General features: G+C 34.7%; 9 protein-coding genes, 1 non-coding gene and 4 pseudogenes across 10 annotated transcripts; 4 read left to right on the top strand and 10 right to left on the bottom strand.

Moving 5' to 3' along the window:
• Positions 1 to 12,477: 12,477 nt before the first annotated feature.
• Positions 12,478 to 16,658, bottom strand: LOC145572796 (uncharacterized). The gene is made up of 3 exons (XM_081631759.1): positions 14,945 to 16,658; positions 12,554 to 14,305; positions 12,478 to 12,497 (listed from the first exon to the last, which is right to left on the bottom strand). Exons 1-3 carry the CDS (start codon positions 16,656 to 16,658, stop codon positions 12,478 to 12,480), a joined length of 3,486 nt encoding a protein of 1,161 aa, XP_081487885.1.
• Positions 16,659 to 29,773: 13,115 nt separating this feature from the next.
• LOC145571637 (UDP-glycosyltransferase 76H1-like) lies at positions 29,774 to 32,159 on the bottom strand. The gene is made up of 2 exons (XM_081630656.1): positions 31,477 to 32,159; positions 29,774 to 30,743 (listed from the first exon to the last, which is right to left on the bottom strand). The coding sequence occupies exons 1-2, from the start codon at positions 31,982 to 31,984 to the stop codon at positions 29,851 to 29,853; spliced, it is 1,401 nt and encodes a 466-aa protein (XP_081486782.1). The 5' UTR covers positions 31,985 to 32,159; the 3' UTR covers positions 29,774 to 29,850.
• A 6,810-nt stretch (positions 32,160 to 38,969) lies between these two features.
• Positions 38,970 to 39,639, top strand: LOC145571636 (copper transporter 6 pseudogene; annotated as a pseudogene).
• Positions 39,640 to 48,527: 8,888 nt separating this feature from the next.
• On the top strand, positions 48,528 to 50,292 carry LOC145571635 (universal stress protein PHOS34-like). The gene is made up of 5 exons (XM_081630655.1): positions 48,528 to 48,677; positions 48,772 to 48,992; positions 49,126 to 49,235; positions 49,373 to 49,491; positions 50,013 to 50,292. Exons 2-5 carry the CDS (start codon positions 48,815 to 48,817, stop codon positions 50,092 to 50,094), a joined length of 489 nt encoding a protein of 162 aa, XP_081486781.1. The 5' UTR covers positions 48,528 to 48,677; positions 48,772 to 48,814; the 3' UTR covers positions 50,095 to 50,292.
• A 597-nt stretch (positions 50,293 to 50,889) lies between these two features.
• LOC145571634 (glutathione S-transferase U7-like) lies at positions 50,890 to 57,589 on the bottom strand. Its single transcript, XM_081630654.1, has 3 exons — positions 57,279 to 57,589; positions 51,945 to 51,999; positions 50,890 to 51,258 (listed from the first exon to the last, which is right to left on the bottom strand). Exons 1-3 carry the CDS (start codon positions 57,551 to 57,553, stop codon positions 50,893 to 50,895), a joined length of 696 nt encoding a protein of 231 aa, XP_081486780.1. The 5' UTR covers positions 57,554 to 57,589; the 3' UTR covers positions 50,890 to 50,892.
• A 1,055-nt stretch (positions 57,590 to 58,644) lies between these two features.
• LOC145572795 (uncharacterized) lies at positions 58,645 to 59,649 on the top strand. The gene is made up of 2 exons (XM_081631758.1): positions 58,645 to 58,742; positions 59,103 to 59,649. Exons 1-2 carry the CDS (start codon positions 58,645 to 58,647, stop codon positions 59,647 to 59,649), a joined length of 645 nt encoding a protein of 214 aa, XP_081487884.1.
• Positions 59,650 to 60,197: 548 nt separating this feature from the next.
• On the bottom strand, positions 60,198 to 63,428 carry LOC145570052 (uncharacterized). The gene is made up of 5 exons (XM_081629036.1): positions 63,009 to 63,428; positions 62,589 to 62,673; positions 61,831 to 62,006; positions 61,586 to 61,714; positions 60,198 to 60,609 (listed from the first exon to the last, which is right to left on the bottom strand). Exons 1-4 carry the CDS (start codon positions 63,120 to 63,122, stop codon positions 61,637 to 61,639), a joined length of 453 nt encoding a protein of 150 aa, XP_081485162.1. The 5' UTR covers positions 63,123 to 63,428; the 3' UTR covers positions 60,198 to 60,609; positions 61,586 to 61,636.
• A 5,769-nt stretch (positions 63,429 to 69,197) lies between these two features.
• TRNAS-AGA (transfer RNA serine (anticodon AGA)) lies at positions 69,198 to 69,279 on the bottom strand. Its single transcript has one exon. It is a non-coding gene; the product is annotated as a tRNA-Ser (tRNA).
• A 589-nt stretch (positions 69,280 to 69,868) lies between these two features.
• LOC145572794 (copper transporter 6 pseudogene) lies at positions 69,869 to 70,336 on the top strand (annotated as a pseudogene).
• A 2,045-nt stretch (positions 70,337 to 72,381) lies between these two features.
• On the bottom strand, positions 72,382 to 75,070 carry LOC145572793 (subtilisin-like protease SBT4.3). Its single transcript, XM_081631757.1, has 6 exons — positions 74,972 to 75,070; positions 74,802 to 74,893; positions 73,588 to 73,803; positions 73,358 to 73,469; positions 73,051 to 73,264; positions 72,382 to 72,941 (listed from the first exon to the last, which is right to left on the bottom strand). The coding sequence occupies exons 1-6, from the start codon at positions 75,068 to 75,070 to the stop codon at positions 72,382 to 72,384; spliced, it is 1,293 nt and encodes a 430-aa protein (XP_081487883.1).
• A 997-nt stretch (positions 75,071 to 76,067) lies between these two features.
• Positions 76,068 to 79,388, bottom strand: LOC145572792 (subtilisin-like protease SBT4.3). Its single transcript, XM_081631756.1, has 9 exons — positions 79,303 to 79,388; positions 78,991 to 79,082; positions 78,651 to 78,900; positions 77,730 to 78,213; positions 77,528 to 77,622; positions 77,205 to 77,426; positions 77,009 to 77,117; positions 76,693 to 76,906; positions 76,068 to 76,594 (listed from the first exon to the last, which is right to left on the bottom strand). The coding sequence occupies exons 1-9, from the start codon at positions 79,377 to 79,379 to the stop codon at positions 76,068 to 76,070; spliced, it is 2,070 nt and encodes a 689-aa protein (XP_081487882.1). The 5' UTR covers positions 79,380 to 79,388.
• A 1,714-nt stretch (positions 79,389 to 81,102) lies between these two features.
• Positions 81,103 to 85,721, bottom strand: LOC145571633 (subtilisin-like protease SBT4.3; annotated as a pseudogene).
• Positions 85,722 to 88,821: 3,100 nt separating this feature from the next.
• On the bottom strand, positions 88,822 to 92,540 carry LOC145572791 (subtilisin-like protease SBT4.13; annotated as a pseudogene).
• Positions 92,541 to 94,306: 1,766 nt separating this feature from the next.
• Positions 94,307 to 98,901, bottom strand: LOC145572790 (subtilisin-like protease SBT4.6). The gene is made up of 9 exons (XM_081631755.1): positions 98,825 to 98,901; positions 97,303 to 97,394; positions 96,953 to 97,205; positions 96,255 to 96,744; positions 95,798 to 95,889; positions 95,498 to 95,713; positions 95,275 to 95,384; positions 94,979 to 95,194; positions 94,307 to 94,869 (listed from the first exon to the last, which is right to left on the bottom strand). The coding sequence occupies exons 1-9, from the start codon at positions 98,899 to 98,901 to the stop codon at positions 94,307 to 94,309; spliced, it is 2,109 nt and encodes a 702-aa protein (XP_081487881.1).
• Between the last annotated feature and the right edge of the window lie 10,609 nt (positions 98,902 to 109,510).

The following is a 109,510-nucleotide window of genomic DNA, read 5'->3' as shown; positions in this document are numbered from 1 at the left end:
TGGTATACAAAATTTACAAATCTTATTGCATGTTAAGCTGAAATCACCGAAAATTTACCAATTTGCTCTCATAATGACACAAGTGTTATAAATTTTAAGTGTTTTTAGGTGATAGAATTTAAAGTTGGCTTTGCAAGAGTATATACAGGACATTGGATAAAAGAGAACTAAACGAAGGAACATCAAGATTAGTGAGTACATGAGATAAAAAATTTGGTTCTAGTAGCTAACTCATTTTTTTGAATTAAGACTCTAATTTTTATTATTATTACTTTTATATGTAAAATCGTGTCATATCCTTAATAATAAAAAAAAAAAAAAAAAACCCCGTAAAAAATAGCATGACGAATGTTACACAATTACACAAAGTATCTAACAAGAAGGAATGGCGCCATGGCGGTGCGTGGAGAGCACATGGAGTATTGACGTTAAACAAGTACGGAGTAACAACTACTCTAAAAACAATGCGATTTTTGGTCCTCTTCGTTTGACAGGATCTAGGATCATACATCATGTACCCTAAAATCATATGCTTTTTGAAAGAAAGCAAAAGATATGAAATGATATTAGGATATACACTTTGACCCTTTTTAAAAGCTGGATCCCATTAAACTAAAGGAATACCTTAAAGTAGTGATTCAAATTATTAAGTAAACAGCCAAAAGTTGTAAATTAGGACATCCTTTTTAACGTTGGCCTATGGATATACTTAATCAGTGGGAAAAAAAAGAAGATAAAAAAGATACTTCTATATTTTATAGTGCTTCAATAATACTATAACAAGACATAATTAACCAGTGTTTCAAAAAATTTATCAATGTTTATGTGAATATAAGTAATTCAACCCACGTGTTGTGCATAATTGGGAGATACTACTTTTTATTTTTGTTGGCCATGCATATTGACTACCATGTATTTATGGTGAAAGGTTAAAGTATATACGGTAACTGGATCGTGATGGAAAATAATATCACCCTTATTTGGTGGAATTTTCTTTCTACATATTATGCCATAAGTTGGTTTTTGGTAAGAGAATTTCTAAATTGATCTCACTTATACAAAATGCAATTAAGGGCCCGTACTGATTAATTGAACTGAGCTGAATTGAATTGAACTTATTGGAGCTAAACTGAACTAAATATTTTATGAAAGAAAGAAATTAAGAACTGAACTGAATTTTATGAGAGAAGGAAATTAAGAACTGAACTGAAAAATAAGCTGAAGAGAACAAGCCCTAAGTACATTATGTTTGCTAAAGATCAAATCAATCGAGTCAATTTATTATGGCATGATGTATTATTACTACTATCTCCAATTATTTTTAGTTGCAACTTTAGAATATTTTATATCTCTCAAATAATACCCCAAAGTTGTAACTAAAAAAAATCGGAGGTAGTATTTTTAATTGTGATACATCATGTCATAGTCAATCCTAAGAAAAATATCGTAAAAAAACGCAAACAAAAATTATTAACCGAGACAAAAAGAGTAATAATAACAACAATAATAAATAAATAGATAATTAAAAAGTGGCTGTCTGCTATGACAACGCGTTAATGTGTACACTTGAAAATAAAATGGCACGGACAAACTACTTTTCTAATGCATGAACTATATAATCTTAAATGTGTTCAATTCTTCGTGGGCTTACGCACGAGATGCTTTTTTTGGCTACACTTTACAAGATATACTCTTCCACCAATTTTTGAGATTATTATTCTGATTTTGTTTTTGTTATAATAATAATAATAATAATAATAATAATAATAATAATAATATGAGACGAGTTCATTCACAATTATTCTCTAATCACGTTTAAGCAGTACTATAATGTCTATTCTATGATCAATGAAGCGTCTTACTCCTTTCCTAACAAATCATTTTTGACTAATTGATTGTGCCATGATATTATTATCACCTGCCATTTCACATTTATTATGTATGTCCAACTACCAATTTCAGAACTATATATGGCCCTTTTTCTATTTTATCCTTTTTAATTTTAATTACGATTTGTTTAATGAAATTTTGTCATGTGATAGCTATGGTTATTTGACCATGATATGACATAAAGATGTCTTGTCCTAATAAAACCAAACTTTTAATGCAATATATTTAGAATTACATACAAGTACTAAGCCTTAACCCATGTTATTAAAGATCGGATGATTAAAGGTTATTGGCTAAAAAAGCCGTTTTAAGCCTATGATTGGCCTGAGTCGAAATTTTCATACCTAATGTTAGTTGAAATTAAATTGAGTTCGGTTGAGCATGCTTTGATACAGTTCAAATGGGCTTAGGATTGATGCTTATTAAAACTTGAAGATTTTTGGTCGTTGGAAATTCTCTATCCAAATCCATCATTTTGAAGGTTAGATGGAGCGATATTTGATCAACCATCAACTTAAAACATGTCTACTCCTTAAATATTAGGTTTTTTTTTTTTTGACATAGGGGTGTATCTAATTATCTATCACTTGGATGTAAACTATTAACTACGGAGTACATTACTTGCATCTTTGCAAGATCAACAGTTTACAGTTACTACAGTTTACTACAATAAGCAACTGAAAAAATGGAAATACAATAAGTTGACATAGACAACGTTTGCTAAGAAAATGAAAGGCTAATAAGGCAGTTTGTATTAAATAAGAAAGGCTGCATTTGAGCATAGCAGGTAGCTGCCCCTCTATTTCTCGACAAATGCAATTGCTCCATTTCTTATCATTCTTCTGACTCATATTTAATGGACTTGTACTACTACTCACTTAATGCCTACTTCTACTTCTTCTTCTTCTTCTTCATTAATTAATTTCCTTTTTACGCCTTCTTATGATGTGGGGCACTTGGGGGTTTAGGGGGGGGGGGGGGGGGGGGGGGGGGGTGTACATCCTACTAAGGGTATGCGTCTTAAGGGGCGTCGGTTACATTTGGCATTGTAGATGATTGGTTATTTGTTGTTCATTAAGTGGTTGTCTGACTAGACGTAAGCTTTTTTTACTTTCCACTAGAATGTAGTTGTGGGAGGGATTGGATCGAAGTTTTTAAATTCTTTGAAAGAAAAAAATTATTTAGAGTTTGTTCTGTTCACCTTATTTTCACTTATTCAGGTGTAATAAGTTTAATTAAGTTCAGATAAATTCAGTTCAGGTTTAATAAGTTCTGATAAGGGTTATCCAAATACAAATTACAACTAAAATAAGTTGTAATAAGGTTTAATAATTTCAGGTAAGTTAAGATCAGTAAAAATCAGGTGAGTAGAACACACCCTTAATTTGCTGCTGGCTGCTTGCTGTTTTTTACTTTCCTGTTCATGCTTTATGGATCCTCAGTTTGCTTCTTTATGTTCTAGTTGTTTTGAAGACTAGCGTGTGTAGGAACACCATGTTTTTCTTTTGCTGGAACTTCTTTTGGTTTATTTGCTGTGTTGGGATGATTTCTAATTAATATAATTAGTTTCCTTTCTTCTAAAAAAAAAAAGTTAAGATGTATTTATAATGTATTCCCTCTTTTTTAGTAAGTTTGATTATCTAAAAAAAAGTTAAACTCTAAACAACTAAATTGAACATAATGTATTCCCTCTTTTTTAGCAAGTTTGATTATCTTTCTTTACTTTATTCAATTTTTGTCAAATCTCTTTACAGCACTATCTCTTTTACCTCTCATTATTTACGTAATTTTACTCATTTCCTTATACTTTATCTAATTTTAACTTACATTCTTCTTCTTCTTTTTTTTTTTTTTTTTTTTTTTGAACTTTATCCACAATTTTTTTTTTTAATGTCCACAATTTTTTTTATCCACTCACTTTTTACCAAAATAACATATAAAACAAAGATTAAAATAAATGGACAATTTTACAATAGCTATAATAATTTTGTGGCCACTATAACTTTTAAATCATGGTCATATACTTGTCCATATTAATTCCATGTCATCCATATTGAATTGAGGCAGTTGACTTGACAAAAAAAAAAAAAAAAAAAAAAAATCTTTAAATTAAAAATTAAAACTGCATTACCCCCTTCTTTCTAAACTCCGATCCTCATATTACATTATTAAATTACTCCATTGCTTACCATGAATTCATTGTTTTTCATAGGTAACCATACACAGCAGAAATTAAAACATTATATTTGTTAAAATTCCACCATTGAGCATTTCTTCTATACCTTGCTTCCATTTTTTGTAATCTGATGCTTAAATCAATCTAATGTTGTTTCATCATATAATTTGAATTCTTGATGTTTATATGATCCGAGTATATGTGTGTAAATCAATTCTCAATCTTCCATCAATGGAAGAACAGTTATACGATCATTAAATTAATCAATAGAGTTTTATTGATTTTTTTTATTAATTGGTAAAAGTAGTTTTTTTTTGGATTGGATTAAAAAAAAGTTATGGTTAAATAAATAAATGGATAGGATCTCCTCTAAAAAATGAAGGGTCTAGATTAAAAGTAATACAATGGTCACAATTTTAATGTAACCACTAGATAAGTCCCGTGCGATGCAAGACATAAAATTTTTTATTGAAATAAATATATATTTTATATATGTCCCTCATATGAAATAAATTATAAAAACATAACCATTAATTGCCATTTGTAATGATATTTAGATCTTATTAATTTTGAAAAAGAGTAAAAACTTAAGCAAATTATGTATTACGGAGTACTCTTTAACCGAGAGTAATTATATTTTGAAGTCAGATAGTCACTCATAAATTCATAATATAAAATATGGAGTATAATAATAATAATAATAATAATAATAATAATAATAATAATAATAATAATAATAATAATAATAATAATAATAATTGTCTTCAAAAAAAATGTTGTAATAATTTAAGGTAAAAAAAAACATAAAAATATGATGTCAGCAATTGATTTAGGCGGGAAAAATTTTAACAATAGCTTAACATGTGTACAATTTTAAAAAGTGATGATATCAGCGGTTGTTATTTTAGTATATTTATAATTCTGTAAACTTCAAATACATATCAGTCAAAATACGTAAAATCTTTGTATTACATACAATACTATTAACATAAACCAAACTATAAAAATTAAAATAATATAAACAAAAGAAAATTTATGTCTACAATAAAATTTTGCAAACTTTGTAATTAGATGGAGTAATCACATATATAAAAGGTTGATATTTGTTTTCCTTAAGATTTTCAAAAGAAAAAGTATTGAAAACTAAAAAGTTTAATATACTGTATTAAACTAATTTGCAATCAATAGTTAGATTTTTTTTTTTTTAAAAAAAAAACCTAAAATGAAAAAAAAAAAGTTTAGGCGGAAAAAAATGAATGAGAAGCTGACACGTGTACAATTTGAAAAAAGTAATAATGTCAGCAGTTGTTACTTTAGTAATATTTATATATAGATAGATTGAATAGTCTTCTTAAAATAAATCAGTTGAATTTTTCTTAACAGGAGATATTAATTTTATAATATCTTATTTATTAAAAAAAATTTGTAGCCATAAATGAGTGAGCTAGGCAAAGTAGCAAAGTAAAACATAACATCAAAATACTAATTTTAGGCAAATAGTTTAGGGAGGGCTCAAGCCTCTACATACTCGAATACTCCAATAGTGGAGGGTGTAAATACATAAATTCGATTTGCTACCTTAAATTTTTTTGGGAACATAAAGTCAAGAAGTGGTCCATGATCTGATATTGATATTATTATTCATATATCATAATAACGAGATTCGATTGGATCCAAAAATAAAATACTGTATGAAAATGAGATTTGATTTTCATTTTCAGTGATAAGAATGGACCAATTTTGTCCGTGTAGATGGTTCGATCATGTGACCCCCTTTTTTTTTTTTTTTTTTTTAGTCAAAATATTGTAATTACAAATGTACTTCGTATAAATGTTCATTCATACAAGAAATTTTTAAGGCGATAGAACAGATTAGCAATTGTGGAAAATAATGAAAGATGAGAAAAGGGAAGATAGACAAATAAGTGATGAAAAAGATGCTATAGTATAGAACCCGTACTCGTAATTTGTTTAGTATAGTCCGGAGTAGTTTTCATCTTGTAACTTTCTCTATTCTCAATCCATTAAAGATTGTTTTATTTTTTGTTCACAATCTCTAAAATCACTATATGGACGTTAATATATATATAATTCCATGTGAGTATTATATAACAAATTATTAGATATTCTAGAAATATACAATGGAACGGATGAAATGAACTTACATGGCTACATGCCTACAAACTTTCTAGAATAAAAGCAAATGCAATGAAGCAAATTAAATTGATATAATGTGAAGGTTTAGACTTGGAGGAAACTACAAAGAGACAATTAAGTCTACTAATTGATCAAAGTACATGTACTTGTAAGGAGTACCTCCATCCTTGTAACAAAACTCGGCTTCGTCCTTCAACTCCAATTCTCATCTCTTTCCCTTTCTCACCCACCATTAATTCCCTAACAATTCTGTCAACATTATTCCTTTCAATTTCATTCTCTATTTGCATCCCTATTTTCCACACTTAGCTAATGTACTTAGCAATCCAAAATTGGTCTCTAAAGAAGGGCTTACAAATCACAAAAGCGTTCTATTGTATTGTCGAATTCCACCCACAATGAGTCTAGAAGCCTCCTATTGAACCATGGCCCAATTAATCACCGATAAAAAAGGTTGGTTACTCTGGGCCAGGCCGATAGCCGTCTTGAGTAGGTATTTGCTCATGCCAGCTTGGCTACAAGTTCACATAGAGGACTAACCTTGGTCCTTGGTGAGTGAGTGTTGGTTTAATCTGTTATGCACGTTGGGTCTTCTTTCAAGAGATTTTCAGCATATAAGTGAGTGAGATGGGCCAATATAGTGGCCTTATATTATTGGGCCTTGTTTATAGCAGCCCACTCTTAGAAGCCCATAGTGTTCACAACATAGCTACTGCTGATTTTATTTCATACTCTATATTTCCGTGACCTAATTTTTGGTGTTGTTTCATTTAAGTGCTTGGCAAATTTATCCAATTCCAATGCTTTTGGCTCGGAAACTTTCCATGCATACGCACTGTATTTTATCAAAACATCTTAAAAATGAGGAATCTCAAATTACATAAGCATATTCCCCCTTAAACCCGTCAAATACATGTCCAATAATGCTTAAATATGTAAACGATTTTGATATTTGAACCTCTATTATGCACTTAGGTTAGTGGTGAAGCCCCAAAGAAGTATGAGGTGTTGGTGGACACCCTTTTTAAAAAGGTGGAGCTAATTCAAATTTCTTAACATGTCTTAGTTGCATATTGATTTAGGCGCAAATAACTACATATGTATATGCGTAGAGGAGGAGCCAAAAGACAAGTGGTGAGAATCAATTCCAAAATCTCCTGAGATTGGGAGGGAAGCTCTAACCGCTTGAGCTATCCCTCACTCTCAATTTTTTTTTATTTAAACTTTTATCTTTTCATTTTTTGAACATGGTAAGTAAAGTGGTTTCAAAACAAGTACAAATAATGTAGAATATAAGGAGTATGTAAGGGCGTAATTACGCTAAATTTATGAAGATAAACGATAATTAGGAGCGGAGGTACGGGAGGGGCTGGTGGAGGCCCGGTTTCCCCAGCCCATCATGGCAGCCTAAGTTTTTTAATTGTTGGCACCCATAAGTTTTATAGATAAATGTAAATGTTAACTCAAAATAAAAGTAAAGTTGGGCTGTTTTGTTGGCTTGAGATCAATCCTTCAGCTATAATTTTTTTTTTTTTTTTTTGGCTTTTTTACCTTCTATCATTTTAAAAATGATCAAGTTTTGAGAATAGTATTTAAAATTTTCTAATAATTGTATTTTTTTTTTGTTTTCCTAATAGCTCTTCATAGTTTTTTTTTTTTTAATTTTTTAATTTTTTTTTTATAAATAAATCTATATAAGAATCAGCCCTCCGGTTCCTAAATTCCTAGCTTCCCCCTGACGATAATAATCCTCTGTCTCTTTTTTAGGGCCTGTACTCTTCATCTTAACTTCAGTTCAATTCCTAATTTCTTTCCGTCATAAAATATTCATTTCAGCTTTATTCAGTTCAGTTCAACTCCAATCAATTCAGTTCAGTTCAGTAAACCCTTAATCTTTTACACCTCAAATTATATTATATTGCTATACTAGGTTAGAACCCATGCGATGCACGGTTTATATAAAACATATTTTAAATTTGTACATTTTAATAATAAATTGCTATTATACATGACTAAAAATAAGAATTATGTACATTTTGTAATTTAAAATCTTTTTTTTCATCAAAACTATGCTATAATATCTGTTCGACGTCGTCTAATTCATAGTTCAATGTAGGAGATCATTTATTAGTGTGTTATTAAAAATTGTTTTAATTTCCTATGATAAATTGATGGGTTTTAGTTGTAAGATAAAAGCTTCTAATATTTAAATTTCAAAAATGTTAAATAGGATAAATCTACAAAAAAAAAAAAAAGAAAAGAAAAAAAAAAAGCCGAAATCATCATTGCATTTAGGCGGGAAAATCTATAAATATACTAAAACAACAACCGCTGACATCATCACTTTTCAAATCATACACATGTCAAGTTGTGATTGAAATTTTTCCTTCCCAAATTAATTGTTGACATCATATTTTTATTTTTATTTTTTACCTTAAATTATTACAATAGTTTTTTTTTTTAAACAATTATTATATTATATTATATTCCATATATTATATTATGATGAATTTGAGTTACTATTTGGCTTCAAAATATAATTACTCCCGGTTAAAGAGTACTTCGTATAGCATAATTTACTTAAATTTATACTTTTTTCAAAATTAGTTAGATTTAAATAGTATTGCAATTAATGGTTAGGTTTTTATAATTTATCTCATACGAGGGACATATGTAAAATAAATATTTATTTAAAGAAATTTTTTATGTCGTCCATCGCACGAGGCTTATCTAGTTTTTATTAAGAGAACGACACGTGAGCAGTGATGATGTCATCATCTTCTGTTTTAGTAATTATTAATAGATTCTTATTAAAAATAAATAAATATGCATTCCACCACGTGCAAATTTCATAAAAAAGGACCACTTTGGTTTGATATTGTAATGGTATTGTTTTGTCAAGTTTCACTATAAATTCGCACCAGATTTTACTAGCTGGTATCGGACCCCTACGGCCCACTCCCTTTTTTCCATCGTACCCTCCATGCCAGTTGTGATAATTTGATAAAATCTCTATTTTGTGTGGTTAGTTTTTTTGCCGATTTTATTGGATATAGTTACTTTCAAATAGCTGTTTTGATTAGACGATTGTATTTTCCATATGTTGTGCCGTAACTATAGAGAATAATTAATCAGCATTAGCATTATATACTCCTTATAAATTATTTGACTATATGTGGAAATGTTTAAATTCAGCTTTGGAGGGAGTTGTAGAACTTAAAAGCCTGTTTTGTTTACCTTATTTTAATTTATTTAAGGTTTAATAGGTTGAAATAAGTTTCAGTTCAGGAAAAATTAGTTTTAATAAGGGTTATTCAAATTCAACTTATAACTAAAAAAGTTTTGATAAAATGTAATAAGTTCAAGTGAATAGAACGTACTCTTAATTAAATTGCTTTGATAATAGTCTTGCATGTATCTCCCTCAACAATAAATAAATGTACGGATTTCTTCATTATTAACATTGATAGCCTCAATTGTGTTGTGGATGTCAAATAATTTATTTTATTTATTTATTTATTTATTTATTTATTTATTTTTTCTTTTTTTTTTGAGAGTCAAATAATTTAGTTGAATAGGTGAAAGTATGATGTGTGCATTGGCATTGATAACCCAAGATAAATTCTGTCTACTTTTCATAGACCCGTGTAGCTCTCTCTACGCCATTTTAAAAAAAAATGTCGTAGATTTAGTTGGAGTTGAGGCATGGAGAGGGCTATAAATACAATACTCAACTTTAGGCAAATTATGCACAATCAAATAGATTAGTACTCCTACAATACCATACAAGCTAAAAATGGAAAGAGTTGCTATGAGCTACCTCAAACTGGTCATCTTTGGCGCACTGTTACTTAGTGCAACAGGTTCACCATTTCTAAACTTAAACGCAACCTTTACCTCTACCAATTTCATTATTATTCCACTAGATACATATTTCACTATTATTATCTTTATTGTTAGCATATTGGTAGTCATTTTTAAGTACAAACCGCACTATCAAACTACCATGAAATTTATTTTGATGTATATTATGTACACATTATTACTATTTTCTAGCAATAAATATAGGGTGTTTACGTACTAGTTTAAAGCTTGTACTGTTAGTTTACTAAACCCAAACATATATGTAGTATGGTAGTAGTGTAGTACATAATTATATATTACTTTCTCTGTTTTTTTTTATACTTGTAACACACTTTTTATCACACTTATCAATGAGGTGATTAAATTAGGTAAACGAATGAATTAAGCTATAAAATTTAAATCGTACCAGCTTATCCCTTTTTTCTTATAGGTATTAAAATTTTGTAAATTAATTCATCCATTCACCTAATCTAATATTTTCCTTAACACGCGTGCCAAAGAAATGTGTTGCAACTAAATAAAAACGGAGGAAGTATAAAACACTGATTAATAGCCTTTGTAGTTTAATTTTTTAATACGAGTACATAATTATAAAATTGTTTATGCTATTGCCTAGCTCCCCAATGAACGCAACCAATATTATTGATCGGTCGAATTGTGTTACGTACGGCCCGCAAAAACCTACTTGTAAAAAAGTTTGTGTGTTCGTTATAGGTTGCTGATCTAACAATATTATAATTGTGTACTCGCATAATTTAGGAAAATACTCTACATCTACATGAAATTTGGCTAGATGCCTAGATTAATTATCGAATGGATGAAATTAAAGCGAACATGTTGTTTATTAAACTATACAAGCATTAACTAATTAATAAACTTGATGTAGTTTTAACTAGCGCGACAATGGAGTTGGATGCAGCGGCGGAGGTGAAAGTTATACTGGAAGAAGTGATGATGAAAGAAGCTAATAATAATGAAGTGATTAAACAAGGGCTTAAGTGCAAGGGACCATGGGAAGATTGCGACACACTAGCTGGCGTTCATTGTTGTTCTGGGCTTATGTGTTATGATGGTGCTTGTGCCGCCTGGTAAGTTAAGTAAATTACTAGCTACAACAATGACTTAATTGTCCTTGTTTAGTCATTATAATTAAGTTTTGGTCACAATTATGCGTTAGCAGTAATTAAATAAAGGGTTTTTCTCATTGGTAGCTATATACAATTGCGTATTCTTATTGGTAACAACATTATTTTAGAAATCTCATAAATAGCACAAAAGTTACAATTATTCTCTAATATAGCTTTATTTTACTAACTTAAGCATAATAAACCTTTAATAACTTAACCATGGTTAATTATAAATCCTCACCACCACACTACCAGACCTGATACCCTTACCACCACCGCTGCCACCACCATCATCTATATAATCATCACCCTCCCCTTAAACACCTAAGTACCTAACCTCCCCTCTCCCTTCCTTTGTCGCCCTTCCCTTTCCCCTCAAACAACCAAGACACTCCTGCAAATATACGCACATACCCACACTGCACTCGCCCCTCATCGGCTCACCCAACACCATCCAACGCAACAACCACCAACAGTACAACTCCCACCTCGCCTCCCACATGCTGCCCTATATCCAACACCAAGCACACATCACCCACCGACCAAACTCGCCCTCACCGCCGCACAAACATCATCTCTTAGAACTAATCGATGTCTAAACACACATAATAGCCTTGTCAACAACAACAATTCCATTTAATTTAAAGTGGGCTCGGTAGTTTTTGCTCCAATTCCATCAAATTCAATACAAAGTGGGTACTACATAAAAGGATTTCGAAAAGGGGGCGGAGAAAGGGTGGTTAAGGGTTTCGAGGGAAGATGCGACTAGGTTGTTCAGGGTGAAAGGGATGGACGACAGGCTATGGTATTTCAGGAGTGGGCGGGAAGTTGTCAAGATAATCACAAAGTGTTGCCTCCTTCATTCATCATCAGTAAAATATTTATACACATATCTTAGAAACCTAATCAACGTAGGAATCTAAATAATCTACCTTAGGAAATAATTAGGAAATCTTATCCTACCTAAAGATAACAAAATATAATCACAAATATATTCCCTAAGATATACTATCTTATCTTAACATCCCCCCTCAAGTTGGAGCATGAAGGTCTCGAATGCCCAACTTGGAAAGTAGTGTCTCGAACTAAGCCTTCCCCAAGGCTTTGGTAAAAATGTCTGCAAGCTGCTCCTTCGTAGGAACATACGAAGGTGAAATTAGGCCTTCCTGAACCGCATCTCTTACAAAATGCAAATCAATTTCAATATGTTTCGTCCTTTCATGAAATACCGGATTTTTAGCAATGTACAAGGCTGACTGGCTATCACAAAATAATTTCATACCCTGCGGGTGTTGTACACCCAAAGCTCTAAGTAGTTGTTTCAACCACTTTAATTCACATGTTGCAGCCGCCATTGACCTGTATTCCGCATCTGCAGATGATGTAGCAACTGTGGGTTGTTTCTTGGTTCTCCAAGATATTGGGGAAAAACCAAGCAACACAAACCAACCTGTCAAAGACCTCCTAGACAAAGGGCAACTAGCCCAATCAGAGTCACACCAACCCTCAAGTTGCAATTCACTATCCGAGCGAAGAAGTATTCCTTGCCCTGGACGTTTCTTCAAATAACGCACCACTCTAAGTGCGGCCTCCCAATGTGCTTCCTTTGGGTTCTGCATAAACTGAGATAAGATATGAACAGAATATGCTATATCCGGCCTAGTCACACATAAATAAATTAGACGGCCAACAAGTCGTCTATATTTCTCCACATCCTCTAATACTTTGCCTTCCGCAAGAGCTAGTTTGTGATTTTGTTCCATCGGGAAATCTGCAGGCTTAGCTCCCAACAAACCAGTTTCAGAAATAATATCTAATGAATATTTTCGTTGACAAATATAAATTCCCTGTTTACTTCTCGCAACCTCAAGTCCTAAGAAGTATTTCAATGCTCCCAAGTCCTTCATCTTAAAACAATCTCCTAAGTATGCCTTAAATTTTGATAAGGCTTCTTTATTGTTCCCTGCAACAATCAAGTCATCAACATATATCAACACATTCAACTGCAATTTTTCTTTGGTGAATGTGAACAAAGAATAATCTGAGTAGGATTGCTTAAATCCATATTTCTTCAATGCTGCAGTTAATTTTGCAAACCAACATCTGGGAGCCTGTTTCAGACCATACAATGATTTTTTCACCCTGCACACATAATCAGAATTATTTTTATTGAAACCTGGAGGAATTTTCATGTAAATTTCCTCCTCCAAGTCTCCATGTAAAAAGGCATTGTGTACATCCATCTGATGTACTTCCCAATTTTTCACTGCTGCTACTGCTAGAAAAGTTCTTACAGTAGTCATCTTTGCAACTGGTGCAAAAGTCTCATTGTAATCAAGCCCTTCAACTTCTTGATTTCCCAATATCACTAGCCGTGCTTTCAATCTCAACAAGTTCCCGTGCTCATCACGTTTCTCCGTATACACCCACTTACTTCCCAAGGCTTTCTTCCCTGGTGGAAGTTTCTGAAGAACCCAAGTCCCTTGCTCTTCTAAAGCTCTAATCTCTGCAACCATTGCATCTCGCCAACCTGCATGTTTCATTGCCTCTTTGAAAGATCTAGGCTCATTCCCTGCTGTTATAGCTGCAATATACTTTTTATGTTTCTCAGAAAAACGCGAGCAATCAACAAAATGTGTGAGAGGAAAAGGAGTACCTGAGGAAGATGATATAGGTGTCGGTGTACTTGATGATGGATTGTATTTTCGTATTGTGTGAGTAACAAAATCTCGATATTTGCTGTTTGAAAACTTCGTCCGATGACCTTTCCCCAAGACCTCGACATTCCCCTCTTCCTCTCGCTGCTCTTCACGCACACGAGCAACACCATGCTGCTGCTCTTCACGTACACTGCAGCCAGCATCGTGCTGCTGCTCGTCTCCCCCACTGCTCCCCCCAGCGGCCGCTGGTAAACCCTCTGGCTGGGCAGAAGGTTGCTGGGGGTTTGTGGCGTCACCTGCACCCACTGGCTGGGCTGTGGGTGGCTGTTGTTCCTGCATTTGTGGCTCGGCACATGCTGCTAGCCACTCATCATCATCACCATAACACACACTGCCACCTGATCGCTCTTGCTTCTTCATATTTTCCCTCACTAAATCCTCATTAAATGGAAAAATATTCTCAAAGAAACGCACATCACGTGACACAATTATTTCTTCGGTTTCTAAATCAAAGACTCTCCAACCCTTTTTCCCAAAGGGATATCCCAAAAAGACACACCTTCTACTACGACTCGCAAATTTATCCCCCTTACTTCTTTGATTGTGAGCATAACACAGGCAACCAAACACCTTAATATATTCATATGATGGAGGTTTATTAAATAATATGTCGAAAGGTGTTTTGTTTTCAAGTAACGGAGTTGGAGTTCTATTTATTAAATGACATGCCGCTAAAACACACTCTCCCCAAAATTTTAACGGCAAATTCCCTTGAAACCTCAAAGCCCGTGCAACATTTAAAATATGTTGATGTTTTCTTTCTACCCTTCCATTTTGTTGAGGTGTTCCCACACACGATGTTTCAAAAATTATGCCATTAGTATTAAAATAATCTTTCAAGGAATTAAATTCCGTACCATTATCACTTCTAACAATTTTAATATCATGATTAAATTGTCGTTTCACCATAGCCACAAAATTTAAAAACATCAATTCAACATCGGTTTTATTTTGCAATAAATAAACCCAAACACCTCTAGAAAAATCATCAACTATTGTTAAAAAATAACGAGCACCACATGAAGAAGGTATTCGATATGGACCCCACAAATCTATATGCACAAGTTCAAATATACGACTTGCTTTATTCTCACTAATAGGAAAACTAGACCTAGATTGTTTTGCACGAGGACAAACATCACAAACTTTAATATTTCTTCTAGAATTACTACTCACAACTGGAATTAATCTCAAAACTGAGTCTGAGGGATGCCCCAACCGTTGATGCCACAAGTTGAACGAATCACCATCTACTGCTAGAATCTTCACTTGAGGGACTCCTCGGAAAAAATACAATCCATCCTCGCGTTCACCCACACCAATCACCTTCCTCGTCTGCGGATCCTGTATAACACATATTTTGTTAGTAAATTGCAAAATACAATTAGATTCATCACTTAACTGAGTGACAGAAATCAAATTGCAAGTCAACTGAGGTACATAAAGCACATTATCAAGTTGTAACCCTCCTGGCAATATCACTGTGCCTAATTGATCCGCATTAGCCGACTTTCCGTCTGGCAAACCTACGGGACAATTTTGTATTCTCTTCACATGTTTGAGCAATTTAAATTCACATGTAACATGGTTTGACGCTCCCGTATCTACAATCCAAGGAATTGTATTTGTCTTACCATGCAACTGTCTATTTTTGGGATTCAAAATCTCCAAAATCTGTTGAACTTGAGAAGCACTCACGCCTGCTAAGCTTGCTGCCGCATCTTCATTGGAAGTGGTGGCCTTTGATTGTGACTGTGCTGCACTAGCTACCTTATTAGCTCTCACAGCTTGTTGTTGAGATGAGGAGCTTGCCGAGGTACTGCCAGAATTACGAGCTCCTCCACGGCCAGCTCCACGTCCTCCTCCGCGACCTCGTCCTCGTCCACCACGACCACGTTCCCCCCACCACTCGGGGTAACCAATGATCTGAAAACACCCACTTTCGTCATGCCCCACTCGATTACAATGATTGAAAAACTTGTCACTATTGTCTTCATATTTCTGTTTTGCCCGTGAATCCACCTTAAAAGCCACCGCATTCTCCACCTTCATACCACCTTCACGCAAACTTTCTGCCATGACTATATTTTGGTAAGCAACCTCCACACTAGGCAGAGGAATTTGAGCAAGTAATTGAGTCCTTATTGCAGCATAGTGAGCATCTAAGCCAATTAAAAAATAGTGTAAGTAGTCTTCTTCCCTAATGTGCTCCACCTGTGTAACGATGTTGCATTCACACTTCCCACACTTACACTTAGGAACTCTCGTATAATTGAGAAGTTCCTTCCAAATCTTCGATAGCCGACCAAAGTAATCAGCTATGGACTCCGTAGACACTTGATGACACGCACCCAACGCCGTCTTTAATTGGCACACACGCGTACCACTCACAACACAAAACCGATTCTTGAGATTTGTCCACAAAATACTCGCATCATCATAATCTCCAATCGTCGATCGTAATTTCTGATCAAGTGTATTAGATATCCACGAGACCAACATGGATTGGACAGCAATCCAATCTTCTAACTTCTTTTCATCCGTCGGCATCTTAATCGATCCATCTACGAAGCCAAATTTTCGTTTGGCCATTAATGAGCGTCGAATAGCTTGAGCCCATTCATCATAATTCTCACCACGTAATTGTATAGGCGTGATTATGTTTCCTGGAGCATCACTGGAACCGAGATAATACGTCAAGTCTACAGGTGTTTTGTCACCCATCTCCAACCAATTTATGATCTTCGTGTTTCTTGATTTGTGCTTGTTATGTTTATAGCAGGTTAATTTTCATGGCAAAGAAAAATTTGATTCCTGGCTCATGATACCATGTCAAGATAATCACAAAGTGTTGCCTCCTTCATTCATCATCAGTAAAATATTTATACACATATCTTAGAAACCTAATCAACGTAGGAATCTAAATAATCTACCTTAGGAAATAATTAGGAAATCTTATCCTACCTAAAGATAACAAAATATAATCACAAATATATTCCCTAAGATATACTATCTTATCTTAACAGAAGTGCTTGGCTGGGTGGTTCGGGGGGTGAAAAAGAGCGGCGACCAAGATGTTTTTGGGGTGGGGGAGGGGCGACAGGCTGGTTACTGGGTGTTTAGGGGCCGGGGAGGGGGACGGGTGGCTGATTGTTGTAAATGTGGGGTTTATCTAGGGAGGAGGGTGGTGAACTAGTGAAGATAGAGTTGATCGTGAGGGTTTGGTGCTGTGTAGGGAGGGTTTGTAATTAACCATGGGTAAGCCATTAAAGATTTATTATGTTAAAAATACTAGGGATATTATCAACGGTACACCCGTGGTATTGACTTTTATCAATGATACACCTGTGTTTTTATTATTTATCAACGGTACACCTGTCGTTTGGACTTTGCTCACTAATTTAAAAAACCGTTAAAAATTTTAATTTTTTTTTTTAAAATCTAAATTATTCTAAAATCTTTAAAAAAAAAAATAACCCAGCCTTCCTCCCCACCCCATTGCCACCCCCTCCTCCCCGTCACCATCGGTCCCCCTCCCCCCCAGCCAGCGGCCGACGCCTAGAGGGTCGCCCGGCGCCGGCCACCCCACCTACGCCCCCCTTTCCCCCATTAAGGCAGCCTACCACCCTCCATTTCCCCCTTTTCGTTTCCCGACCCCAATCCCAAAACCACCCCTAACCACCGTTCTCCCGTCGAAAACGCCCCTTTCCTCTCCCCCTCCCCCGGAAACCTCCCCTCACCTTTCCCCCTCCCTTAATTGACCCCCTATGGGTCCTAACCCTAAACCACCACCTTATTGAAACCCTAAAACCGCCGGCGAATTAAGGGAGGGTTAGGGCGTTAGAGTCCTTAAGGGGTCGATTAAGGGGGGGTTTCCGGGGGAGGGGCGGTTTCCGGGGGGAGGTGAAGAGGAGGGGGGCGGTTTCGAGGGGAGGACGGCGTTTAGGGGTGGTTTTGGGATGGGGTTCGGGAAACAAAAAGGGGGAAAAAGAGGGTGGTGGGTTGCCTTGGTGGGGGAAAGGGGGGTGTGGGTGGGGTCGTCGGCTCTGGGCGCTGGCCGCCGGCTGGGTGGGGGAGGAGGGACTGGTGGCGACGGGGAGCAGGGGTGGGGGACAGGTGGCAGTAGGGTGGGGAGAGGGTGGCTGGGTTTTTTTTTTTTTTTTTTTTTAAGTTTTTATAATAATTTTTTATTAATCTTAAATTATTATAAAAGCTTTTCCCTTAAAAAAAAATTTTAACACTTTTTTAACGGAATTAACGGAAGAGGTGTATGAGTGAGACAAAGTCGAAACCACAGGTGCATCTCTGATAATTATTAAAAACACGAGTGTATCATTGATAAAAGTCAAAACTACGGGTGTACTATTGATAATTTCCCAAAATACTAAAATAATGTTATATTAGAGAAATATTATAATTTTTTATGCTATTTATGAGATTTCCGGAAAAAAATTGCTACCAATGAGAATGTGCAAATGTATATGGCTACCAATGAGAAAAACCCTTAAATAAATGACCAACTTATGATGACACTTTTTCATAATGTTTTAATCCGTAGATGGATGTTGTTGGAGAAAAGGATTTGTAATACTATTAAGATCTTGAATCTTAAAATGATCAAGATTTATATGTATGTATCAATGTATGGAATAAATGTGTTGTGTCTTGTTTGTTACATATTACATTAGTATCTATCAAATTATCTTATGATAATGCATGGTTCTCTGAATTACTGCTAAACCCTTGCTTAAGCTAACTTATTAATGTTTCAATTAATGTTATGAAAAACTAGTTAAAGTATCTCAATTATTATGGAACAAACGGGATAAAACCCAACATCAAAATACTGACTTTAGGCATACAGAAGAGGGGGGGAGGGGGGATCTTTTTTTTTTTTTTTTTTTTTTTTTAGATCATCTAAAACTGGGAGAGGAACTCTAACCACTTGAGCTATTCCTACTCTCATATACATATGCTATTTATTAACAAAAATACTTTACAATATTATTGGTTTCATGATAAAAGATTGTTAAAGGACCAATTCAACCAAAAGTTTAAGCTGATGATTGAGTCCTAGGAATATGTTTTATACTCTATCACTCTCTCTCACACGAAAGGCCCTTTGGGCTTGAAATGTGGATGCAGCATAGGCCCTCCCATACCTGGCGCGAATTGATTCCATTTTGAGGGAGGGGTGGATGAGATTTGAACCCGTGACCTCTTTGTCACGTTGGCTTTGATACCATGTTAGTGAACCAAGTCAACCAAAAGCTGAAACTAATGGTTGAGGCCTAGGAATATGTTTTATACTCTATCAAAGATCAATAACAATTCTCTGCATATATGCCAAAAAAAAAAAAAAAAAAAAAAAAAAAAAAAAAAAAAAAAAAACCTTTGTACATCGTTCTATTAAATTTTAGGGTCTTTTCATTTAGAGATTTTGTACGATCGTCCATTTACGCATGATCAGAATCACTCCTATTCTATTTTCAGTGATAAAATAGTCCCAATTTTATCAGTAAAGATGGTTCGAATATGTGACCCTTCTTTTTTTAGCCTTATAGTTTGTAGTCAAATTTTTTTGACTAAATTAATAAATGTTCATCTGCACAAAAGGATAGTACTTTGGTGTTTAGTACATGACTTTTTGTTACTTTCACAATTCTTATTCCCTAATAGATTGCTCTATTTATTTGTTCACAATTTATAAAATACCACATGGATTGCTAATATCTACTCGTTAAATTTGGTGCAAGTAACGTTTTTGTATAAATAGTTGATGTTCTAATTTCTAGAAATATATAATGAGAAGTAGAATCAAACAATAACTATACAACTAATAATAAACACTACTCCATAGTAAATAAAATTGTGGACAAAGTTTGTAGACTTCAACCAAAAACGCAATGAATAGTGGACAACATGATTACATCTTATAGGAATATCTAAAAAGAGGCAATCAATTCTACTAATCGATCGACATACATGTAAGAAGTACCTCCATCTTTGTAACACAACTCAACTTTATCTTTCAAATCCATTGCTCTTTTTCTCATCTCTTTCCCTTTCTGACCTACCATTAATTAGTACCCTAACAATTCTTTCAACATTTCCTCTCTCAATTTCAATCTCTATTTCCATCCCTATCTTCCACACTTTGCTAATGTACTTAGCATTCCAAAATTGGTTTCCAAAGAAGGGCTTACAAATCATGGGCACCCCTTCGCAAACTCCTTCAATTGTCGAGTTCCACCCACTATGTGTCCAGAACCCTCCTATCGAACCATGGCTCAATACTTTCCTTTGTGGGGCCCAAATAACTATGAGGCCCAACTAACTAGGCCCATTGCGATACGAGCTAGCTAACTGCTCTCGGTTACAGTTACAGTTACAGTATTGGTAGCTAGCAGACTAGCCGAAGTTCACATATAGAGAAGTGATGTTGGACTGTTGGTGGTTTGTTGGTCTAGCGAAGCCATACATGCCCATTTGTACAAGATAGGTGTTCCACGTGATACACGAGGACCTTGAGTGATGTTTACCATATTTGTAAACTGGGCCTGCGCAGGGTTTTCAATCAGTTTAATTGGTCCAGGATTTCGTATTTCATGCAAAATTATTGATTTTCTTATTGTACCGAGATTATTTTATTTTATTTTATTTTTAAATAGTATATGGAAAATGAGCTACTTGTACAGTTGTAGTGTTGTACTCTTTGATGGATCATGGATGTGTGAGAGTTTTTTTTTTTTTTTTTTTTTTTTTCTCTCTCTTCAGTATGTTGATTTCAAAGTAAGTACAACTAATGCATAACAGAAGGAGTACGTATGAGCTGGTATCGGATAACTACGATTTCTCACAATATTGCTAAGGCTAAAATAAATTCCTTTATTGTTTCGGTGTAAAAATGAATTTCCATAGTATTGTTTACGTAGGATCAAACTTGAATGTTAATTTTTATATAACATTGGTTCAGCTTAAACCCACTAATGACATTATTAGCGGTTCTCTTTGCAATATTAGGGTGGCTAATACGCGCGCCATAGCTATCCATATTCGGAAAGTTCTTTCGATTTAGCCTTATATCATAACTTTTTTTTTTGAGGAATTATGTCATAACTTTATTTGTTGGTATGGTAAATGAGAGAAATTATATAAACAAATATTTTTAGGGGTATAAATGTAATCACACTATTCTTAAGATTTTTTTTTTTAAAAAAAAAGAGGCAATTGATATTAATAAGGGTAAACAAGTAAATAAATATTTTTGTTAATTTTTCCTAATTGCTTTAGATTTTTGGTTGCCAAATTGAAAGCTAGAGAATAATTTTTTATTTGGTGCATAAAAGCTAGAGAATAATCCATCAGCATTATACTCCTTATAAATAATATATGTGGAATTCCTCAAAAAAAAAAAAAAAAAAAAAAAAAAAGTGGAAATTTTAAAATTCAGCTTTAGAGGGAGTGGCAGGACTTAATTAATTTGGTTTGATTATAATCTTGCATGTTTCTACTCCCTCAACAATAAATAAATGTATTTCATTCCTTAATGGTGTCGTTAGAGCTGTGGATGCCAAATAATTTAATTGGTTATAGTAACATGTGTGATATCGAAAATCAAAGATAAATTCCGTCTCCTTTAATGACTTGTGTAGTAGCTCTCTCTACACCATAAAAAAAAATATATAAAAATCGTGGATTTAGTTGGAGTTGATGAGGATGGAAAGGGCTATAAATACAATATTCAACTTGAGTCAATCATGCACAAAAATAGATTCAAAATCCTGTAAGAAACAATTAGTACTCCTACTGTCTACAAGCTAAAAATGGTGAGAGTTGCTATGAGTATGATGTTGGAAGTTCTTGAAGTAAAACCAAGAAAGTTACGGTGTTTATTCTTTTGACTGTTGGGATTTAATGGCTATTGGAATCCCTTAATTTTAGCTTCCTCTTATTGCTAATTTAATGGGCATTATTGCTGATTAATGTTGTTACTTAAAGACTAGCCGTTACCCTTTTAATGTTGATTAAAGCTAGCTCTTATTGGGGATTAATGGGTGGATGTTACACCACTTGATTGATGACCATTTCCCCTTAATTGCTGGTTGTTTTTACTCCCTCCATTGCCTTATAAATCAACATTATTCACCTCCGAAAGATATGACAATAAAACCATCCATCTTTAACTTCTTACCTTCTCTTAAAATATATCCTTTCGGTTTTTGGGCAAGTATTCTGAATTCCAGTCGGGTTTGTGAGTGCACACAAATTCCGGCGCCATGCTTATCCTGGAGGGCGACCGCTTGATGTCTACTGCACTGGGGTAGCGCGGAATCGTCTTTTAGGTCAGTGGTTTACCACGACGCGGCAATTGTCAATTGGTCTACACAACATTGAGATAAGTACTTTCGTTTAATTTGCTTATCTACTAACAATCTAAAAGACGATTGATTGACCTCTAAATATTTGAATTTTTTATGTCAAGTTTACATAATGTTGTGATTCGGTTTTATTTAGACCATATTTTGTTGCGATTGTGAGTTTGTGACGATGCTGATGAATTGTATTGAAATGAGAATTATACTTTTGTTATCGGTTATCATGTGCTTTACATTGTTTGCTCAATTTATATTTTTTTGTCTGATTTAGAGTATATTCCTCCAATCTCTAATTGCTAGGGGTAATGCTACTGATTGCAGAGAATATTGCTTATAACTATAATGTTGCATGCTTTTTTGATTTATTGTTTCTTTGGTAGGCCATTTGTAAATTTGACTACCTAATATGTTATGGACTTATGGTCAACTGTAGTATATATGTATGTTTATGGAATTATGGCCACTTCTTTATGTTATGTTATTTTATTTTTAATTGATTTTCTTGACATATTTGAGTGGTTGCTATATACTGTGTAGAAGAATAGCTTTGAGTTTGCTTTGTTTAAAAATTGATTGGCTTGGTTATAGCTTTCTTTGGTCATTATCCTTCTACACATGCATGTTAGTCACGAAAAAAGGTGAGACTAATTTAAGCCATAATTACCCATTTAATTAGTTTCTTTTTTTATGGCTTATTAATGTTGTACATTACTCGTTGCATGGCCGGTGGATTTTGATTTCCTCTTCATTTGCTTGATTCTGCCTACTGCTAGTTTATTTTCAATGACTAATAGTGAAAATTATAATTGGATGCACTTATATTTGTAACAGTTTGCAATCTTAAAGGAGTTGTACAATGTTTTTTAATTATACGTCGTAATTTTTTGGGATTTAGTGTTTCCCAAATCTCATTGTTTTGTGGAGTTTTTGTTGACATTTTCTAATTCCTGTAATATACTATATTTTTTTGAGGACTAGTTCGTTATTCGCGGATTGTCGGGAGCAGTCCCAAAGATGACCCCCGATCAAAGGTCATCCTTGGTCAGTTTGGGCTGAAATTATGGGAGTATGTTTGGGACACATGAGGCTTATTATTCAACGGTTGGATTCTCACTAGCTGCTCAGATTAGTAAGTTATGTTGACATCTTGAGGCCCTTATTTACAATGAGGACGGTTGGGCATCTCATAGAGCTCTTACACATGTTACTTGATTTAGTTCAAGGGAGGTTCACTCTAAACCAAGTCTCATGTTATTATGTTTACAATTTGTTTTAATTCCTAGTAATCATCTTAACAAATATATGCTTTTGTGGTTGTTGACAAAGTATGTTGAATGTTGAATTTGTCAAGTAAATATTTGTTAAATGATTAATAGAAATTAAAGTTATAATGTCGATTTTATGAGTATGACATTTAAATGCATATAATCAGTTACCATTAATTTGTTGGTTCTACATTTTGGATTAACTTGCTATTCAGTAGGATGTTTTGAGCAATATTGTTTAACATGTTTTTGAGGTACATGTATATATGTACTCCAAGTACTATTTTTATCATGATTCATGTATGTGCTGAGCATGGAATTGAGATGTATTATGTCAATTTCTTGAATCCATGATATGCAATACTCGTATTGAGAAGCTTTGTTCATAACTCAATTGATTTCATTACTTTATTCTCGGTTTAACATGTAAGTGTAGAATTTATAATTCTTACATCTGTTAAGTTTTGTGAAGGGAAATTATGTGATAATTTTTCTTAAGGAGATTATATGACTTTTTCTTTGGAGAATTTTCGAGTAAAGTATTTTGGGAATTAGACTATGATTTTTCCAATATTTTATGATGGTTTAGGTTACCGCCTATGACTCTTTATTGTGTTATAATTCTTTATGAATAAAGCATGAGTAATTTGTAAATTCCTTGAATTTTATATGGTGGCTTGGGAGTTAATATTTTGAGGTGTTGTTGAATTATTATCTTTGATTAATTCAATGTTTCAAAGATATCTGCTCTTGTCCACCTTATATGTTATTATACTCAGTTTTATGACATAGTTGTGAATTTTTCCCAACCATGTATTTGTTTATGCTCTATTTTGGTATTTGAACCTTGTCCTTTCATGTGGGGGTTCATGTCTTATAAACCTATTCGTTTTCTTTATAAGAAATTTATGTTATTAAAGACCCCATATGAATTTTTGAGGGAGTTTTATGTCCAGATATTTCATTAATTGAGAACGTGGGTTTTAGGCACATTGCTAAGGGCTTTGAATCGGACTTTGTCGTCCAATGTGGGGGAAGTAATAAAGAATTAATGTTGGACTCAAAGTCTTGGCTCATTTTTTGATTAGTAATTGGATTAGTTTATGACTTTATAGGCGAGACTTAGAGTAACTTTATCCTGAGCCTGATTGATCCTTTATATGGATAAATTGTCTTTGAGCATATTTGTGTGTTACTACTATGTTTCAAGTGGTTGGATTTTCACATTGGGAAACTATGTATTTCTTTCTTCTTTTGTTAGTGGTGGATATTTGAATATAGTAGTAATGAGAGGCATTAATGTTAGAGTTTTCTATTATTTAAGTTTCCATGAGTGATTGGAGTTCGACGATGAGTTCAAACTCAAGCGGTTATGTCTGCACTAAGTGGTGGAGCTATGTTTTGGAATTGTGCTAAGCAACCTTGTTTTGCTATGTTTGTTTTGGAAAAATCTAAATTTATTGCTCTTGAATTGACAGGTTATTATGAGGCAAGATGGTCAAGAGTATATGGCTCTTATGAGCAAATGTGCTTGCAAATATCCCATTGTAGGGGAATTCGTTGTGATTTGCAAGTTGAAGTTACTTTTGATTGAACCATGCCTATAATGGTTGATGTCAGAGATAAATTGTCGAATAGGGTGATATCACTAGACTAGAAAAAGTCTAAAAGGAATGTTACGGATCCGTTAACTAATAAAGGCCTGTGTATAAAACTAGTTTTGGTAACATCGGAAGGGATGGGACTAAAAGCCCAAAGTATGAATTACAAGTAATCAACTCCTACTCATCATGAGTTCAAAGGGGAACATTATGAAATAATTCGGAAGCACAAAATTTGATTTTTGTCCATCCCTAGATGTTTGATGTGTGCTTGCTACAAATGGAAAGAGGATGAGCAAATGGCTCTTAATGAACCCATATCCATATTTTTGGTGGTGTGTTGTAGCTCACACTTGATGGGATTCACCTACTTAGGTGTGGAAGTGTGGCCGCTTCCTATGAGTATTGGGTGGGCTAATACTCTAGAGCACCTATGAGCATCCAGGCTGGACGTATGGCCAGTATAATGCGTCACCTTTATTCGCGGAATTTCAGAATATTATACATGTTCAATTGTGTGGCTCAAAGTGACGGGTCCCTAACTCCCTATTAAGTTCAAGACGAAGGTCACTTGGTAGGTGAGGGATCATAGCTTGATGTCCACTATGTGTTAATTCAAGTCGCGAGACATTGACACTTATGCAATTGTTTTGTTTTGCCCAAAACCAATTTTCTCTCTTTCTTTCTTTTCACTTCTTCGAACCTGTGGGGGATTGTTGGAAGTTCTTGAAGTAAAACCAAGAAAGTTACGGTGTTTATTCTTTTGACTGTTGGGATTTAATGGCTATTGGAATCCCTTAATTTTAGCTTCCTCTTATTGCTAATTTAATGGGCATTATTGCTGATTAATGTTGTTACTTAAAGACTAGCCGTTACCCTTTTAATGTTGATTAAAGCTAGCTCTTATTGGGGATTAATGGGTGGATGTTACACCACTTGATTGATGACCATTTCCCCTTAATTGCTGGTTGTTTTTACTCCCTCCATTGCCTTATAAATCAACATTATTCACCTCCGAAAGATATGACAATAAAACCATCCATCTTTAACTTCTTACCTTCTCTTAAAATATATCCTTTCGGTTTTTGGGCAAGTATTCTGAATTCCAGTCGGGTTTGTGAGTGCACACAAATTCCGGCGCCATGCTTATCCTGGAGGGCGACCGCTTGATGTCTACTGCACTGGGGTAGCGCGGAATCGTCTTTTAGGTCAGTGGTTTACCACGACGCGGCAATTGTCAATTGGTCTACACAACATTGAGATAAGTACTTTCGTTTAATTTGCTTATCTACTAACATATGAGCTACCTCAAACTGGTCATCTTTGGTGCACTGTTACTTAGTGCAACAGGTTCAACATTTCTAACTGTACTTAAACCCAATCTTTACCTTTACCAATTTTATTATTCCCCTAGATATATATTTCTCTATTATTGTTAGCATTTTTTTTACTCATTTTTAAATACAAAACGCTATCAAATTAAGTACAATGAAATTTATTTTGACGTATATATTATTATTACTATTTTCTTACAATAAATATAGGGTGTTTGATTTACTAGTTTAAAGCTAGTACTGTTAGTTTACTATACGTCTATACTCAAACATATACTTCCTCCGTTTTTTTTATTATTGCACCATAAGGGTTGGGTATAAATATTTTGGTAGTGGAAAAAAGTAAGAGAGAGAAAAGGTAAAAATACGAAATTGCCCATGTGACATATTGATAAACTAAAAAGTAAGTGTGAAAAAGCAAGGGTATGTTGGGTATTTGTAGTGTGAACACAAATAATTTTTTTCCTAAAGAGGAAATGGTGCAATATTTGTGAAACTTCCTAAAAAGACAAGTGGTGCAATAACAAAAAAATGGATGAAGTATATGCATAACAACACTGAGTAGTAACGAGTTTTGTAGTTTTTTTTTTTTTTTAAATAAGATTAGTACTCCAAATTAATTACGGAGTATAAAACTGTTTATGATATTGCCTCCCCGATGACGTAATCAAATTGTGTTACGTCCCTGCAAAATCCTACTTGTAAAAAAGTTTGTACGTTCATTGCTGATGTAGCAATATTAATTTTGTACTCGCATATATGCAATATATTAACTCTACATCTCCATGAAATTTGTGAAAATTCTACAATATCATTCTTTAAAAAATGCACCATAATTTGCTTATGTGACAAAATTTGATTGACCTATATTTAGTATTTAATTTATTTTTTTTAAAAAATTATTTTTAACGTCCATTATATATTAAAATTATATTCTTTTTAATACATGTATTTTTTTTTTAAAGAAATACATAATTATAAATTATGAAAATCTATTTTAAAAATCTAATTAATTTTCAAAATTATACTAATGATTAAAAACCACAAAATTAAAATTAGGGTAAAGTGCACTTGCACCATCATTTTCCGGTAGCATCCCCGACGATTTTCAGGCGTGCTTCGGTCAGGCAAAGGGTTTATCGCGGCGTTAATGGTTTCTGGTGGTTCAGGGTACGTTTTTCCGGCAAAATTCAGGCAGAATTCTCGATTCTTTTGTGCAGTTTTAGGGCGTTTTTCAGGCTGTCTTTTGGGTGCAATTTCAGGGTGGATTTTAGGCAGTCTTCTCTGTTCTTTGGTGCAGTTTCAGGCCGTCCTTCAGGGTCCAGTAATGTGTGCGTTTTTCTGGCGATATTCAGGCTGTTGTTCAGGCGAATTTCAGGCTGTTTTTGGCGAATTTCAGGCCATTATCTGGCGACTTTCAGCCGGTTTAAGGCAGGGTTTAGGCGGCTTTATTGGTCAGTTTTCAGGCGACCGGAAAGGTGTATAGGCGACGTGAATTTCAGGCTATGATGAACAATGATGAATTTTTGATTTTCTAAAATTTTAATTATAATTTAATTTTAGAAATAATTTTTAAAATTAAAAATAGATTTTCAGATACAATAATTAGGCATTTAAAATATTTACAATTATACATACATGTATAGTATATTTTGACTTTTTAAAATAAATGAAAAATTGACCAACCATAACACGCCCATGTCAGCATGTTATGGTGCTTTTTTTTTTTTTTGAAGAATGACATAGTTGAATTAAATTTTCGAATGGATGAAATTAAAGCTAACGAGTTGTTTATTACAGTATATTATACAGTATATTAATTAATTAATTACTCTGTGTTTAATTTGATGTAGTTTTAACTTGCGCGACAATGGAGTTGGAGGCAGTGGAGGAGGTGAAAGTTATACTCGAAGAAGTGGTGATGAAAGAAGCTGCTAATAATAATGAAGTGATCAAGTGCAAGGGAGCATGGGAAGATTCCAGCGCAGGATCTGGTGTATTTTGTTGTGCTGGGCTTATGTGTTATTCTGGTTCTTGTACCAGTTGGTAAGTTAAGTTAAGCTACTAGCTAATACAATGACTTAATTGTCATGGTTTAGTCATAAGTTTTGGTCACAATTATGCGTCAGCAATAATAATTAAATAAAAGACCAACTTGTAACACTTTATCATAATATATGTTTAGTTTGTATTACTTTTAAGATCTTGAATCTTAATGTGATCAAGAACTTTATATGTATCAATGTATTTATGGAATAATAAAGGTGTAAGTGGTGTTGTGTCTTGTTTGTTACATAGTATGAAGTACCTATCAAATTATCTAATGATGATGCATGGTTTTCTAAATTTTTATATTTTAAATTTCACCAAATAAAATTATTGATTACAGTCAATTCTATGAGCCTTTTTTTTTAAAGAAAATTCATAAATCAAACCCTCAAAAACTATATTATCCAAAAACTCATTTTTTTTATTTAAAAATAGAATTTAAACCCAATAAAAAAAAAGAGAGAGAGAAATTAAGTAATTAAAGCTAACACAATAGAAATTAGGTAATTAAAGCAAACAAATAAACTAAAAGAGAAAGTAGAAAAGAAAAAAGGAAAATGAAAGCTCACATAAAAGAAAAAATGAAAATCAAAAAATACAAAACAAAAGGAAAATTAAGCAAATAAACCAAACCCTTGCTTTAGTGCTTCTTCATTTCCTCCATTTATTGCTAACTAAATTAATCTTTTGATTCATCTTTAGATTAAGAACAAGCAGTTACACTTGTGATTAGTACTACAATACATAAATTTAGAAAAAAACAGTGTTAAGCCGCCGCCTATTCCATCAAAGAACCTGTTTCTTTTTTTTCTTTTTTTTTTAAAAAAAAAAAATTAAAAAAATGTAGGCCCCACAAAAGGGGGTGCGATCGCTCAATGAGCTACCCCTAGTAGCTGGCCCTGCCCTTGCTTAAGCTAGCTTATTTATGACTTTATGTTACAATTTACAAAGTTATGAAAAAAGTTAAAGTATGTCAATCATTATGGAACAAACGGGATAAAATAAAACATCAAATACAAAGTGCAAATAGTTTGGTTTTGGGGGAAGAGGGGGGGGGGGGTGTTTCACACTTCTACATACTCCTATCATGGAAGTTAGATATATATAATTCGTTTTTCCACCTAAATTTTTTGAAAACTTAAAGTCAAAAAGTAGCTCCATGATATATTAATATGTTATTGATACTTCATAATAACTAAATTCGATTATAGAGACGGGGCTACAAATGTTAACAATGACAATGTTAAAAAGACATAGCTAGACAACATGATTACATCTTTTAGGTTTGTCTAAAAAGAGGCAATCAATTCTACCAATCGGTCGATGTATTTGTAAGAAGTACCTCCATCTTTGTAACACAACTCAACTTCATCTTTCATCTCCAATGCTCTATTTCTCATCTCTTTTCCTTTCACACCCACCATTAGTTCCTTAACAATTCTTTCAACATTTTCCCTTTCAATTTCACTTTCTAATTCCACCCCTATCTTCCACACTTTGCTAATGTACTTAGCATTCCAAAATTGGTCTCCAAAGAAGGGCCTACAAATCATGGGCACCCCTTCGCAAACTCCTTCAATTGTCGAGTTCCGCCCACAATGTGTCCAAAACCCTCCTATCGAACCATGGTTTAATACTTGCCTTTGTGGGGCCCAACTAACTACAAGGCCCGTACCCTCCATTCTTTCGATGAGGTCCCGTGGTAGAATCTCAGCCCAACATCGTCCTCCAATGACCATCATCGGCCTAATCACCCATAAAAAGGGCTGGTTACTTTGAGCCAGCCCCATAGCCGTCTCGAGTAGGTCCTTCTCGCTCATGCTAGCTAGGCTACCAAAGCTCACATAGAGGACTGACCTTGGTGGGTGTTGGTTTAGCCATGCTATACATGTTGGGTCTTCACTCAAAAGAGAATTAGACTTGGTGGTATTTTCAGCATACAAGTGAAATGGGCCAATTGGATAGATAGTGGCCTTGAAGTATTCTTGGGCCTTGTTGATAGCAGCCCACTCCAAGAAGCCCATAGTGTTGACAATAATTGCGGTTGACTTGTTAAATGCGTTAGCTACTGCTGCATTTAACTCATAACTAAATTTTGGTGTTGTTTCATTCAAGTGCTCGGCAACTTCATCCAATTCCAATGCTTTTAGCTCAGGAACTTGAAGCAAACTTTCAATTGGTACTGCTTTTATCAAGCAACAGTAATTCAAATTGCATTAGTATATAATTTCCCCCCTTAAACTCCTTCACATACATGTCCAATAATGTTTAAACATGTAAAATTAATTATCCGAACCTCTATTGTGCTCTTAGGTTAGCGGCCAAGGTGTATGGGGTGTTGGCTGACACCCTTTTAAAAAAAGTAAAAGCTAATTTTGAATCTCTTAACATACCTCAATTGCATATTGATTTAGGTGGACATGCTATGCGTGTACTCAAGTAAATATTAAAAAAATTATTCTAATGTGCACCTTGCAAAATTGACCAACATGACAACACCCAACCCAAATCCGAATAACACTTGAACAGTTAAACTTAGGTGTCATTTGATTGCTATGGAAATTTATTTTTCATAGGAATTTGTATTTCATGGGAATTAAATTCCTACATCAAATTCATGGGAATAATATAAAGTTGTTTAGTTGGTATGAAGGAAGTTGCAAATCAATGAGAATTTTGACTTACCTAGGGGGTTGGGTAATTAATTTTTCATGTATTGTGGGAAGTCACAATTTTCATTAATTTGCAATTCCCTCATATACACTTTTTAATGTCAACCAAACAACTCACCCATTTTCAAATTCCCATGATTTTCCACTTCCCTCATTTTCTTTGTGCAACCAAACAACCCCTATATGATCTGACACAAAATTAACCCGAGCTAAATATAAAGTGCCATTAATATAAATACTTACCATGAACAGGCATATGAAATCCACGTTCGTGAGGGGTACGCGTAGCTGTAATACCCAAGATAGAAGCAGCACAACTTGTCCTCAAACAAATCCCAGGAATCATGAATTGGTCAGCCACACTTTGAGCAAAATACATAAACACATCATATATTATACACCCTATTTTTCCTCTCTTCTTTTCATTTTCATATTCCATTAATTCTTGTACACTTTTTTCAAATGGTTCTTTGTATATCTTATTAAGACTTCTTGTAAACCCAATAACACCCCCAACTCCATCCACCACGTTTGTTACCTCTAAGCCGCCAACGTCGGCGGCTTTGAGAGGCATATAGGCAAATTCAGGGTGGTTGGAGGTGTTAAGAGGGTTGAAATCCGTAGGGTAAGCAATTATGATGGATATGCCCTTAGAATAAAGGATGTTTGCTAATTGAAGCATTGGGTTTATGTGACCTTGTAAAGGGTACACCAACATCATCACCCTTCCTTTTTCTGATTTAATCCCCATTTTTTTTATTGCTCCTAACTACGTAGTTATGAAAATTAAAAGAAGATTTAATTTAATTTTTATAATTTTTTGGTGGGTTTAATTAGGTAAAAAGGTTGAGAAAAATGAAGAAATGATATTAGGTGTCAAACTTCCAATTATATGTTACGTAAGGAATTGAAAGACTATATTGAGGTATGCTTGGTTTAAATAAATGGAGGGAGGATATTATACATGGGATGGCTTTTATATATAGGAAAATAATCGGAGTAATTAGAAAAATATCAAAGAGCACTATCAATAGTAATTAAATTATCACTACTTTTTGAGAATTAACTATATGAATAAGATGAAATTTATCCGTATTTTTATATTTTATTATGCTAAAAAAGTAGGTAAAACAAAAGGTTTAATTTTACAGACAAATAAAAGTTAAAAACACAAGTGAAGGCCTGTTCACATTTATTTAATTTCAGTTCAGGTTCAATCAGTTCAGTTCAGTTCAGCTCCAATAAGTTCAGTTCAGTTCAGCTCTTAATTTCTCTCTCTCATAAAATATTCATTTTAGCTCAGTTTAGTTCAGTTTAGCTCCAATCAGTTTAGTTCAGCTCAATTCAGTAAATGTGAACATGCCCTGAATATATTAATAAAGAAAATACATACTCTATAATCCGTACTACTACATTATTTAGTATATTGTCTAGCTTATATATTTTAACTTAGGGTAATATGGTGATATGAGTTTTAGGAAGATACGAATTAACGTTTTAGAATGTAGACGAAGTATATATTAGCTTAGCTTGTATACTCCGTACTAAAGTTAACTTAACCTCAAGCTAGTCGACTAGTCACTATATACCCGTGACTAATAACTACTTTTACACCGACATGTATATATTTTGTCGAACATTTCATAGGGTACTTGAACCAATAAATAAGCGGTTCAACCGTTCAATAATGCAGATCGAAAAAGTTAGTAGAAGGCTATTGCAATAAACTCGTCCATGCTACCGTCTCTATCGTTTTGGATCCAAATTTCAGTACTCGTAACAATGATGTGCATGTTACTTTGTATCGTACACTGCTTCACGTTCTTGAAGGGTTTTTCCATATCACCGAATATTGTCCTATTATGAATTTATAATCCATTATAGTATTATCCCAACTTCACAAGGGAGAAGTATGTACTTCCCTTAGTTCCCTATTACGAAGTTATTACCAGTGGCGGATTTAGGGTACATAGAGTTACAACTGTACCCTCATTCCGCGAAAAAAAAAAAAAAAAAAAAAAAAAACTGATACAAAAAGAGACCTCCTGTATCTCATAGGAGTTCTATTAGGTACTGTTATCAATAGTCCGACCCAACAACCTAATCAGCGCGCCTTTTTGGTACAAGTATTAAATTCTAAGAGACCGCCTATTTTAAATCTGGTCTTAGGAGATCTCTTAGATGATATATATTCCACAGTAGTGCTTTTGAACAAAGAGACCTGTTGTTAAAATAACAGGTCTCTTAGGTGATATTGTTTATTTTTCCAATTTGTACTTTTGATCAAAGAGATATATTGTTACCATAACAGGTTGCTTAGACAATCTCTTTTTAAAAAGATATTTCGTTACTCAATTATAAGCCTTGTTGTCGGAAGATAGGGTGTATAGTACACGCAAATACTAATACAATAGCTAAATGGTTTATTAACTCAAAATTTAGTTAAGAAAAAATTATTACGCTCCACATATTACTTTGTATTTTGTATTTTTTTTATTAAACTTAATTTCGTATCCCCATTACCCAAATCCTGGATCCACCACTGATTGTTACACATCTGTGTTTTGTTAATCAATTTACTTTTACCCGTATAATTATTTATGCCTTCAACAAATTTGTATAGAATACTCTTTTGACTATTATATCTATCAAGATTGTTTTACAGATGTACCCGAGCTTATATAATTATAATAGAATCGTATGTATCCTAAATAATCTAATTATTCTACAACGATTGGCTTAGCTGTTTGATTGTTACTAATAAAAGTTATAAATGATTTTATATCTTATCATATGCATATATTTTAAAGAGGCATCGGACCTTCATAGATAATATTTAATTAAATGTTAGAGGCCAGAATAAAACAAAAATACGAAGTATTTTATTTTCCTATAAATGAATTATTAATTTATTACATAAACGATAGTAATTTTTTTTAGGTTTGCATTGATTTGCCACATAAATAGACAATGTATTACTCATACAGTCATACTCATACTACATGCTCTAAAAGTGGCTTAAATCATAAACTAAAAGTAAATAATAAAATAAAATAAGAGAGACATGAGTGATTCAAAGTACGGAGTATCTGATTGCTATATCAAATGATCAGAGTACTCCATATTAATTTATGATTAATACATCCAGTGATACTACTCAATAATACCCAACTATTTTATTAATTATAGGCTTGATTGAAATATAATTAAGTTGGGATGAAATGCAACATTATCATCACACACAGTGGTAACTTATGCAAACGAAGGTATTGCAGCTAGGATTGTTAAATACATGGCATGCTTGACCACCTCCTTGGCACGTGACTACCTCTTCAATTATTTTGTTATTTTCTTCCTTTGATAATTGGGTTTCTTCTATCATCATCACAAATTATTCATCATCTCATCTTTGACTGCTATCATTTCCAATGTTGACGCTGTCAAACAATAATATTTTATTAATAACCAATCATTCACATAATTCGTGTTGGAATACATGCAGTTATATACAGCTAAAATCCCACGATAACTATAAATTAATGTACGACATTCAACTAAAAATATTACGATCGATTATATATCAATTAATCTAATGTATTAATGTTATGTTATTACATTGGTATTATTGTACAATATTATCTGAGTAATATTTATCGTGATTTGGAACATTATCAATGGTGTAACAAATTAAATCAATAGGAACATAAACAAGTTAACAAAAAAAAAAAAAAAAAAAATTAAGAAAAGATGATGATCACCTGTTGCACTTAGGAAGAGTGCTCCAAGGAGGACTATCTTAAGGTAAGTGGAAGCACCTCTTTCCATTATTACTTGACTTCTATTTAAATTTTTGATTTTATTACTATGTCTTCACTATATCAGTATTTATAGTGCTTTTCGTGCTTCTATCAAGTTTAAGAATTTAACATTTCTTGGTAAAAAAATTATATTGCAGATTGCTTGTACTTTTTTTTTTCCTTCCCATTCTTTCTTTCTTTTTTAACATTTTTTTTTTTTACTATTAATATGTGAAGTTGTGAACGGTGGAACAGTCTCAATTAAATATCACCAATTATGTTATGCATGCATGCAAATATGCAATGCCACCGTGAAAGGGCCCCATTATCCTAGTCCAAAGTATAAATATAGCAATAAATATGATATATGCATCTTGATTTGTGGTCTATTCCACATCCAACAAAAAAAGGGCACATTAGGTTCTTGAGCTGAGTCACAGCCAACGAGCCTAAATAATTTAAGCACAATATGATGCATCTTTCCAGAACTAGGATGGTTAACATCTGTGATGTGCACCATAGCTAGTTACGTTCAGAAATCTTTTTCAATTTGGTCTTATGCTGCAATTTTATTTTAAATAGAATGATTATCTAAAAGTTATTTATAAGAGTTATTTGAAACTTTTAATGAATTTAAATTAAAAGAAAAGGAAAAAAAAAAAAAAACCAAAAAGCTACTATATTAAAAACAAAAGGAAAAAAAATGTCACCAATGTAATTTACAATGCATAAATTGAGGTATATATGTAATAGACATATAGATATTTTATTAGTATATATAATTGGCATAACATTATTTATAAGAGTTTGATTAAACTTTTAATTAGAAGATAGGGATAGATTACAAGTGTGAGTGAAGTCAATCAGTTGAGCTTAAGTACTAGTAGTACAAAAGTACGGAATACTCTATTGAGCATTGAGTATTGAGTCTATCTACTTACGTTCAAGTCATTTAATTCCGATTCAATTACAAGTTTGACATTCTCTATTAAACTCAAAAATGCTCCAACAACTATATAAATTTAATTGTATATCATTTACCTATTAACAGGCATGCATGCCAATCAATTCTTGTAAATTTTTAATTCAAAGTAACAAATGCATTTATGCATAACGCAACTTCAAATAACAAAAAATAATAATGTTAAGGATGCGTTCTATTCACCCGATTTTTACTTATCTGAATTTACATGATCTTATCTGAACTTATTAGCCCTTATTATAACTTATTTTAGTTATAAATTAAAATTTGGTAGGCCTCATTAACCATTATCACAACTTATCTGAACTTATTTTTCCTGAACTTATCTTATCTGAACTTATTAACCCTTATCTGAACTTATTAACCCTGAAATAAGTGAAAATAAGATGAACAGAATAGGACCTGTTAAAACCAATTTTAATTGAGGGTAAGATTTACAATCAAGTACTCCATTTTAATTATTTAAATCAATTATAGTTAATATTTTTTAATCGGATGGTGTAATTCAAAAATTAAAAGCTAGCCAACATCTCACAATGTCACCGACTTTTTACAAAAAAATATTTTTCGTTTCTCGGGATAAGGCCATTATTAAGGTCTGTTCTGTTCACTTTATTTCCACTTATTCCAGGGTTAATAAGTTTAGATAAGGGTTAATAAGTTCAAATCAGATAAGTTCAGGAAAAATAAGTTCAGATAAATTGTGATAAGGGTTAATCAGGGCTACTTAAGTTTCTAATAAGTTCAGATAAGTTCAATTAAGACAAACTTCAATTAATAATAACTTAATAAGTCTTGAAATTACAACGTTGCTTTAAGAGTAAAATGGCAGATCCACGTCTTGCGAAATATGCCGGAAGTGGTACGGTAACCCCGTTCCATCTGCGCAAAATATCTAAATCCTCTGTTTAAAAGGCAGTACGAGGCTACCAGCAATAATTGTAATACTCAACTACTCTACTGTACAAATGAAAATGCGATTTCATTTTTTAATTAGCACATTTTTTTAATTAACTCAATGCTTGTGCTACATAGGGATGGCAATCCAGTCCGGATCCGACCCTATTCCGCCCCGATCCGAGGTAAAAAATCCGCTCCGAGTCCTCGAAAAAAGTAATCCGAGTTCGACTCCGTTAAAATAATCCGACTCCGAGTCGGAGGTGGGTCGGAGTCGGATCCTACAAAAAATCCGAGAAAAAAATCCGACTCCGACAAATGTCTGACTCTGACGGAGTATCCGACTCCGACTCCAATAGATAATGGATTTTTGTGTGGGTCATGGTGGCATTGGGTGTGAGTTGTAGGCCCAAATAGCCCAATTTCTCAAAGTATATTGAATAACGAAAAAAAATCGGAGTCGGAGTCGGAGGTCGGATAATGAAGTCGGAGTCGGAGTCTCGGAGTTGGATGTCGGAGTCGGAGTCGGAGTCAGATTTAGCCTCCGACTTCCTGTCGGGTCGGAGTCGGATTTAGCATAATCCGCTCCGATCCGACCCGTTGCCATCCCTAGTGCTACATATGCAAATATAAATGTATCTATTATATAAGTGAAGGATAGGAGTAGTAAAAAATTGGTGTCCAAAATATAAACTACCAACAATATCCTCATTCACTTAACATATTATAATACTCGGTATATATATAAAGATGGTATTAATTACATTGATCGACGCGTGATTTTAGCATGCATTTCTAAATTAATACTCCCTCCGTCCCTTAATACAAATCCTCTTTTGGTTTTTACGCGGAAATTAAGAAAGTTGTAAACTTTTTAAAACTAACGAATAAAAGTATATAAGTGCAGGTGGGGTTAGAGAGAGATAGAGAGAAAGAAAAAGTAGTTGAGAATAATTAAAGAGATAGAGAGAGAAAATGCTGGGAATTAATGTTAAAAGTACAAAAAAGTAAGAAAAAAAGATGACAACTCATCAAAAATAGGGTAATAATGTCAAAAAATACAACCTTTTAATAGAAAGAGGCATTATATTGTGGTTTACCTAAAAAGGAAATGAGGTTGTATTACAGAATGGAGGGAGTACTATTTTAGTACGGAGTAATATATATTTTAAATGTTTAATAATTTGGTTAAGAAAATTTTCCCACAACATCTCTTACATATTATTAAAAAGATACTCTTAATAATTATGTACTTTGAATAATTACGTAATATGTGTATACAAAACTTATAAACAAATACAAAATTAGAGTATTTATAAAAATAATTTTTTGAGTAAATATCTGATAGTTACTCGGGTAAAAAACTAGTTTATTAGATCAAGTTTGCCAAAGATTGACAACTTTAAAGAAATAAGTTCATACAAACACGCTCATTGGTTATTCCCGTATTTCATTTAGCCGTAAAATGAGCAATTTTATTTCTCACCCGTCTAACATAAACACAATTAATAAAGTAAAAGAAATATCTTTAAAAATGCGTAAAAAAAAAAAAAAAAAAGTTAAAATTATTTGAAACCGAGAGTGCATTATACTCGTATATATTTCTAGTTGACTTATTTACCGTACAATTCGAGAGTACATATTTCTGGCTGACTAGTAGTCTACAATAATAAATATTTGTGGTTGACTAATCGTTAGTAATACAACAAATGTTCATTTGGCACATTGCATATTTGCGTGATAAATATCCAAGTTCCTAAAAATCTTCTAACCGATTAATTTCTTCTCATCTTCTGCACACATATATTTAGTGCGACTGTGTGTGAACACCCCATTTATTTCGGCCTCAGCATCAACTTCACATAATCACATCTACTCCTAAGATAAATATCATAAATTCATAATTTATCACTGTACTGTACTACTCCTAATTCTTAATCGTGTAGTACACTCCAATTTCCATAAATAACCAAAATTTATCATTTATATCACCCACAAAAATTATAAAAAATCCCAAAATTACATTTTCTATGTACTACCAAAATACATCTACTACTTGTAGTACATACAACAAAAACCTCCCCACTATTCAAATCACACTAAATTAAATCCATTCTTTTCTTTTAGTCCTACCCTTCTCCTAAACACAAACAAATATAATTCAGTAAGAAATTTATCTCTTATTTGAGATTAAGTAGAGATGGATCATGGTTCGATGAATGGAATGAACATGGCACCATCGTCGAATTCGACGTCGATTACGACGATGGGTGCCATGGGTCATAAGAAGATGATGATGCACATGACATTTTATTGGGGAAAAAACGCTTTGATTTTATTCAATGGATGGCCTGGGACCCACACCGGCATGTACGTTCTATCTCTAATCTTTGTTTTTCTACTGGCTTTTTCTGTTGAGGGTTTCTCGCATTCTCGCTTTGTTAAGGATAATGGACGAAACGTCGTCGTTTCGGGTGTTGTGCTTACGCTTCTTCATACCCTACGAATGGGGTTGGCTTACTTGGTTATGCTTGCTGTTATGTCGTTCAATGCTGGGGTTTTTATTGCTGCTATTGCGGGTCATGCTATCGGGTTCTTTGTTTTCGGTACTCGGGTTTTTATTAAGGGTTCTCAGGATCCCGGGAAAACTTCGGATCTTCCTCCCATGAGTTGCTGACGATCTATTATTGTCAATTTTTGTCTATAAAGGTAGACGAGATTCGATGAGTATTATGTGGAGTTAGATTTTTTTTTTTTTTTTTTTTTTTTTTTTTTTTTTTTTTTAATTTTGTTTTTAAATAGTGCTCGTAGGTAAAGAAGGCTTGAAGGGCATTTAGGCTATCAAAAAATAAAAAAGGAATGAATTATGACTTTGGCTTTTCAAGAGTACTTTAACTGTACTACGGTACATAATCATGATTTGCAACAATCATACTTTATACATAATCATGATTTGCAATAACTATATGCATATTAATGCGTGTTATTTTCCTAATTTGTTAGCCTTTTGTTCGTAAGACAGTCTGCCGAATGAAAGAACATAAAAAAAAAAAAAAAATTGCTATTTCAAAATGGAAGGAGTATAAAAAAGAACGAATAAAGTTCTATGTATTACTATTATGTTAATAATATAAGTGTTGAATGTTGATGTATAACTTTGTTTGTTATGGACAATCGATTAAGAGAAGAATTTGGTATAAAAAATGATTAATTAAAATGAAAGTTGGAAAAAGAGGACATAATCTTGTTTCATCATTTAGTCAATGAGATAAACCAAACAACCAAAAATAGATTTAATTTATATGTAATTCGATAATCTAATATTAATAGGAATGGCATCGTAAATATCGGATGAAATGAGAGTAATGCGGAATTTATTGGGAAGTGAGAGTAATGAAGTGACAAAGAAATAGGAGTACTATGAAAACGCCAAAGTATATTGAAAGCAATTGCCAACCTTTTCCTTTTATGTGAAGTTTGAAGGAGATTGATAGGAAATTCACGTGTGTATCATTTATTCTTTTACGTGTGGCTCCCATTTGGTTCACTGGTTGGATCTTTCTCAGAATTATAAGGAGTAATTGTTATATTTCGAGAAATACTTGTATATGAGGTATAGCCGTATGGTACAAGATTTGCTATAAGGTACACCTTAATGTGTAAATTTTATAAGTTTGATCATTTTTTATTGTTAAATAACATAATTGACACACACACTATATGAGCTTATCTAATGTTAATTTCCTTACCTTTTTAAAAAAAAAAAAAAATGGAAATAGAGAACTCGGGTTGTGTGGACCCGTAAGGGATTTCAATCTGTTAGGGCCCTTCATTTAAAAAAAATAAAATATTGTTAAATGTTAAGAGTTAATTAATTTAGTCAAGGTGTGAATGTCCACACTCCAATTCTTCATTGCATTTAATGTAGTAGCCAACCCTAATTGCCACCCTCTAAGGTTATAGCCCACAATGTAATAGTGGTTCTTACTACTATAAATAGCCATGTAATTTCACTTGTATGATGCACAAAATATTACCAAGAGTAATACATAAAAGTAGTAATACTTCTCTTATTACCTTCTTCTCTTAATCCTCTAATTTCTATATATTTCATAACACGTTATCAGCACCATCTTCAATCAGGTATACTTATACCGATTATCCAATTTTTACAAAGATTCAATTTCCTTCACAAAATATATTTTGAGGAGTATGCTCTATAGTTGCCCATATGGGATCCTCTATACCAGAAACTCACAATATATTTCTCCACAAAATTACTCTACATAATTAGCCATGTTGATTAAAAATGAGGATATCAATACATACCTTATTTATGATACTTAGTTTGGTAACTCTCATGCATGGTTATAGAAAGTAATATATAATTACTTGTGCATGTGGAAATATTTGTTGTATGCATGTTAATAGAGTAAATTTCATGGTCACACAAATCATGTTTATACTTACTTACTTGTGCATAATTACTAAAATGAAAAAAAAATGATGCAGCCTTTATATTTATTTAATTTTTAGATTACACACTTTTATGTTTCTTTCAGTTTTCGAACCCTTGACCTCATGAATAGATTAGGGTTCTCGGACCACTACGGCTTGCATCCCAGTGTGATACTTATTTACGTTCGTAAATATTAATAGTTTGATTACGATTATTTTACCAGTCTACTAGAACATTGTATGATATTTTTACAGTAGTGTAAAGCTGAAACGGATAATTTACCCCCCTATAAAAGGTGGATTACACCCCCTTATTTCACCATACAAACCTTATCCCCTCCTTAAACTTTACCCAAATTATCTCCTCTTCTTCTTCCTCCATTTACACCGGTCATACACCATGTTCCCCGTCGACAACCGACAACCACCACACCCCTTTACCTTTGAAGAAGATTTAAGGAAATTAAAACTATATTTAGTTTTAATTATGGCCCTAGTAGTTTTATTAATGGCAATGATGATTTTCATCATTTTACATAAGTAACGCTCGGTTTTTCGACAAAGGGAATTCATGCATGTAATCTCCGTAGTACTTCAAGTTTTTTTTGTCTTCTAGGTAGATTATAAGTGCATTTTGTTATAATAAATGTTCCTTTTGTCTTATCATTAATGTATGTAATTAATATTATTATTATTATTATTATTGTTGTTGTTGTTGTTGTCGGTGATGTAGTGATAGTAGTAGTATTTATTGTTATTGTTATTATTGTTGTTGCCGTTGTTTAATTAACGTAATTATCATGTTTAATTTTAGCTTAACTTTATGTAAATCATAATAATAACCCAAGGGGGAGAAGCAAATATGTTTTTAAATGGATTATTATTATGATTACAAATTGATTACTTTAATTATCACTTGCTTAATTGGCTTAATAATAATTACCTATTTGATTGTAGTTAAAATGGGAGACTTGATGAAAAGACAATTTGACGTATTAGACTTGTCCGGACATAATTATCTTGAATGGACAGTTGATGCCCAAATGAATTTGAAGGCTCAGGGATTGGAACATACAATCAAAGAAATTACCATCCCAGGAAACGAAAAAGATGCCCCTGCTCAAGTTAAAGTTCCAACTGATCAAGAGAAAGCAAAAGCTATAGTTCTCTTAAGGCATCATTTACATAACAGTTTGAAAACTGAGTATTTAATGGTGGAAAATCCCAGAGAACTATGGGATAGCTTGAAAGGAAGATATGACCACCATAAAAGGGTACTCCTTCCTTCAGCACAATTTGAGTGGACAAACCTGAGATTTCAGGACTTTAAATCTGTCAGTGATTATAATTCATCACTATATAAAATCGTATCAATATTGAGATATTGTGATCAACCAGTCACTGAAGTGCAAATGATAGAGAAAACACTCTCTACATTCCATGCTAACAACATTGTATTGCAACAACAATACCGTGAAAGAGGCTTTGCAAAATATTCTGAGCTTATTTCTACATTATTGGTTGCTGAAAAGAATAATGATCTTCTGTTGAAGAATCACAACCTAAGACCAACTGGGTCTCAAGCATTCAATGAAACAAATGCTGTAGAAAGCTCAAATCCACCCGAGACAAATGTTGCTCATAGAGGTGGACGTGGAAAATATAATAACCGTGGCAGAGGTCGTGGAAATTTCCGCGGACGTGGCCGTGGACGTGGTTATGGCCGTGGTAGAGGCCAATTTCCCCCTAGAGACAACACTCAAAGGGGGCATCAACAAGGAAACAAAAATCAAGCCACCACAAAAGGAAAAGACACATGTTATAGATGTGGCATGACTGGACATTGGGGACGTACTTGTCGTACGGCCAAACATCTAGTAGAACTATACCAGGCTTCCATTAAAGGGAAAGAAAAACATGCCGAAACAAATTATGTTAATGAAGAAAATGTCCCTGGAATTAGCCTTGATGTGTCTGATTTCCACATAGACAATGGTGAAGCTGGTGGTGAATTTATCTTTGGAGAGAATAATCATGTTTAGATAATTCATCAATTACTATGATATGTATTATGTTTTCATTATGTACTTTTCTTGTATGTTTTTTTTTTCATGTTCAAGTTATGTACTCTTAATTATTCATCATTAATAAAGTAAGTCCAGTTTAATTATCTTAAACTAATCTTATACTTATTATTTTATGAAGATATGGATCTGCCCGAAGTTGGTTCCAAATTTCAATGTCTATTGGACAGTGGAACAACACACACTATTCTGAAGGATAGAAAATATTTTTTTAAGTTAAAATTATTTCAAGCAAATGTTAATACCATTTCTGGGTCAGCCAAGCTAATAGAAGGTTCTGGAAAAGCTTGCATAATACTCCCAAATGGAACAAAATTAATCATTAATGACGCTTTATATTCGAGTAAATCTCGAAGAAATCTTATAAGTTTTAAAGATGTGCGTCAAAATGGTTTTCATTTAGAAACAATGATAGTGGATCAAAAGGAATATTTATGCCTCACGGCAGAAAAACATGGCAAGAAACATGTGTATGAGAAATTGCCAGCATATTCTTCAGGATTATATCATATAGATATACGACCAGTTGAAATAAATTCGATATCTAACCAGAAGTTAGATAATAAGAATCTGCTAAATTTATGGCATGATCGTTTGGGTCATCCTGGTACAGGAATGATGCACAAGATTATAGCAAATTCAGTAGGACATTCAATTAGGAATGTTAAAATCCCTCGATCAGATGAATTAACATGCTCTGCATGTTCACTTGGCAAATTAATAATAAGGCCATCTATGAACAAAATTGCTACTGAATCTCCAACATTTTTAGAGAGGATTCAAGGAGACATTTGTGGACCAATTAATCCTGCATGTGGACCATTCCGATATTTTATGGTATTAATTGATGCCTCAACTCGATGGTCACATGTAAGTCTCTTATCCAGTAGAAATGTTGCTTTTGCAAAACTCCTTGCTCAAATTATTAAACTAAGAGCACAATTTCCAGACCATACAATAAAAATAATAAGGCTTGACAATGCAGGGGAATTTACATCCCAAACATTTAATGATTATTGTATGTCGATTGGAATTGTTGTAGAACATCCAGTAGCTCATGTTCATACACAAAATGGACTTGCTGAGTCATTAATTAAGAGACTACAATTGATTGCAAGGCCATTATTGATGAGATCAAAATTGCCTTCATCTGCTTGGGGTCATGCCATAATACATGCGGCAACTCTAATTAGGTTGAGACCAACTGCTTATCATAAGTTCTCACCACTACAATTAGTTTTTGGTCGAGAACCTAATGTCTCACATCTAAAAAATTTTGGTTGTGCGGTGTATGTTCCTATTGCTCCACCCCAACGAACAAAGATGGGTCCACAAAGAAGGCTGGGAATTTATGTTGGGTTTGAATCACCCTCCATAATTAAATATCTTGAACCAATGACCGGTGATTTATTTACGGCCAGATTTGCCGACTGTCATTTCAATGAGACAATATTCCCAGCCTTAGGGGGAGAGAAAGTGGACCCACGAAAGAAAGAAATAGAAATCATTTGGAATGCAACACAATTGTCAATGTTTGATCCACGAACAAATATGTGTGAACAAGAAGTTCAGAAAATTGTTCATTTACAAAGCATTGCAAATCAGCTGCCTGATGCATTTATAGATGCAAAGAAAGTGACAAAATCACATATACCAGCTGAAAATGCCCCTGCACGAATTGAAATTCCATCTGGTGATAAGATCACTGAAAATGAATCTCTAGCACGCCGAAAGCGTGGAAGACCACTTGGTTCAAAAGACTCTAAACCCAGAAAATTAAAAAGACCTGATGAGATCAACAATATTCCCCTTACAGAAGGTCAAGAAAGACAAAGTACAGATGAGAATAGAGAAAAAGATGATAATCCGAAAGGGGATGAACAAGATGACCATGACATCGATAACAATGAAACTTCAATAAATTTTGTTTCTACCAGGAATTATTGGAATAGAAATGATGTTATCGTAAATGAAATATTTGCATATTCCATTGCAATTGAAATGGCATCTGACGAAAATGATAGTGAACCAAGAACAGTGGAAGAATGTCGTTGCAGGCATGATTGGCTAAAATGGAAAGAGGCAATGCAGACAGAGTTAAAGTCACTCGAAAAACGAGAAGTGTTTGGAAAAATAACCCTTACACCAGAAGGTGTAAAGCCAGTTGGATACAAGTGGGTATTTGTGAGAAAACGAAATGAGAAAAATGAAATTGTTAGATACAAGGCAAGACTTGTAGCCCAAGGTTTTTCTCAAATTCCAGGGATTGATTATGAGGAGACATATTCTCCCGTAGTTGATGCAACTACGTAAGATTTCTGGTAAGCTTGACAGTCTCAGAAGGACTAAAGATGCGATTAATGGATGTAGTAACCGCATATTTATATGGGTCACTCGATACAGATATTTATATGAAAGTCCCAGATGGACTAAAATTACCAGAAAACCACAAGCCTAGACATTTACTTTCCATAAAATTGAAAAGGTCACTTTATGGATTGAAACAGTCTGGGAGGATGTGGTATAATCGTCTTAGTGAATACCTTATGAAAGAAGGGTTCAAGAATAATCAAATCAGTCCTTGTGTTTTCATTAAGAGATCACAATCAGGGTTTGCAATTGTTGCAGTTTATGTTGACGACTTGAATATCATTGGAACCCCAAATGAACTTGAAAGAACTGCAAAATACTTGATGAAAGAATTTGAGATGAAAGACCTTGGACAAACTAAATTTTGCCTTGGATTGCAAATTGAGCACTTAAATAATGGTATTTTCGTCCATCAGTCTAACTACACCGAAAGAGTGTTAAAACGTTTTTTCATGGACAAAGCGACCCCAACAAACACCCCGATGATTGTTCGGTCTTTGACTATGAAATATGATCCATTTAGACCTCGAGAGGAAAACGAGGATGTCCTTGGTCCTGAAGTACCATATCTAAGTGCAATTGGGGCTCTAATGTATCTAGCTAACAATACTAGACCAGACATAGCTTTTTCTGTGAATTTGTTAGCCAGGTTTAGCAACGCACCAACGAAGAGACACTGGAAAGGAGTAAGACACTTACTACGATATCTACGAGGAACAAAAGATCTTGGTTTGTTTTATCAATCAAGGCAAGATGCCACCCTCATCGGATATGCAGATGCTGGATATCTATCAGACCCACAAAACGCCAAGTCACAAACTGGATATCTGTTCACCTATGGTGGAACTGCAATTTCTTGGAAATCAACAAAGCAAACCTTAACTGCGACATCATCAAATCACGCTGAGTTGATTGCCCTTTATGAAGCAGGACATGAGTGTGTATGGCTAAGGTCAATGATCGGCAATATCCAAGAAGAATGGGGGATGAAAGAAGTAACTGAAAGTCCAACCATCATTTACGAAGATAATACTGCATGTATCGCACAAGTAACTGAAGGATATATTAAAGGTGATAGGACTAAACATATATCCCCAAAACTGTTCTTTACACACGATTTGCAGAAGGAAGGGAAGATAAATGTCCAACAGATCCAATCATCTGATAATCTTGCAGACTTGTTTACAAAGTCCCTACCTTCGAAGAGTGTTGAGCGGTTGGTCCACAAGATTGGGATGCGTTGTCTTCATAAACTATGTTAAAATCAGGGGGAGCATTATATGCACTGCACTCTTTTTCCCTTCGATCAGGTTTTTATCCCAATGGGTTTTTCCTGACAAGGTTTTTAATGAGCCAGTACACTAAAGCATATAGTAATATATTGTTGTACTCTTTTCCTTAGCTATGGCTTTTATCCTAAAGGGTTTTACCTAGCAAGGTTTTAACGAGGCAACATATACCCTATTCTGTATGGACATTCAAGGGGGAGTGTTAAGAGTTAATTAATTTAGTCAAGGTGTGAATGTCCACACTCCAATTCTTCATTGCATTTAATGTAGTAGCCAACCCTAATTGCCACCCTCTAAGGTTATAGCCCACAATGTAATAGTGGTTCTTACTACTATAAATAACCATGTAATTTCACTTGTATGATGCACAAAATATTACCAAGAGTAATACATAAAAGTAGTAATACTTCTCTTATTACCTTCTTCTCTTAATCCTCTAATTTCTATATATTTCATAACATTAAATTCTTTTTTTTTTTTTTTTTTTTTTTTTTTTTTTTTTTTTTTTTTGAAGATCTATGCCAAAAACCTTGTTGGGCCGGGCCAGATTAATTAGCTATAGCATACCCCATTTAAGAGAAAATATTCACTTTTGTTAAGATAGGATTTTAGACTTTATAGTAGTTTATGGATGGGCAATTGGGGCATACTCATAGGGCAGGCTGGAACTCAAGAGGCAGGAGTAGTGGGCTGCAGAAGGCCCAACAAAAACAAAATCCGTTGATTAAAAGAATTGGGCTACATAAATGATTTATGGAACCCACCAAGGCCCAAATAGATTTTGGTTACCCAATCCAAATGATTGTTTCATTTCTCTTACAAGATAAATCAATTCTGTTTGAAAGTCCACAATTCTTTGTTTCAATTTCTTGCAAATTTGGGAATTCCTTCGTAGTTCAATACCATCACGCCATTTATTGATTCAAAAATCAAGAATGACCAATTTATCACATTGAAATTTGGCAGACTATCCACTATCGTAATGGGAGCGTGGGGGAGATTAAGGTCAGGGAATTCCCATCCCAAAATATCTCTAACGGAAATTGATCTCATAACTGTATTTCTTACCACAACCTCAAAGTTGAGGACATAGTAGACTTATGATGAATTTAAATTAAAAAAAAGGAGAAGATAGTTAATTAATTCTTACTACAACCTAAATTTTGGAACATAATGGATTGATGATGAATCTAAATAAATTGATGATATTATTGATTAGGAAAGAATATTTGAATATACTTCACAAATAGTGATGATGCACCTTCTGGACCCTACCTAAAGAAGTAAAGACAAGTTCCTATTGCAAAAAAAAAAAAAAAAAAAAAAATGTTAAAAATAACTGGTTCTAATTATCCAGCACGTTGCCAAGGCATCCAATGTCACATTTATCAAGTTGTCACCTTAATTGACTTGGCTCTTTCTACTTGTCCTTTTAACTCCTCAGTCCTCACCATATATTATTGATTCTTTTAGTCGGTTTAATTTATCAGCCTATTTGAATTATTAATAAGAAGAAGCAGTTTTTGATTTCTACTTGCCCTTATCATTTTTCTCCAACATCTTCTTGGTAAGTCAAACCTTTCAATTTTCTTGATCAAAACTTTATGTTACACGATATGATATGATATAATATGATACGTTTTTTTTTATCTAAATTGCAGATTGATTGATCATATAATATAATATATAATACTTGTACAAGAAATGGCTGAAGAAGGAAGGAGATTAGGAGTGGCATTGGATTTCTCAAAGGGAAGCAAAGCAGCACTAAAATGGGCAATTGATGGATTATTTAGAAAGGGTGACACCCTAATTGTCATTCATGTTAAGCACTCTCAATCCTTAGAGTCTCGTAACCTTATTTGGTCCGACACCGGTTCACGTACGTCTTTCTTACTTTGTCCACTTTTTATTTGTCTAACACGTATGATTAGTGTTAGTGTCGTAGTTAATACGAGTTAATTATATTTTGGATCAAAATCGATTAACCGGAAATTAAAATTAAAAAATGGCAGCTTTGATACCGCTTGCTGAATTTTGTGATCCTGAGGTGATGCATAGCTATGGAGTAGAGCGTGAGCCTGAGATTTTTGAATTGCTTGATGTCATATCCAAACAACTACAGGTTTCTATATACAATTATCCATATTATATGCTTTTTGGGATTTTTTTTTGTTTAATATTGTCTCGTTCAATTTTACTTGCTCCATTTGATCAAATGAAAATAGAAAATAAAGAGGAATTCGATTAAAAAACTGATAGGTAACTGTGCTTTGGAAAATCTACTGGGGAGATGCTAGGGAAAAAATTTGTGAAGCAGTTGGGAGCATGGAGCTGAATACTTTGATCATGGGAAGCAGAGGCCTCGGTTCCATCCAAAGGTGACAAATGTTTTCGTATTGATTTTTTCATTTGAACATTAATATCTCTCATAATTGTGTATTTCAAAATTGCATATTATGTCGAATCTAACAATATCTACATGACTAGAGATCGATTTATCCTTATGAATTGTAAATCAATAAAAATTGTTAAAGCGGAGTTTGTAAATAGTACTAAATTTCTATATGCCAACATTATTATGAAATGGAGTATATTATTGATTTAAGCTGACTATGAAAGTCTTAATTGAGGTCCGTTACATGTTCAAAGTCGTCCTATTATTATATAGCTTTTTAGGTCTTGTGTTTACCTTGAAAATAAAGAAGGTTAGATTTCAACATTTGTGGTCTCAAGCATCTTTTGGTTCACATAATATCACATTTGATGTAAGCATAGCAAAGTTTTACTCCGTAGCTATTTTACCAATTAAGTTAGCTGATATATACACGTATCTTTGGATGGTGATAATCTCGAGATCATGAACCGCTTTTAATGGATGGTTTTGATGTGAACTACTCAGGGTACTGCTAGGGAGTGTCACAAACTACGTGCTAGAGCATGCAAGCTGCCCTGTGACAGTTGTGAAGGACTCGCGGCCATGAATATAATGCTGAAGAGTGAAGAATACCAACAACTTTGTAACATTATATTGAATATTGCTTATATTCTACTACTAGTACTACTATTTTTATTGGGTGTGAATAATCTCTCTGTTTAGCAACATATTGCATGAACAGAACAATCACTGCTGGTTTGAGCCTTTTGTTTTCTTGGAATGTTTATGTGATTTTATTGTCAAATGATGTTGCAAATATTTGCTTATCACTTTGGTTTTATATGCAACTTTTGAGCAAGACTCTTTGTCGATGCATACATTAATACATTATGCTCCGTACTTAAAAGGAGATATTTCTCAATACACCACGTACCGCCTTGGCGCCCTTTGCTTCTATGACAAGACACTTAAATTGTTGATGTAGTGTTACTTTTTTTTTTTTTTTTTTTTTTTTTTTTTTTTTTTTTTTATATATATATATATATCTCGAAAACCAACTCATGTACGCTATGTAAGTGTAAAAACGATTTTATAACATTAAATTTGGAGATTCGTATAAAATCACAAGGATCAAAACACTTCTTATATACGTATGATTCATTTTATTCTTCCTCATGTGTAAGTCTTGATCATATAAAGAGGCGGGAAATAAAATCACAAGGATCAAAACACTTCTTAGATACGTATGATTCATTTTATTCTTTCTCATGTGTAAGTCTTGATCATATAAAGAGGCGGGAAATACACGAAAGCTAAGGTAGATGCATAAGAGGGATCACAGACCTGAAGTAACACTCATAGATCACTTAGTTTGATCAATTGTTGTCCTTGTTTGTTAGTTTGATCAATTGTTGTCCTTGTTTGTTCCATGTGCTACTTCATAACGAGCTTTAATGTATACGAGATGCTTATGTTTTGGAGGTAAACATTCCTTGGCAATAGAAACATCATAAAATCTTTCAATCCAACTACATAAAATGGGGAAATTTTCTTGACTAATAAGTTCAATGGCAGCAACTTCTTGCACCCTTTGAATCCAAAATGCCACAACATTTGCAACTATATCCAAATGTCCAAGTCTATCTCCTCCAAAAAAACATTTCCCCTTAAGTTGACTTTCAAGGGTTCTTAGTAGCACACTAGCTTCCTTCTTTGTCTTCTCTTTTTCTTCTTCTTTGCTAAGGAAAGTCCTCCATACACTTGGCAATAGCTACAAACATGCAAACAAAATTTAGCTTATATAGAAATTTCATTTGATTTATTTTCACTAACGTTTTTACTTCGTATTTTATTGAGCAGCAAACTTTAATTTTGTTATCAACTTTTCATTTACTTACCAGCTAGATCTTTAGAAAATAACTACTTTTTAAAATAGAAAATTAAAATTATTCTTGTAGTTCACAAAACCTAAAAGCTTTTGTTCTAGTGGAAGTTTTGTCATCGATCCTTCTTACAACATACACATACAAGACAAAAATTTAAAATAATAATGATATATAACTACAGGAGTTGAAAACGATGATAAATTGACAACACATACATTGAACATGATGTTAAAAAACAAAATCGGTGTCTTTTTGTTCAAGAAGAAAATATATTAGAGAAAAACATACATTCTCATCACTAGAAAAATCAAGGCTTCCTATATAATGACCTCCTTTTGTAAATCTGTTCTAGCTAGTATAAATTATATCAAATTCAATTTAAGGGTACCTATATTATAAATACTTCCTCTGTCCACAATTATGTGCAACAAAAGGGTATTATTTGTGAGATATAAAACATTTCTTTATTACACATAATTGTGGACAGAGGGAGTATATAACTCACCTTTCGGAAAGAAAAAAAAAAGGTATATACTTGATGAAAAATAGAAAGAGTATATGAACGAATTACCTCATTATCAATGAATTTAGCCCAAAATCTAGCTTGGGCTCTTTCATAGGGATCTGACAGAATTTCTGGAAAAACTAACCAAAAACTGGAAAACTTTGAGAGAAAATGAAGAACAATCTAAGGTTAATCAGGAAAATTTTATTGAAGATATTTTTTGTATGAATATCTTACAGCAAATAAGCCTATTTATAATTACAGCAAATAAACTAGAAGCTTCCAAATTCTGTTATAACAGAATTTGGTTGAAATAACAAACTCGAGCTGACATGGCATAGTGCCAACTCAGCTATTATCACCAACAGCCCCCCTCAAGGTGGGATCTGGATACAGTCCCATCTTGGACAACAAAAGTTGAAACTGAGCTGAAGAAATAGGCTTAGTAAACACATCTGCTAGCTGATGCTGTGTGGGAAGATAAGCTAACTGAATGAGCCCTTCCATGACTTTATCTCTAGTGAAATGGCAGTCTATCTCAATGTGCTTGGTCCTTTCATGAAATACAGGATTCCTAGCAATGTGAAGAGCAGACTGATTATCACAGTGAAGAGTTACAGGCTTCAAATTTTTAACTCCCAAATCTTCCAGTAAATTCACCAACCATGTAACTTCAGAAGATGCTGAAGCCATTGCTCTATACTCTGATTCAGATGAAGATTTTGATGTTGTGCCTTGTTTCTTGGATTTCCAAGAAATGGGAGACCCTCCTAACAACATAATATAACCTGTAATAGATCTCCTAGAATCTGGACACGAAGCCCAGTCTGAATCAGAAAAGGCTTGCAATGTCAGAGTATCTGATGCCTTAAGTAGTATGCCCTGACCAACTGTATGAGCAAGATACCTTAATGTATGATGCAAAGCCTGAACATGTGGCATCCTTGGAGTCTGTAAAAACTGACTGAGTGTCTGAACAGAATAAGACAAATCAGGCCTAGTGTGTGTAAGGAAGTTTAACTTCCCAACTAAAGATCTGTAATGCTCTGCATTCCCATATTTATCACCTTCATCTGCAGGCAACTTAATATTCTGAGGTAATGGAGTCACTGCTTTTCTGCTAACATCAAAGCCACAATCATGTAACAACTCTCTTGTGAACTTCCTTTGACTGAGAATCACCCCTTCAGCTGTATACCCAACTTCAATACCCAAGAAATAAGTCAATTTTCCCAAATCTTTGATGCTAAACTCTTGGTGTAAATAATCTTTCAAATCTTCTATTTTCTGAATATTGTTGCCTGTAAGTATAATATCATCTACATATACTGCTGCAACACATATCAGATCCATCTCTTTACAGATAAACAAACTGTAATCATGCTGACACTTGACAAAACCTTGATTTCCCAGAGCTGAAACCAATTTTTCATGCCATTGTCTTGATGCCTGTTTCAAACCATAGATTGACTTGACCAATCTACACACTTTGTTGCCTGGATTCTCCACACCTTCAGGAACTCTCATATATACCTCTTCCTTCAAATCTCCATGTAAGAAAGCATTGTTCACGTCTAACTGAAATAAAGACCAATGCTTACTAGCAGCCAATGCAATCAAACACCTCACTGTACTCATCTTAACAACTGGACTAAAAGTTTCTTCATAGTCAATCCCATACTTCTGATTAAAACCCTTTGCAACCAGCCTTGCCTTACACCTTTCAAGTGTACCATCAGCTTTCAACTTAACCTTGAAAACCCACTTGCATCCAATTGCCTTTTTTTCTGTTGGTAAGTCCACCAAAATCCAAGTATTGTTCTGTTCCAATGCTTTTATCTCTTTTTGCATAGCTTCAACCCATTGAGGATTAAGTGAAGCTTCTGCAAAATTGAGAGGTTCTTTTATGTCACAAGAATGTGACAAAAAAGCCTTATAAAGGGATGGGTAAGCATCATAAGAAACCAGACCACACCAATGAGGTGTAGAAGAAAAAATTGATTCAGATTCAGCATTGTAACAATGATAAGCATCTAAATATGAGGGTCTTTTGTGAGGTCTAACAGATGTTCTAACATTCTCAGTCAAGGAATCAACTGAGTGATTTTGGATCTCTGTATGAACAGGGTCATTTTGAGTGACAGAAACAGTATCAGGTTGTGAAGTTGGTGGAGAAAGAGAAGAAGAGTTTGGTGTGGAAGAGTGCTGAGAAGAAAAATGGGAAGGAGAAGAAGGTGGTGTATGAGATGGTGTGTGAGGAGGAAATACAGAAGAAAGTGAAAAAATATCAAAATCATCATACTGCTGAGACTGAGAAGAAGTAGCAGAAGGTAAGTAAATTGCATCAGAATAATTGGAAGATGGCAAGTTATGTTTTCTGTAAAGATGAAAAGGGAAATGATTCTCATAAAATGTGACATCTCTGGAAACATGTACCTTATATGTGCCAATATCCATCACTTTATAACCCTTTTGGGAACTTGAGTATCCAATAAAAACACATGGATTTGCCCTGCTATCCAACTTATGTCTCCCAACTTTGCTAGTTGACACATAGCAAAGACAACCAAAAATCCTCAAATGTGACACATTAGGAACTTTAAGATGTAGTCTAAAATAAGGTGTGTCAAAATTGATTGCCTTAAGGGGCATCCTATTTATCAAGTAAGCTGCACTTAACACACAATCTCCCCAAAATCTTTCTGGAATCCTAGACTGTATATACAATGCTCTGGCAGTCTCCAAAAGATGTTTATGTTTCCTTTCAACAACTCCATTTTGCTGGGGTGTATCACTACAACTAGTTTGGATCACAATACCAAGACTTGTGTATAATTTTCTCATCTCACCCTCACACAATTCTCTGGCATTATCAGACCTGACACATTTCACCATAACTCCAAACTGTGTCAAAACCATTTTCAGAAAATCTTTCATGATCTGAACTGAATCATTTTTATTTCTCAACAAATGTATCCAAGTAAAACGTGAAAAATCATCCACAATAGTCAAAAATTGATTACAACCAGAAGGAGTCTTTATAGCATGAGGACCCCATACATCAATGTGAAGCAACTGAAAAGCTGCAGTAGTTTGAATTGAACTCATAGGAAAGCTAGACCTAGTTTGTTTAGCAACAGGACAAACTTGACAAATTGTGTTCTGCATACAAGCAGCAACATCACAATTAGGTCTAACCATTTTTATTTGACTAAAAGGCATATGTCCTAGTCTAAGATGCCAAAGTTTTGCATCTTCAACAGTTGACAAACAAGCAGATCCTGAGCTGATGTTCTGAGACAAACTTGATTCTATCACCTTCTTATCACCCACATTGTATAAACCAGATCTCACACTACCAAGAGGAATCAAGTTCCCTTTCTGACATGAAAGAAAACATTGATCAGAAGTGAAATGTAACTCACAATTCATGTCTCTACAGAGCTTATGAACTGAGATCAGATTATACTTGAATTCTGGGACATGTAACACATTCTGTAATGTAATTGAATCATTTAACACTACAGAACCAACATGTTTTATAGCAATTTTACTTCCATCAGGAATCGTGATGAAACTATTATCATTTTCTACTGTTTTGAATGTAGAAAACTGACTCAAATCATAGCAAAAGTGATCAGAAGCACCACTATCTAATAACCACTTCAAATTATTTTGAGAGAGTAAGCAAAGATTACCTGCCATCATGGCTAGGTTACCCTGCTGTGCAGAACTAGACTCTGCATTCTGAGGAGCTTCATGCTGTTGTGACAAAATTGACATGAACTGATTGTATTGAGAAGCAGGAACAGCACCTCCAGAATTTAACTCAGCATGATTTACTCCAGAAAAACCCTCTCCAAGAGACATAGCAGCAATCTTGTTATCTTTGAAACCTTTAAAACCAGGTGGAAAGCCATGGAGTTTGAAGCACCTGTCAACACTATGACCAGGAATTTGACAATGAGTACAAAAATAGTTTGCACCTCCTCTGATTGGCCGTTTGCTTCCTGCACCTGAGTAACTAGTAAATGTACTAGGAACTGAAGCTTTGTATGAATCAGGTCTGGAAAACCTATTCTGAGCCTGAAAATTGCCACCAAACCTCTTTTTGTCAGCAGCTAGAGCCAGAGATTCAGAATGACCAGTCATATTAGACAACTCCTTGTGTCTTTCTTCTTGAGCAAATAGCCTAAAAGCTTCTGTAACTTTAGGTAAAGTCTGCATCATCAGTAAATTTCCTCTAATAGTAGCATATTGATCGTTCAACTTCATCATGAACTGCAAAACCATTTTCTCTTGCTGCCTTTGAAAAATTTTCTTAGTAAGATTGCAAGTGCAATTGTTACATGTACAGTATGGAAGTGGATGAGCTTCCTCAATAGCATCCCAGATTGTCTTAATTTCAGTGAAAAACTCAGTAACAGACTTATCACCTTGATTCATATCAGTCAATTGTTGTTCAAGAGAATAAACTTGTGCCATAGAGGCATATCCAAACCTCTCCTCCAGATCATTCCAGATTTCATAAGCAGATCTCAAGAACATAACAGATTTTGCAATCACTTCATCCAAATTAAACAAGAGCAAAGCACATACCAGATCATTACATCTTCCCCAAGCATTGTATTCATCTGAACCAGCAGCAGGCCTAGGAATGCTTCCATTAACAAAGCCGATTTTATTCTTAGCTGAGAGAGTCAGCATCATCGATCTCCTCCAACTAGTATAGCCCTCACCATTGAACTTGAAAGAGACAAGTTGAGCTGTATTAGCATCTGAAGGATGAATGTAATACACACTCGAAGGATCTTGATTAAGTAAAAGATTTCCAGAATTTGCAGCAGCCATTGATGAATCTCAAAGAAGATCTAGGTCAAAAACTATAAGCAGACTCTAGCCAAAAAACTGTAATCAATCGAACAGTAACGAGAAATCTAACCAGAATCTTGTTGTTAAGACAACAAATCTATCGAAGATTCGTAATAAAATTTGAGAAATCGAAGCAAAAACGCTTAGAAATCGCTCAACAAATCAGCGAAAAATCCAGAAAACAATCAAGAAATTCAGGAAAAAGAACGAAATCAGGAAGAAATGCGGAAGAATCAGAGAAATGAGCTAAGATCGTAGATCCTGCTCTGATACCATGACAGAATTTCTGGAAAAACTAACCAAAAACTGGAAAACTTTGAGAGAAAATGAAGAACAATCTAAGGTTAATCAGGAAAATTTTATTGAAGATATTTTTTGTATGAATATCTTACAGCAAATAAGCCTATTTATAATTACAGCAAATAAACTAGAAGCTTCCAAATTCTGTTATAACAGAATTTGGTTGAAATAACAAACTCGAGCTGACATGGCATAGTGCCAACTCAGCTATTATCACCAACAGGATCTTGTGGTAAAAGAGGATGATCTTTCCAAATTTCATCAATATACTCAAGAATAATTAGAGATTCAACAATTGGCTTTTCATTGTGGACCAAAACAGGTATCATTTTGTGGACAGGGTTGTATTTAACAAGTAAACAACTCTTGTTAGAAAGATCTTCTTCCACATATTCAAAGGGTATATTTTTTAATTTTAGGGCTAATTCTATCCTACGGCTATAAGGGCTTGACCAAACACCAAATAACTTCACTTTCATTTTCACTTCTTCTTCTTCCCCCATTTTTAATTTAACTTGCTCCTAACAAATGGTTGAACACTATATAATTCTAACCTACCTAGTACAATAATTCTCTCTTTTTATAACCAATTGTCAAGATTCTTTTAATTGATGGAATTAGTCATCATCATGGATGTATATTCAAGATTTTCTAAAGGGGACAAGAAGTGTTTTTCTTTTGTTAATTGTCACATCCTTATTTTTTTTAATCTGTAATAACATACCATAGTAGTGGAGATTGGGGTATAGCCCAAAAGATTAGAGCTCTCCTCCCGACTCCAGGAGATCTTGGAATCAATTCTCATCACCCGTCCTTCTAACTCTCTAAACACACAAAAGAAGAAAAAAAAAACATACCATAGTAGTGGAAATGACTTCATATAATGTATTGTGTTACAATCGTTTAGAAAAAGGGATTTTGATTTTATGATTTGTATAGTAGTTGCAAATCTTGCAATTTGTTCAATAATAGTTCATCAATTGATTCTTATATGTGTAAAAACGATGAAAAATTATTCCAAATGTCATTCAGGGTATATAGATACTTGTATATAAAAAATGTGAGATAAACTTCATACTTAGTAGTAATTATGTCTCATAATTTATAAAAGTCTTAATTACAAATATTATATATTTCATCAAATCACTTTGTTATTAAACTTGTGACGCCAATTCTATTAAAAAAAATTGTATATAATAATTAATTACACTGCCATCAAATACTGTTTTATATTATATGGCAACATAATGGTCTAAACACAAGTTGATCAATCACTTTAGTTATTAAAAAAAAAAAAAAAAAAACAATAGAAAAACCTAATTTTGATTTCTTGCAGACAAATGGGATATGCACTGATGATTCAAATCAATAGTGGGCACGATCAATGTGAAGATGCATTACTAGCTTATGTTTCTTAAAAAGAAGTTGAAAATCTTGACTTTAAACTTCAATAATATATAGTGTGCGCTTCGAAACATGGACATGATTCGATTGCCAATATCCATCATCAGAAAGTAAGGTTCTAATTGACTGCTGTTTTAGTTAGTTGGATATATATCATTGATCAGTAAGACTAATTTAACCTAGCTAGTTAATGGAATATATATCATTGATCAGTACTATGTTTTCCAATTCTATTGGGGGTAAAGACGCTGAAAAGACATTGTTCGGCATTGTTCAGTCTATCAGGGTGTATGTAACAAATTTTATTCGGATGCGTGTAAGAAATTGTATGCACGATATATAAGGTACATAAGGGTCATGAACAATTACAAAAAAATAATACAGTACATTGTACAAAATAACATGAATTTCAATTGATTGTTATTGATATCATCAAAGCTTTTCATTTGAAAAACACTAGCAATCAAGCTATTTATCTTCAAATTCACTCGTCAAGCACATAGTTCGTACTACCTCCATTTGCAACTATGCAATATTTATATCTCATAAATAATACCCTAAAGTTGCAAAAAATATGGAACGAAGATAGTATTTTGGATGAATTTAATTTTGCTTTGAATTATTAATGATTAGATAAAGAAATTTAAGTACTACCACAACACCCATTCATATAATGGCCTTAGACGGTATTGTAAATGTAAACTCCTTGTTCACCTTAGCCCTCTTCTTAGGCATTGTTAACGCGGATCCTAGTAATCCATCTTACACCCTCGTTAGCAAAAACAATGCATCATCTTCATGCTTAGCACCTTCCTTTGTCGCGGAGGATCTCATTGCTTACCATGTCTACTCCTTTTCGGCCTTTCTATTCTCAAGTCTCATCGCCTCAGCCCTCAAACAAGCCATCAAAACAAGTGGTGGCGATGTAGGAGGTCAAGCAACTAGGCCGACTAATGTGATGGTGGTTCATGTCAATAGTGTGGTGTTAAGGATTGGGATATTGGCCTGTGCTTGTGGTTCAGTGTTTGGTTGTGTTTTCTTAATGTTGGGTTTGGTCAATTTGGTTCAAATCAAGTTGGGTGTCTTGGCTTGTCGCGATTTTTACACTTTGGCTGCCTGCGTTCCTCTTCTTGTGTTAGTCCCCTTGGCTCTTGTTCTTTATATATGTATCATCTTGCATGCTTCTACTTCTTGAATCTTATCATCAGCTACTTAACAACTTTGTTTTCTTTTGTACTACACTCTACTTTTTCAGAAAATACAAGTTTATCTCCTTGATAAACAAAATATATTTATCAAATGGCAAAAAGGTAAATAAATCAACAACTTTTTCTCATATATAGGTCCCACAGTTTTTTTATTTATTTACAAAAATACCATGATGACTTGACAGAATGACAAACTTGTAAATAAATCAAAAACTTTTTTTTATCATATATGGGTCCCATAGTTTTTAATTTATTTACCAAAATGTCATAATGACAAGATAAAATTATTGATTTATTTACGGTTTTGCCAGATGATAAACTTGAACTTCCTCGCACTTCTTTGTTATCAAAATATCAAGTTTATTCTAGTAGCTTTGTTTTTTTTATATGGCGAGCTTTGGGCCTAACCAATTTGTTTGTAAATAGCCCATTTTTGATAGATTTGGCATACATTTTCTTGGATCGAATTTGACTTGGGTCACATACTGACATACGTGTGGTTAACTAGTTTTTAAAATATGGTAATTTAAAGAGATTATAGGTCGAACTAAAACATGTTAGATAATACTTTGTACTTACTACATATCGAGTTCATATATAATAAGGCCTCTTACCGGTTACTACAGTTTACATATACAAGTACCCTTTTCCTTAAGGGAAACAGGTTCATAGTAACTCAACAGTTGGGAAGCTCAGTAGATGACATAAAACGAGCATCATTCCCAACCATCACTTCCCTAATAAAATGCCATGGACAGGATCCTTGATTAAGAAAACATATGTATACACGAAGAAAATTGTCGTTCGGAGTTCTCGTTTAAAGCCATAGTTCGATCCCCTTGGAGGAACTTCTATCCATGGATTTGCAAATTTGCTTATTCTTCATTTATATTATGCTAATAAACCACAACCGAGCATGCTAGAGTGTTCGATAATAAGCAGATTTCCTGCAAAATGATAGAAGAATTGAGCTTATTAGCCACATCCAAACTCAAAAGTCTAAAATACAATGAAATGTTCTAAATTTAATTTCAATTCACTAAAAATAATATCAATTTAGAAAAATAAGGTGATGAAAAAACATGACCTAAACTAATTTCCAAAATTCCGCCCTCTAACTCCTGTAAATGCTCAAAATAATTATCTACTCGTAATTCTTTTTTAAGGATAGTTTTCAAATAGCTACAATAAAATTGTAGCCATTATACTAGATCAAATCTCAGCCATTCATTAAATTTTGACTAATCCAAACCTTTTATTGGGATGACTTTGTAATTTACAAAATAATAATAATAAAAAAAAATACATTACACGTTCATTCAGTTTCTATCCTTCAATGTCCTCAAAAAAAACAAAAAAAGAAAAATTCTATCCTTCAATTACTGTACTTTAATTTGCTTTGCTCCATTATTTCATTCATTTGCGATTACTATACTATGAAAATAAATTTATAAATCACAAATCCTTGCACATGGGATGACCGGATGATGGAAGTTGGGTGATTTATTTTAAAGTATGATGAATTGATGATGATTAATGTTTAATTTGGGTGGGGGAAAATCCAATTACCCTTTGTTAATTCTTAATTACATAAACAGATCACCATGTTTAGAACATGCTTATATGGCTCATGGCTATATGCATATTTGATGGAGATGTAGAAATCATAAATGGCGACAAAACATTTTTTCAAGTAAGAAATACAATTAGTTTTTTGTTTTTTTTTTGTTTTTTTTTAATGTCAAAATATTACACAGACGAACTAGATTGATCCATAAAATTTAAAGGGTCAAGATTGAAAACAGTTTAAATGACTACAATTTTATTAGGTCATGTCATTTTATTTTTTTTTCCTCATTTGATACTCAATAAATTTACCATAAAGTTAAAAAAGCATATCTTATACACATTTTTGTTACGTACCTTAAGCCATAATATTCACACAGTACGTCCTAGTTGGCCTGCAGATAGATTCTAGTAATAAAGCGATCCTTGCCACCAATTTCCTCTTGAAGCACCACTTGGATCATCTACTCCACCATCTTTCTTGAACTAATAGTAATCAACAATTAAATTTATAAATAAACGCAGTTTTTCATAATTAACCAAGATTAAAAGTTGTATATTAATGTTGTTACAAGGATATATTCTTTAGCGTGGAGACTTACTGTAGGGTATGAAGTCGGATTTTGATTAGTAGATGGTTTCGAATACATGTCACGGCCACCATAGTAAAGTGAGGAGCTAAGGTGACATGGTTCTCCTCCCTCTTGCTGGTAAATCGAGCTTCGTTCTTTATTAGCCGAGCTACCATAAGCTGTATCGCCGTGTTTGTACGTGTTATCTAAATAAAACAACAAATTAAAATAAGTAACATAGGAGTAATTCATATGAAGCAACATGTTGGAAAGTCTAATCATAATCAACTGCAACATCAGATAATACGTTACATTGTCACCGAATATTTTAGAAAGTTGTTGTAAAAAAAATAAAATAAAATAATAAAATAAATTTAGAAAGCAAATTTATAGTGTAACTATTAATTTTGAATAGCAATAATATACAAAGTAGTTATTAAAATTTAAAATTTGAAAAGTTATGACCAAGCTAATATAAATTTAGTAGACAACAAAATGTTTAAAAATCTTATCTAGTTTTGAGTCATATAAGGAATAATTTGACTATTTTATTGCAACTTGTTATGAGAAGTAGTGCTACAACTTTAGAAGTGTAACTCCAAAGGTGACAAACCTTTCTATTGTTAGTTGCAATCTATAGGCAAGTTGTAGGATATTCCTAGGGTTTTTTTTTTTTTTTTTTTTTTTGGATATTGCAAAAAATGTCAGAAAGAAATATAAAAATATAACTTATGATTATATATTTTGGATAAATTTATGGATTAAATTATTTTGGAAAGTTATAATACCTTGTTTAGTATTCCATGGCTGATTTCCAGAAGGCTCCTGCCATGATCCTCTGTTTTCTGTATAGCCTGAATTTCTTCCTGTCCCCTGTAAATTAATTATCATAAAAAACTCATTAATGAAGGATTTAAATAAAAGTCAATATCAAAATCTAATTTATTTAAGGAATTAAAGAAGTTTAAAGAAGAAAAAAAACAGAGGAAGACAGGGGAAGTGGGTTTTTTGTATAAATATTTTTCATTTTTTAAAAATTACTATTCAAAAAGTAATTTTTAAAAAAGAAAAATAAAATCATTAGCGATTTATAAATCAAATTAATTTTTTTTGTAATTTATTTATGATTTCATGCAAATATTGATATAGTAATTCTAGTCAAGTAATTACTTAAACAGAGGAAAACAGGGGTAAATGAGGCAATATACCTTAGGAGGGAAAATGGAGGCTAAAACATCATTGGATGATGAAGATTCTTGAGGCCCAAAAAGCTGAGAAGACAGAGATGAAGATGAACTTATTTGTGGTTTCTTATTATCCATTTTTTTTCTTTTTTCTTTTTTTGTGTTTAGGGAATTTTTTGTGGGTTATTAACAATAGGAAGAAGTTAGGTATTTGAAAAAGAAATTGTAAAAAATCTAGAAAACAAAAACCAACAAAACTAACCCACAATTGCAAAAATACAAAATAAGTGGTGGAACTAAACTTTGAGAAGTAGGCAAATTAAAGGAAAATGGAAGCCAAAAATAGGGTAAGTGAAAGAGACAATACACGTGAAATAGTGTTTATGATGACAACTAAAAGGATATGCAAGGAAGGAAGGGGTCAGAACTCAGAAGAGAAGAGGAAGGGACTTAAATTGAATCCTAACCGTGGCGCACCGTCAATTTATAAGGACTTTGGATGTGAAGAAATTTGATTGAGGGGGCCATAGATGGTAAGGTGCCCCTCCATGTCATCAAAAGGTTATCGAAATTTTCTCGTTATTTGATTGACATAAAAAAATATATTAGCTCTCTAGATCACTATATGTAAACTTAATTAAACTTTGACTCTTTCGTACGAATTAGAAGTATTTATTTATTTTATTATGGAGTATAATTCTATTGATAAGTTAGGAATTGATTTTGCAAAATTTTTTAATTCTATTACTTCGTATTATTTTTAACCAAAGGAAAAAGACCGTCTTAATTTTGTGCAATTTTTATTTCAAAAGAAAAATAGATTAAATACTGAAACAATGAAGGAGTATTTTTTTAAAAATGTTGATTAGTGTATGGAGATTATGAGAAGTGGTTAGTTGTGATTAAGAAATTAATTGAAAATGGATGGGTAAGGAAAGATGAAGTAATAGGCCTAAGCATTAAAAATTAGGGAACATTATATAATTTTCTGGAAATATTTCTATATATATGAACTTTATGATATTATAATTAAGTTTGTGAAAAATTATTCTCCCTCCGTCCCTAAAAATTATTCAACAACATTAATTTAGGGTTGTCCACCATCTTTGACACAAACTTGACACTATGACATAAATAACACAAAGATGTTCAATTCCTACACTAAAAAAGAAACAAGACGGAGTACAAGTTTGCCATTTGCAACACTGCGAAAAATAAAACTATGAAATATAAATTTTTGGAAAAACTTTTTATTACAAAATACCACCATAAAGCTAAAAATCTTTTTGCTTAACCCTCAAAAAACATAGAGTAGTAGTATTTGGTTGGCAAACCGATGAGAAATTGACGAATAAATTCAATTACTTTGTACAAGTTACAATGGGTGATTTATTCATTTATAAGTATATAATTATAGTGGTCTTGAGTTTTTGAAAAAAAATTATACTACTAAGATTTAGATTTTTATAAAAAAAAATGTTTAAAGTAATTTTTTTGCATTATAGATTATACTGCTAATCAATAACATAATATTAAAACAGACACCGGGAATAACACATGTCACTTCCTGGTGTCATTTTTTCCCTCCAAAAACCACTTTCTTGAAATAAATATATTCTAACCTGATTTTTCTTTTTATATCTTTTTGATTAACTGCTTATTTAAGGCAATAAAATTATATATATATATATATTTAATTTATATATTATAACAGAAATTAAAGATTCTTATTAGTAATATCAACATTATTTGCTTAAAATGATTTTTTTTATAATATATTATAATCAAATGAATTTAATCTATAGTACGAAATAAAATGAAATAAAAAATATTTACGTTATATTGCATTAAATTGACTTTAACTCATAAATATATAACTATTACTATATATTATATTATATTATTATATTATATTAAAGGTGAAACCAGGAATGACATGCATGTATCATCTTCTTTCTAAAAATTTCCTGTCATTTTTTTTTGCCAAAGATTCTTAGAGAATATTTAATATTGTGCAATAATATTTCCCTAACTATTTGGTATTTATATTTCATTTGTACACACTCAACAAAAATATTATTATTTTAATTAATACTATGTAATAATTAAACTAATAATAACAATGAAAGTTACCGTGCATGACACGACACCATTTAGTATATATATATATATATATATATAAAGTGCTGTTTTTTCCCTCCAAAAATCCCTTTCCCTTTTTACTTTATTTTTTTCATTTTTCTGTCAATATATACTACTCCTATCATATAATTGTAATAATTTTGATTCATATATTTTTCATATTTATATTACAATATTCTCCCTATCTTTTACTTTGTACTCCATATATTTTAATTTTTAAATTAGAGCTGACAATTGTGTCGTGTATATCATGTTGTGTTCCGGTTTGAAATTAAATGGGTTGAGAAGCTACAACACTAATCCAATTATCCAACCCATTTAATGAACATGTTGTGCCGTGTTGACCCGTTTAATTAACAAGTCAGAAACCCGGCCTTGACACAAACCTGCTTTTTTCGTGTCCGTTTCATGTCATGTGTGTCGTGCTATATGTAAAAATATTAGCCTCATTCAATAAATTTATCAAAATTTCCATAATTTATTAGGTTTTTTTCTTAGTCAGGTTGAGTCATGTAAATAAATATATTATAATTGTATTTTTTTATGATATTTTATTAAAAAAAATATTAGGAAAAATTAACAACAATAAATCGAACTTTAGATGGTTGGGTTAGGTGGTTGAATTTTATTAAAAAAAAATATTAGGAAAAATAATCAACTTACAATTAAAAATATAATTAACTTAATTAATAACAAAATTAACAACCTTAATATTAAAATTAAATACAAAATTAGTAAATAATTTTTTTAGAGATTGAGGTGTCGTGATAGGTGGTCCTAGATTTGCGGTGGACATCGGCGAGGGTGGAGATTTTACGAGTCTAATCGACTAAGGTAGGGCTGGGTGGGGGTTTCACCGATGAGGGCAGGTTAATTAATTAATTAAAGTTGAACTTAATATTGGAAGACCACACAAAGTTCAGCTTATTATTGTTAATTTTTCCAAAATATTATTACTTTTCTAATAAAAAGTAGTGAAATTACCGTGCATAACACGGGCCCTAATCTAGTAAGATTATAATTTTTTCCCCAAAAGTGTTGTACTTTTAAAGATATTTTTTGAAAATGTTCACCAATCTAAATTCTATACGTATTGTTCATACAAATAAATACTCTATACTGTACATGCATGTTAGTTATTAGTTAATGATCAAAGTTTAAAGACATCAATCTTCATATATATATATACGAATAAATAAAGATTTAATTTCATAGCATGGGAGCTAACAAGTATAGAATAAACGTTTAATTTCCCAAATGTGAACGTATCAAATGATCTATAAGAATGCATGAATTGAAGAAGATATGATTTTAATTTATCATTAATATGTTGTTGCTTTTTCCTCGTGGGTCAACAACTCTGATCTCCCCCCATCCTGATGAGTTATAATCTTTGGAGTATTCCATTCTGAGCATCTAGGCAATTCAAAACGCATCTTTTGTATTCGAAAAACCATGGAGTATAATAATCCATCCTTTTTTTTTGGCAAGTTGTTTAGAAGTTAAAACAAGTGAGAATCAATTATATCAAAAGAAGTGACAATTGATTATGTCGAAAGAAGTGCAAGTAACAAAAGAAAAAAAAAAAAAAAAAAAAAAAGAGTTGAGAGGTTGGATTAGGCTAGCTACAATGTTCATTTTGATATGGTTTGTTATTCATATACTTGATCTAGGCCTCTAGGGGACATTGTTTTCATGCTCTGTCTTAGAAAACTACCACATATTCCTATCCTTCGCATAAAGTATATTTCCACGCGCTTTGCCCTAGTGAAAAGTTATTTTGTCAGCAATATGCGCGTTAAATTTGTCTAAATATTTTATAAAAATCGGCATTTTATTCCAAATGTTTGGTAAACTATAGGAAAAGGTTATGGTAGAGAGGGAGAGATCATAGCCGGGAGGAGATAAGATGGTGGTATACTGGAATCTGATAAGAAAAAAAATTCCAAAAAATTATTATGGAATAGTATGTTGTAAAAGTAAACTTAGGCCAAATATAAAGTCGATTTGGTCCCTCACTTGAATCTCAAAATAAATAATAAAAATGAAAGTCATGCATGATTGACCTTTTTCCATTGACTTCTTATTATGATACATATTCTTGATAGAGGCCTAGAGGGGTGCTGTTTTAACAAACAAACTTTGGCCCGTTGCGGCGTTGCATCTTTGTTGAGGTTTAATATCTCATTGAGTCGTAAATAATAAACAATTTGAAAGTTAAAAGGAATAATTATTTTAAACATGTCTAAATTAGATTCTTTTTTTTAGCATCTAACTTCCTAAACACTTATAAAAATAGAAAATAGTACGAACCCACTATATCAAGTAGTTTAAGAAAATAAAAGAAAATTTCAAAGATAAGATGTAAATGAAATAATCACTAAATAGTACTATTACTGTACTGTGCATTATTACATTTAAAAACTCATACTACAAGCCTATTACAATTTAAGAGCCAGCAATCAAATATGTTGTGAGAGATATAATATCTGATCTTTTAGGAAGAGTTCTATTCATCACATATAAGTTAACATGGTTCATTTCCATTCTAATAAAAATCGAGTAATCTTGTATGTAAAACTTGTATGTTAATCACTTTGCATTGTGTCATATTTTAATACGAGGCAACTAGTTCCAACTGACATGCATGCTTTCATTAATATATAGGGGAGAAAGGCCATTTTTTAAATGTGAGCAAAAGCAGGAGATGATAATTTTTGATTTTATTAGATTTCTAAGAAACAATTATCAAAAGAAGGATCAAGATGAACCCAATAATATCCCAAGAGAGCTATTGCAACTAATATAAAGATCCAATATTCGTCAAAGAATGTGTGTGTAAAGGAAGCTTTTAGCTTAACTCTTAACAAAAGAATTTGGCCACCTTATTGCATGAGTAGAGACATATAGCATCTACAGTTTTGTAATATTCTTCTTTTTTGAGTGGATTACATTCTTTCTTTATTATCGATCTTTCTAAAGATATACTAATATATTACAAGATATAGTCAACATTTTTGGTCCCCTATTCAAAACTTCTATAGTCAGATTTTATCTTGAATTGGATGGTATCTTTCAAATTTAATCATTTGTTTGTAGGTCCATTCTTCATACTACTTTGGAAGCAAGGTATCTCTTTTTTTTTTTCATGGTGAGATGGCCAATTGAGTTAATAAAGATTCATTTTATAGCTAATCCATTCATATCCAAATAAAAGGTGTTTAAATTCACGAAATTTTATTATAAAAGGGAAACAAAAAATTTACTCTTGACCAATTGCTTCATTAAAAGTAAAAATTTTAATATTATGCCGATAAAATTGACTAACAGTAAAGTAAAAGGTATTTATATTGCTAAAATTATCGTAACCTACTCTTATCAAGTGTCATTATGTCAATCACTATTCTTCCATCAATTTTCCTTTTCTAAAACTTATATGATACTTGGTTCGAGATCAAATATAGTAGCCCACGTGAGAAAAGGAAGAGAATCAAAATAGAAAAGGCCAGAAGAAATTGGTATGGTTGAAGAAATTGATATGATTCTCATAATCCTTTGATCTAGGGATATGCATATTAGCATATGCCACATTTTGTTTTCAATATTGATTGACCATATTTTTTCTTCTTTAGATTACCTCAAAGAAATAACATTACATGATAAGTGCATGATAATATATAAAACATATTCGTGGACCTCAACCATTGATTTAAACTTTTGGTTGAGTTGGTCTTTTAACATGGTATCAAATCACATCCACCCCTCCTTCGAAGTGATAGAGAATAAAACATATTGTTGGGCCTCTAAACACGGACGAATTGGTCTTAAAGGAGATACTCGTACTTAGCTTAGGATCAAATCTAATCTATTTACACGCAACAACAACAACAAAAAAAAAAAAAAAAAAAAAAAAAAAAAAAAAAAAAAAAAAAAAAAAAAATCTAATTTAGCTTGATGGTCCTAACAATTGTTATTGGGCCTGGTCCAATTTGTTGTGGGCTTGACTAAGGCCCAAAGCTAGGATCAAGTGAAGCCCAACAAACTCATAAAAGGCTTAAAATAAAATTACATCGTGAGCGGCAGGATTCGAACATGCGCGGGCAAAGCCCACATGATTTCTAGTTATGCCCGATGACCACTCCGGCACGCCCACCTTCTGAAACTCTTTTACAAATTTATAATACTCATTAACTAATTGATTTTTATTTTATTTTAAAATTGCACCCCATAATCTTACGATTGATCAAAAATTCAAAATCTATAAGATAGTAGAGTTTGGAGTAATATAATCGAAGAAAAATATATCATCAAACTCAAAGTCCACTTTGATCTATTTTCTTTAACATAATTTATCTTATAATTCAGGCATGAAAAGTGCCTTTTTTTGGATTGACTTTGTTAAGTAATTATTAAATAAGTTAGCTACTTCAAAGTATATTTGTTTAATAACTAATTTTTGATAATATATTAGATTTAGAATTAGATTTCAGTTATTACAACCAAATTTGCTATAAAAGTATTAAAAAATTCGATAATCCATTAATTGTGTAGTACAATTCGTTACCCTAGAAGAAATTCAAATTGTGTACTATCAATACTTTGTGTATAAGTAGTACTACTAATTGACTTCGTGGACGTACCATTCTTCATATATCTACCTTACCTCTTAAAAAAAAACACCTTCTTAAGCTAAACTCTTATTAAGTCTTAATTACATTATTGATTAATCTAAATAGATTATTATGGACCATGATCATGGCATGATGATGAGCCCACCTCCGCCATCATCATCATCTTCACCGTCGATGGGGCATAATAACAACATGAACATGAATGACCATAACACGATGATGATGCACATGACCTTCTATTGGGGTAAGAATGGCCAAATCCTCTTCTCAGGGTGGCCTGGGACTAGCACCGGCTTGTACATCATCGCCTTGGTTCTAGTCTTCCTCCTCGCCCTCCTTGTCGAGTGGCTTGCTGGCTCCCGCCTTGTGAAACCAAGTGGTGAAGGGTTTGGTTCATGCATCCTACGAACCCTAGTGCATGCCCTACGTATGGGACTCGCCTACCTCCTTATGTTGGCTGTTATGTCTTTTAATGTTGGTGTTTTCATAGTTGTCATTGTTGGTCATGCACTTGGGTACATGGTTTTTGGGTCAAGAAATAATAATAAGGGTTCCGAGGATTCGGTTTTCCCCCATTGATCATGTTGATTTGTGATCAAACAAAATTAAGAACCCTTGGTCTAGCTTCTAGCTCACTTTGAGCTTGATTCATTAGTTGAATTTAAATATTATTGCTAATTAATTTATGTTAAGTGCTATGTTTCTCATTTTGCGTGGCTGGTTTTTTCGTATACATGTAATATTTTGAAAATTTTTCTCGTCATTTTTATTCTTTTATATTCACTTAAGTGGATGATGCACCTAAGGGCTAAGGATATCTTTTGCTCATTTGATAATTAAATGATCTATAACCATTCTTTAATCATTCAAAAAAAAAAAAAAAAACAAACTAGGGTACACTGTATACCCGGGTGTATATAACAACCTTTGGTAACATCTAGGTACTATTGATACATATCTAGCATATGAATTTAAATTATTATTGCTAATATTACTTTTGAGGTCAAATTAAACTTTGTCAATTAGTTCCTTATGCTTTGTATTTAAAATTTTAAACCACTTGCATTCATATATATATTTTTACGACCCTACCAAGTACTTTTGAATTAGACAAATATATATTAGAACATTTTTTCAAAAATTATATATATATATATATATATGTATATATATATATATATATATATATATATATATATATATATATATATATATATATATATATATATATATATATATATATGTATATATATATATTGGCCTGGTCAAGAGGTTTTGTATCACAATCGCACCTCTCCTCCCCTTTTTAAGTAAATCTAATTAAATTTAGAGCTCCTATATTCAGGTTTACCAATTTAACTAAAAGTGCGAGGGATCATCATATAATATATATAAAAATTAAACTATATCAACATTGATTTAACGATCGAAAAACATCGATAGATTATTGAAGTATAGTTGGTAAAATTTGACGCCGGCCCATGACAATTGGTATGATGGAGTAGATGATTAAGTCTACGACATACCTCCATCATTATCGCATTGTCATCATCATCATTATCACCAATATCAAATAACCAACCAAGTATTGAAAGGCCATATTCACATATAACAACAAGAACATGCATGAACACAATGGGATGCATGAACATAATAAAATGCATGATCATAACAACATGATGATGCACATGACCTTCTATTGGGGTAAAGATGGGGAGATCTTGTTTTCAGGTTGGCCTGGAACCCATACCGGCATGTACGTATTAGCTTTGGTTATCGTCTTTCTCCTAGCCATCCTCGTCGAGTGGCTAGCCGGAACCACCCTTGCGAAACCGGGCGACAAAGATGTTACTTCGGACCAGCTCTTACGTACCCTAGTACATGCCCTACGTATGGGACTCGCATACCTTTTAATGTTAGCTGCTATGTCTTTCAATGTTGGTGTTTTTATTGTAGTAATTGTGGGCCATGCACTCGGGTACATGATTTTTGGGCCAAGTCAAGAGGGTTCCGAAGACCTAGAATTGTTTAACTAATTGATCTCTTTAAATTTTGATATGTAAGTGTCTAAGTGATAGTAGAGAATAAATTCTTTATTTCATTCATTTAGTTTTCTACTTGTAGCTTAATTATGTAATTATCTAGTGTTTTCGAGAATTCTTAGCCTTCTAGCTTCGATCTAGGGTGTATTATGATTAAATTTATTTATTTAATAACAACAAATTGAGTATGTTCATATATGAACAATATTTGTATGTATGTATGTATTATGTATGTATATATATATATATATATATATATATATATATATTTATATGTGTGTGTGTGTGATGCATGGTGAACTTAATCATGGATTGTGTGATGATTATTCAATACTCTTTTATTATTAATGGACGAGTATACGGAAAAGTGACCCCAATTATGTACAATATATGTAATATACATAATTATAGATATTGATGATTAAATCAAACTTGTGCATTGACATTTGGAACATTTGCTAGTCGAGCAAACAAATTGTTGTTAGGATTAGGGAGAGTAAAGAGAAAGGAAACTATTACTTTTAATTATATTCAACCTACATTATCCTTTTTATTGGAAATATACACTATATAGTACACTAATTAGTCAACTCCATGGTAAAAATCAGAGTATACAACAAGAGGACTCCTAACATTATGTTGTCCATCAGACCAAACCAACGATGCTGAAATAATGGAGGAGTTTTTCGTTAATGCTTTGCCAACAACACTCACTTCATACGACTTCTTTTCATTCAAGGATTTAAACGAAAGAGAAGTAGGATTCACTGTGACCTTAATTTCCTTAGGCGATTCGACTTTTACGGTGTAGGTGGAATTAGCAACTCCTACATTAGTGACTGTTCTACTAAACTTAATATTGATTGGTATATCAATTTCAACCATGACAGACAAGGAAGGATAGTTAACATCCTTTGCTAATAACGAAGTTTCGTTACTCTCTTTCGGGCAAGAGAATTTCCTGTTACCTGTGATAAGTGCAATTTGGTCTTTATCATAACCCAACTTACAGAAAAATGTAAGATATTCATCTTGTTCTGTTTCATAAACAAGTCCGGGATTTGCAGCTTGTACAGGATCAACATGCCCTGATCCATAGGCAAATTCGGCGTCTTTGTTCTTAGAAGGGCTAATAGGTTGTGCTGCAAGTATATGAAGAACATTATATTAGTGAATCTGTTTGAATTAATTTCTTAAAAGTGAAAATGATTAGGAAGAAAATTGTACGTCGTTACTTGAAAATTTAATTACCTGTAGTCATCAAAGCAGATTTAATCGCGGAAGGAGACCAATCTGGATGAAGAGATTTTACATAAACAGATGCACCCGCGACATGAAGACAAGACATGGATGTACCAGATATAATCGTATAATTTACTGATCTCTTATCTCCAGGAATTCCAGTTAGAGAAGCCAAAGGTGAAAATGCAGCTATAATTTCGACTCCTGGCGCTGTTATATCAGGCTGCAACAATGTAGTAGGCGTAAAACTCTTAAAAGAATCAGAGGGGAGAAAAAGCAGGGAATAAAAGCAGAGTTGTGCTTCAATTAAGTTTACCTTAAGTATATCCGATGCAGCAAGATTAGGTCCTCGAGAAGAGAACCCGATGACATAAGGAGAAGAAGTGTCATTAAAAGAGAAACTCTTGAGGATGTTTGCCTTTGGATTTCTACAAAAAAAAAAAGAATAATTTGACATAAAAATGTATATCACTTAATATATATGCATAACATGAAGTGTATATGACATTTATACATGAATAAATTGAATGGATCAGAGTATCATACTTAGTGGAATTAAGGTAGGATTTTAGTGCTTGAAATTCACTGCTTTCGAACTCAATTGCAGGCAAAGGATAAATTTGAGAAAAATCAATGTTTATGCGTGACAATACCCCAAGCGCACCAACTTTGTAAGCTTCAATGATCCCACTTCCATCTGAAATATCACAAACTACAATCTTTCCTTTTACCGAATCATCTAGACAACCTTTCCCACAATACCTGCATCGTCGAAATTGATTATACAAAAAGATACAGTACAAATAAAGTCGAAGAAACCAAGCAAGGAATTGAAGATTACTGTATGGATTCCTTTATACACTCTTTTGGACCTACACCATACACTAAAGGAAGCAACCCTTTCTTCGAAAAATCGTGCGGTACTTTAATTAAGACTAGTAAATATATTAGACATATGCAGCAACCCAAATAATGCAAGTTTGTGTAAACAATATGTCAATTACACTATAGCTTGACAATTTGTACACTAATAGAGTAATAGATGTACGTACTTGTTGCAAGTGAAATTTTTTCCGCCCTTACAAGCGCCTTTCCATTTCTTAGGGGGAGGTCCGATACCATCATCGCTAAAACTCGGTGATTCAGGCCAGATTCCGGTGTCAAAGGAACCGAGTATTACGTTACTCTCGCTAGTCAAATTTCTCGGAACCACATCACCCTCAGTTAAACCCAAGAAATCCCATGACCTCGTTGTTTGAAGTTTGAGTGTTTTACTAGGAAACACAGAGACCACTTCCTTCATACCTTACCAAAAAAAAAAAAAAAAAAAGAAAACCAATTAATTTGCAAGCAATATATGGATCATAAATAATAAGTTTTAATTGTAATAATGTTGATGACATTATTTCTTACTATTGAGATTTTTACTCTCTTTCTCAGTTAGCCTCGCTGCAAAACCATTGAAACTCCTCTTGTAACTTCTTACCAAGGATTCATCTGCCGTACTTTGAAATGTAGAGTTCAAAATAAAATTAAAAAAAAGGCATATCATTATGTAAACTAGTACGGAGTATATTATATGGCATAAGAAAAAAAAATCGATACTTTGTAATTTCGTATAGCGTGAGACATAAACAATTAGAGAATTATAAACAAAAGAATCAAATTTTAATATAAAAATACGTACAAATCACAAAACATAATTATGTCTACGATAATAAGCTCTAAAACAAAAACGTTACATAGTTATAGCTACTGACCTGCCCTCTAAAACTTGCTGGAGAATATTAATGTGATACTCGGACGTAACAGCGTATTCCTCCGAAATCGAACCCATGTATACAATATAAACCTGCACAATAAAATTTAATTGATGAAATCATTCAACAACAACAACAATAACAACGAAGACAAAAATGTCGTAACTTGCCTTTCGATCATCATTAGCCTTAAGAGACAATGTTCCCGCAACAAAAAGGCCAAGTACAAAGGTGAACAACTGAATTTGAGAATACATGAATTTGACCATTTTTATTTGTGAATTATTAATTTTGATGATATGACTGATCCTCACTTTTATAGATGCTAAAAGAAAAAAATCAATTAAGTTTTTAGATATGATAATGCAATAAAAGCAACAAATTATGGAAATAAATCGTCTTTGATCTGGTTGTTTCTAATAGTCAATGGAAAAAGTACATTGTATGGTCTAAATATCTGACTTGATTACTTCCAAATAAATATAGTGATTTGTTGCTTATTTTACAATATTGTTTATTATTTGGTGACTGATTGACATATACGGAGTATAAATGAGTTGATTAGGACTACATGCGAAAGTAATTGTACAATTTCAATAATATAAGCTAAATGGTAAGCTATATTATTCTAAATTTCTGATAGCCACATAATTTTTTTTTTTAATAATCAAGAAATGATACATATAGCCGTACAAGAGTACTCATTGGACGTGCAGCAAATGACTTAGAGTCATATTTGAAAATCTTAAAAATTCATGAAAGTTCTTTTCACCGTCATTCGGTCAATACATAAGTCTGTCTGTTTTTTTTTTTTTTTTTTTTTTTTTTCGGGAACAAGGAAAGTACTAAATTTGATTAATTCAAGTAGTCAATGCAAGAATCACCAGAGCCAAAGTGCTTTGGGAAAATTACCGATACACATTCTGAGTTACTCCCGCTATCCCACCTAGCCACTAGGTTGAACTACCATACTACATACTGGTTTCACATAAGAAAGCCGGGATGTTAAAGTGCAACTATTTGATTGCAATACTTATTCATGCATAAATTTGACCATTAATATAACCACATATTCGTATATGTTATGTTAAAAAAAAACAAGTAAAAAAAATAAAAAATTTTAGTCTAAATGCTAGAATGGGGCATAATCTGCTCAGCTCTTATTAAAATGGGACAAACACTTACAATCATAGGGAGTACATGTTCTATATTCTCGATGTATCATTGAGTCGCTCTATAGGTCAATGTAGGAGATACGAAGAATGACTATATACTATATAATACAACAGGACTCCTAACAATATGATTTCCATCAGACCAAACCAGTGATGCAGAAATATGAGAGCCACTTGATAATCCCTTGCCAACCACAGTCACATTGAAGGACTTCTTTTCATTCAATGATGTGAATGAAAGAGAGCTCGGATTCACTGTGACCTTTATTTTCTCTGCTGATTCGACTTTTGCTGTGTAGGTGGTATTAGCAACTCCAACATTAGTAACTGTTCTATAGAACTTGACATTAAAAGGTTTATCAGCATCAACCGCGGCAGAAATGGTAGGATAGTTAACATCCTTTGGTGACAAAATCTTTTTCGGGCAGGAGAAACTCTTCTTGCCCGATATTGGAGTAATCTCATCTTGGGTGTAACCTAACTTGCAGAGAAATTGAATATAATCATCTTCAGTTGCTTCATAAACAAGTCCGGGGTTTGTAGCTGCCACAGGATTAAGATGCCCTGATCCATAAGCAAATTCAGCATCTGAGTTCTTCAGAGTACTCATAGGACGCGCTGCAAATGAAACAAGAAGATTATGTCTAGTAGATATATGATACAGAGAAGAAGAGAAGACTCAAGGCGTAACAAAGCCTTGATATGCTTATAGATACCTGTAGTCATCAAAGCAGATTTAATAGCTGAAGGAGACCAATCAGGATGAATTGATTTCACATACACAGCTGCACCCGCTACATGAGGACAAGACATGGATGTTCCAGATAATACAGAATAATTAACTGATCTTGAATCATTATAATTACGAGTTAATTCAGCATCAGGTGAAAACGCAGCCAGAACTTCTACACCTGGTGCCGTGATATCAGGCTGCAGCATAGTGTGACTAACATATTAAAGACACCCAAAAAAAAAAAAAAAAAAAGAGAGAGACTTGTAGGAATAAGTCGAAGAAGAACAAATGATGATAACCTTGAGAATGTCCGATGCAATTTCATTAGGCCCTCGAGAAGAAAATGAAACAACAGGAGCAGAAGTGTCATTCAAGGATTCACTCTTTAGGATGTTTGCCTTTGGAGCTCTGCCAAAAATCTATGTTAGTGAGTGCAATCTTGACTATATTAATGTATACTACGGTACTACCTGATAAAGAATTTTTATATCATACTTTGTGGAATTAAGATAGGATATTAGTGCTTCAAAATCAGGGGTTTTTAACTCGACTGCAGCCATAGGTAAAATCCGAGAGTAATCTTCAACAAAAGATCGTGTCACTACCCCAAGGGCACCAGCTCTCAAACCTTCACCAATTCCTGATCCATCTGTACTGTCACAAACTACTATCTTCCCCTTCACTAACTTTTCATCTAGGCAGGTTGATGTACATATCCTGCACAAAAGAAGAGTAATGACAATTTAAGACAAATTATAGTCCTTCTACTGATGTGCAGAACTTCAAAAGTCGTAATCGAAGAAAGCAAAGAAAATTACTCGGCCACAAGCTCCTCACACGAACTTGACGCCTGTTTCCCATATACCAAAGGGAACATGTCTCCCTTCAGTGTAAAGGAGTTGATAGAATTACCCTACATTTCAGCCATTCCAAAAGTATTATTACATGTGTTTGTTAGAAATTTGAATTGGTAAAAGCTTCAAAATTTATCTGCTATGATTAAAAAAAAAAAAAACTTACAATTAAAGTTTTTCCATTCCCAAGGACAACTTTATCACGGATTCGGCGATCCATATCACTAGCTGCAACACTGAATAACCAGGGTGCAACACTAGCTACAGTACCACTCGCATTTCCCCCATTCCCAGCAGACTGCACTGTCAGTATTCCCTTCTGCATCGCGTGAAAAGCACCTATTGCAATACTGTCTGAATATATATCAGTTGCATATGATCCTCCAATGGAAATTGTAATTACGTCAACCCCATCAGCAATGGCTTCATCAAAAGCAGTAAGAATATCTGCTTCCGAACATGTCAAGTCCTCACAAACTTTGTATGCAGCTATCCTAGCAGATGGTACTGCTCCTCTAGCAGCCCCTTCTGCCAGTCCATAAAAACTTGCATGATCCACGATCCTACCAGCTGCTGTTGAGGCAGTATGGGTTCCATGACCAACTTTATCCCTCGCAGAATCAAAAATAGTCCTAGCTCCAATAAGCTTGCTGCAAGATTGAATTTTTTTTATAATATAAAAGAGGCTCATCCAATAAGCATATCGATTATTGAGCAAAGTCGTGCTTATTATACACTAATTAAGATTTAAGACTAGAAGAATAATGTAATATCTAAACAGGATTAGTGCTTACCATAGAATAATTAAGACTAGTAGAAACCCAAGGCACTCACAAAAGCAAAACATAGCAAGTTAGCATAGAGGCCCTAATAATCTCTCAACTTGAAGAATTAGTTTTTAGTGATAATTCTGATAAAATGTTTTGATTGATATAATGCAGTCCCAATAAGTGAAAATCATATTTTAATTAAGGACTTAATCAAATTAAAAGAGATAGCCACATAGATGTCAGCATATTTACATAACAATTGCATGCAAACTAAGACTGGAAATTGAGAGAGGAAAATGATAGATAAGATTATTTACTTGTTACAAGTGAAATTTTTTCCGCCCTTACAAACACCTTTCCATTTCTTCGGTGGAGGGCCAAAGCCATCATCATTAAAACTCAGTGATTCAGGCCATATCCCGGAGTCAATGACACCAAGTATCAGATTACTCTCAGAACGTGGACTTTTAGGCACCACTGTCTCAGGGAATCCCAAGAAATCCCAAGACCTCGTCGTTTGAAGTTCAAGTGTTCTACTAGGAAACACAGATATCACTTCCTTCGTTCCTGTACAAAAAAAAAAACAATTCATTACCGTTACAGATCCTAACTAATTCATTCCGTGGCAATCATAATGTTTAAGTCCTGAATACTCACCCCTGAGTTTTTCACTTTCTTTCTCAGTCAGCCTTGCTGCAAAACCATTGAAACTCTTCCGGTAACTTCTAACCAATGAATCTTTTGCCGTACTTTGGAACATAATCAAAGTCAAAATAAATTAAAAATAAAAAATTAAGTTTGTCACTATAAAATCAGCTAATGTACATATTATACTAGTACAATGAATTAAGCGTGGCCCGGACATAATAATGTGTCCATTTTGGGGGCAACCTGGACCAAATGGTGCAAATATGTGATGCTAAGGTCTAAGTTAATATGTGACACAGCCATAGGCTAATAGACACTTACCTGTCCTCTAAAACTTGTTGGAGGATACCAAGGTGGTACTCAGATGTAACAGAGTATTCCTCTGAAGTAGACCCCATGTATATAATATAAACCTACACCACAAAAGCTCGCTTTTTATTAAAAAAAGAAACAAAAAAAACCTTGAGTGTACGATAGCATGATATATTTAATATGACATAGCTAGATAGTTTTAGAATATACAGAGCCATAACTTGCCTTCCGATCACCATTAGCAATTAGAGATGATGTACCCAAGACAAACAGGCCAAGTACAAGGACGAATACGAGAAGTGGAGAATCCATGAATTTGGCCATTGAGAATTGTGAATGATTGTAATTTGGTAATCATGATTTTCATACTTATAAAGTAATTGTTAAATCCAATGATGCAAGAAAGGAAATAAATTAAGGATTTGATTGTTTGCTTTTTTTTTGCACCAGATATTCAGCTGCAAATATTTTGACTTGATTTGTTCCATAATTATTTGATTCTTTGTTCATATTCTTGATTTATTATCAAGTTTGAGCAGGTTCATTTGTATAGGATGAAGTAAATGCAATATATGGGAATATTTGAAGATCAAAACAAAAAGTTTCTAATCAAGAAATTGAACATGGATTATGTATTGCTAGCTCCAATTCTTTTTCCTGCATTACAATTATACATTCCGGAAAACGCGGGTGATTAAGCTTCAAAACCAGTCAAGCTTTCAGCTTCTAGCCTTCTACAAGAGTTTGTGAGGCCCCCTCTCATGTCTCTAAAATATTACTTTGCATATTATTGTTAGAAACGGTTGTAAAAATGTTGTGCTCCAGTTGAGTTGATCCAAAATTTGTGGCTTGGAGTTCTACTAATCTTATATAATCCTTGCAATGTATAAGTTTAATTGGATAATCGTCATCATATAATAAGATGAGCTCCAACAAATTTCATCAATCGTAAATTCATAACCCACATATAATCCAATTATAGTCAGCTCAAAACCAATCGAACAACCCTCAAAACAAACAAAATCATCGAAACTCACACCTTTTTATTCAATTATCCTACATCCCCCACCCCACCCCAGCCCACCATGAAAATCCATCCAAAAACACTATCATTCAATAGACTATTCAAGAAACGCAATAAAAACACACAAATTTCAAAACACCCACCAAAAATAATACTCATTTTTACAAATAATGAAAGCAGAAAAAAGGGGTAAAAAAATCAACTGTAATAAAAGAAATTAGATTACCGTAAATCTTGAGAGTGGCTTCAAGCTCCAAAAGGTTAGGGTGTTGCAAATTCAATAGCCTGTTGATTATATCGTCCAATACAACCGGTTCCATTGATCTTTCTCTCAATTACCCGTTTTGAAATTTTTTACAAAATACCCACCAAATAAAACACTTTGAAAATCAAAATTCTAGGTTTTCCCAGAAAAAGATAGGGATATGGGCTTTATTTTTTATGCAAATTGCTCAAGTTCTAATTGTCTTATTGAAGGTAATTTAGAAAATCATTACATTAATTATAATGTAGGGTTGAATTACTCTCTCTAATTGAATTCATTTTTTGGGTTTTTCTCTCTAGTAGCAGTGGAATTGAAGGGGGAAAGGGAAGAAGAAGGAGAAGAAGAATTGGACTATGGAAGACATTACACATCTGCTGATTGCTTTACTCTTCTTGTTGCTGCTGTTATTTGATCATCATTGTAAGTTAGCCTGTAAGGCTATAACTCGTTATTAATTTATTTTTACTTTTATTTCTATAATAACTCGTTATTAATGCAAAAATTAACTTGAAAAAAAAAAAAAAAAAAAAAAAAAAAAAAAAAAAAGGTTTTCTAAGTAAATTCAACTTGTATTATCATTTGTATGTGTTAAAGAATAAACACAAAGCAACGACGAAGGTAGAACCACTACAAATCCTTATAAATAGAGTATACAACAATAGGGCTCCTAACACTATGTTGTCCATCATACCAAACCAATGATGCTGAAATAGTGGAGTTTGATCTTCTTGATAATCCTTTGCCAACAACAGTCACGTCGAACGACTTCTTTTCATTCAATGATGTAATTGAAAGTGTACTAGGATTCACCGTCACCTTAATTTTCTTAGGCGATTCGACTTTAACGGTGTAGGTGGAGTTAGCAACTCCTACATTTGTGACTGTTCTACTAAATTTGATATTGAATGGTGTACCAACATCAACAATGGCAGACAAGGAAGGATAGTTAACATCATTTGGTAACGAACTTTTGTTACTCTTTTTCGGGCAAGAGAAACTATCACTACCCGTGATCAGTGCAATTTGGCGTTTGTTGTAGCCCAACCTGCAGAAAAATGTAACATATTCATCTTGATTTCTTTCATAAACAAGTCCCGGATTCACAGTCTTTACAGGATCAACATGCCCTGATCCATAGGCAAATTCGGCGTCTTTGTTCTTAATCGGGCTCATAGGACGTGCTGCAAGCATAACAAGTACAAGTACATTATATATATTAGTGAATCTTTTTAATTTCTTATAAAAGTAAAAAATGACTAAGAAGAAAATTGTACATAACTAGCTTGAAAATGTAATTACATGTTGTCATCATAGCAGATTTAATTGCTGAAGGAGACCAATCTGGATGAAGCGATTTTACATAAACAGATGCACCCGCGACATGAGGACAAGACATGGATGTTCCAGATAAAATCGAATAATTAACTGATCTCTTATCTCCATTGTAATCACTTACAGAACCCAATGGTGAATATGCGGCTAGAATTTCGACTCCTGGTGCCGTGATATCAGGCTGCAGCAAATTAGAGGGCGCAAACCTCTTAGAAGAATAGGAGGGAAAAAAAAATGGAATTCAAACTTATGCTTCAATTCAAGTGTACCTTAAGGATATACGATGCAATAACATTAGGTCCTCGAGAAGAGAATTCGACAACAACAGGAGCAGAATTGTCATAAAAGGATTCACTCTTGTGGATATTTGCCTTAGGATGTCTACAGAGAAAGAATAGTTTTGATGTAAGTATCAAAGTATTGTATCTTATACGAAGTAGTAACTTAATTGGAATACGAATGGAAAAGTATATATCAATAACATATATGCATAACATTATATGCACTACACTTGCATAATTATATATGAATGAATGATACAATGAAGGGTCATACTTTGTGGAATTAACATAGGATAATAATGCTTCGAAATCACGGGGTTTTAGCTCAGTTGCAGGTAAAGGCTTAATATCAGAATATTCTGCAAAAAGCCATGACAAAACCCCAAGCGCACCAGCTCTGAAACCTTCATAAAATCCACCTCCTAACCTATCACAAACTACAATCTTTCCTTCTACCAATTTTTTATCTAGACAGCCTTTCTTACAAATCCGGGGTCGAAAAAGATTATATAATCCTTTATTCTAGACATACTATATGTATCGAATAAGAAACAAAGATGTTGAAATGAAGTCAAAGAATCCAATGAATAATTGAAGATTACTTTGTGGATTGATCAGAACACTTGCTTGAATTTCCACCATAAACTAAAGGGAACAAACCTCTTTTCGTCGTAAAAGAGTTGATAGAATAACCCTGCATTTTCAGACAGACATTTAAAAGACATACATACATACATACATATATATATATATATATATATATAGGTGATTAAGTATCAAACATTATATATATCATGATGAAAACATAAAAGATTATCTACTGACTACTATGATGAGAATATATACTTACAACTAGTGTTTTTTCATTTCCAAGGACAACTTTGTCACGTATTCGACGATCAGTATAGCTAGCTGCAACATTGAATAACCAGGGTGCAACACTTGATACAGTGCTACTCTGGTTTCCATCATTTCCAGCAGCTTGGACGGTTAGTATACCTTTCTGCATCGCATAGAAAGAGCCTATCGCGATACTATCTGAATGAAACTCAACTACATCAGATGATCCTATGGAAATTGTAATCAAGTCTACCCCATCAGCAATTGCTTCGTCGAAACCACCAAGAATATCTGAATTCTGACACCTATTGCCTCCACAAACTCTGTATGCAGCGATCTTAGCAGAGGGTACTGCTCCTCTAGCAATTCCTTCTGCCAAACCATAAAAACTGGCATGATCTACGTGTCTTCCGGCTGCTGTCGAGGCAGTGTGGCTTCCATGACCATTTTCATCCCTCGCTGAGTCGAAGGAAACACTACTAGCTCCAATTAATTTACTACAAGATGGAATCGAGGTCATAATGTTTCGATTTACATTATTGAAAAAAAAAATGTGGTGATATATTTTACGTGACTAATCAAGTCAAGTGCACCCTCATAAACAATGCAATATACAACGATGATTCGAGCCAAAAATACTTACTTGTTACAAGTGAAATTTATTCCGCCCTTACAAGCACCTTTCCATTTCTTAGGGGGAGGTCCGAAACCATCATCTCTAAAACTAGGTGACTCGGGCCAAATTCCGGTATCAATGGAACCGAGTATCAAGTCACTCTCAGTAGTCAAGTTTCTCGGAACCACAACATTCTCACTTAATCCCATGAAATTCCAGGACCTCGTTGTTTTAAGTTCGAGTGTTCTGCTAAGAAACACGGACACCACTTTTTTCATACCTACCCAAAAAAAAAAAAAAATCATAATAATACTACCTCCGGTTCTTATTACTCGCAACAAAGGCATGCATACGAAGAACATGTGTAAATTAGATGACATAATCTTTTACCTTTGACGTTTTCACTCTCATTCTCAGTTAGCCTCGCTGCGAAACCATTAAAACTCCTCTTGTAGCTTCTAAGCAAGGATTCTTCTGCCGTACTTTTTTTGGAACGTATAATTCCAAGTAGAAAGAACAACACTATTTTTCATTAGTATATACTTGTATAAGCTAGCAGCCTAGCATAGTGGATAAACTTAAGTATATCCAATCACCTAATCACAACTAAGGCCTTTTTCTATTCAACTTACACAAAAATGATTTTTTTTTTAAATGTATTTATCAATTTTGATCAACCAATTTTGATATAGTTTTATTAATTACTGCGTATAATCAATACTTTGATTTATATAGTATACAAAAATGATTAGGAAGCCATAAAAGTGAATTTCAATAATATAAATTCAATTTAAATCGTTAAAATTCATTTTACAAAAATCAAGTGGAGATCACTCATGACTTTACTTGACCACCCACATTAGTTCGGGGCTAAATCAATTGTTTCCTTAGACCGTGTAGAGTAAGTAATAAACTACCTATAGTACATTAGGTATATATGGTATATATGTAGACCTGGCAATCTTGACCCAGATCCGATGACCTAACCCAAATGACCCAAAAACATCGACCCAAAAACCAAAATCAACCTAACCCCACCCATACTCGGCCCGAAAATAGAATTGACCAATCTTGACTAGCTCGATACCAGACCCCAACTGACCCAACTCAAAATTGACCTAGGCCTTGTTTGGCAATTGGCTGCTGGCTGTTGGTTGTCAGCTGGTTTGATTGGCTGGTTTGACTAACTGTTTGTATTGGCTTTTTTGATGGCTGTTTGATTTTTTATTAGTCTAAAAACGTGTTTGGTAAAATTGGTTGTTGGATGTTATTAGTAACTTAAGTAGCTAAAAGCCAAAAGCTACTCAAAGTAGCTTTTACATTTTGGCTTAAAAGCTAGCTTTTCAGCTAGCTGAAAAAACTATTTACCAAACACAAATTTTGGATGTTTGACCAAATGAAAAAGCCAAAAACCAATCAAAAAGCCAATGAAAAGCCATTTACCAAACAAACCCCTAATACTAGAATTGACCCGACCCAAAATAGACCAGACCTACAATTAACTCGAAGTGTTTGACCCGAACAGATCTCATACCTGAAATATCCTGAAGTAAAATTACCTTAATTATTGAACTAAAAATGTCTTGTGTCTAATATGACTCAAATATTGTCATCTCCAACCGTAGCCAAACTTATAAATTAAATTGATAATTCCTATTATAAATTTATAATAATAAAAAAATATAAAATTATTGATTTAATTATGATCCACAAATGAAACAACCTGAACATGATCCGAACATACCCGACTCGAAATTAACCCAATAATCCGAAACTCAAATTATTGTTCCCTACTAAAAAAGTTTGAGAACTCAAATTATTGTTACCTATTACTTTAACTCTTTAATTTAATGCTCCCTGCTTGTATTAAAACAAATAAACAAAAATTCCGAACTTTGATCGAAATTAATCTTAAACCCAAATTGTGAATAAGTCACGAATTATTTATGATTAGCTTTAAATCAAATGTATGTTACATAGTTATAGTTCTCACCTGCCCTCTAAAACTTGCTGGAGAATACCAATGTGATACTCGGATGTAACAGCATACTACTCAGAAATCGAACCCATGTATAAATATAAACCTACACACAATAAATTAAATCGCAATAAAATCCATTTTCATCATCAACATTTCAACTCAATAACAATGACGATAACAACGACGACGACTATGCAATAACTTGCCTTTCTATCATCATTAGCCTTAATAAGAGTCAATGTTCCCGCAGCAAAAAGGCCAAGTACAAGGGTTCACAACTGCAGTTGAGAATACATGAATTTGGCCATTTTTAATGTGGATTGCTAAATACCGCCAACAAAATTTATCAAACCGCCAACATTTCAAGTAAAGGGACAACATTGCCCTTACTAAAATCTTCCCCATATTCTTTCTCTAACTCCATTCCATGATTTCCATCCACCACTTCTAAAACAACCACATCAACCACCACCAATCACACCACCGGTACCATGTCGACCACTACAACCCACAACCACCGCGTCAACCACCACCATCTACACCAGATTGCCAATAATAATAACAGTTAATAAATATAATTATCTACAGCAATATTAATAAAATTAACTATAATTATTTTGTAATAATAATAACAATTAATTAGAATAAGTTTTGAATAAAAAAAAAAAAGAATAAGTTTTTTTTAAAAAAAAAGTTGCTAGCTGTTAAACGACGCTCAAAACCGGTGGCGGTCAACCAGTTTTGAGCGCCGGTTATCAGCCACCGGAATTTAAAAAAAAAAAATTAAATTCAAAACAAAAAGCTAATTGGCAAACTTACCTCCTTCCCCGCTTTCCAGCCATTTCGCCACCGTCAACCACCCGACACCGACGTTTGTTAGCGCCGCCACCTCTTGAACGCCGTTGACTGGTACGCCGATTGTCTCTGTGGTGGTGGTGGTGGTGGTTGTATTTGGGGATCTTGAGGGGTTGTTGATAAGAGAGAGAAAAGAAAGAGGAGAAAGATGGGTTTGGGTTTAGTATTTTAGTAAGGGCAATAATGACATTTTGCTTGAAAAGTTGGCGGTTTTGATAATTTTTGTTGCCGGTATGTGAAATTATTAAGTTTTGATGCTATGACTGATCCTTTTTTTTATAGATAGAGAAAAAGGGAAAAAATCAACTTTTTTTAATATGATTTTGCAATAAATGTTAACATATCATGGAAATAAAAATCATTTTTGATTAGTCTGTTCCTAGTTGTCATTGGATAAATAAAACGTGTTGAATGGTCTATATATTTTTACTTGTTTTACTTCTAAATTCTTTGCAATTTTTAACAATTTTTTTATAAGTAGGTGACTGATTGAAAAAATTTTAGTCACAATATATGGTCAAAAAAGAGTGTGTAATTTTTTATTTTTTTTTTTTTTTTGAGGGAAAAAAGAGTGTGTAAATAGTTCTAAATCAAAATGAATCGTCTAAAAAGAAATGGACGACGTATAATTAACTTTTTTTTTAAAGATATAATTAACTTTATTTGTTGCTAATTAATTTAAACATGATTTATTGCCTAACTTGTTTAAATTAGATATTTTGTTACCAAATTGACTTAAGTGGCTTCATTAGGATTCTATATGCGAAAGTAGCTAACTGGCCTAGCTAAGTAGTTAGTACTCCCTCCATCTCTTAAGTAAGAGCCTATTTGGGTTTTTTTATGGGAAATAGAAAAATTGGTGGAATGAAATACATAAATGCATTTGGGGTTAGAGAGAGTAGTCGGATAGAGAGGAAAAAAATATGGAGTGGTTGGGAATTATTGAAGAGAGGGAGAGAAAAGTGTTGGAAATTAATGTTAAAAGTCATATTAAAAAAAAAATAAATAAATAAATAAATAAATAAAAAAAAGATGCCAACTCTTCAAAGTACAACTTTAAAATAGAAATAGACTCTTAATTTTGGATCCCTAAAATAGAATATGGACTCTTAATTAAAAGACAGAGAGAGTAATAATAATTACGCTAGGCTCATGCGATGCATGATTTTAACAATAATTTTTTGGCTTATTTGTGTGTAATATGTAGTATAAATAATTTAAGCAAAATCTAATAAATTGATAAGTTAATAAAGAGTGGAACTCAATTTCATGTAATGTGTAAAAAGTATACGGAGTAGGAGGAAAGATAATATTTATAGGAAAACGCAATAGTCCAACTACCCTTTATTTTACTCCATTAAAATTGTGTAATTAGTCAATTTAAATACGTAGTATATGTCATGTTGTCCATGGTATATCAGATGCAACATAGGCTCCACCATAGGATGTCAATTCTTCAAAAAGAGAATAATATTATTAAAAGTACAACCTTAAAATAAAAATAGACTCTTAATTTTGGATCCCTAAACTAGAATATGGACTCTTAATTAAAAGATAGAGAGAGTAATAATAATTTCGTTAGGCACGTGCGATGCATGATTTTAACAATAATTTTTTGGCTTATTTGTGTGTAATATGTAGTATAAATAATTTAAGCAAAATCTAATAAGTTGATAAGTCAATAAAGAGTGGAACTCAATTTCATATAATATGTAGGGAAACTCCCTGTTTTCTCATATTGAGAAACGAAATTTGTTTCTCATGGGGGCATTTTCGTGAATAAATCAACAACTTTTTCATTATTGCGGGCTCCACAATTGAATAAAGTTGAATAAAGTTGTTGGTTTATTTACGAAAATGTCATGTGAGAAACAAGTTTTGTTTCTCACTATGAGACAGTGATGCATCCCCGTATGTGTATAAAGTATAGGGAGTAGGAGGAAAGATAATGTTTATAGGAAAACGCAATAGTCCAATTACCCTTTATTTTACTCCATTAAAATTGTGTAATTAGTCAATTTAAATACGTAGTATATGTCATGTTGTCCATGGTATATCAGATGCAACATAGGCTCTACCATACTCATCGCTTAATGCATACATATCTTATACCATGTTAGGTGATCAACTTAACTAAAAATTTAAGATGATGGTCGAAACCTAAAGTTTGGTTTATATACTCTATCAAGTCATAAATGAATTTAGTAGCATCACTGCACTGCATTGCAAAAAATAATTTCAAGCACAGAAGTTATCTATTTTAATTCGATTTGTATGAACCTTTAATTAATTTGGGTTTAGAATAAACACAAAACAACGACAAATGTAGAGCAACTACAGTGCAAATGAATTAGAGTAAACAACAATAGGACTTCTAACACTATGTTGTCCATCAGACCAAACCAACGATGCTGAAATAATGGAGCCTGGGCCTTTTGATAATCCTTTGCCTACAACAGTCACATCGAACGACTTCTTCTCATTCAATGATGTAAATGAAAGACTACTAGGCTTCACCGTGACCTTAACTTCCCTGGGCGATTCGACTTTTACGGTGTAGGTAGAATCAGCAACTCCAACATTGGTGACTGTTCTACTAAATTTGACATTGAATGGAGTACCAACATCAACCATGGCAGAGAGGGAAGGATAGTTAACATCGTTTGGTAACGAACTTTTGTTACGAGTACTATTTTTTGGGCATGAGAAACTCTTGTTACCCGTGATCAGAGCAATTTGCTCTTTACTAAGAGCCAACTTGCAGAAAAATGTTAAATATTCATCTTCAAGTGTTTCATAAACAAATCCAGGATCTGCAGCCTTTACAGGATCAAGATGCCCTGATCCATAGGCAAATTCGGCGTCTTGGTTTCTAGATGAGCTCATCGGATGTGCTGCGAGCATAAGAAGAACATGTATTGGTGAAACTGATTTATTTTTTTAAAAGTGAAAATGAGTAAGAAGAAAATTGTATGTTACTGAAAATTGTAATTACCTGTAGTCATCAAAGCAGATTTAATTGCCGAAGGAGACCAATCTGGATGAAGCGATTTTATATAAACAAATGCACCCGCGACCAGAAATACTTGCGTGGACCTGGTTCACAATAATATTATTGTGGACCTGGTTCACAATAATATTATTGTGGACCCGAGGTTTATACACACTCAACTGACATTATATTGAACATAGTGACCTTTATTTTTAACATAGTAACCTTATTTTTAACATAGTAATCTTTATTAAAAGTTGCATAATGTTTAATACTATTGTGAACTTGAAGTACAACGTTATGACCCTTATTTTAACATAGTGACCTTTATTATTAATATTGACCTTATAAAATATTTTTTTAAAAAAATTAACCTCTTATAGCCTATATATTACCAAAATGACTTTTATTTTCAACATAGTGACCTTTATTTTATTATAGTGACTTTTTTTTTATTAATAAAACAACCATAGTTTCTCTAATGTTAGTGGTCCACAATAAACTAGTGTGAACCAGGTCCATTTAAGAATTTGTAACCCGCGACATGAGGACAAGACATGGATGTACCAGATAAAATCGAAAAATTAGCTGACATCTCATTTCCACCCGTATCACCCAGGGACAGCAACGAAGCCAAAGGTGAAAATGCAGCTATAATTTCGACTCCTGGAGCTGTGATATCAGGCTGCAACAATATAGTAGACCCAAAACTCTTACAAAAATTAGAGGGGAGAAAAAACAGGGAATAAATGCAGAGTTGTGCTTCAAGCTTACCTTAAGGATATCCGATGCAATAATATTAGGTCCTCGAGAAGAAAAGTAGATGACATAAGGAGCAGAAGTGTCATTAAAGGAGAAACTCTTGAGGATGTTTGCCTTAGGATTTCTACACAGAAAGAATTATTTGACATATTGACATTAATATGGTATCCTTGAGTCACTTGAAATACAAATGTAAAACTATATGTACGACTCAATATACATGAATGAATGGAGCTTAGTGAGTATCATACTTTGTCGAATTCAGGTAGGATAATAATTCTTCAAATTCATCGGGTTCAAACCTAATGGCAGGTAATGGATACAACTGAGCAAATTTAATAGCAACGCGTGACAATACCCCAAGCGCACCGGCTCTTAAACCTTCATCAATTACAGAATCATATGTGTTATCACAAACTACAATCTTTCCTTTTACAAATTACAATAATAATGTACAAAAGTAGGTAACAAATTCAATGAATTGAAGATTACCTTATGGATTCCTTGGAACACTGACTTGAACCTACACCAAAAACTAAAGGGAACAAGCCTTTCTTCGACTTGAAAGGGTTGATAGAATAACCCTGCATTTTAAAACAATCACATGTTGATTCTTAGTAATAGAAAAAAAAAATTACATTTATGATAAAGATTGAATACTTACAACTAGAGTTTTTCCATTTCCAAGGACAACTTTATCACGTATCCGACGATCACTGGATCCAGCTGCAACACTGAATAACCAGGGTGCAACACTTGCTACAGTACGACTCGTGTTTCCGCTGTTACCAGCAGAGTTCACGGTTAGAATACCTTTCTGTGCCGCATGGTAAGCCCCTATTGCGATACTATCTTCATACAATGAAATTGCATTTGGTGATCCTATGGAAATTGTAATCAAGTCCACACCATCTGCAATCGCTTCATCAAAAGCCGTAAGAATATCCGATTCCTGACAGCTCTCGCCGTCACACACTTTGTATACGGCGATCCTAGCAGAGGGTACAGCTCCTCTAGCAGTTCCTTCTGCCAAACCATAAAAACTGGCATGATCTACGTGTCTCCCGGCTGCTGTCGAGGCTGTGTGGCTTCCATGACCGTTTTCATCCCTTGCAGATTCAAAGGTAGTACTAGCTCCAATTACTTTGCTGCAAGATGGAATTCAAAATTGTTTATTAAGTCAATGAATTTTTATTTACGGGAATGTGTACACAAATTATATCAATTACGGAGTACAATAAGTGAATTAGTTTTTTCGTACAAGTTTTTTCATATGATTTTATTTAATTTTCTTAATAACATTCTTACATTTATAAAAAGTGCGAAGTACATGGCTAATCAAGACTAGCAATGATATTAGACATATGCAGCAACACAAGTAATGTCAGAAGACCAACTCAATTAAAAACATAAGTTGATGGTTGCGGCTCATAAATATGTTTTATACTCTATCAAATAATGCAAGCGTATGCAAATAATATATGTTAGTTACACTATAGCTAGACGATTTGTGCAATTTGTGTAAACAAGGATACTTACTTGTTGCACTTGAAATTCTTTCCACCCTTACAAGCACCTTTCCATTTCTTAGGGGGAGGTCCGAAACCATCATCGCTAAAACTCGGTGATTCAGGCCAGACTCCGGTGTCAAAGGCACCGAGTATCACGTTGCTCTCAGTGGTCAAGTTTCTTGGAATCACATCACTTTCAACTAAACCCAAGAAATCCCATGACCTCGTTGTTTGAAGTTGGAGTGTTTTACTAGGAAACACAGACACTACTTCCTTCTTACCTAATAAAAAAAATCAATCAATACAATGCAATCAATTATATATGTATCATAACTTTACAAAAGACTTTGTAATGTTGATGGCAGTATTTCTTACTATTGAGATTTTTACTCTCTTTCTCGGTTAGCCTTGCTGCGAAACCATTGAAACTCCTCTTGTAACTTCTTACCAAGGACTCTTCTGCCGTACTTTCAAATGTAGAGTTCAAAATAAAAAGAAAAAGGCATATCATTATGTAAACTAGTATATTACACTATATATTTATATGGCATAAGAAAAAATCATACTTTTAATGAGAAATGAACGATTAGAAAATTACAAACAAAAGAATCAATTTTTAAAATAAAAATACATACAAATCACAAAAGATGATTAATTTATGTCTATGATAAGCTCTTAAACAAAATATGTTACATTATTATAGCTACTGACCTGCCCTCTAAAACTTGCTGAAGAATATTAATGTGATACTCGGACGTAACAGCGTATTCCTCCGAAATTGAACCCATGTATACAATATAAACCTGTACAATAATATTAAATCGATGAAATCATAATCAACAACAACAACAACAACAACAACAACAACGAAGACAACAATGTTGTAACTTGCCTTTCGATCATCATTAGCATTAAGAGACAAAGTTCCCGCAGCAAAAAGGCCAAGTACAAGGGTGAACAACTGAATTTGAGAATACATGAATTTGACCATTTTTTATTTGTGAATTATTATTAAGTTTTGATGATATGAGATGACTGATCCTCATTTTTATAGATTCAGAAAAGCCGAAAAGGTAAAAATCAAGTAACTTTTTTAATATGATACTAATGGATATAATGCAATTATAGATAGCATTATGAAAATAAATAAATTATTTAAATAGTCAATGGATAGAGTAAACTATATGGTCTAAATAATTATTTGACTTGATTTACTTCCACATTTAGTGATTTATTGTATAAAGTAGCAAATTTGTTTATTATTGGGTGACTTAGGGTGCATTGATGTGCTCGATTCATTGTATTAGACTTGAACTTATCTAAATAAAACCGGATTTATTAGTCCCTAGCACCTTAACGGGCTAGATAATTTGGGAAAGTGAAGGAAAAGTGGGGAATGAGAAGGTAAGAAATCTCATCTACCCCCAAGTTGTCACTAGTGGAGATTGATCAACCTCCAACTTCATGGTTGGAAGATACTCTCTTTTCCACTAAATCAAGCTTAGCTAGGTTATAGAGTATTTGAAAATCTAAAGTTACGTTACATATATACTTCATATTAATTATACTGGTAAATACATGTTTTGTCATGTATTCTCAAATTAATATTCCCTTCGTATTTTTAATAAGTTAGTGTTATACTTCGATCGGCACATAGTTTTAGGCATTCTAATTGACTTAAATAAAATCAGAGGTAATTAAGTCGTAGTTGAAGTATTAAAAAATTATAATAGAAAGATAATTGGGTTAATTGTTTATTACTGAAAAGTAATGAATGTAAGATGACATAAATAATAAAAAATAGTAATAGGTTTAGGTAAGGACCATGAAAGGAGAAAAATATAATATTAAAATATAGTTATTTTGCCAAAAAAAAAAAAAAAAAAAAATCTGATTTGCGATTTGGTTTCATTTTGGATTTTGAAAAACCGAAAGCCAAACTGAAATTTTGGCCCATATTTAATTATAGCCTAATTCTGATTTTCAACCCTATATATATAGGCCAAAAAAATAAACCCAATCTATTGTTCTTCAATCTTACAAGGTTTTGAAAAATTAGGCTCAAAAAAAGTTACAAATCAAAGCCCAATATACTAGGCTCAATAATTGCATCTTGGTTTGATTTTTAAAAAAAATCCAAATTAAAAATAATGTGGTTTGGTTTGACCAAATAGTAATATGATGTGATTCAGTTTTAAAAAATCCCAAATCGTACCACTAGTTTACAATTGAAGCTGGTAATAATTTTTTTTTTATTCTAATAGCAAAAATGCGGATGCAACATGAGCCCCATATCATACTCATGAGTTAATATATTTCATTTTGAAAGAAGGGTGGACAAGATTCAAACCCGTGACCTTTGTGTCATATTAGCTCTTATACTATGTTAGAGGACTAACTCATCAACCAAAAGTTTAATTCGATGGTTAAAGCCTTGATTTTAGGCAAAAATTAATTTTAGGCAAAGAATTGAAGTAATCTTTTTTAATTCGATTTGTATTATCCTTTATGTTTTGAATAAACACAAAACAGCGACAAAATTAGAGCAACCATACTACCATAGTCCTATAGAGTATACAACAATGGGACTTCTAACATTATGTTGTCCATCAGACCAAACCAATGATCCTGATGCTGAAACAATGGAGCTTGAACCTTCTGAAAATCCTCTGCCTACAACAGTCACATCGAACGACTTCTTTTTATTCAATGATGTAAATGAAAGAGAAGTAGGATTCACCGTGACTTTAAATTCCTTGGGCGATTCGACTTTTACGGTGTAGGTGGAATTAGCATCTCCAACATTGGTGACTGTTCTACTAAACTTGACATTGAATGGTTTACCAATATCAACCAAAGCAGAGAGGGAAGGATAGTTAACATCTTTTGGTAACGAACTTTTGTTACGAGTGCTAATTTTTGGGCATGAGAAACTCTTGTTACCCGTGATCAGAGAAATTTGCTCTTTGCTGAGACCCACTTTGCAGAAAAATGTTAAATATTCATCTTCAAGTGTTTCATAAGTAAGTCCGGGATTTGCTGCCTTTACAGGATCAAGATGCCCTGCTCCGTAGGCAAATTCGGCGTCTGGGTTCCTAGACGGGCTCATAGGACGTGCTGCAACCATGAGAAGAACGTATATTAGTGTAACTAATTTATTTCAATTTCTTAAAAGTGAAAATGATTAGGAAGAAAATTGTACGTCGTTACTTGAAAATTTAATTACCTGTAGTCATCAAAGCAGATTTAATCGCCGAAGGAGACCAATCTGGATGATGCGATTTTATATAAACAGATGCACCCGCGACATGAGGACAAGACATGGATGTACCAGATATAATCGTATAATTTGCAGATCTATGGTCTCCAGCAATTCCAGTTAGAGAAGCCAAAGGTGAATATGCAGCTATAATTTCGACTCCTGGCGCTGTGATATCAGGCTGCAACAAAATAGTAGGCGCAAAACTCTTAGAAGAATTCGAGGGGGAAAAAGGGAATGCAAAGTTGTGCTTTAAGTTTACCTAAGGATATCCGATGTAATTCTATTAGGTCCTCGAGAAGAAAATTCGATGACATAAGGAGCCGAAGTGTCATTAAAGGAGAAACTCTTGAGGATGTTTGCCTTGGGATTTCTACGTAGATATAATAATTTGACATGAATATGGTATCCTTGAGTAACTTAAAATACAAATGTAAAACTACATACGGTTCAATATGCATGAATGGAGCTGAGTGAGTATCATACTTTGTCGAATTCAGGTAGGATAATAGTTCTTCGAATTCATCGGGTTCCAACTTAATTGCAGGCAAAGGGAACAATTGAGCATATTCCATAGAAGCTTGTGCCAATATCCCTAGTGCACCGGCTCTGAAACCTTCCATAATTGCAATATCTTCAAAGTTATCACACACTACAATCTTTCCTTTTACATTATTATCTAGACAGTCTGCCGCACAAAGTCTGCATTGAGAAACATTATATGATCCTTAATAAATTACAATAATGTTTAAAGGTAGATAACAAATTTAATGAATTGAAGATTACTTTATATCATCCTTGGAACACTGACTTGAACCTACACCAAAAACTAAAGGAAACAAGCCTTTCTTTGACTTGAAAGGATTGATAGAATAACCCTGCATTTTAAAACAAACACATGTAAGTATCACACGTTCCTATCTTGATATAGATGATACTCCCTCTGTTTTAAAATGATGTTCCTGCTTACGTAAATCGATGCAAGTTTTTATCTATATTTGACTGCAAATATCTTTAATCTCACACTAGCAAAAATTATAAAAGATAGATTAATTATTAATAATCTACTCACTAAGACGAATAAAACTAGATCTCACATGACTATATTTGTTATTATAAATTGAGAGAAATTTAGAAGATTCTCTCTTATTTTTTAAAAGTCAAAGATTCCAAATAAGAACATCATCGTGAAATAGAGCGAGTAGTGAATTTTAAAAATTACTTTTATGACGAGAATACTTACAACTAGAGTTTTTCCATTTCCAAGGACAACTTTATCACGTATCCGACGATCACTGGATCCTGCTGCAACACTGAATAACCAGGGTGCAACACTTGATACAGAACTACTCTCGTTTCCGCTATTACCAGCAGAGTTCACGGTCAGTATCCCTTTCTGTGCCGCGTGGTAAGCACCTATCGCGATACTATCTTCAGAAAATGAAATTGCGGTTTGTGATCCTATGGAAATTGTAATTATGTCTACTCCATCAGCAATCGCTTCATCAAAAGCTGCAAGAATATCCGAGTCCTGACAGCCACCTTCGCCTTCACAAACTTTGTATACGGCGATCCTAGCAGAGGGTACTGCTCCTCTCACAACTCCTTCTGCCAAACCATAAAAACTGGCATGATCTACTTGTCTCCCAGCAGCTGTCGACACTGTGTGGCTTCCATGACCGTCTACATCCCTTGCAGATTCGAAGGTAGTAGTACTAGCTCCAATTACTTTGCTGCAAGATGGAATTGAAAATTGTTTATTAAGGACTTGTTCTAATTTACTGAACTAATTGGAGCTGAACTGAATATTTTATAGGAGAAGGAAATTAGGAATTGAAGTGAACTGATTGGAGCTGAACTGAACTGAACTGAAAATAAGCTAAAGAGAAGTCAATGATGCTTTTTTTTTTCAACAGAGTACACAAATCAAACTATGTATACTTGTTGCAAGTGAAATTTTTTCCGCCCTTACAAGCGCCTTTCCATTTCTTAGGGGGAGGTCCGATACCATCATCGCTAAAACTCGGTAATTCAGGCCAGACTCCGGTGTCAAGGGCACCGAGTATCACATTGCTCTCAGTAGTCAAGTTTCTTGGAACCACATTACTTTCAACTAAACCCATGAAATCCCATGACCTCGTTGTTTGAAGTTGGAGTGTTTTACTAGGAAACACAGATACTACTTCCTTCATACCTAACAAAACAAATTAATCAATCAATTTATCGATCAATATATAGATCAAATATAAATTTAAAAAAGAATTTGTAATTTTGATGATACTATTTCTTACTATTGAGATTTTTACTCTCTTTCTCGGTTAGCCTTGCTGCGAAACCATTGAAACTCTTCTTGTAACTTCTTACCAAGGACTCTTCCGCCGTACTTTGGAAAATATATATAGTTCAAAGTAGAAAGACAAGGCATGTCATTATACATGTAAGCAAAAAATGTTCACAAATTCTTATATGTAGCTAGCCACATGGTGTGACCACTTCACATAATCATATATAAGGCAATTAATTAAGTAATAGGGGTCATAGTGATCAGCAAATGGAGTTATCTTAATGTATACGTAGGTTACTTAAATGAGAAAAAAGGGTTACATTCTTAAATATGTGGAATTATTCTTTCATTTTTTAAAACAAAAGAATAGAGGTTACTCGAATAAACAAATTAAATGAGGTTACCTATTTCTAAATTACTTGATTTTACTCGTATAATGAATTTGGGTAACTTTTATGAAAAAATGAGGTTGCTCGTACATATAAATGAATTACTTTTATAAACTAATGTGGTCACACCATGTGGCTAGCCACATACATAACTAAATGAAAATTATATCATAGTCATTATTCATCCTTAAAATGATTACCATTACACTTTTTTTTTTATTGGATGAGTTTTATTTATTTTTTATGTCAAAAATAATTATAAATATATCTTCTTATTTTAGTTTTTTTTTTATTTGTTTAATTAATTATGAATTATTTTGATTTAAGTAATAGTTAAAACTAAATTTTATGTTTTTCAAAAAAATAATTGTAAATAATTAGAAAATTTTTAAAAAAAATCATAAATTATCTCAAAAAAATAAATTAATTTAAAATATATTAACTAATACTAGAACAAAACAGGCTGACATCATATTTCTCTAACATTGTACACATGTCACTTTCTCATTAAAAAATTTCCGCCTAAATGCTTGAATGACATCATTTTTATTTTCAAATTTTTTTTAAAGCTAAACTACTCTATTTTATTGCTTTGAAAATTGTTTTATGAATTTTGACTAAAAAATAGAAAAGATGCTTCTAGAGACTACTATACAAATTGTTAATTGTTGGAAGCTAATAATATCTAATTCTAATCTTTATATATAATGTAATGAAACAGACCATAAATTACAAGAAAGATTAATTCTAACCATGTATCGCACAGAAATAACCTAGTTTGATAAGTGATTTATGATTAATTTTAAAATTAAAAAATATCAAATCAACAAATTAAATAAAAATTTGTATAATGATAGTCATTTTAAAGATGATTACTGTAGAATCACCCAAATTTTTATAAGAACTTAATCAATAGTTTATGAGAAAATATCAATTAAATAAACAAAATCATAAAGTCAATTCGATTAGTTCTAAAAAAAATACAGTACGTTACATAATTATAGCTGAGAGTGGGAAATAGCTCGGTGGTTAGAGCTTTCTTTTCGCTTCCAGATGATTCTGGGATCGATTCTCACTCCGTTCTTGTGGTTTTTTTTTTTTTTTTAAAAAAAAAAAAAAAAAAAAAAAGTAGCTACTGACCTGCCTTCTAAAACTTGCTGGAGAATATCAATGTGATACTCGGACGTAACAACGTGTTCTTCAAAAATCAAACCCATGTATACTATATATACCTGCACAATAATATTAAACCCGATGAAATCATAATCATCATCAACAGTCAACACAACAACAACAACAAAGACAACAATGTCGTAACTTGCCTTTCGATCATCATTAGCATTAAGAGACAATGTTCCCGCAGCAAAAAGGCCAAGTACAAGGGTGAACAATTGAATTTCAGAATACATTAATTTGACCATTTTTTATTTAATTTGTGAATTATTAAGTGTTTGGGTCCAATTTAGTCCAATTGGGCCTAGTCATTAAATGATCCAATTAAAAGCCCAAGGTCAAGGTTCAACTCTCCATATGTGCTAAAGTCAAGATCAGTCCACAAAGCAAGTCAATTGGGCCAAGGCCCACTTCTCCCATATATGCAAAGGTATAAAAGCCATCAATATCGCATTTGTATGATGATTCACAAAAAAGCCTCAAGCAATTAATTCTCTTGCATAGCTTTCTCTCTCTACACATTGTACTGACTTTAGCATCGGAGGGGCCTTCCTCGGCAACACCCCCGAGGCTAGTTTACGTGTGTTTGCTGTGCAGGAAACCCTCGGCCCAACATCACTTGGACCAAGCCCAGTCTTCACCACATCTTCGGACCTTCAGCAGGGTCCCATTGTTTTCACTCGAAACAATTTGGCGCCGTCTGTGGGGAAGACTTTCAAAAAATCTTTAAGCCAATTTCATTAGTTCTACCTCAATCTTAGTTCCGATGGCTAAGAATCGCAAGAACAAGAGTAACGGTGCTTCTCCTTTGAGAAAACGTCGAAAGTCACTAGGAGGGGGTCCCTTAGAACGCCCCACTCCTAGTCCATCTCCTCCTCGGGATCGGAGCCCCCTCTGCGGGACCCGACTCTCATGGAGAGCCTAGGGAAAGATCCGAATCTCCTTTAATCCAGTCCAATCATCCGTCGAGTCCACCTCGGTCAAATGAGGACAACCGGTCCACTCAAAGGACCCAATCTCATGCTCGGAGTCAATCCCGGAGCATTCACACCCACTCTCACTCTCAGCCGAGGACACCCTTGACGGGGCCCAACTCGGAGGAAGTAGTGAGAGCCTTAGCGGTCCTCATGGAAGCCATGAAGGCCCAAAATATGCCGCCCCCACGCGACCGGACTCCTCCGCAAACCAGGGATCAGCGGAGGAACCTCGGTCAGGAGGGGGGAAACCCTCCTCTTTCAAGGAGCTCGGCGAATGGGAGGAGGACACCTGGAGAACCGAGAGGGAGAGAAACAGGAACTCTCACTTCTTCAGGGAACCTTCCACTCAACTCACTACGAGTAGATCCCACAAAAGCAGCAGTTCTGCCTCTCGGACAGAAATTGTTCGTCGAAGCGTTCATGACCGTCTCGGCGATAGGGAACGGAGCGTGCACAGCCGCCTCTCCTACCCTGTAGCCGAGGCCCAGACCTCCCAGCCAGGGACGAAAACCACTTCTACCTCTCTGAGAGGGCGGAGCGCGGTCCCTTCGGCTGGGAACAAGGGAAAGGCCGTGATGCTGCCTTCCAGTTCTCCATTCGAGCAGTGGATACTAGAAGCCCATGTGCCGACGGTTAAAATCCCGTCGCACATTACTTATGATGGAACTTCGGATCCGAAGGACCATATTGCCTCGTACGAGGCACACATGCATCTTTGCCCCAGGTCCGAAGCGACTTGGTGCAAATATTTTCCAACCACTCTCAAGGGGGTCGCGCAAGCGTGGATCTCCAAGGGAGTGAAAGAAGGCTCAATAACCGGGTGGGACGATCTGTCCTCCAAGTTCAAGAGCAAGTTTTCTACGGCAAACCGCCGAGAGAAGACTACTGCAGAACTCATGGGTCTGCAGCAAGGGGAGGCTGAAAGCCTCCGAGACTATCTGAATCACTTCAGCAACGAGTTGTCCAGCATTTCTCAGCTGGACCAAGGGCTGGCAGTTTTCGCCTTTCAGCACGGTCTCAGAACTGGACCGTTCTCCGACTTCATGGTCATGAATTCACCCAGGACCCTGGAGGAGGCACTGAATGCTTCAAATAAGTTCACCCGAGCTGAAGAGTGGAACAAAACAAAAACCCAACCTCAATCTGGGGGAGGGAAACAAAAACAAACACCCTCGTCTGAAGGCCAAAGCCAGAAGGCAAAGGGAAAGGCGAAAGCCTCGGAACAATCTTCGGCCAACGAGTCGAAGAAGGAAAAATCTACTCCTTTTGCGGGCAGATATGAATCTTACACTCCGCTCTCTCTTCCGCGCGCTAAGATTTACAGCGTGACGAAGGAGGAGCAGAGTTACAGAAAGCCGAGACCACTCCCAAAGTGGTATCAGCGGAAAAATAAAAATCAGTGGTGTGAGTTCCATGAATCACCGGGACACAACACTGAAGAGTGTATCCAGCTGAAGGACCAAATCGAGGATATGGTTCGGAAGGGGTACTTGAAAAAATATATCGCGGATCATCGTGAGAAAAAAGAGGCTGAGAAGTCCGAAAAGGACTCTCGGCAAGAAATTGATTTCCCCCGAAAGAACAGCAAAACTGCGAAAGGAAAATTTCCTCCAATCCATGTTATCTCGGGAGGAGCATGCTCTCGGAGGGAGCACAAGCGTCACCTCAGGGCTCTGACCCATCAGGTGAACCATGCTGACATTCAGCCACCCCAGTCAACGGTGCCGAACATGACGTTCACAGCCGCTGACTGCCGGGGGGTGACGTACCCTCACGAGGACCCGTTGGTGATCATCGCCACGGTGGCTAACCACGACGTCAGCAAAGTTCTAATTGACGGTGGTAGCAGAGCAAATATTTTGTTCCGAAAGGCCTATAATCAAATCAAGCTGAAGCCCAAGCACCTCACACCGGTATCCTATCCAGTATCCGGATTCAATGGGGCTTCAACTTATCCTGATGGGAAGGTTCTGCTTCCTGTCACCATCGGCTGCGATGAAGCAGCTAGGAACGTCATGACTGAATTTTTGGTCATCGACGCTCCTTCAGTGTACAACGTGATTTTGGGGAGACCCATAATTCACGAGATCCAAGGGGTTGTCTCAACTTATCATCAGCTGATGGTCTACGTTTCAGACGCCGGCTTCCCCGAAAAGATCCAGGGCAGCCAAAAGGAGGCCCGAAGGTGCAACTACCTCAAGCCATCCACTAGTCGCCCAGATGACGACGATGAGGATGAGGAGGAGAAAGAAAAAGAAAGAGAGCCGAGCACAAAAAAGCCGAAAGGTCTAAGTGCTTCGGCCCAAGGTTCTGTGCCCAAAGAAAAAGGGCCAGAAAAAGAAAAGGCTAGCTCTTCATCTGAGCCGGAAGACTCAGAGAGCCAGCCGAAGAAAAAAAAGTCTGGGACGCCCGCTGATATAGACAGCAGGCCAGATTGTGAAGAGTCCAGCCCATCAACAATGGACCTGGACCAGCAGATTGAAACGGTTGAGTTGACCGAAGGAGATGCCGAGAAATGTGTAACAATCGGGATGGACCTTGATCCGAGCACCCTTTGTGAACTTATTCAACTCCTTCGGGACAACAGAGCTGATATGCCTGGGATAAGTCCAGACCTCATCTCCCATAAGCTTAACGTCGACCCAACGTGTCGGCCAGTTAAGCAAAAGAAGCGGAATTACTCCGCAAATAAGAACCAAGACATTGCAGCCGAGGTCAAAAAGTTGCTGGATGCAGGCTTCATCGAGCCCTGTCAATATCCAGAATGGCTGGCGAATGTGGTAATGGTTCAGAAGGCTAATGGTACCTGGAGAATGTGCGTTGACTTCACGGACCTAAATAAGGCTTGTCCGAAGGAATTCTATCCCTTGCCGAGGATCGATCAGCTAGTGGACTCGACAAGTGGCCATGCCTTGCTTAGTTTCATGGACGCATTCTCGGGGTATCATCAGATCTTCATGCACCCCGACGACCGATCAAAGACGGCATTCGTCACGAACGCCGGGGTGTACAATTATAAAATGATGCCCTTCGGATTGAAAAATGCGGGGGCAACTTATCAAAGGCTGGTGGATCAAGTTTTTGCCGATCAAAAAGGCCGAAACGCGGAAGTTTATGTTGACGATTCAATCGTCAAGAGCAAAAAATCTGAAGACCATGTTAAGGACCTTGCTGAAACCTTCGCCACCTTAAGAAAACACCAAATGAAGCTGAATCCGAAGAAGTGTGCCTTCGGCGTGAAGTCAGGAAAATTCCTTGGGTTCATGGTCAGCAAGAGGGGGATTGATGCCAATCCCTCCAAAGTCAAAGCAGCGCTCGATCTTCCTGAGCCGAAAACAAAGAGGGATGTTCAGCGGCTCACCGGAAGAATGGCAGCCCTCTCGAGGTTCATTTCCAGAGCTTCGGACAAGGGGTTACCTTTCTTCAAAGCCCTGAAACTCCCAAAAACAAAAGAGCTCGTTTGGGAAGAAGAGCAAAAAGAAGCCTTCAAGCAGCTTTGGGAGCATCTGGCTCAGCTCCCAACACTGGCCAGCCAAGTAGAGGGAGAAACTTTGTATCTTTACGTGGTTGTAAGCTCAGCCACCATCAGTACAGTGCTGCTGAGGGAAGAAAATAAAATTCAGCAACCGATCTATTTCGTCAGTCACACTCTGACGGATGCCGAGACTCGCTACCCTCTACTCGAGAAAGTTGCCTTTGCAGTAGTGGTGGCTGCTCGGAAGCTGAGGCCCTATTTTGATTGCCATCAAATAGTGGTCTTAACTGATCAGCCGCTGGAAAAAGTTCTCGGCAAAGTTGAAAAATCTGGTAGGCTGGCCAAGTGGGCTTTCGAGCTCACCGAATTCAACATCAGCTACCAGCCGAGAGCAGCCATCAAGGCTCAAGCTCTAGCGGACTTCCTGGCCGAATGCTCGTACCAGGAGACGCTAGATGATGAAAAGAAAATCTGGACCGTATTTACGGATGGATCCTCCACCGTAAATGGTTCGGGGGCAAGGGTAGTGATAACCTCTCCCGAAGGCAAATCCTTTGAGTATGCACTCAAATTTTCTTTCAAGGCTTCGAACAACGAAGCTGAATATGAGGCAGCAATCGCTGGCCTAGAATTGTGCATCTCTTTGGAAGCCGAGCATGTCTGTCTGAAAACAGACTCTCAGCTAGTTGCATATCAGATCGGTGGCAGCTACGAGGCCAAAGAGCCCTCCAATCTTGCCAAGATCAAATCAGTCATTGCAAAGCTAAGAACTTTTGAAGTTCAGCTGATCCCGAGGGGTCAGAATGCTCAAGCCGACGCACTCTCCAAACTTGCCAGTTCAACTCTCACTGAGCTGAACAAATCTGTATATGTGGAGGTGCGCCGAGAAAGAAGTGTCGACGAAGCACCTGAAGTGTGCTGCGCTGACCCAGAATCCAGCTGGATGGACCCCATCCTAGCTTTCAAGCTTCAGGGAGAAATTCCCGAAGATAAAATTTTGGCCTCCAAACTGAAGAGAACCAGCTCAAGGTTCATCGTCTTCAGAGGGGAGCTCCTGAAAAAGTCCTTCTCAGCCCCATTGTTGAAGTGTGTGGGTCCAACAGATGCAGAGTACATCCTTCGGGAGATTCACCTCGGCATTTGTGGGAACCACATTGGGGGAAGGACTCTAGTCCACAAGGCATTGAAGGCCGGGTATTACTGGCCCACCATGATCTCAGATGCTAAGGAGCTGGTCCGAAAATGTGAAAAATGTCAAAAATTTGCACAAGTCATCCATCAGCCAGCTAGAGACCTTCAGCCGATCCTTAATCCACTTCCATTTGCCCAATGGGGGCTGGATATTTTGGGACCCTTTCCAGATGCACCTTACCAAAAAAGATGGTTAATAGTCGGCATCGACTATTTCAGCAAATGGATTGAGGCTGAAGCAACTTCGAATATCACAAAGCAAACTGTCAGGAAATTTATCTGGCAGAACATTATTACCCGCTTCGGTATTCCGAAGGTTTTTGTCTTCGATCATGGGAGGCAATTTGATAATTTGCCGCTGAGGCGGTACACAGATCAGTTCGGCATCAAATTGGCATACTCAGCAGTGTGTCATCCACAAAGTAATGGCCAAGCCGAAGCTGCAAATAAACAAATCCTCAATGCTTTGAAGAAAAGGGTTGAAGATCAAAAGTCCAAGTGGATAGAGGAACTTCCGGGAACCCTCTGGTCACTTCGGACAACTGAAAAAGAGGCAACGGGCTATTCACCTTTTGAGCTGGTGTATGGTGCCGAAACCGTCCTTCTAGTGGAAATCGGCTCCAAAAGTTTACGAGTGCACCACTTCTCGGCTGAGAATGAGCAACTTATGAAGGAATCCCTCGATTTCCTCGATGAAGTAAGAGACTCAGCCCGAGACAGAATGGCTGCTTATAAGCAGAGAATCAGCAAATTTTACAACCGAAGGGTCCACGCAAGGCCTCTCAAAATTGGAGACCTTGTCCTCCGAAATGCTACTGCAGTTCAGAAAAGCCGAATCCATGGGAAACTCTCAGCTGCATGGGAGGGACCCTACGAAATTTATGTTGAGCTTCAGCCAGGGACATATCGACTTCGTCAGTTAGATGGAACTGAGCTGAAAAATCACTGGAATGCTGATGTACTTAAGAAATATCATGTGTAAACCCTTCGGAGCAGAACAATCTTTGTAAGTACATTTTGAATTATTAATGAAAGACCCCTTCACCATTCCTATAATTATTTGCAACTTTTTATTCTTTTAAGTTTTCTTTATTCTATCTACTCTTTAAGGGTTTTTATTTAGCCTCGTCTGAAACCTTCGCCTTTGGGTAACTGGGTTTCAGATTGTTGACAAACTCGTCTTTTTAAAGAACTCTGGTCTTTCAGCTGAAGTCAAACTTCAGTAAGACTTGTTCTCCAAAGACATGAGTCCATGGACAAGTCTGGGATATTGCCTTAACTGAGCCTTGTATCCCATAAAGTCATTATCTGAAACATTGCCTTCAATTGGCCTTGTGTTTCAGATATCCATTTTTAAAGATAGACAGAAAATCAAGGATAACAGCAACTGTTAAAAAAAAAATTTATTCAGCTTCATCTGAAAGTTAAAGAAACCCAACTCAGTAATCCAAAGACTTGAGTCTTCAGATTACTGGGGGGGGGCAAGAGGCACTGTCAGTGCAAGTTTATCTTCAGCAGAATTCTTCAAGCTGAGAGCTTTGTACTTAGCAAATTCTTGCAAAAATTCGTCAAGTTCAGAAACACTAAAGCATTCAAAATAAGGCAAAGTAACTGAAGAAAACGCATCAGATAAATGAGATTAATGCTCGGAAAACGAGCTACAAGTTCAAGAGTTCAAAGGATATAATAAAGCATCGGCAGCCGCCCACAAGCGGAAAGTTACAGCTGCCGAGGTACATTCAAAAACAAATAAAGCAGTTTGTACATCAAGGCAAGCTGAAGCAAAAAACAAGGCAAAAAATTCAGAAGCGGCAAGTCTAAAGTTGAACGCACGATGAACCGCAAGATTCTGAAGACGACTGCCTGAGTTCCTATGCTTCAGCCCGAGGATCAGACTGATCAGCATTACTGGGTCCCATGGTGGCCTCAGTCCCAGCAGCTGAAGAAGCAGGCTTTGCACTCTGCTGAGCCTCCCTTTCCCTTTGTTCAGCCTCCATCTCCTTTCTTTCAGCTTCTTCTTCGGCTTCTTCAGCCACAAGGATGTCAGCTTCGATTGGAGTTGGATACTTCATGTGAGGGTCTTCGGGATCCTGGATCCATTCAGCACATTTGGACCAGTCCAACTTCGGCTCAACGTGTAGGCAGACTCTTCGGCATACTCTGAACCCGTTTCTGAAACCCATGTCGTACTCTTCTTGGGTGTAGATACGGACCTTGAGTAGAGCCTTAGCATCAGCCAACTTCTTCTTTGTCTCCTCCAAGTCTTCCTTGGATTTCTTCAGCTCATCAGCGAGCTTAGAGGAGGAATCCTTCTGCTCGTTCAGCTCTTGCTGAACCTGGGAAGCTTCAGTCTGAGTCTGGGTCAGTTCATCTTTCTTGGCCCTCGGCTGATCCTCAACCTCTTGGAGCTTAACTCTCTGAGCTCCAGTAGCAGTAGCAGCTTCCGAGAGTTGGACATTTTGAGCTTGGAGCATCTCTTCAGCAGCCATTCTACTGGCTTCAAGAGCTTCCAACTTTTGTTGCACTTCGGCTTGTGCAGCAGCTCCCTCTCTGATTTTGCTCTCAATGGCAGCTTTGAATTTGGAGATGGCCACTCCCATATGCTCCTGAAGGAATTTCTCTCCTTCTATCAGTGGGGGAAAAACTTCCTTTTCCATGGCAGCGCAGAAGGTTTGAAGGGCCTCAGCAGCTTTCTTCTCGTATTCTTCACCCTTCTGCTGCTTTTCTTCAGCTGCTGCTTGCTTCAGCTTAGCAAGCTTCAGCTCCTCCTCTGCCACTTTCTTCTCGTACTCAACGGCATCAACCCTATCTTGTAGGGAATCTAGCAGCTCTACAGTGAGAGTCTGATTGTGCACAAACTGGAAACAGAGGCACAAGTCAGTAAAAAAAAAAAAAAAAAAATCTGAACTGAAGAGTTAAACTGAAAAAAGATAAAGGCAAGGAAAGAGATTTACCTGCATCATCAGCAGTTGATTAGATCTTGCTGGGTCTGGAACTGATCTGCTGGATTCGCCCATCCCAGCAGTGGCCTTCAGCGACCAGATCCTCGCCCTGTCTACTTCGGATAGGCCAGCAAAATTGCCGAAGTAGGCTGCAGCACCTTCTCGGTTCTGGCCCCATATGAGATCCCAGATGTGATCTGGAAGTGGAATGCGGGGGGCCGAGAAGCCCATTTCTCCAGACTGCAACGTCTGGAAAGAAGGAAAGGATGATGATGGAGCTTCCTGAGCCTTAGATGGCTGAGCTTCTTCCTCCTTCTCAGCAGAGTCAATTATTATGACATCTGCTTCTTCAGGGGTGAGGACGAAAGCCTCAACCTCTCTTGCAATATCAGCTGTGAAACCCTCAGCATCGGGCTTCACGGCATCTTCAGCATTGTGCTCAGCAGCACTCTCTTGAACCTCTTCTTGGACCCCTCCCTTCGGATTGGGAGTTTTCTGATCCACCTCCATCTCAGGAGGTGGTGAAGGGGTCTTCGGTGGTGATTGAGGTAGTGGCTGAGGAACCCTCGGCGATCCACCGCCTTCCTCGGGTTCTCTTATTTCAATGCCGACGGGCCTCGGCCTCGTCTGGAAATCGTGAGGGCCAATGATGGCCATCATTCGTCTTCTTTTAAGAAGAGGTTGCTCGTCCATGTCTGATTCTTCAGACTCTTCTTGTATCTGATCTTCGGGACGAGCAGGGGCTTTCCCTTCTCTTTGTCTCTTGCTCTCTTCAGACTACAAAAGACAGGGGGGCAGGAAGAATGTGAGTAAAAAAAAAAAAAGAAGAAGAAAAAAGAAGCTGAAAAGCTAAGTCTGAGAACTCACCGAGGTATTCAGCAAAGCCTCGTCTTCTTCCTCAGCGGCCCTAGCTGTTGTTGCTGCTTCTTCAGCTGCTTTGGAGGAGCCTTCTCCTCCTTCACAAGCTTCGATGGCCCGTGCAACCTCTTCGGCTGTACGAGCAGCTTCGAGTTCCTCGTCCAACAGCTGGCACCAGGGATCTCTCTTCTTCCACCAAGGTTTCTGCCGCTGATAGAGGGCAGAAGCTTCAATTTGGAAATGAGCCGAGTCCAGATGAACGTCTCTATCCTTCGGCTCAGTGATGGAGGGGGCCCGAGTCAGTATGGTCCTCCTTTGGTCAACGCCGAGACGCTCATAGTCTATTCTAGCAGTGACCTCGTTTAACTCTGAACGTAGAAAATGAGCAAAAGTCAGTTCAGCAACATCAAAATGCTGGATAAGTTATAAATGCGAAAGCAAAAAATAAAAAGAAAAGGCTTCGGCCCCAGCCGAAATAGCTTACCATCTTTAAACTTTCGGCTGAGGCCGACAGCAGCAAGCATATGCTCCTTGAAAACATAATGATTGTCTGGGAGCCAGGTTGCTGGAATTGTTTTCAATCGGCCGATCCCCCCTGGGTTATCCATCTTCCCAAAAATGTTGGCCTGATGGAGATTAAAGTCTCCTTGGCCATCGTTTTCTAAAGGACCCAAGCTGAGCATCTCTGGGTCAGGGTTGGAGAGGTGTCGGGGGGCGCTGAAGACATAAGGGTGGTCTGGATCTGTGGGTGCCCTAACCCAGATCCATTGGCCTCTCCAGTCTTTATCTGAAGAATCATTCGGCCACATTTTCAGATACTGGGGTCGGGACTCAATCCGATACCACCCAGGACCATGATGTCCATGCCCACTTTGAGCATTCGGCACCAGCCGGTGGACTTACTTGAAGCAGTGCAGATTTGGGGTATATCTGAAAAACTTACAGACCCACAAGTAAGTCATCACCCTTCGGATGCTGACTGGTGTTAGCTGGCATAAGGAGATCTTGTAATGGATGAGCATGTCTCGGATGAACTCATCCAAAGGGAACCTCAGCCCATACTGAAGCTGTCTAGTGTACACCCCCACATACCCCGGGGGTGGACGATGGATTCTATCAGATGCTAGGGGCATTCGGCACCAATACCCATCGGCCTCCATAATGTCGTAGTGCAGCTCAATCTGCTCGGCAAACCGATATACATCAGCAT

This window comes from Chenopodium album, chromosome 12, assembly GCF_948465745.1.
Source record: "Chenopodium album chromosome 12, dcCheAlbu1.1, whole genome shotgun sequence".
Taxonomy (NCBI): domain Eukaryota; kingdom Viridiplantae; phylum Streptophyta; class Magnoliopsida; order Caryophyllales; family Amaranthaceae; genus Chenopodium; species Chenopodium album.
Note: the sequence above shows the minus strand (reverse complement) of the source record. Positions and strands in the feature narration are given on the sequence as shown.

Excerpts from the sequence above, each read along its gene's own strand:
- LOC145572796 (XM_081631759.1), bottom strand. The coding sequence starts at position 16,658 with ATGGGTGACAAAACACCTGTAGACTTGACGTATTATCTCGGTTCCAGT. Across the intron at positions 14,306-14,944 it reads ACCTTCTTCATGTGGTGCTC|TGAGGGAAAATATGAAGAAG; the intron begins GTTATTTTTTAA and ends ATGAGGATTTAG. Across the intron at positions 12,498-12,553 it reads GTCAATGGCGGCTGCAACAT|GGTATGAAATTATTTTGTGA; the intron begins GTGAATTAAAGT and ends CAACACCCGCAG.
- LOC145571637 (XM_081630656.1), bottom strand. The coding sequence starts at position 31,984 with ATGGGGATTAAATCAGAAAAAGGAAGGGTGATGATGTTGGTGTACCCT. Across the intron at positions 30,744-31,476 it reads ATTTCATATGCCTGTTCATG|TACCAATTGAAAGTTTGCTT; the intron begins GTAAGTATTTAT and ends TGATAAAAGCAG.
- LOC145571635 (XM_081630655.1), top strand. The coding sequence starts at position 48,815 with ATGGCTGAAGAAGGAAGGAGATTAGGAGTGGCATTGGATTTCTCAAAG. Across the intron at positions 49,236-49,372 it reads TCATATCCAAACAACTACAG|GTAACTGTGCTTTGGAAAAT; the intron begins GTTTCTATATAC and ends AAAAACTGATAG. Across the intron at positions 49,492-50,012 it reads GGCCTCGGTTCCATCCAAAG|GGTACTGCTAGGGAGTGTCA; the intron begins GTGACAAATGTT and ends TGAACTACTCAG.
- LOC145571634 (XM_081630654.1), bottom strand. The coding sequence starts at position 57,553 with ATGGGGGAAGAAGAAGAAGTGAAAATGAAAGTGAAGTTATTTGGTGTT. Across the intron at positions 52,000-57,278 it reads GATCATCCTCTTTTACCACA|AGATCCCTATGAAAGAGCCC; the intron begins AGATCCTGTTGG and ends AGAAATTCTGTC. Across the intron at positions 51,259-51,944 it reads CTAAATTCATTGATAATGAG|CTATTGCCAAGTGTATGGAG; the intron begins GTAATTCGTTCA and ends GCATGTTTGTAG.
- LOC145572795 (XM_081631758.1), top strand. The coding sequence starts at position 58,645 with ATGGAATATATATCATTGATCAGTACTATGTTTTCCAATTCTATTGGG. Across the intron at positions 58,743-59,102 it reads ATTGTTCAGTCTATCAGGGT|TACTACCACAACACCCATTC; the intron begins GTATGTAACAAA and ends AAGAAATTTAAG.
- LOC145570052 (XM_081629036.1), bottom strand. The coding sequence starts at position 63,122 with ATGGATAATAAGAAACCACAAATAAGTTCATCTTCATCTCTGTCTTCT. Across the intron at positions 62,007-62,588 it reads GCCATGGAATACTAAACAAG|ATAACACGTACAAACACGGC; the intron begins GTATTATAACTT and ends TGTTTTATTTAG. Across the intron at positions 61,715-61,830 it reads ATCCGACTTCATACCCTACA|TTCAAGAAAGATGGTGGAGT; the intron begins GTAAGTCTCCAC and ends GATTACTATTAG.
- LOC145572793 (XM_081631757.1), bottom strand. The coding sequence starts at position 75,070 with ATGGTCAAATTCATGTATTCTCAAATTCAGTTGTTCACCTTTGTACTT. Across the intron at positions 74,894-74,971 it reads AGGCTAATGATGATCGAAAG|GTTTATATTGTATACATGGG; the intron begins GCAAGTTACGAC and ends TTTATTGTGCAG. Across the intron at positions 73,470-73,587 it reads TCCTACCTTAATTCCACTAA|AAATCCAAAGGCAAACATCC; the intron begins GTATGATACTCT and ends TTTTTTTTGTAG.
- LOC145572792 (XM_081631756.1), bottom strand. The coding sequence starts at position 79,379 with ATGGGGTCTACTTCAGAGGAATACTCTGTTACATCTGAGTACCACCTT. Across the intron at positions 78,901-78,990 it reads AGAAAGTGAAAAACTCAGGG|GAACGAAGGAAGTGATATCT; the intron begins GTGAGTATTCAG and ends TTTTTTGTACAG. Across the intron at positions 77,427-77,527 it reads TGTGAGGAGCTTGTGGCCGA|GATATGTACATCAACCTGCC; the intron begins GTAATTTTCTTT and ends TCTTTTGTGCAG.
- LOC145572790 (XM_081631755.1), bottom strand. The coding sequence starts at position 98,901 with ATGGGTTTGATTTTTGAAGAACACGTTGTTACGTCCGAGTATCACATT. Across the intron at positions 97,206-97,302 it reads AGAGAGTAAAAATCTCAATA|GTATGAAGGAAGTAGTATCT; the intron begins GTAAGAAATAGT and ends TTGTTTTGTTAG. Across the intron at positions 96,745-96,952 it reads AAAAATTTCACTTGCAACAA|CAAAGTAATTGGAGCTAGTA; the intron begins GTATACATAGTT and ends TCCATCTTGCAG.